The sequence below is a fragment of the Oncorhynchus kisutch genome, linkage group LG6, assembly GCF_002021735.2.
Source record: "Oncorhynchus kisutch isolate 150728-3 linkage group LG6, Okis_V2, whole genome shotgun sequence".
NCBI classification, from domain to species: domain Eukaryota; kingdom Metazoa; phylum Chordata; class Actinopteri; order Salmoniformes; family Salmonidae; genus Oncorhynchus; species Oncorhynchus kisutch.
The window spans coordinates 71,470,473-71,614,651 of NC_034179.2; the positions used below are offsets into that span (position 1 = coordinate 71,470,473).

Below are 144,179 nucleotides of genomic sequence, written 5' to 3' on the forward strand. Positions count from 1 at the left end.
CATCACAGTGACATGTTGCATTATCCTTTGGATCTCCCATTGTGAAGACCCAGCAAGGTAGCTAGTGGCCGGCTGGGGACAAAACGACACTGTACAGGTTGAAGAAAAGCCATTTATTTCAATAGAGACCACTTGTCTTCAGGCCCTGGCTGCCACAGCCAGCACCCACACAGTTCAAATGAATCCTTTCCAACGTTCTCATCACTTATAGTTCCATGAGAATAAAATATAAATGACATTTCTCAACGGGTATTAGAAGTTCTGACGATTACAGAACAATTAAAACTACGGATGCTGTAATAAATCTCCTTATTCTCACTTTTCTCCCTCTTTCTAACTATTTCCAAATATCACAATAATTGTAGCAGTAATGCAGCAGTAACTTCGGGATGAGAGGCTGTTTGGGGTGTAATTGAGTCATCAAAATGTTTTCACTCTGCCCAACATGGGTACCATAGCAATATGTTAGTGTTGCAAGCCGAATGGAAGAGTTTAACCCAGGCCTTTATGGCAGAACAGGATGGAGTCAGTGGAACATGCCTGGACATGTCAGAGTGTAACCTGACCTGGAGCTGTATTCGATTGGTCATCTAATCCACTGTCATAGTACTGTAATCAATTAGATTAGCTGGAAATAAAGCACAAGCCGCCCACAACAACTGCAACTGGCAACCACACATGGCACCCACTGCCAACGCATGCAGAAAATGACTTCCAAAAATCTAGAAATATTCTGGCATGTCCAAAGAATTTAATGTATAAGTCAAACTTGTTTTAAAACAAAAATAATTCACATCTGCCTAATAGCCTGCATGCAAGTTTAAGTGTTAAACATTGAGAAAGTGGTAGATACACAGTATATACAAAAGTTCAAATGAGTGGATTTGGCTATTTCAGCCACACCCGTTGCTGACAGGTGTATCAAATCGAGCAGACAGCCATGCAATCTCCATAGACAGACATTGGCAGTAGAATAGCCTTACTGAAGAGCTCAGAGACTTTCAACGTGGCACCGTCATAGGATGCCACCTTTCAAACAAGTCAGTTTGTCAAATTTCTGCCCTGCTAGAGCTGCCCCGGTCAAATGTAAGTGCTGTTATTGTGAAGTGGAAACATTTAGTCTGTCCTCAGTTGCAACACTCACTATCGAGTTCTAAACTGCCTCTGGAAGCAACATCAGCACAAGAACTGTTCATCAGGAGCTACATGAAATGGGTTTCCATGGCCGAGCAGCCTAAGATACCAATGAGCAATACCAAGCGTTGGCTGGGGTGGTGTAAACCTCGCCACCATTGGATTCTGGATCAGTGAAAACGCATTCTCTGGAGTGATGAATTATGCTTCACCATCTGGGTTTGGCAGATCCTAGGAGAACGCTACCTGCCCGAATGCATAGGGCCAAGTCTAGGACAAAAAGGCTTCTCAACAGTTTTTACCCCCAGGCCATAAGACTTCTGAACACGTAACCAATGGTTACATTCTGTGCCCCCCCCAACCCCTCTTTTACGCTGCTGCTACTCTCTGTTTATCTTATATGCATAGTCCCTTTAACTATACATCCATGTACATACTACCTCAATTGCCCCACCAACCAGTGCTCCCGCACATTGGCTGCATTATCTGCATTGTGTCCCACCCACCACCCACCAACACCTCCTTTTACGCTAATGCTACTCTCTGTTCATCATATATGCACAGTCACTTTAACAATACACACACACGCACGCACGCATGCACGCACACACACACATACCTTTTTTTCACACTATTGGTTAGAGCCTGTATGTAAGCAGTTCTCTGTAAGGTCTACACCTGTTGTATTCGGCGCACGTGACAAATAAACTTTGATTTGATTTGAACGGTCTGGGGCTGTTTTTCATGGTTCGAGCTAGGCCCCTTAGTTCCAGTGAAGGGAAATCTTAACTCTACAGCATACAATGACATTCTAGATGATTCTGTGCTTCCAACTTTGTGGCAACAGTTTGGGGAAGGCCCTTTCATGTTTCAGCATGACAATGCCCCTGTGCACAAATCGAGGTCCATATCGAAATGGTTTGTCGAGATCGGTGTAGAAGAACTTGACTGGCCTGCACAGAGTCCTGATCTCAACCCCATCGAACACCTTTGGGAGGAATTGGAACGCCGACTGCAAGCCAGGCCTAATCACTCAACATCAGTGCCACTAATGCTCTTGTAGCTGAATGGAAGCAAGTCCTCGCAGCAATGTTCCAACATCTAGTGGAAAGTCTTCCCAGAAAAGTGGAGGCTGTTATAGCAGCAAAGGGGGGACCAACTCCATATTAATGTCCATGATTTTGGAATGAGATGATCAACGAGCAATTGTCCGCATACTTTTGGTCATATAGTGTATCTTAGACTTATAACTGCAAAAAAGTAAATATGCTATATTTGTATTTTTTTCTATTGTGTTATTGACTGTATGCTTGTTTATTCCATGTGTTGTTTATTCCATTGAGTTAACATGTCCCAGCATCCCTGTGGAATGCTTTTGACACCTTGTAGAGTCCATGCCCCAACAAATTGAAGCTGTTCTGAGGGCAAAATGGGGAGCAATGCAATATTAGGAAGGTGTTCCTAATGTTTAGTACACTCAGTGTAGTATGCCTATAAAATATGTGACAGTGAATGTTTGTTTCTCTCTCTCAGAGAAGGCATGTGGGCCTGGGCCAGAGAACCAGTAAATGAGAAACGGGCAGCAGGAGAAGCCCCTGCCTCTGCTTATTCTCCCAGCATGGACACACTAGCACTGATAGGATTACAGGTCACACCAGAAGTGAGAGCCAGGGGACTGGTCGGCCCCTCAGAAGTGGGTTTCAATTTCCTTGCCCCCATGCAACATTAGAGGATGCTCTCCGCAGGATCATAAGAGGCAGAATGGCTCACTGCTTGACAGACAAATAAATAGAGCCTGTTTTTCTATATCGGTCCACAATACACAGATAGAGTTTCCATCAAGTTGAATAGAACCGCTCCAAAGAGACATACATGGGTAGATTTCTCTGTAAAGTAGGCCATAAGTCAGGTCTGGGTCTGGCACACTCCCTCTGTGGGATAGTAGTGTTTTCCTGATCACCCAGCAGAGAACAGAAAGACACTCTATCAGCAGGGTGTATGAGCAGGTCTATGTCAAGAAACAATGAATCAAAGGCAGGAAAATATGGCTTTTATCACTGCGGCTACTTGCAAAATATGTCGACTAATCCATTTTTCAAAGAGACCGAAAGAGAGAAGAAGACAAGAAGACAGAGGAGTGGTTTGAGAAGGTCTTCCTTTCAGACTCAGAGCTGTGTACATTTCTGCTTATTGGTACCATATTCAGGAACAACAGCATGACCGTGACTCAAGGCTTACAGGAGGCTTAACATTTTCCAGACCTCACAGAGAATCCAGAGGTACAGAGAGCTCACAAAATACTTCAAATAAATACAGCACACAATTCATTCAATAAAAGGCAGGGATGCATTCAATTGTGGTCAACTAGAACACTGGTATAGTTATATTCACACAATTATACTTTCCAAGACATATTCAGTTTTCAGTTCTTTTCAAAATGTGCAATTCCTTTGACAATAAGTCGAAGTCTATGGCCAAGTCTAAGCATGTGATTGATTGATGATCTCCTCAGAGACCTTGAATTTTTCCACATATTGTTACGTTACAGCCTTATTCCAAAATGGATTAAATAAATAAAAATCCTCAGCAATCTACACACAATATCCCATAAAGACAAAGCAAAAACAGGTTGTTAGGATTTTTAGCAAATTTCAAAACAGAAATACCTTATTTACAGAAGTATTCTAACCCTTAGCTATGAGACTCGAAATTGAGCACAGGTGCATCCTGTTTCCATTGATCATCCTTGAGATGTTTCTACAACTTGATTGGATTCTATCTGTGGTAAATTCAATTGATTGGACATGATTTGGAAAGACACACCTGTCTATATAACATCCCACAGTTGACAGTGCATGTCAGAGTAAAAAACAAACAATAAGGTCGAAGGAATTGTCCATAGAGTTCTGAGAAAGGATTGTGTCGAGGCACAGATCTGGAGAAGGGTACCTAAAAATGTATGCAGCATTGAAGGTCCCCAAGAACATAGTGGCCTCCATCATTATTAAATGGAAGAAGTTTGGAACCACCAAGACTCTTCCTAAATCTGTCCGCCCAGTCAAACTGAGCAATCGGGGGAGAAGAGCCTTGGTCAGGGAGGAGACCAAGAACCCAATGGTCACTCTGACAGAGCTCTAGAGGTCCTCTGTGGAGATGAGAGAACCTTCCAGAAGGACAACCATCTCTGCAGCACTCCACCAATCAGGCCTTTATGGTAGAGTGGTCAGACGGAAGCCACTCCTCAGTAAAAGGCACATGACAGCCTGCTTGGAATTTGCCAAAAGGCACCTAAAGACTCTCAGACCATGAGAAACAAGATTTTCTGGTCTGATGAAACCAAGATTTAACTCTTTGGCCTGAATGCTAAGCGTCACGTCTGGAAGAAACCTGGCACCATCCCTACAGTGAAGCATGGTGGTTGTAGCATCATGCTGTGGGGATGTTTTTCAGCAGCAGGGACTGGGAGACTAGTCACGATCGAGGGAAATATGAACAGAGCAAAGTACAGAGAGATCCTTGATGAAAATCTGCTCCAGAGTGCTCAGACTGGGGTGAAGGTTTACCTTCCAACAGGACAACGACCCTAAGCACACAGCTGAGACAATGCAGGAGTGGCTTCGGGACAAGTCTCTGAATGTCCGTGAGTGGCCCAGCCAGAACCCAGACTTGAACCCAAATTAACATCTCTGGAGAGACCTGAAAATAGCTGTGCAGCAACGCTCCCCTTCCAACATGACAGAGCTTGAGAGGATCTGCAGAGAAGAATGGGAGAAACTCCCCAAATACAGGTGTGCCAAGCTTGTAGCGTCATACCCAAGAAGACTCGATGCTGTAATCGCTGCCAAAGTTGCTTCAACATAGTACTGAGTAAAGGGTCTGAATACTTACATAAATGTAATATTTCAGTTTTTTATTTTATAAATTTGCAGTTTTCGCTTTGTCATTATGGGGTATTGTGTCTAGTTTGATGAGGAATTTAAAATAAAAAAATATATTTTAGAATAAGGCTGTAATGTAACAAAGTGTGGGAAAAGTAAATACTTTTCGAAGGCACTGTACGTGTCTGTTTATAGTCAAGAGCATCACATTTTGTCAAATGCTGGAGGGGATGAGAAGTGAATATGTAAATGAAATAAATAGAAAATATATGTGTACAGGATTTTCCCAGAGCGATATGCAACCTCTTTACTATGTACCGATGCTTCCTATGGACGTACAGAGCAAGGTGAAACTGTATGTAGTCAGTCTCAACAGTGAGTGTGCAATCTTTCAGCACTGAGTCGATGTGTTTTGTAAGTTTCAGTGATGAGAACAAGGCCTTAACAATAAGTGGTCTGACAGAGACATTTTTGTGGCTAGACACAAACAATAAAAAACAACAGTAATATTTCTCAAACTGACCTCAGAACTGACAGGAATGCTTTACCTCCCCTTTGTGCATAGATCCTACAGTGAATGAGGAATATAAATAGCACCCTTCTAATCATAACCACCCCACTCAGGCCCCCCAGGCCCTCTCTATTCAGATCCCCAGAGATGTTCAGAGAGAGAGATCAAGCGCTATTGTGTTTATTGGTGGGTCTGTGGGCACTCTTTGGTGGAAGTGGGATACTCTTTACAAAGGGGATTTCAATTCATTGAAATTCAGCAGTAACATCGTTAGAAGGGCTCAGGGTGGGATGGAATGGGGTACTGTATGGTGTGGTGGAGCCGTTTAAGGGGAAAAGAAGGTTTTATGTTTTTCTTGTTGCTGTCAGTGGAGGGAAGACAGGAGCAAAAAAGGGGGGTGGCTGGCATGAAGCTGGTATAGAAGCAGGACGTTCACTGAGTACATTTCACCCGCCATTTTAACAACTGTCATTGTCCCAGGAGTCCAAGGAGCTGTCTGACCAAAGCCTTTTTAGAGGTGGGACGAATCTCTTGCAGAACCAGGAGAAAGAGCCTGTTGATCCAAGAAGAATGAGGGCCAGGGAGACAACCCCCTCTCCCTGGTTTCTTATACTTGTTTTTTTAGCTGCCTTTTTGTGAGCAGTTTTAAAAGATGCACAAAAGGACTTGTCGGCAGGAACAATTTGAAGTGAAAGGATTGATTAAAAGCCCACATTTCAGTTTGTTTTAAAGGGACATTTAAGGAGAAAGGCTTACTGGTTTTTCTCCTCCATCTCACAGTGTGTTCTCTTACTGGTTCTTCTCCTCCATCTCACAGTGTGTTCTCTTACTGGTTCTTCTCCTCCATCTCATAGTGTGTTCTCTTACTGGTTCTTCTCCTCCATCTCACAGTGTGTTCTCTTACTGGTTCTTCTCCTCCATCTCATAGTGTGTTCTCTTACTGGTTCTTCTCCTCCATCTCACAGTGTGTTCTCTTACTGGTTCTTCTCCTCCATCTCACAGTGTGTTCTCTTACTGGTTCTTCTCCGCCATCTCACAGTGTGTTCTCTTACTGGTTCTTCTCCTCCATCTCACAGTGTGTTCTCTTACTGGTTCTTCTCCTCCATCTCGAAGTGTGTTCTCTTACTGGTTCTTCTCTTCCATCTCACAGTATGTTCTCTTACTGGTTCTTCTCTTCCATCTCACAGTGTGTTCCCTTACTGGTTATTTTCCTCCATTTCACAGTGTGTTCTCTAACTGGTTCTTCTCCTCCATCTCACAGTGTGTTCTCTTACTGGTTCTTCTCCTCCATCTCACAATGTGTCCTCTTTTAGCTCAACCAGTCCTTGGGATGTTGGTTAAAAAAGAGGACTAAAAGTATAAAGGTTGTATCCATACCAATTTACTCTGGTTTACTTAGCTCAACAATAGAAGCGGTGGGGTAGGGCTTTAGCTAGATGACGGCAAATAAGGATAGTCAGTGTTAGAATATTCTTAATATGACTTCAAAGCTAACCCCTATAACCAAAAGATGATTTCACACGATTCACATGCTTTTTCACATCAAACAGTTTTTTAAATTTAGTAACATGAGATTATAATTTTCATCCAATAGTTTGCTTGGTCCATTGGCCATTATCTGGTCTGAGACTGAGACTGGTGGGAGTGAGTGTGGGTATTCAGACCTGTCACTGCCAGCTGCATGGCAGTCGGTCTGCTGGAACTCATGTCAAGTCTAGGGGTCAGCCACCCCACTGGTTGAGAGACAGAATTTAAATAACAAGGGCTGAGGAATTGCCAACTGTTTAAAGCCCTTACATGGTCAATGCAGAATAATTGCATTTGCTTGGCTGGAGAACAAGCTGTCCACACTTGGCAGAATTTGAATGAGTTCACAAAGAATTTCAATGAGGAGTCCAACTTTTTATATCTGAGAGACATTTGTAAGACGTTGAACGTAGCCAAATGTTACAGAATCCACCGATTCTAAATGGAAGTTTCCAATGGTAGGCCTAATCAATCATTGTAAACTCCTAATCCTGCTCTGTAACCAAACTAAAAAAATGTTTCATTCACAAGGATGTTTGTATAAGTGGCCTAAATATAGTCCAGATGTATTCAGTTAGGCACCATCTCTTGTAGATTGTGAGGCTCAGATGTTCTTCCCACAAATGGGCCAACTAAAGCCAGATAGGTTTGTTAATTATTCAAGCCTAGTTCAAAAATGCTTACTCTTCACCATCACCAGCTGCAGACAAGGTGCTAACTGAAAACATGAACAATGTCCACCTGCTGCTTTCTTAGAGCAAATATTTCCCTCTTATCTGTAACTGTCATGGACTTCCCTGATAAGGAAAACCTTAGGATCTGCTGCCATATTTCTTTTTTATTTGACCTGTATTTAACTAGGCAAGTCAGTTAAGAACCAATTCTTATTTTCAATGACGGCCTAGGAACAGTGGTTAACTGCCTGTTCAGGGTTCAGGGGCAGAACAACAGATTTATAACTTGTCAGCTCGGGGATTTGAACTTGCAACCTTTTTATCCTCCAGATAATAATACTTCTTTATTCAAATGTATATGTCACATGCTCACACAGCATCATATTTGATGTTCTATTTACCAAATTACTATAAAGGCCAACTTATAGTAGATTCAAGAACAAGCAAAGTGCCTATAGAAAATAGCTGTAGGCTAAGCAGAATGTGAAAACTTTGGCGGGCAAGGAATTCAAAAGTAACAAGGGGCTTAAAATAATTTATTTCTCACACACACACACACACACACACACACACACACACACACACACACACACACACACACACACACACACACACACACACACACACACACACACACACACACACACACACACACACACACGCCTCATATCGTGGGCGTGTCTACGATTTAGATCTGCCCGGGGGGAGAGTCTTTTCTCACAATATAGCGCAATGGCACATTACAGACCGCCCATGAGGCGTGGCTAGCTTGAAGGGTAGGTTATAAAGTTGGGCTAGGACAAAATTGCATTGTATTACAATAATGCAGACGCACGGGACGGCTGTTTGATTTCTTTGTTCTATCTGGAGAGAATTACTATATGGACTTTCAATTTAGGTTATTCTCAGTATACGACTACATATTGTAGTTTTGAAATATATCAACATGTCGAAAAGTTATGGTAAGAAAACGGTTGTTTCTATAACCAGTGGACTATTCACCTGTCTTATGTTGCTCTTGGTAGTCGCGCAGCATCAAAGAGTTCAGGTAGATGAGGTTCCAAACCAGAGAGAGATGGGGACGCGCTCACTCCAGAGCATGGACACCTTGGCTACGGACGAAGTGAAGGCTGTTCAGCAACAGGTCAACTCGGAGGTGCAGACGAAAAAAGGATTCTCTGCGTATTTTTCCAAGTTGACCCGGGGACGGAGAGAGGCGGACAAGCCTGCAGGATCCGCTCAGTCAGCGACAGATGCGTCCCCCGCAGAGGACATCAGTGCAGATGACATCTTCATCGCTGTCAAGACCACAAAGAAGTTCCATCAGTCTCGACTGAATCTCCTTCTGGATACCTGGATCTCTAGAAACATGCAGCAGGTAAGCCAACAATACTACATTATTATCAGAAGAATATGGTTAATTTGAAATCTTCCATGGACATAACCTAGAATAAAACAATCACATATTTCCACTAGGTTTCTTTTAGTAGGCTTAGGCTAGGCAATTTACCACAATGCTTTTACAAAAAACCTAATATTCTCCCATAAAATATGCTTTACAACAAGCCACCAATGAGAGTTAAGTGTTACGGCTGACCCACTCAAACATATTTTCCACTCATGTCAGGTGAAATGGTTGATAACTGTTTGATCCTGAACTGTCCATGTTACCCTCTTAGTTGTGCAGAGTTCCTTAGGCTCTGTCACTTTTTATTCTGCCTTGAGTGATGCCCCTGAGAACATAGGGAGCAGTTTCAAGCCTTTGCACCCCCCTCATTTCCCCTCTCTTTCACCCCCTCTTTTGGGAGTCCCTGTGAATGCCCTGGTGCAATGTATGTCTCACAGCAGCAGCTCCAGTGCTGTCCCCTTTCCAGGGCTAACAAAGCGTCTTTCTGAAGGGGGGAAGAAAGCTTTCCCAGCCCCCTTGTCTCAGCCGACCCCATGGAAACGTGGGAGCTGAGTCTGGGTCCAGCAGCCAAGGGATGGGAAAACTGGGGGGGCTTCGTTAAGGGGATGCTTGGGACAAAGGGGTGCATCTATAGGGAAGTTTGTGCTGGGAGTAGCACGCTGAGTATGAAAATGCAGCCCTGAGAACCAAGCTGTTTTCGACTGGTGCACAAAGGCACTCACAGCCATAGTCGAGAGGAAACAGAGGCTAGTCATAGTGATTTTATCCACTACCCAGAGTTGTCACGCAATCACACATTCTTTATCCACCTTCTTTTGAGAACTCTTCTCTCTACCCAAGCCAAACCCCACTCTGTTTTGGGTGTTTTGAAGGTTAGTCATGGCAACACTGTCTCTCTTTGTATGCAGAGGAAGTGGGGTGAGAAAATGGAACTTTGAACACATAAGATGCATCACATGATCAAATACAGTAGCCCATTCAAAAAACTCTCTCCAAAAACTTCCTCCATTCCATAATGGTCTGTGGTGAGTTTACTACATCCGATATAGGGGAACGATACATGGGAAGTCTATCTGACATCTGTCCTAGCCCCCCCCCCCCCTACTTCAGGAGAGGTTTATGCTCAGTAAGATGGGCTGTCAATAGAGGTTGGGGAGTAGCAGTTTACATGGACATTGAGTGTGTTGTGCTTACTGTAGTGGATGATGTAAGTCAACTCTCTCTCTCTCTCTCTCTCTGAGATGGGTTAACTGCAGGGTTTAATCAGGCAGCTGGTGGGATCCAGTGCAGGCATAAAGGACAGCCTGGGCCCACAATACAAATGGGAGTTCCTGGAGGAAGCCTGACAGGTGGCCAGAAATTAGCGAACAAAGGATGGTTCTAATGCCAGTCATAGGAATCAGGTCATTCCCAGCACATATGGACATCTGCACACAGGCTATATGATAATGCTCAATTGATGAACACCTGTGGAGCTCAGCTGACTGAATCCAGTTGATCATGTCTGTAGCTGGTGTCTGTAGCTGGTAGAGATATCATGGCATTCTGCCAGCAGGTGAGGCCTGACTAGAACTGTAAACTGGGCAGATCAGAGCCCTGATTTGTATTTCCAGCACAGGAGATACACTTTTTCTGTTTGCTTAATTCCTTAAGCCAACAGATGTGCTATCAGATAATGTTTACATGTAAATAGAGGGTAGATCCAATCTGTGATTACCATGATAGAATTGTGCCTGTGGCTTACTGTGTCTGGCAGAATAATATATCCAATTTAGTATTATGGTCAGAAGTTTGTTTTTTATTACATCAAATGAAATAAATGATTGGGGGGGGGGGGGGTGATTTGATTCAAAGAATAGTTGGTGTAGTGAAAGGCCCATTTTTTTGTGAGTCATAAGTTCGTGAGTAAGCAAAAGTACTGTGACATAATATGATAAATACCATTTTGTATTTTTTTTTATTAGTTTTTTACAACTTGTTATTATGCATGGGGTTGTTCAAATAGTAAGCCGTTGTTTCCGGTGTTTCAGCAGATTTCCCCCCTGGAACAATGCAGCTTCCCTCGTGAGTGAGCCTCACAACAATGAGAGAACAAACTGTGCAGCAACAGCGTTTTCTGGCTTGTAGTACTTTGGGCTCTGCAGTACATAACTAGCTACAAAACACAGGTCGAAATCTAGCTCTAAACTACACATCAATGGGCATTATAAGGGTTTTGACTTTGGTTGTGTCTGGACAGAACAGCTGGTAGCCTGGCACTGGCAGTGACATCATAGTGGTTTGATATGCATTCCATTTTTAATTGAAATTATACTAATTCGCCAGCACTCCCAAAACGAGCGTCTGTACGTCTGGCAGTTCTGAAGAAGACTTGGCTCCATTGTTGAGTTAATCAAATAGCCTTTCACAGTATGAAGGAATGAGTCTGAATATCCAGCTGGTCAGAGAGTGGGAAAGTGTCATTGTGTGTCTGTAGGTGGCCTGTTCTCTGTCCTGTACTGTAATCCACACTCCAGTGACTTTAGTGCTGTGCTAAAGGCTAAAGGGAAGGGAGAACGCGACATGGTTGAGTGAGGGGGGGTGGAGTACGTGGTTGTTGATGGAGGGAGATGTGTGGCGGGGAGTGCAGTCCGTGCCCTTCCTTCCCGGGGATCTTGAGACAGCCAGCCAGGCACCATGCTCTGCTCAGACTGGGCTGTGCCAGGCCTTTCTTTGGTGGGGAGGAATGCAGTCGTCGTCGTCGCCCCCCCATCATAAAAAAAAACTACGGGTTATTCTCCTCACAGGGCAGGACTTGTTATTTATGAAATTATGGGGGTGAATTAATTAGTATTCCAGTGACTTCTTTAATGTTTCAGTTAAGACAAAAGCCATTTAGCCCTTTGGAGACTTCTCTTTAGTTAACTGCTGCAGCTGTATGCAAATACCAGCAAACATAGTTAGAATTTACCCAGTGGAGGACTTTACCCAGCATGAAAACACCCGGCATTGTTCTATTGAAGAGGTACAGTGTATGGGGTGGTGAGAGAGGGGGTGAACGGGGGATGGGTAGAAGCTTGAAGTGGGGGTGAATGACCACACACAGATTTGGATTTACTAATCAGCAGTGAGACCCCCCCCCCCCCCCCCCCCCCCCCATCAGCCCCACTCGACCCCTGTCTGTCAGTACCCAGGTCGCGCTGGCAGCTGCCTCAGTGATTAGGCTGTCCATTCAGCGGGACTTAAAGCAAACAGCGCCAGCCTCTGATCCCTTTATCAGTGAAACCACCACCCTTCCTTAAACAAACACAGGCCCAGGGCCTTGCAGCATCCATCGCACAACATCTGCTCCCTGTTTGTTGTGCAAACCAATCAGATAAATCTTTGGCACCGATGGCAGATAGTACTGAACTGTAGAAATGGGAGGGGAGTTATTAGAAAAGTGAATGTCTTTGCCTTATCGCCCTCTGGCATGAACTTAGCCAGCCCCACTGTTAAGATACAGATCTCAGATGGCTGTTGCTGCTCAACAGTCAGTGGCAGAAAGCAATTAGTGGAAATGTGGGGTTGGTTCAGTTGTCATAAACTGTTGGGAGGTCGCGAGCAGCGAGAAAGGGAAGGAGGGAGTGGGGCTGAGTGGGCGCTGCTACCTGGCGTGTTGGGGCACGCTGCGGATATAAGGCAGGTGCTGTCTCACAAGAGGGGAAGAGTAAACGGGCAATGGCAGACACACACACACACAGGCAACGGCAGACACAAACAGGCCATGGGGGCCCTTTCATCAGCCCTGTCTGACTGACTGAGGGCTGCCTGGCACCTGCTAAACACTACCCACCATAAAACAACTCCTAATCCCTACCTGCTCTTTTAAGTGTGCCACTGAGGCTGCCTTTTGTTGTTAACTAAACACTAGCCTGCAGTATTCTAACCTTGACAGCATTATTCTTTGGCTGCTAAGACCTTACTGTGTGTCACACAGGTGGTGCAGAAATTATCATATCTGAATGATGGCCATCGATTTCTATTTCTAGTCAACATGTTGGAGATAGGGAGTGGGTACAGATCCAGAATGGAATTGGGTCTTAATGGTGTTGGGGGTCAGTGGTGTCGAGATGGTTGCCTCCCTCTTTGTTCTATGTCTGGGATACTTTTGGGGGGGCTGCACAGTTGCCATGGAGAGAGGGGAACCTTGCATAAGAGGCCTTTATTAGAGTGGGGCTTGTTTAACTCCATGTGTTCTCCACATGCATAAACGACTGCTGATGGATGGTCATCACACTGAATTCGATGTATGGTGAACAAGGACATCTGTAGTTTGGACTCCAGTTGATTCTTGTGCCACCACATGTTCTGTAAGGGGCTTTGATTTCATGGATTTCCACTCCCACAACGTGATCTGATGTATTTTGCCTCCTTTTCAGACATACATCTTCACAGACGGAGACGATGAGGAGCTGAAGAAGAAAGTTGGTGAGTTATGGATTTTTTAGAAGCATTTTAGTTCTCATTTTATATTTATCTTAACCTGAACAGTAGCTGGAATTAGTTTATCATTAAACGTCCAGATTTGATAGCGAGAAACCAAGCCCCTATTTTAATCCCCATGGAATGTGTTGCTTTGAGTGCATGTAGTCTTAGTGGCAGATGGCGTTAAGGCTCTAACAGTGCTATAGTTACAATTACTTGCATTAACTAGCTAGTAAGGTACTAGTTTGTAACTCACTATCTCCTCCCTCATTGTTCCTACAGGGAGTCACGCCATCAACACCAACTGTTCAGCAGCACACAGCCGCCAAGCTCTATCCTGCAAGATGGCTGTGGAGTACGACAAGTTCATTGAGTCTGGGAAAAAGTAAGTGATGAATTTACCCAGGCTGTAATCATTCTAGATTTGATAGTGATTATTGTTCTAATTGAAATATTGTAACGCTTTAACAATGTTTTCCCCTCTTAGGTGGTTTTGTCACGTGGATGATGATAACTACGTTAACATGAGGACTCTGGTGAAGCTGCTGTCCCACTACCCCCACACCCAGGACATGTACATTGGCAAGCCCAGCCTGGACCGGCCCATCGAGGCCACAGAGAGGCTAGGAGACAACAAGATGGTAGGTGCACTTAGCCCTCCTGGCCTATGATAACTTTTCAATTGGTTATTAAAAGTTTGAGATGCTTCAGAAAGGTTGCATAACAACAACTTAACATGCTCGTTGTCTTTTTTTTCTTCTTCTTCCAGAGACCAGTAAACTTCTGGTTTGCTACTGGGGGAGCCGGCTTCTGTGTGAGTCAAGGCCTGGCTTTGAAGATGAGCCCATGGGCCAGTGGCGGCCATTTTATGAACACGGCAGAGAAGATTCGTCTACCTGACGACTGCACCATCGGCTACATCATTGAGTCGGTGCTGGGGGTGCCTCTGACCCGCAGTAACTTTTTCCACTCCCATCTGGAGAACCTGCAACAGGTGTCCAGATCTGAACTTCACAAACAGGTGAGATGTGAACGTGTGTCCATCTGTCGTTTCACTGTGAGAATAGAGTTACATTATTTATCTGAACTTATTGGGCAGGGGTGCTAATTTCTTGTATTTGCTTATTCCAGATCACATTGAGTTATGGAATGTTTGAGAACAAGAGGAACATCATCAATATGAAAGGGGCTTTCCCTGTGGAGGAAGACCCATCAAGGTGAGACATTACACTCTGCATGACTACTAATACACAAATGGCGATCCTACTCTACTTGAACTATCTTGACTGTAAAGAGGGTATATCTTTTTTTTCTCTGTTAATCTAACCTCCATGTCTCTTTCTCTCTCTCCTTGTGTTCCAGGTTTAAGTCTGTGCACTGTTTGCTGTACCCAGACACCCCTTGGTGTCCGCTTCAGGTTGCCTACTAGGTGACCGGCTCCTTTGGTATCCTCGTCCCCGCCGTGCCTCGGTATCTGAAAGGCTGGTGGGGACCCGTGTTTGGTATCGGACTGTGATGTCACTGTATTTTTGTTTCAGTGGCACACGGACTCTGATAGTTTTACTGGGCTGCTGTGCGGCCCACCTTGGGACATTTCCTTCCTGTGTGGTGTCTTGGTTCCTCCCCTGGCATAGGGGCAGAGGAGCCAGGCAGGCACTTAGTGGGAAGGAGCTTAAAGCATTATGGCTTTGCAGGCAATCAGTGCGTTGTGTTTTAAATGTTGCTTGTAATTGTATTTGCAATTCTTATAGAATGTACTACTTATGTATCCAAGCCTTTTGCCAGCTTTACGTGATTAATTTGTTGAATTTCCGTTGAATTGTTTGCTTAATTGTTCAATTTCTTTTAGTTTCTTCTGGGTTTTGGAAGCCATTCAAGGTGATCCTTTTAGGTTCTATAGAAATAATCAGACGGTCAGAATGTCTGAGATTGTGGAGGAAATGGTTTTCATTTTGGCATTTTTGGTTGTGGTTTATTTTTTTTCATTTCAGAAGACTCCGGACAAAAACTATAATCTGAAGATATTTTGGTGCTTTTTGTTAATGATTTGTCAGTGTTATTACTAATATGATTTGAGCTGGCAGAAGGCAGTTTTCCAAATGTGCCGTCAGGTTATAAAATCTGAGGTATATCAGGAATAAGCACTTTTCCCCTTATTGATAGTTTTTAATGAATGAGTTGACAGAATTGACGTCCTTAGATATGTTTCACAGCTGTGTCAAAACCAACGGATGTAATGACATAACCCCAAAAGATCAATATCTCTAGATTTGATTGTATTTAATAACATTCCTTGCATTTGATAGAATCAGGGAAAATAATATATAGCAAAGATATTGATTTTTTTTTTTCTTCTGTTACAATCAACTGTTGATTTGTTTGGAAGATGGTCTTGTTTAAAAATTGCACAGCTGGGTTTGAAATTAACTTTTGCTTGCTCTTGTGAAGTAGCTAAATGACCTCCAACTCTTCCACTGAGAGTTTATATTGACCTTCTTTAGATGACCATCAACACATGTAATACTCTCTGATACGTTTTGCACAAAATGGATTGATGGAGAGTCGTGTACACTAGTGTAACTTATTCCTCAGTGAATATGCGGGTTGGTTTGGTATTGAGCTTTGCAAGAGCAACACCAGTGTTTACACACAGGTGTTCTTCCTCTGTAAATGACCCATATTGGGTAGGATTGTACATGTTCATGATAAAGCAGTATTTGTGTACTGTGCCTTTTTGGTTGAAATGCTAAATGTGTATATTGAGGATTAGAATGTAAATGATTTTGACGACCTGGACATGTTTTTTTACTGCTTGTTGTAACTGCGCTAAAGGGCTGTTATTTATCCTCCAGTGTCTGGATGGTTCTGTTTGCTTCTCAGGGATTTTGATCAAATCCTGATGTTATTACCATAGGAACCCGTGTGGTGCCTGAACATGACGCTTTGAAATAAAGTTGGATAACCGCTGAGAAACAATCTTTGTTTTGTGTTTTTTTTTTCTATTACATTCCATTCATAGCATGAGATTACAGATCTCCTTCTACATAAAGGCTAGAATGGAATAAACCATCCTTGTATTTTACAGATGGTGTTTGTGTGTGAACGAAATATCAGCTTATTCAATCACGTCATTATTTAGAAGGGATGACATGGGGTGTCATAACTTGCCATGATTTGATATGTAACCGTCAGAGGGCACACCCAGGCATGATGATTTAAAAACTATCAATGTGAACTCTGTCATCTCTCACAACCATGCCAAAGAAAAGGCCGAAATGGTAATGCCCAAATGCTTATGTACTCTGTCTAAAGCTCTGTGCTTGTCTCACTAAAGCATTTAGGCAAACAACCTCTCCCAGTGAGTCTGAATGTTGGCTGAGGCCCAGGGTGTAAATTATAATGCTAATTGGAAGCACTTAAAAGCCACAACTCCAACTTTATTTATTAGTCTACCACACTGGGTATGGGAAAGGACCTTGTTGCAATCGAAAGGATTGCGAGAAAATAAACAAACCGCAGTTCTCCATGTGTCACAATCCTAATTCCACTGAAGTTGTGATCAGATGTGACATTTCTGTGTGTCTGACAGACCGAGCCACTGCTTTTCTTCAGACATTAGAATTCTATGCCAAGATGGAGGAAATCATTCATCCTACAGTGACAGAGAGCCTTGGGAAAACAGTTTGGCAATGATGAATTGTGGGTAAAGCATTGTGTATCCCATATTGTAACCCTCTTACTGTAAATAAACAGTAGTCCTGCCTGATCTGAAGGATACTAGACCCAACAACGTCCATCACTCAACCAATGCAGTCTCACCTGTAGCAAAGTGCAGAAAAGCTGAGAAGTTTTCATCCCTCTAGGTTTAGAAACGACTGACCAAGGTAACGTTTCTGTAACCCTGTGTGTCAGACCAGACTTTAGAGCCAAAGCTGTAGGAGATGACATTACACTTCAATTCAGGATTTGTTATTCATATAAAAACCTTTGTTTTTCTAAGTGAAAGATCAAACGGCTCTCGGTGCCGAAGAAGACATGTTATTACGAAGACACATCTGCGACTTACCACTTAATTGTACAAGAGTTTATGTACTTTAGCCATTGTTATGCTGTTCACATGGGTCCAGTGCCAGTCAAGAACCCCTTCCTTCCTCTGGGTTAGTCAGGATACAGTTCTACCCAACCAATAGCCACTGGTTAAATGGATATGGTTACTTGAGTGATGGCTTTAACACGCCTGTGTCATATAATACATTTCACCCTCAGTTCAAACCTCCATAAATATTGGAGGGTCAGTTATCATTTCATGTGTCACTGGAGAGGAGAGAACAGAGAGAGAGAGCTTGATGACAGATGTCTGTTTGAAACTGAGCTTCAGACACATTAAGGGCCTGTAACTTTTCCCACTACATATCACCAAGCCAAGCTATGATTATGGCTTTGTGGTCTGGATGTTTTCTCTGGTAATTTGTCTCACATGCTCAGCTTCACTGACGGGTCCTTCATCCCTTCACATTAAATGTTTTCTAAATGAACAAATGACTGTAAATGCAAAGTGGGTGAGTGAAAAGATTGAAATGCTTTGAGAGATAAGCTACAGTCCCACTGAATGGAAGTCCTGAGTGTATGAGACAGACAACCTTAGACGTGTAGTTACAGACACAACAGTAGGTGACAGATGACAAACAGAAAGACATGTAACTGGTGAGAGGGTTATCAGAGAGCAACAACAGGATGCTACAGGCCTGTAACCTCATCTCTTCTGGTGACTAGACAATGTTGAAACAGAACCGTGGTGGGGGGTGGGGGTGGGGGGGATGATGTGCCTCATCCTGTTATCACTGATAAAGATTTTAGGAACCAAACCAGTCCACTATCCAAATTCCGTTTTTTAAATGATGAATTGTCTGCATAGTGGATGTTGTTTCTCCACACACTGATGCCAGTCGACACTCGATCTCCAGTCTTCCTTGTGTTAGCTTCTCCAGAATTGTGTCAGTCAAACTGTCTGCCCTCACCCTCGCCATACTTGTGGCTTTAACCCTGGGCGTCAGTCATCAGGAATAGCTGATGTATCTAGACTCTGTCTGTCTGCTCTGCCACCCTTTTAATGACAGTTCTGAGAACTCCCATGTGGCAGTTGACATGAATTCAGAAGTACTTTAAACACACACAGACTTAAAGGTTTTCTATTTGTTTTGACTGGTTCCCCTCCACTTCAGACGCTACAGACTGTCTGAGTTCCGCCTTTTCCCAGACGGTCCATTTAATGGGTGCTTCCTGTCTAAAAAAGCTCCCAATCTACTTGAGAACGTGTAGGCCAATAATAGAGCGAGTAGGATTCCAAACATTACAACTATAACTATATTTAAATCATGAAATCCCCCCCCAAAAAATTTGCAATGTAAACACCAGAACAACTGGTGCCTTGATAATGAAACATGAAAGCAAACCTGTTAAACACTCCTGAGGTAAGATAGTTGCATTGTGACTCACTCTGACTCATTTGGTGGACACATTCAACAGTTAATCCAACTATCATTTTATCTACAGAGAAGTGTCAGAGATGGCTATAGACGGTGATGATCTGGAACTGTCTGTATCCTGCTGATAAGACACTTTAACACCTCGGAGAATCTATAGCCTCATAGGTGTTACATCTCGCACCTCACTGCTTGCTGTTGGTTCAGATGTGTCAAAGTACACATGAAAAGTCTGTTTTATTAGGGAGGTCTGCCTTGTTTTCATTCAGACCCACTGGGCACACACTGGTTGAGTCAATGCTGTTTCCACATTTCAATTCAATTTAAAAAACATTTGTTTTATTAAACCTTTATTTAACTAGGCAAGTCTGTTAAGAACAAATTCTTATTTACAATGACTGCCTACACTGTCCAAACCCGGACGACGCTGGGACAATGGTGCGCCGCCCTATGGGACTCCCAATCACGGCTGGTTGTGTTACAGCCTCGAAATTACATTGAACCAATGTGGAATAGACGATGAATTGACGTCTGTACCCAGTGGGTATTATCTACATTTATGTGTGAATTAATAAACGACTGTCTGACAATGGAATGGCAGTGGGGCAGTGGTGGTGTGGATTAGGAAACTCCTGCAGTGATGTTCATGGTGAATCCTGGCATAAGGCTCAAATCTGGCGAGGTATGGAAGGCGTCGTTGGAACAACTGCCAGGAGACAAACATTCCACAGTGCGCCGGGGATTGCGGAGACGCTAGTGACTCGCACGCTGTCACCATGGCTTTCCCCTGCAGATCACCCACCCAGACAGTCTCCAATTAACAGCCCACGGTGTCTGTAGGATTAGGAGTGGCTGGAGTGGCAGGACGGTTCTGTATAGCCCCACTGGGAGGGAGCACTCACAGCAACTGGCTGGGGGCTTAATCCGCTTTCTCAAAATTTACTCAAAAACTGGGAAGGCTGTCTTTACCATAATCCAGGTGTCACATATCTCTAGAAGTGAAGGCTCGATTGAACTACAGAGTGGCTATTATTTGTGAAGACAGTGTCCTTGAACAGACTATAGTGAAGATCCAGCCTTAAGAGGAGTGCTGCAGACTCCACCCAGACCGATCCATCTATATACCGTAGCCTATTGAAAGGTAAGGGACCTTCTACAGTGTCCCACAGCAGGTAAAACAGTCCCTGTGTGTTCAGCCAATAGCTTGATCTCCCCCATCCATCCCACACCGACTCAGAAAGGCTGTGCCTGTAACTCATGATTATTGAATTATTTGATCTGAGTGCTGGGAAATTAATTCCTGCTGGCACAAGCTGTAATTGAATTATCCATCAACAAACACTTTCCATGACATTGAATCATTTGAATTATCTGAAAACATCCACTTATTTCAAGACATGAAAGGCTGTTCCGCCTATTCCTCACTCATATACCATTGCTGCCCTAGGCCCAAAGTACTTTCCTACACTTAAAGAAACATACACTGAGTATATAAAACATTAGGAACGTTTCCTCTTTCCATGACATAGACTGACCAGGTGAATCCAGATGAAAGCTACAATCCCTTGTTGATGTCATTTGTTAAATCCACTTCAATGAGTGTAGATGAAGGGGAGGAGACAGGTTAAAGAAGGATTGTGCCATTCAGAGAGTGAAATTTCAAGACAAAAGATTTAAGTGCCTTAGAATGGGGAATGGTAGTAGGTGCCAGGCGCATCAGCCTGTGTCAAGAACTGCAACGCTGCTGGGTTTTTACCACACTCAACATGTGTATTTCCCGTGTGTGTCATGAATGGTCCCCCAACCAAAGGACATCCAGCAAACTTGACACAACTGTGGGAAGCATTGGAGTCAACATGGGCCAGCATCCGAGGGAGAAACGAGGGAGAAACGCTAACTCCATTATACTTGGGGAACAAGGATTAGCTCATGAAGTCAGTACTTTATGCCCTGGGGTTTAACTCTTCCCACTCCAGTGTTCTACAGTGATAACATTGGCACCTGCAGGGCTGTTGAGTGACGCTTGGGCTCTCACCCTCTGCGTTAACATCATAACAGTAATAGCAGAGATCATCAGTATTTCAAACCATGCTACTCTCAGATATGCAAATATCACCGTCAGCTCTTACACCCCAGGTTGTGTCGCGTAAAAGACATGCTGGATGTTGGGGAGATGAAGACTGACCATCTTTACCAGCTGAACACTAGGTTGACACGCCTAGAATAATTTGACCCCCATTACAACACATTCTGAAATGTACACAAGGAAGGAGGCCTGTTCTTACTGTATAACACCAAAGAGATCATCAACAGAGATACGCAAGAAAGGTTGAGTTGATAGTGGAGGCAACAAAATAGAACATTTCCTTTACACGTGTAGGGAAACAGTCCTAACTTAGGGACTCGAGCACACATTGAACTGAAGAAGTCTGGTTTCTTGTGTAAGTGTCTTAGGGGTGTGCGAGACACAAGCTTTTGCATGGAATGCAAATCTGGATGCAAATGAATTCTCTGGACAGACAGCACCTTCCCCAGGCCTCTCCCCCGGCAGACACTCAAGAGAGATATATGACTCCAAGCTACGAGTGTTGACTGAAGCTTGATTACTGCCATGTATGCCTCATGAGATTTTCAGTTTAAATACAGTATATTACAGCTATTGCATAATGCTGTTTATTCATAACCTATACCAAATCCCACTAATACATCTGTGATCTAGGATTACTGTTATAGGTGTGCCACACTTCAAATGGGGTTCAGTTCAATCATTCCATATATTAGACCTAAGAGCCAACCAGCAACCAACCAACAACAAGAGAATCGTCACCACAGAAGAAGACCTGTTCTTTGTAGCGATATAGAAGTCTCCCTGCTTTCTAACACAATAGCTCGTTCTGTAAATGCCATTTCCAGCTATTAATGCTTCTACAGGTGGAATGTGGCCACATTCACGGCAAGTGTGGCAAACGAATGTGAAAATGTACCTTGTTAAACCAGAGGTGGTGGAAAAACATTGGTTCAAGGCATTAGTTTTGCCCAGGAGGCAAGACGCCCCTCAAAGCCTAGGAATGAAAAGGGATACGGTTTAGATCAATGTTTAAAGTAGGAGAGGGAGGGGATTTGCTCGAGAAGTTAACTACCCTGCACCAATACCAATGATTGCTTTTGAAATGACTGGGTTTCCACACAGCCATGGAATAAAAGGTTAGGGAGTGGGTAACAGAGTAGCTCCAGCGATCCCTCATTCCCCCCTCCTGGTGTGTGTGGGATGTGAGTAACACAGACACCCACCCCCCCCCCAGGATACAGCTGCCCCTCTCTTTTGAGTCCAGCCACAAAGGAGGGACAAGCAACACGCCCTGTCTCCTTGACTCCCAGGCCCTCCCATGACTCCAACTACAATGTGCCTGGTAGGACGTCCCTCCAGTCAAAGATGCCCAGAGACCTGCATTCACTGCTCTCTGCCTGGCTCAGTCCCACAGGACACTACTGTACATTGTGTTAAAAAAGGGTGGCTCAGAATACACTGAGACATCCTCTAGAATTAGACTTTTCTAATTCTAGCTAAAAGGGATGACAACTTAGAGAGGCATCTACACTAATAGTCTTCTTCCGTCTGGTCTGTCACGCAGCTGCTCGGAGTCCTAGAGAGATAGCTGGGGTTAGAATCCTCCAGAGAGAGAGCTGTGCTAGTGTAGGAGCATCTGGCTGTGCGCCCAGGCCCGACTCAGGAAGTGTCTGTTGGGGGTCAGAGGGCCCTGGCACCATCTCGCCCCGCTCCGCTATTCAGCCCTCCACCTCAATGCATTAGCAATGCATTCCTCCAATCCAACAATGGAGAGTAATTCAATTTCCTCAAGAGTAAGACTGTGTGAAATTTCATTAGCGCGCCCCTTCTCGCTGAATACATTTCCGGTGCATTTGTGAAAAACTTGGCTACCTCTTCAGGAGAAACATGACTATTTAAACACCGTTCTGCTTAGTTTCTTTACTACTCAGTCAAACTGAAACTTTGAGAAGCAGGGAAGGAAGGAGGTAGATGTGATTGCTATATATTCAGACAAGAATATTGAATTAGAAAAGTTTTTTAGTTTAATTCAGCGAATATCGTAAGCATCATAAACCATTTACATGTAAGATCAAATAATATCATCTGATAGGCTTTGTTGTCTCCATGCATACTTAATGTATATCCTAAAGGGTTACCAAAAAGTTCACATCTGGTGTGAGATACTAAATGGACCTTCCAAACTGATGACAGTGCAGTGAGTGGCCAGAAGGAACGGACAGCTGCTGAGTTTCTCTCCTTCTCCAGCTGTTCACTTATCATCATCCTACGATCCAGGAAGAAGTGTTGACCAGTTCTCTTTGTTCATACTATGTTGGAAGAACACATGACAAAACCGATTTGATTTAAAAGGATTTGTTGGACATTTGTCATGTTTGTGAAATTCATGTATCGTAAAGGCTGAGTTCCTAACATTACATTTGGTTGTAAAATGGGATGAACAAAATACTAGGATTAAAGTACTTTGGCTTATGATCTTTCAGGATCGAGGGACCATTCACTCATCCATCCACGTTCCCATCCCTCCAACCCCCCTTAGACTAGACGCCAGTCTTGGAGAGACAGCAGCTGCCTGACGTTCTGCCCTACAGGAAGGAGACAATGCTGGACGTCTGTCCTGTTTGTGACACTGGCCTCTCGCCTGCCGTCGGCCTAGTGAGGTTACACAGACAACACAGCCTTTCTCCTCCAGTCCTATAGCCTTTCAATCTGCACACTATAGAGAACAATAGCACATCCCAGAAATACATTTGAGCTATATTACTGCCTGAAACAAAGCCTGATGTGTTGAATATCAAAATACTTGTACAACCATCACCTCAGGGTACTATAGCACAGATATATTTACTGAGACACTGTAGTTCTGCTGCTACCTAGTGCTACTAGTCACAATGTCAGCCAATTGGAGCAAACAATCTGTTATCTTTGTTCACCATTGATAGCCTATATTATTTTACAGTGGACGCCTATGTGCAGCTAAGTTAAAATCAAACTCTCGTATAAATCATGCATTCCTGTCCATTTGAAAACAGTTATGATCAACATTGTCTATTCCTTACTACATGTAAAGACAAGTCAGGGTTCAACAGTTAAGGTTGGTTTAATTTCAAAACACTGAGTTCAAGCTCAATAAAACCACAGGTTTAACATGTACAATATTTTAGTAATTGCTTTAAAATAATATAAAAACAAATGAGTAAATCTACAGGGAAATGTTACCAAACAAAGCAATGAAAGACAAATTATATCGTATTCACATAAAAGAAACAAACATGTTCTGCTTGCTGCACATTGTAATATATGCAATGAACACTAAAAATAATCAATGGTAAATTACTTTGTTTTTGTATGAAGCTAAAAGAGATTTCATCACAATGACAAAGGAAATGTCAACTTCACCAGCTCATTTAGCAAACATGTTTTAAAGGGATATTGTCAATTAAGGCCCGTTATCTACTTCTCCAGAGTCAGGTGAACTCGTGGATACCATTTTTATGTCTCTGCGTGCAGTTTGAAGGAAGTTGCTAACTAGCGTCAGCGCATTTGCTAGTAGATACCACACACTTCCACTCATTCAGCTATCGCTAGTTAGCATTGGCTAGCAGATCTACCTCATACTGGATGCAGAGACGGTGGTCTATTAGACCATCAGACGCTGGGGAAGTAGATAAAGAGCTTAATAGCAAAAATCCTGAAGTATCCCTTTAAAGTCTGTACATTGGTCTAGCATTACAATATTAACAAAGAGAATATGACTACTCTAAAACGGTAAAAATGCATCATTACTATAATAAATGGTCTTTCACACAGAGAATAAAAGAACAAGACATTTTCAGTTCAAAATGTAGGGCTCATTTTCCTAATTCGGTTGCTCAGGCAACCACAGTGCTGTGAACTGTACAAACAGGCCTACGTGAGACATTTAAAAAGTTCCTAGTAAAAGGTAAGGTGTTGTGTTTGGTTATTGGCACAGACTGAAGAAAGAACCACACCTCTCATATTGATTACAATGCAGAACGAAGGGGCGCCAAGAGAAGCGTCGGTAGCAACAACGTACAACAATATTTCACTCTACGTTTGAAGGGGCACCATGCTTTAGGAGTCCACAGAGAAGTAGGATGCTCTTGCTGAAAAGGTAAATGGTACAAATGAACCCGTGTCACTACAGCATTTCTTCAATTTACCCATTTTGAAACAACTCCTGCAGTTTCATTTTTTCTCTCCAAAATAGTTCTTCACGCCAAAACACATCTTTGTGACAATGAAATGCTGGCGCATTAGGATGTCCAGTTCTCTTGGCTATTGTAACATGCATAATTGTACACTAGAATACATGTATTCTACCCCTCTTTAGAAGAAATACATACTAATACATGTACACAGCCTCCAGACACTGGATGTAACGTGATGTTACAGTCTGTGACTATATCCATAGGGTTCAGCAGAGGTTGAACTGTGCGAGGCGGTCAGAGATCTGTTGGGAGGACAGGAGACTGGCAAGCAAACACACCGACCACTGTACGCAGACGAACACCAACACCAGCACAAGATACCTGGCTAACAGAAGAGCACTGCAAATGATCTATTAAATGAGTCTTAAAATGGTGGAGGAAAACTCCTCTTTTGTTTGGTCTCTCAGCAACCTGGAACCAGTCCTCATATCTGTCTGCTGAAAAAAAAAGAGCTTGTGCTTCCGTTAGTTTCACAAGGTTTCCTTTCCTCGCCTGAATAGTCTTCCGTTTGAGAACAAAACCTTACCATAGAAGTGTGAACATTTTGTTAAGCATATCCTCAATTGACCAAACTCTTCAATGTAATGAGAATTACAGTTCTGACAACAGCGGTCTGTGGTATTGATGAGAAGACAGCGGGTCCCACCGTTCACAGCTCCTCGTCTTCAGTGAGCTTCATCCGTCTTTTCAGTTCACATCATCCAAGAGTAGACGCTGGAATCTAAAATAAAGTCGTTTTTCACAGCAAAACTCTCCAGTTCAAAATCCATGTAGCTTCAGTCATTTTCCAGGAATAGTCGCATACTGTATCACTCCCCCTGGGGGAGGGGGACAACAGCCACAAACATGCAGGTCAGGACTAATGTAAGAGTTAAGAGATCCCAGTCTTTTCCAGTCATAGACCTACTACTATAAGACATGGTGAAATAAGATAACTGGTCCCACTCACAGTCTGTTTGTACAGACAAATGCAATAACAAGCAGATGGCTACGTAGATGAGTAATCAGTAGTCTCTCAGCTTGTTACAGACAGTAGTAATGATATGTCAATGTGATCTCGTCAGACACATGGATTGAGAGGCCGGATAATACAACTGATGTTAATGCCCTTTCTACTGGTCGTGTTGCAAGTCCTCCAGATAACAGGATTACATGAGGAACTGAGATGTTTCACTATTATGAAGAACACTCACACGGAATGTTGGCGTTTGTCTTTCAGACATATCATGGCCATAGTATTGTTGAGGTACATCCAACCTTTGGAGGAACCGTGCATGGATCCCAACTTGCCATGACAGAGGCCTAGTTCTATAAAAGGGTGTGAGGGAACAGCAGTTTCTAGGCCTTTCCACAGCTCTCTGTGTAAGGCATTGCTCAACATCTCCTCCAGCAATGAGAGAGAGAGTACAGTACATAGCAACATATTGAACAAAATCACTATCAATAGTTATCAGTGCTAGATATTCCCATAACTGTCTCAGTCCTCACCAAAACAATGGCAGTTTAGTTTCATTATCTCGTCAGGTGTTCTCTCCTTCACAGCACCATAACCAGTGGTTTTTGCAGTGGTTAACACAGAGACCATTTGATGGTGGATGTCTCCTTCATACAATATCAAATACAGGGAGACCCCAAAAGTGGCAGACAAATAAGACCAAAAGATGTTGTTTGAGCAACATATCCTCACATAAGACATTATCACGCCGTTCAAGATGATATTTGGTGGACTGAGCAGAGGAGGAGGAAAAGGAGCAGAGATCGTTTATGAAGAGCTGGAGGCCAGTTGCCGCCTCAGTCTGTATTGTCCCTGGGCCATGAGGATGGCCCAGCACTGAGGCGAGGCGGTGGTAGCAGGGGAACAAGGGCCACCAACTCAGTCAGTCCACTAGCAGCCCATGAAGCAGATGACAGCGATCCCACGATGCTGGAAATAACCTCCCACTGGCCCTCACCCTGCACTGGCTATCTGCTCTGCTGTGGCCCAGCTCAGACTGGCCATCTGGAAACATCATGAAAGGGCCTACGGAAAACATTGTAATGACGACAGAACTATTTACATGATGCGTCTGCCTTGCGCGTTCCTTTCTTTGCTCTGCCATCAAGCACACTTCAAAAGACATATTTGGCTCAGATGTTTGAAGTTGTTGCTGGGGGAGAGGGCTAGTAAGAGTGAAGAGGAAAGGACATCGAGACTGGACCCTGGATGAGGATGGCGATGACGTCACAGAGATGTTGAGGGGCATTGGAGAAGAAGTTCCAGAGGCTAGGTGGTTCCACACTGGTGTGTCTGTTGGTGGGTCACGCCCCCGGTGTTGTCTAGAGCTGCGCCGCTGGGTGATGTGGTGGGCGGTGTGGAGTGTGCTGTCGTGAGTGGTGTGCAGAGTCGTGTTCTTGGTGCTGTGGAGGAACGGGGGTGGAGGTACTGGGACCCGGTCCGCTGTTGGCCAGGTACTTGGCCCTCATGCTGGAGGTGTACTGTTGAGAGAAAGAGAAAAGTAAGGCGTAACAAAACAGCATGGGATGACCCGTGTATTCACAGATAAAACATTTTCAACCAATAAAAGAACTGTAAAAAATGGAAAAGTCATGAAAGGGCCTCCGGAAAACATTGTAATGAAGACCGTAGTCTTTACATGTTGCCTCTTCCTCAGGGGTGTATATTTGATATTTTCTATGTTTGAAAGTGCAGGTCTTTGCCCTGACATCAAAAAAAGCATGACTAATGTAACATGCTGAGAACAACAGGTCACCTTAACAAATCAATAGAGAGGGTTTGGTTTTGAGGGCTGGAGAATGAACAAGCTCCACACATCACAACACCAACAGAGAAAACATTCAGGGTCCCCCATTCTGATGCATGTGGGATACAGCACTGGGGTTTTGCATTGGGGGAATGTCACCCTGGGAGTCATTTGGACAGCCTATTGTGAACACCTAGGATCAGCAGTATGTTCACAATATCTCAGATTCCCCTACCCTCAGATATGGCTCTGAACAGTCTGTGTGTGAGATCAGAAATGTAACTGCCTGGTGCATAAAATCAAGCTTCAGTCTGCATTTTGGTTGGAAATGGAAAGAATGAACTGCATGCTCAGTCTGTGATGTAAACCTGAAATATAGATCATTTTGTCCCTTAACTGCTTTACCTGTATACCATTTAGAATTCTACCACAGAGATAGAGACAGGCTTCACTACAGACTATCTGTAGTAGCTACCAATAGTATCTACCTACAGTATCTACACTATCTACCTACAGTATCTACCTATAGTATCTACCTATAGTATCTACAGATCTATTTGCAGTATCTATCTGCAGAATCTACAGTATCTACCTTATAGTATCTACTTATAGTATCTATTTATAGTATCTGCCTGCAGTATCTGCTTCCAGTATCTGCACGCAATATCGGCATCGGGTATCGGCTTCGGGGATCTACTTCTGCCCGCGGTATCAACTTCTGCCCGCGGTATCAACTTCTGCCCGCGGTATCAACTTCTGCCCGCGGTATCAACTTCTGCCCGCGGTATCAACTTGCAGTATCTTCCCGCGGTATCAACTTGCAGTATCTTCCCGCGGTATCAACTTGCAGTATCTTCCCGCGGTATCAACTTGCAGTATTCTGCCCGAGGTATCAACTTGCAGTATCTGCCCGCGGTATCTACTTGCAGTATCTGCCCTGCGGTATCTACTTGCAGTATCTGCCCTGCGGTATCTACTTGCAGTATCTGCCCTGCGGTATCTACTTGCAGTATCTGCCCTGCGGTATCTACTTGCAGTATCTGCCCTGCGGTATCTACTTGCAGTATCTGCCCTGCGGTATCTACTTGCAGTATCTGCCCTGCGGTATCTACTTGCAGTATCTGCCCTGCGGTATCTACTTGCAGTATCTGCCCTGCGGTATCTACTTGCAGTATCTGCCCTGCGGTATCTACTTGCAGTATCTGCCCTGCGGTATCTACTTGCAGTATCTGCCCGCGGTATCTACTTGCAGTATCTGCCCGCGGTATCTACTTGCAGTATCTGCCCGCGGTATCTACTTGCGGTACCTGCCCGCGGTATCTACTTACGGTACCTGCCCGCGGTATCTATCTATGGTACCTGCCCGCGGTATCTATCTATGGTACCTGCCTGCGGTATCTATCTATGGTACTTGCCTGCGGTATCTATCTATGGTACCTACAGTATCTATCTATCTATAGTACCTACAGTATCTATCTATCTATCTATCTATAGTACCTACAGTATCTATCTATCTATCTATCTATCTATCTATAGTACCTACAGTATCTATCTATCTATCTATCTATCTATAGTACCTACAGTATCTATCTATCTATCTATCTATCTATAGTACCTACAGTATCTATCTATCTATCTATCTATCTATAGTACCTACAGTATCTATCTATCTATCTATCTATCTATAGTACCTACAGTATCTATCTATCTATCTATCTATCTATAGTACCTACAGTATCTATCTATCTATCTATCTATCTATAGTACCTACAGTATCTATCTATCTATCTATCTATCTATAGTACCTACAGTATCTATCTATCTATCTATCTATAGTACCTACAGTATCTATCTATCTATCTATAGTACCTACAGTATCTATCTATCTATCTATAGTACCTACAGTATCTATCTATCTATCTATAGTACCTACAGTATCTATCTATCTATAGTACCTACAGTATCTATCTATAGTACCTACAGTATCTATCTATCTATAGTACCTACAGTATCTATCTATCTATAGTACCTACAGTATCTATCTATCTATAGTACCTACAGTATCTATCTATCTATAGTACCTACAGTATCTATCTATCTATAGTACCTACAGTATCTATCTATCTATAGTACCTACAGTATCTATCTATCTATAGTACCTACAGTATCTATCTATCTATAGTACCTACAGTATCTATCTATCTATAGTACCTACAGTATCTATCTATCTATAGTACCTACAGTATCTATCTATAGTACCTATCTATAGTTCTATCTGCAGTATCAACAGTATTTACCTATAGTATCTGAAGTTGAAAAACGAGTTTTAATGACTCCAACCTAAGTGTATGTAAAATTCCGACTTCAACTGTAGATACGATCGATAGATACAGTATATATTTATCTACCGTATCTATTGTATCCATCTACCATATCTACCAACTGTATCCATTGCATCTACCATATCAACAATATATATCCATCCATCCATTTATCCAGTGTATATATAGTATGTATCTACATGGGAAAGCAAGGGCTTATCATACTGTACTTAGAGATAATAAACCACACTAGAATTGGGTTGTCACATCGGTGTACATTACAATGTATTTATTGCAAAGGAAGGAGCAGACACAAAACCAGGTGCACTTGCAGTACATACTGTGAAAGGATGTGACAGGTTTACAGAACAAACACGACTTATTCCACTTGCCTATAGCTCCTATATAATATACATGCCATTTCGTTTTTATCCAAAGTGACTTTGCAGTCATGTGTGCACCTATGATCATCAGCGTTGCCAGCGCCATGCTCGGCCAACTGGATAGAACCAGACGTTATATCCTGCACACGGTTTTACTGAAAAGTGGCCTTGCCAGATCAACGTGACTTTCAATGGGAGTCTCTTAGACTTAGAGGTAAAGTGAAGTGGAGATCATCCCACTCCACACTCAGGAGCCATTTGACCCTTTATAGTGTACATCTATGAGCTCTGAAGGCCAGGAGAGAGACGGAGACATAGGTGGAACAACCTGACAGTAGCAGAAAGATTTTCTGGCTCAAAATGAACCAGTACGAGTCCTGGACCAGGGGAATCTCCTGGCAACAAACTGGATAAAGTTGTTCTCTTCTACAGTAATTGACTTGTTCATTTTTCAAAACCGTCAAACCTTAAAAAAGTCCACTCAGATGTCATTCACAGTGTCCACTCCTTTCCAGACCCTCCCTGGTTCCGGTGGAAAGGGGAATGCAACAGTCTGAAGGGCTCGGCAGACTGCAACGCAGTTACGTGAATGTCCTTTTCTGTTGGATGTCGGCTTAAATGTTCATGAAAGAAAGGCCACGATGAGCCTGAAGACAGGACAAGAACGTGGCGTGTACCACCTAAAACAGCTGCAGTGCTGGGGGATAGGAAGGCATGCTGCCCAAGGCCACAGTCAGGGGACACGCGTTAGGTGAGGGGTCACACTAGCAAGACACAGGAGGGCAGTGGGGTGGCAGGTAACTCTGGTTACGGCGTGGGTGGTTGGGGTGGGAGACTTGGTTTGGGGGGGAACACAGGCCAGTAAGTGAAGGTGGGGTGGGGTGGGGGGGCATTGTCTGTACCTGTTAGCATAGCGGAGGAGGTTACCAAAACGATCTCTCACTCGCCGAGGGCTTTAACTGCCAGCTGTTGCGGCTGTAACTGTCCATGTCGGCAGTCAAATACAACTGTGTGGGTTTGCAGGAAAGAAAACAACAGCAACAAGACAGTATAGAGAAGATACACAGCGCAGAGTCCAGGCCCAAGCAGACACACGGACACCAAGGAGGGGCTCAGCCTCCAGGACAGGAGGGCGACCGGCCAGGGAGGACCATGGACCACTGACGGAGGGATTCAGGTTGACTTACAACACACAACCTGTGAAGACTGGTAGCTAGGATCGTCATGTTGACTCTAGCCCTTACTGTGAGCCAAACTCACTTGAATATGTCAAAATAAGAGGCAAAAACAATGCACTTACTACACTGAGACATCATTTCCAAAGCCAGGCCCCGTTGGCAGACTGTTTACTTTAAAACAAGATCTCATCGGAAGATCTTTCATTATCATCATCATCATCATTATCGTGTCCTACACAACGGCTGCCAAATGACCCAGTCAGTGGAGGTGTTCTGCCAATCAGTGTATAACGTAGACATTGGGACACTTACCGAGGGAGGAGGGGACTCTCTCTCTATCAGTGGGGTGTTCTCACACCGCGGGTTCTGGAAGGCATTGGCATTCTGGGTCCTGTGTAACAGAACAAACACACACTCCAAGGTTAAACACAGGCGGAGATGGAACTACAGCTGCAGAACCTGCGCACGCACACACGCACAGAAACAGGTGCAAATAACGTACATGAATTACTGACCCTCAAAATATACTTTCCATGCCACAGAAGCACGTACACCCACATATACAAATAGTTCTTGATACCATTTAAACCCCTACAGGCACCACAGACACAGAACCCCACAGTACATCCCAGGCTGTACTGTGCTGTACAATCCACCAAAACCAGAAGTACCAACAAATCCCCTCCCCCAGGCCCCATCCTAAGAGGTCCATTCATAAGGCTGTTGGCCTTGGGTTTCAAAGGGCCACAGCTGGAGAGCAACAGCTGCATCGCTCGTGGCCGCCAGAATGTGACCCTCTATGGGAGAGCAGAGCACCGCTCCTCTCGTTCTCTGTGCTAGTACAGCCCTGGGTCACATGGTATCTCACATTCCTCAATCCTCACCACCACAGCCTGCTTTGAACCTTTCAACACTGAGAAAGTGGAGGGGAAGTGCACCCACTGTTCCCCAGTGATTCTCTTTGAGACGAGTGTTCCACGGGACTGGTGTTACTGTACTCACATGTACTCTGTGACGGGGGCGTTGCTGACGGTGTGGGCTGCAGCAGGGATGCTGGTCTCGCTGCCGTAGCTGCTGCCACAGCTGTACAGGCTGGGCATGTGGACGCGGTACAGGTTGTCATGGTTCTGCAGTCTGCCTCCGTGGGCCATGGACTCCTCCTCGCTGTCCGCCTCGTTCCTATAGAGACAGAGAAAGAGAGAGAGACACTGCTGAGTAACAGGTCCACCAGGACACATACGACCAGGGTTGGAGTCAATTCCGTTTCAATTCAGGAAGAAAACAGAAATTACAATTCAACTTCCACACTTTCTCATAGAAAAGTATTGAGGAAAAGGCAACAGAAAACATACCCTAAGAAGGATGCAGCGCCCCCTGCTTGGACCAAATTAGATATTACATGTGACTAACACATATCAGTTAATTACTATAGCTCCTGCCTTGGGCAAATCAGTGTCATTTTGTAAATGTCGGATCTCTATGGCAAGACGCACCATTCACCCAAGTTTAGTCAAAATCGGGCCAGCGTTGTCTGAGGTATTGCGTGTGACAAACGTACAAGGACACATCCACAGTCCCATTCTCAATTTCATCATGGGGGACAAAAATTGGAATGACAGTTATTTCCAAACTGAAATGGAATTGACTACAACCCTGCAGAGTGACAAACGGCCACAAGAGGGAGCCCCTCTCCCACTGATGGGGAGAGCAGCAGCGGCACAAAAACAGGCACATTCACAGTCACGTTTTGCATTCATCCACGGCCACGTTTCTATTCAATTTCTTCTTTGAAAAAGGGATAGCAGCAAATCCCCACTGAGCTTAAGGAATAAAACCACGCTCCACTAAGATAAACATGTATTCAGTTTCCACACTAATATTACAGATTGATCTGCTACAATACAGATTGGTTCACTTCGCCATTTCTGTTCAAACAGGAGCTGTGATCGTGACTACCGCAAGGGCACCACTGAAAGCCCACATTGTCACATTTTCAAAAAAACGAAAAACATTTCCCCCTGTAGCACAACGGTCAAGATATAAAACATGGACAACAAAAGAAGACAAAAACAGCCCTTGTGGCGCTGCAGTGAATAGTGCTGATGATGATGACATGGTCATGGTGACTTGTCTCCCTCTAGTGTTCAACACACCACCCACAGCGTTCTCCTCCACACAGCTAATTAATGACATCATCCCATTCAGGGCAGCACGCATTCACCCATACAGAACATTACGAAGACAGAGTATGTACTGGGGGGGGCGTAACTAATTTCCAACATTACCGTGTTCATATATAAAACATATCAATGGGATAGCTTATGGCATTAAAAGCAGTAAAGCTTAATGTTGGGTTATTAAGAACTACATGCATCATTACAACAATGAGCTATTACTCAAACAACTATGTCGTTTAGAAGATGCATTCCTATAAAAATTTAAAAAAAACTTTGCTGTGTAACAGGAACAGCGAGCTGAGATAAAACTGCAGAACATAACATATCCACCAGTATCCTCAGAACTCTGCTAATTACATAGTGGAATTCAACTGGAGGCGTGGCCTGGGACAGCTAACTCATCTCTCTTACTAAGCATTATGATTCATCCTATCCATCTGCTGCTGATAGGGGCACCCAGCGGAGGGAAATCAGATGGATTTCATAAAGTACAACGTCAACCTCCAAAATTATACCACTCCATGCAATGGTTGCAATAGATTTAGGCAAAGCTTTGCACGATTAGGGAGAGGGGGATAACAGGAAGTGATATTTGGGGAAGCAGCTGGGCCCTCCTGGCCAGGTCCCATGGAACACGCTGCCAGTGTTCTACACACTAGCAACGGAAGACTAAAATCAGCTAACACAGGGGTTTAGTCAGGGGTTTAGAAACTCTTCAGGAAAAAAAAAAAAAGATTAAATTCTATAATAGTATTGTCTCTGTCTGTCCTACAGGCAAATCATTATCATTTGAGTCATTTCCGTGTAATGTAAAATGGGCCTCCGAGGCTACAGTCCACGATTCAGGCAAAAGCTCTATTAACTAATGTATGAGTTCTATTGGAAGCAATTCTAAATGGTTTCTCAAACCCTGAAATACCTAAAACATTGTTAATTTTCTGAACCATTTTGCTCATAGACATGGAGCACTAACATAGAAACAGAAATAGCATTGAGGTCCAATTGGACGGACTGTATGTGGTACTGGAGGATAGTAGTGTGTACGAGAGAAGGGTTCTGACCTCTTGTTGTTCCAGGTGTGAGGTAGGCTGCAGACGATGGAGCTGAACATGAGAGCCGTGACGAAGGAGAAGAACACCAGGTAGATCAGGCCCTCCAGTCCATCATAACACAACCCTGTTATACCCTGGACATAGTCCTGGAACACAACACAGTTAATAACACAACCCTGTTATACCCTGGACATAGTCCTGGAACACAACACAGTTAATAACACAACCCTGTTATACCCTGGACATAGTCCTGGAACACAACACAGTTAATAACACAACCCTGTTATACCCTGGACATAGTCCTGGAACACAACACAGTTAATAACACAACCCTGTTATACCCTGGACATAGTCCTGGAACACAACACAGTTAATAACACAACCCTGTTATACCCTGGACATAGTCCTGGAACACAACACAGTTAATGACATTAGATCATTAGTAGATGTCATCCATCCATGTACAGTAGGCCTGTACGACAGGACATTGATGCAATTGTGCAAGAGCAAATGTGAAGTTTTGCAATGGCTGGACACAATACCACTAACATGGTCACAGATCTGCCTGCACATAGTATACTCCACTGTCTAGTAGGGCGATACTTAGGTGCCAATACGATATGTATTGGGAACCTCACAATTGTAATCTGTACTGCGATTCGATACTGTGACTTTATTGCGAGGCGATCATTCAAAAACATTACTGCTGCAGAGGGACAAGACAGAGCCATGAGAAAACAAGTTATCAGTCATGGAAATAGAAGTGCTGAAAACAAATGGGCTTCCTATTTAAAGCTATGAAGGACAAATAGTGGAGTTTTGGTGCAGGTACAGACAACTAGCGCACAGATAATACTGCGATACTGTCAAAACTATGCGCTATCTTTTCAAAAATAATACCCGATATGTAACTGCATGGATCTTTCCTCCCATCACTACTGTCTGGTTCGTTGCCATGTCATATACATGTATCTATGACAACTAGTGCACAGTATAGAGGTTCACATCACGTCATAGAAATACAACTAACCTACCAAACAGATGCTACATTTTGCCTGCCTGCTACACAGGGTTACTGCACACAGCGCCCTATCTGACACACATACTGGGGGGAGGGAGGTTAGACATGACTATTTAATGATACATGGCGTGGAGGAGTGAGAAAGCAGGCCAAGACGGTGCATTTCCAGCGCCTTGCTTCAGAGCCAAGCAAATTACAGTCATTATCGAGAGGAAGTAGCTCGACGACATGCGCAATACCCGGGAGTGCTATTCAACATGACCAAAGCAGAGTAAGTTGGGAATAATATTGTCCAGCTTTTAAAGAAAACATTTCATGACGACCGCTTCTGCTTCCTGCATTTGCACTGAGAGATGTCTTGGTTGTTCCCTCTAGGTACAGCATGTTTACATGTGATGTAGTGGCAGGCGCATTACCCCATCCTCCTGGGTCACACTCAGCACAATTTTTAGAAAAAAATATACGATGCAGAACAAACATCCCTCTCTGTAGAAGAACAAACCACGTCAGCTCTATTCACGTCATGACATTCTATCTGCTACTGAAAGTGTCCTTGGTTTCGTCTGAATGTGAGCTCCTGGGCTACTGCTTGATTGGCTCAGGTCCTCCTGCCCTCCGCTGTGAGTGGTGGGGATGAGAGTGGGAGTGACAGTAGGAACAGTGAGACCCAGGCAGGGTTCTGACAGTGTGACAGTGGGCACCGGCCACATAGGGGTTAACAGAGGAGGACGTGAAGAGCAGTCAGGTAGGGCTGCTACTACAGATCAGAGAGATATGCAGCCCAGCCCAGGGCGGCGGATACACTGCAGGCAGAGAGGAGCAGGTCTGAATACAGGGTTGAACCAAGAGCAGTGGAGCAGAGTTAAGCTCAGCTAAGCGGAGCACAGACGCACGTGCACAGGAGTGTGAACTGTGAACGTGGTCCTCTCCATCACACAGGCAGAGGGAAAGCCAACTGCGGGTCACACAACGACTCACTGGACCGTTTAGACACAGCTTGCAAACACATCTGCCAACATCATCGGACTGGACATGCACCGAATGGACCGTACATACTAACAACCACATCCCAGAGAGGGATACGTACACATGTAGACCGTGACCACGCAACACAGAGACCATACGACATCCCCTGTGGAGTAAGGATGTTAGCCATGGTCCCCCTGGTGTCCCAGGCAGGAAGGCAGCTCACCATGTGCAGGCTTCGGCAGTCCACCAGGGCAGTGAGCTGATGCAGGCCGATCTCTGTGGTGTTCAGCACCCCCTGGATCTGTTCTAGATTCCCCTGCAAGACACAAACACACAAACACTTTAAAAACAGGGCCAGGTCTACATTTAACACAGCAAATTAGGCCAGACCACTGTCTCAGTGAGCGTGTGTGTGTGTGTGTGTGTGAGTGTATGAGAGAGATACTGGCAGTACTTAATTTTTCGTGTCCTACTTAAACTAGTAAAGAAGGTTGGTATGACGTCAACAAAAGTAGAGAGTCGGCGAAACTTTGAGAAATCTCCCAAACCAGAAGAGAGTCAGCAACCCTGACGCCTCGCGCAGACAGACTCCAGGATTTTAATGGTGTGCACCACATCCCATTGAAATGAAGGTACTTCCTCCCAAACCTCAAATTTAGGCTATACTGCAGTCTGTCTGCACGAGGTGTAATAACAAACCACGTCCGGATTCTCCTATGGGCTGTAACGGCCGGCAGAGAACAGCGTCTGTCCAGAGGTCCATTTGAAATGACTAATTGGGACATGAGGGCTGATGAGTGTTGATGGAGTTCTACGTCTCTGGTAGCCCAACAGAACGTGAAATGTTCCTGTGAAATTGTGTCCAATTGTTTAGTAGCTACTATCTTGTCTCATCGCTACAACTCCCGTACGGGCTCGGGAGAGACGAAGGTTGAAAGCCATGCGTCCTCCGATATACAACCCAACCTAGCCGCACTGCTTCTTAACACAGCGCCATCCAACCCGGAAGCCAGCCGCACCAATGTGTCGGAGGAAACACCGTGCACCTGGCAACCTTGGCTAGCGCGCACTGCGCCCGGCCCACCACAGGAGTCGCTGGTGCGCGATGAGGCAAGGACATCCCTACCGACCAAGCCCTCCCTAACCCGGACGACGCTAGGCCAATTGTGCGTCGCCCCATGGACCTCCCGGTCGCGGCCGGTTACGACAGAGCCTGGGCGTGAACCCAGAGTCTCTGATGGCACAGCTGGCGCTGCAGTACAGCGCCCTTAACCACCCGGGAGGCCCCAGCATTTTCTCTCTTCACTGTCCCACTGAAGTATGCTCTGTGCACACAGTGGAAAGAGTAGCGCTGGACAATACAACACAGGGCTGTACAGAGGAAGCCAGTGAAAGTAACAGGAGCATAACGCAAAGGTGACGTGGCAGCAGACTTTTGTGGCCAGGTGCACTCGTCTCCTCTCTCTCTGCCTCTTGGTCGTTTGGTTCCATTCAGTGGACCGTGCAACCCGTAGAATTGCTACAATAGTACAGCCGGTGTCCAGACCATGGGGAAGGTGTGTTTAGTATCAGTACTCTGGCAGGTGGCGTTCACAGCAGGAAGTAAAGTGACAGATGTCAGGACCCTCACCTTAGTTTGGGGGTACTCTCTGGTGGCCGAGCGGAGCAGCTCAGACACGTCGTCCTGCATCTCCACTAAGGCTTTGTGGCTCCCAGACAACTTCTACAACACAAGAGGGGAAACACGACCGCCTGTATCAGACATGGCACTGAGTACTGCGCTACTTGTTCAATGTCTTCGTGACAAACCTCCTGACCCTAACACAGAATATATATATATATATTTTAAACCATGCTAGCGAACTCTAGTCCTTTCTGATGGTCAAATATGTCCCTTTACACTCAACCCAATGTCAGCACATTGACACCTGGTACCTGTGAGATATATTACATATATATCAACCCTTTTTCTTAACAGATGTTGCTGTGATAGCTAGCCTGGGCTTGTGCTGCACTGAGAAGAGGGGGGAAAAATACTACAGTCCATTAAAAGCAAGTCACGGATAGGGTGTTATGGTAGGGTCTTCAAATCACATTAATACACTGGCAATGGCCTTAGTGGCCGTTTCACAGTTCTACATTTACACCTAGGGGGAAAAACTGACATTTGGCCTAAAAGATGAAAGGCACAGAGAGTGTGCACTCTGTTCTGTCTTACCCAGCAAGACCACTCCTCTCTAGGTGGACTGGTAGAGTGTACGTCACAATGTGCTTTTTGTGACCCAAAAACAGTCTTGCAGCCTTGACCCGTATTCTTTGAACAAAAAGCTTTTCTGGGAGATATGTTTTGTCAGTAAACATCTACTGTACATCAATGTTTTGCGACACCTTAATTAGTCAATTAAAAGCTACAAAGTCTAAGTGAAAAGACGATATTGTCCCTCTGAAGTAGCTGTGGTTGACTAGTCTTACTCCTCTTAATAAGACTCAGGTTCTTGCCAGCAGGCAGAACCCGCTGGGTTAAAGCTGCTGCTTTTAAGGCCGAGGCGTTGGTGTGAAATGTTCATCTGAGACGGCAGTCCACAGATGAATCTATAAAGGCCGCATATGATCATCATCGCCCTTCCTTTCGTCCAATGGGATCATCTCATTCACACGCAGAGGTCATTCGGCGGTCATAGATGAGAGAAGATATGTGCATACTTTATACAGTATGCAAGGTAGCGAGACGCTTTAGCTAGATGAGAGGAATCTCACTGTTCAGCCTCAACAGATCAGATAAATTATAACCCGCATCAAAGTTACACAAAGTTACACGTACACTGATTCACGCATATACTGTACACTGAAAAATATATGAATACAAACATGTTAGAACACATCCCTGCTGCCTGTGAGGCCTATATCAAAGCGCTTTGCTAAAATATGATGGCCAGTAAAAGTCTGTTTGAAGTAGCCTACCTGTTGGAATGGGTTGGTTTGGCCCACACTGCATGTCATGTAGTACTGCAAAATGTCTGTGGAAACACACACACAACAGGCCTGGATCAGATGATGTGAGCAGTACCGCAGACAACCTCAGTCTAGTTAGTTCTAGCAGTGTCACTGTACTACTAGAAGGTGAATTGCATTACCACATTCTCACAGAGGACATCATGTTTTCTCCAACCATTTCCACTGTGAAAGCAGGTCCTCTCATTCACCACCATGGTGACTTACTGGATGGTATTTCTATTCCGACCTTGATATCCCATAGCCTTTATATGCCACTGCCTGAAGCAGTGCCCAGCCTACTAAATGTCAGCTGGGAACTCCATAACCTACAGTGATGTGGTATCATCTCAGGTCAGCTTCCCCAGAGACAGAGAGAGACAGACTAAGGATATTTTTGGGGTTGCTTTTCTGAAGAGGGTGAATAATGATCTTTGGGAGGGCCTGCAGAGTAATCAATGGCTGCCGATTAGCTGGGGGCTTGTGAGGAGTGGAGACTGGGGGCTTGTGAGGAGGAGAGACTGGGGTTGCGTCTCTAATTGGCACCCTACCTTACACCCTGGTCAATAGTAGTGCGTTATATAGGGAATAGGGTGCCATTTGGGACAGAACCTGGGTCGATGGGGACAGTTCAGAGCTCCGTAAATAATGCTAATGGGTTAGCTAGCAGCACGGTCAGGCACACTGTACCAGTAGGATTAACAGTATCCTGCTTTAGGGAACTCAATCTGGGACGGTGTGAGAAGGAGACATGTATTCTCACCCACACTGTGTGGGCCACACACTCATGCAATTTAATAAATAATGATATTTGGGAGTTCGTGACTCAAACATAGCGCAGGTTTGAATCAGAGTGGCTCTACTTCTGGTCCCCAGTATTAATCATAGAGAATATCACCAGCACCACCAACATAACACATGGCATCCTATTTCTGATGTGACACTGGTGTGTGACGTTCACTGATTACCACACAGTCAAATGGGTTCCGGATATACCGCACCGCACCCACGCACAGACACACACAGAGTGGTAGAAAGAAGAGCAAGTCTGCTCTGGTTATGGATGGGCCAGTTCACATCTGCTGTAGCTCCTCTAAACTGAGCTCCCTCCCTGTGAGTCTCATAAACAGTGGAATTATGGCACTGACAAGGGAAATTAACTGCTCATTCAATGATATCCTTGGATGGCCATATACAACAGGCTGAATAGAAGACCTCTCATTTACTGCTTGTAATCGTGTTTAAAGCAGCCAGTCAGAGACGACAGACTCATAACTTATCTTTGTGGAAGATTCAATAATTCGGTTCAGGATTTTACTACCACAATGGCAGAGTGATGTAAAAGAGAAACAATGGCCGAAACATTAAGCAGAAAGCGGGAGAATAGAACGTTTTTTCTGTTGGGGCTAGGACAGGGCTGTAAAGATAGACATATTACAGCCAGCGAGGAACAACAGATAAGATGAAGAATGGAACCAGAGCTGTTGAAATGATTCCCAGAGACCTCAGTGCTGCAGAGTGAGGTACAGTGGGGAGAAAAAGTATTTGATACAATGCCGATTTTGCAGTTTTTCCTACTTACAAAGCATGTACAGGTCTGTAATTTTTATCATAGTTACACTTCAACTGTGAGAGACGGAATCTAAAACAAAAATCCAGAAAATCACATTGTACGATTTTTAAGTAATTAATTTTCATTTTATTGCATGACATAAGTATTTGATCACCTACCAACCAGTAAGAATTCCGGCTCTCACAGACCTGTGAGTTTTTCTTTAAGAAGCCCTCCTGTTCTCCACTCATTACCTGTATTAACTGCACCTGTTTGAACTCGTTACCTGTATAAAAGCCACCTGTCCACACACTCAAACAGACTCCAACCTCTCCACAATGGCCAAGACCAGAGAGCTGTGTAAGGACATTAGGGATAAAATTGTAGACCTGCACAAGGCTGGGATGGGCTACAGGACAATAGGCAAGAAGCTTGGTGAGAAGGCAACAACTGTTGGCGCAATTATTAGAAAATGGAACAAGTTAAAAATGACGGTCAATCACCCTCGGTCTGGGGCTCCATGCAAGATCTCACCTTGTGGGGCATCAATGATCATAAGGAAGGTGAGGGATCAGCCCAGAACTACACGGCAGGACCTGGTCAATAACCTGAAGAGAGCTTGGGACCACAGTCTCAAAGAAAACCATTAGTAACACACTATGCCGTCATGGATTAAAATCCTGCAGCTCACGCAATGTCCCCCTGCTCAAGCCAGCGCATGTCCAGGCCCATCTGAAGTTTGCCAATGACCATCTGGATGATCCAGAGGAGGAACGGGAGAAGGTCATGTGGTCTGATGAGACAAAAATATAGCTTTTTGGTCTAAACTCCACTCACCGTGTTTGGAGGAAGAAGAAGGATGAGTACAACCCCAAGAACACTGTATTGAGGGGAGGATGGATGGGGCCATGTATCGCGAGTTCTTGGCCAACAACCTCCTTCCCTCAGTAAGAGCATTGAAGATGGGTTGTGGCTGGGTCTTCCAGCATGACAACGACCCGAAACACACAGCCAGAGCAACTAAGGAGTGGCTCCATAAGAAGCATCTCAAGGTCCTGGAGTGGCCTAGCCAGTCTCTAGACCTGAACCCAATAGAAAATCTTTGGAGGGAGCTGAAAGTCCGTATTGCCCAGCGACAGCCCTTGAAACCTGAAGGATCTGGAGAAGGTCTGTATGGGGGAGTGGGCCAAAATCCCTGCTGCAGTGTGTGCAAACCTGGTCAAGAACTACAGGAAACGTATGATCTCTGTAATTGCAAACAAAGGTTTCTGTACCAAATATTAAGTTCTGCTTTTCTGATGTATCAAATACTTATGTCATGCAATAAAATGCTAATTAAAAATCATACAATGTGATTTTATGGATTTTTGTTTTAGATTCCGTCTCTCACAGTTGAAGTGTACATATGATAAAAAATTACAGACCTCTACATGCTTTGTAAGTAGGAAAACCTGCAAAATCGGCAGTGTATCAAATACTTGTTCTCCCCACTGTACAGCCTGTAGTGTTCGTTTACCAGGGCAAAATAAACACGAAATCGTGTGCAGCAGTAAAACCAATGGCTTGTCCAGGGCGGCCACTTCTCCTGATGCCGAGTGACAGGTATGAAATAAGGATAGAACGGAACAAAGGTAATGAAAAGGGTGACCTTTTCAAAGGCTGCCTTTTGCAGATTGAGAACAACAACCTTAGGGGTGGAAGGCAAGGTCATTCTTAGGGGTCACAAACATGTACTGGACACCATGTTGAAGAAAAAGAGACTCTCGCAGAGTCATATCACCAATAGCGTACCAATTTAAAATCAAGTCTTGCAATGCCACAATTGTTCAGCTCGCTTTGAAGTCTAAAACCACCTTACATTCGTTTGCAATAATTTCCAGTTCTGCTTTTAAGCACACAGGCATGTTAACACGCAGGAAAAACAGAACACAGTAACACCCCTGAATGCCCGAGTCCAGCCTCAAGGCAGTGGGTGAAGATACTGTACTGAACAGAGATGAGGTGATGCACATACAGTTGAAGTCAGAAGTTTACATACACCTTAGCCAAATACATTTAAACTCAGTTTGACAATTCCTGACATTTAATCCTCGTAAAAATTCCCTGTCTTAGGTCAGTTAGGATCACCACTTTATTTTAAGAATGTGAAATATCAGAATAATAGTAGAGAGAATGATTTATTTCAGCTTTTATTTCTTTCATCACATTCCCAGTGGGTCAGAAGTTTACATACACTCAATTAGTGTTTGGTAGCATTGCCTTTAAATTGTTTAACTTGGGACAAACTTTTCAGGTAGCCTTCCACAAGCTTCCCACAATAAGTTGGGTGAATTTTGGCCCATTCCTCCTGACGGAGCTGGTGTAACTGAGTCAGGTTTTGTCGGGCTTTGTGACGGCCACTCTAATAGCTTGACTTTGTTGTCCTTAAGCCATTTTGAAAGTATGCTTGGGGTCATTGTCCATTTGGAAGACCCATTTGCAACCAAGCTTTAACATCCTGACTGATGTCTTGAGATATGCTTCAATATATCCACATAATTCTCCTCCCTCATGATGCCATCTATTTTGTGAAGTGCACCAGACTCTCCTGTAGGAAAGCACCCCCACAACATGATGCTGCCACCCCCTGTGCTTCACAGTTGGGATGGTGTTCTTCGGCTTGCAAGCCTCCCCATTATGGCCAAACAGTTCTATTTTTGTTTCATCAGACCAGAGGACATTTCTCCAAAAAGTACGATCTCTGTCCCCATGTGCAGTTGCAAACCGTAGTCTGGCTTTTTCATGGCGGTTTTGGAGCAGTGGCTTCTTCCTTGCTGAGCGGCCTTTTAAGGTTATGTCGATATAGGACTCGTTTTTACTGTGGATATATATATACTTTTTTACCTGTTTCCTCCAGCATCTTCACAAGGTCCTTTGCTGTTGTTCTGGGATTGATTTGCACTTTTCGCTCCAAAGTAGATTCATGTCTAGGAGACAGAACGCGTCTCCTTCCTGAGCAGTATGACGGCTGTGTGGTCCCATGGTGTTTAGACTTGCATAATATTGTTTGTACAGATGAACGTGGTACCTTCAGGCGTTTGGAAATTACTCACAAGGAAGAACCAGACTTGTGGAGGTCTACAATTTTTTTTCTGAGGTCTTGGCTGATTTCTCTGGATTTCCCATGATGTCAAGCAAAGAGGCACTGAGTTTGAAGGTAGGCCTTGAAATACATCCACAGGTACACCTCCAATTGACTCAAATGATGTCAATTAGCCTATCAGAAGCTTCTAAAGCCATGACAACCTTTTCTGCAATTTTCCAAGCTGTTTAAAGGCACAGTCAACTTACTATATGCAAACATCTGACCCACTGGAATTGCGATACAGTGAATTATAAGTGAAATAATCTGTCTGTAAACAATTGTTGGAAAAATGACTTGTGTCATGCACAAAGTAGATGTCCTAACCGACTTGCCAAAACTATATTCTGTTAACAAGAAATTTGTGGAGTGGTTGAAAATCGAGTTTTAATGACTCCCGACCTAAGTGTATGTAAACTCCTCGACTTCAATTGTAGGTCTTAACAACAGTTCCACTAGCCAGGATCTACAGTTAATGTAGGCTTTCCTTACTGGAGCACCTCCTCTAGTATTCCTAAGGAGAGTAGACAGAGAGGCATTCACAATGACAGGGTAGAGAGCTCTATTCTCTCCAGCAATGACTTGACAATGGAGAGGGAAAGCTGGAGTGGTGATTTAGAAAAAGGATGACACTAACTGGGCACTATTGATGGGGGAAAAATATTGTTAAATCGATAGTTACATATTGTGTTATTTTTGACGATATATCGTATCGTTTTGACAATATTGCAATAATAGTATTTTTTACTTTATAGCTTATTTTGTGAAATATGGAGCCAATTTGTTTTCAGCACTTTTATTTCCATGACTGATCAAAACTTGTTTTCTCGTGGCTCCTTTGTGAGAATCGGAAGGCACCTAAGTATCGTGATTATATCGTCCCTGGCAATTCCCAGACCTACTGGTGACTGTGTCAAATGATGCAGTACTTTCAACTGTAGTAGGAACACCCACCCACCCACCCACTTGGCCTGCTTCACCATAACATCTCTCCTCACCCCCCTCCTCCACTGGTCTTATCTCAGTCACACACCCACCCATCCACTCTGCCTGCTTCACCATAACATCTCTCCTCACCCCCCTCCTCCACTGGTCTTATCTCAGTCACACACACCCACCCACCCACCCACCCACTCTGCCTGCTTCACCATAACATCTCTCCTCACCCCCCTCCTCCACTGGTCTTATCTCAGTCACACACCCACCCACCCACTCTGCCTGCTTCACCATAACATCTCTCCTCACCCCCCTCCTCCACTGGTCTTATCTCAGTCACACACACTACTTCACACACCCCTGGCTCCATCTCTCTCCTCATCATGGGACCAGTTTGGCCAATTACGCCACAGGTCGCATTAGACACTTAAAATTCAGCGCAGCCCGTCACCCCTGGCTTGTCTGCCCGGCCACAGATGCTCTGGGGGTAATTTATTGAATCCTATTACAGGTTTGAGGAGGTAGCTCATGCACCCCAGCCCAGGTCCATAAATCTGAAAGCAATACATTTCACCACTGGCCAGAGAAAAGAAAAAGGTTTATCTCTCTCCCCAGGGTGGGATGGGGAATTGATTGAGCATCAAAGTGATTGGGCTTGTCTGGCAAATATTAAAGCGCTTTTGGCATTTGTGTCATTGCTCTGTCATTATTTCTGCATCATATCCCAGCATGCATGCTACTGAAGAGAATTAATCCAATCATTTGTCAGAGCTATCAAAGCCACACTTTATTGGTGTTATGCATTTCCCCCTACAACGATTTTCAACAACTGTTGTAGTGTTCTGTCAAGTTGAAGAGAGAACGCAATTCATAGTCAGCAGACGGTTCTCCTCCAAAACAAACAGGATATGAAAGCTTACGTGACTGAGAAATCAAACAAAAACCTGCCTTTCGGCGTTCTTGCACAAAACAACTTAAAAGTAGAGTTAGATGTGAATCTCACAGAGAGCAGTGTCTGGATTTCACTTTATGATCGATCTCTCAATAAACGTGACAAATCGAAGACCCTGACGATTCCTCTTAATGAATCTTCACCTTTATTGAGCACTCCATACTGTTCGGTCATTTGGGTGACGAACATGTCTGGAGCAACGCAGAAGTCACTGGAGGTCTGCAGAGAGGGAGTAAAACACAGTCACACGCTGGGAAAAAACAAACAGTCAGAAAGCATAACAGGACATTTCCCAACAACACAGTAGTTAGAATAATGAGAATGTTTAGTCTGCAGGATAATCAGTCTCACTAGAGCATTCCATCAGGAGATAATAAAGATCACATGCATCATCGTGTCACGGAAGGAAGACGAGGCGGGGGGGGGGGGGTCATCTCTGAATCATACGCAGGGGAGGGAATTATCCATTTGAAATGGTGTGGGAGGGGGATTTGCATAAAGGCAGATCCCACTGGGTCCTAAATATTTGATAAAGGCATGCTGCGCACAATGAACGGCACACTGTACCAGCTATAAATTGTAGTAGCTAGTCTGCCTTGCAATTGTCCCTAGATAAACTTGGCAAGTGTTAACAACCCTAACTTCATGAATCATACTGATAATAGTACCTCATGCCAAACATTCTATTTTGTTCAGTGTCAGCTGGCCCACTGCAGTGATTCAGGTACAAGGTTGTACAGGTTCTAACTCCCACACTACTGGGACTGAGCTCTGGGTTCCAAGCCTCAACATAGAGATATAGAGCCATGTTCCCATGGAGACACTCACGGCAGAAACAGCCAACTCCAGACCCAGGGAGGCCCAGCTAATAACCAGAGCCAGGATGCCTAGAAGACACACTCTGCGGAAGGAGAGAGAGAGAGCGAGGACAGAGGTTAGAACAGGACTGCCACCCAGAAGAAATATCAGCCCGCACAGAGACGCACGAGATTGAACTTCACTCAAGTTTACTATAGATTCACCCTGTTAGTTTACACTAGCAACGTTTCCCTCTACTGTGGGAATTGTGATCGAATCAACAAAATTTGTCCCTTTCAAAGCAACATACCGGGGGAAAAAAACATGAGATATTGTTATAGGCAGAGCGCATCGGAGGAGGATTCTATTGCATTGACAGGCACGAGTGACCGCGAGTAGATGCACTTGTTTTGAGATCAAAGTGAAGAACCGCATGTATCTGCGTGCACATTTTAGGGCTGACCCCATTTGGTAGACTGGTTGATTGTCCATCACTAAGAAGTGCTACTGAAATTGTATATGGTTATATTACATAACAACAAAGGTGCAACACTAATAAAAATAATATTAGTTTATAACAAATGTTCTTTCTCCTGAGTTGGATAGAGGTCGCTGTCCGTGGTTCTGAAATATCAGTACGCTATTGAATTGGTGCTTTTCCTAAACCATGTTGCTATGTGCATAATAGCAAAGTAAAGCAACATATGTGGGAGGCAGCAGCAGAGTTTGGAGACGAGAAAACAGCCCTTGCCTTAATTGTCTAAGAAAAGTGAGGAGAGAGGAAACGCCATCTTAATTAGGTCTGTAATCAATAGCCCTAAATGTTATACGTGATTGGCTTTATAAATCATCCATATATATCTACAGAAATAAGACAGATACTGCTTCTGTTGCCTGTTTGAGTGTTTGCATAATAGCCTACTGATTCCGTGAGCACCAAGCCTCACGCAACCACAACAAGTCGGATAAACAATTTCACAAATTGGGCTGTTTTTAATCTACGCTATGCTGTAATAAAGTCTTTACATATTTTTTTTGTTAGAACAGCCTCTGGTATTATTATTATCATCATTTATTTAGTGTTTACACGGTTCCAAATTGTCCGAAAAATTATATTTACAATAATAATAATGAAAAAATAATAACCCTCCTTTTTCTTGATCTCATTGTTATTATTACTAGTATGATCATCATTATAATAATAGGTAATGTCATTATCATTAGTAGGCTTAGTATGGCGCTATTGTATAACCACCATCGAGCTGTTGGCCTAAGAGCGCCTCCTGTTTGGTCTTAATACCGTAACTCATTGAGGACTAGATTTCAATAGTTATATAGGCTACAGCAGTGTATCAATCATTCAGCTGTTCATGTCATCATATAGCATACGAGTCATTAATGATTTGAAATGCAAATCAAGCATTTTAGTTCAATAAAATAAGGCACTCGGTGCTTGCTCCTTACCTTCTTTTTCTTGATCTCCAGTATTTTCCACAACTACTGAAATTTATTCCACACGATTGACTTCCCCTTTACCTCCTGAGCAACCAGTCAACATTCCGGTTTCAAGTTTACTTGTCACGTCCTCTGCATCCCTTTTGCTGCCATGTGTTACGGTGTTCAGAGTTTGTTATAACTAATTGATTGAAGTAATTATGATATGCTATAGGTCAGGCCTTATTGGTCATGTGCATGTGATGCATACATGCGTCACATTAAGAGCAAGGGTCAAGAGAATAGGGAATGTTTTTCCTAAACAAATGAGGGATTTAGGTAAGAGAACTTTTTATTTTGTAAAGTGGCTTCAACACAATACAACAACAATGCCAGTCACCTCCTTGTCTGAAGGACAAGTGGCTAAACAGGTTAATGTCAAGCCCTGCATGTTTTCAAAAGTCTCATGGGATGTAGGCCTGTATCATAGAACATATGATATATTATTTCCATGCTAAAATGTTATGGGATGCATTTTCTCCATTGTTTTTTTTACAGTAGGCCACTCAGGTAGAACGACATTATGATCAAATGGCCACAGCAGCCCACTTGGCCACTGTTAAAACGAACAAAAAAAACTGGGTACAGCCTCAGATCACACACTGGAATTTTCATAACGTTCAAGTTTGCTCTCAGCAGACAAACATGTTCTCAATGCCGCAAAAAAATGGAGGGAACATGGCCTTGGACTGGGAGTTGCTTAGCCTTAACACCAAACGATGGCTATTACACATTATGACTGATCTAAATAACATGCTGGAGGGTTTAATGTTGAGCTATGAAAAGGGAGACCTTGATTTCAACCCTAAACACCCACAGGGATAATGTTTCCCTCATCTCACAAGGAGAGTTAGGGTTAATTATGTTAGAGGAAGTACCCCTTCATTGGTCTCTGGGCAGGGCTTGAGGATGACCTGGGTCTGATTCACTGAGGATGCGTGAGATGAAAGGACATAGGAGGCATAGGAGAGCGGGACCTGGGGGAACCATAAAGCCCAACACTCTGGAACTGACCAACATGATAATGAGCCTCCCAAACTGACCCCGCTGTATCCACAGTCACAGATCATTAAATTAAATAGAAGGGGAGGGACTGAAGAGGACAGGCAGTGATGAGCCTGTGTCCTTGAAGCCTTAAAAAAAAGGATCTAACATACTTTCCTGCAGAGTGATCAAGAGTTGAGACAGAGGAATTTTCTGAGAGATTAGTTTTAATGCACGTGCCAAATGGACTGTGACTGGCTGACACTTTAGGAAGCGTGAATTCGTCTCACATAATCACAATGACAAGGCTGTTCAGCGTACAGTCAAAAGTAATTTGCAACGGGCGAACAAAGTGATACTTGAGATAAAACTTCTGACACGTTGGAGGCTTTCATTTTGTTTAAATAATCCAATAGCATGACAATTGCTATAAATATATGGCCCAGCAGAATATGGTCCCCCTCCCCACAGTTCTTTTTGGTTCACTCCCTCACATGGTAGGACTTACCCAATAAGTGTTCCCTTGGAGTTGCGAATGAGGCCAAACAGCACCAGCAGGCAGATGAGGATGTTGAAAAGCAGCAGGCCTAAGTAGCCCAGCCACCTGAAGTGGAAAACAACAATAACAACAGTCACGAACAACCACAAACACAACAGAACTATAGACGAACTGACTGAAGAAACCCCAACACCTGCTGACAAACGCAGCACAGTACAGCAAGAAGAAGTTATCTATGACCACTGTACAAATCACATTGGTACTGCTAAAGAAATCAAAAGGATACAAACATGGGGATGGCTTCAAACATACATCAAACAAGAAGGAGACGTGATCTGAAGACCACTCCCCCTGCGAGATGCTGAGGGAGGAAGTGTTTGAGATGTCGAGAGGAAGTAGCAGGGAGGGTCGGCTGCTGAATCAGACTGATTAAACTGTAAAGGCCTTTCCACTGTTGACTGCAGTCATCTCTGTTAACGACTTTCACATTCATACAGAGCCAACTTAATATCACTGACTGGCTGGCTGGACGGTCTCACCAGGAGACCAACTATCCAACTGTGAAATGTACTGAGGATATATAAACTATCTTACACTGCAGGGTTGTTAACACGAGTTACAGGAGGGAGGACTGTGTTGTGTGTTTCATCCAGTGTCTCCTCCCACTAAAATGGTTCATTTGAAGGGTTTCCCCAGAAAAATCTGAGGTCTCTTGTGGTTCATATTAGCCTTTTCTGAGTATCAACTGAGATGACTCTCTCTCTAAAGGGCCTAGCAGTGGAATTCTGCAGCACGACACCAGCATAAACATCAATCTACGAGGAATGACGTACTGTTCATGTAAACTGCTAATCCTCTAGTGCAGGATTCCTCTCAGAGTGGAAGCTGTGTAGTTCTGTTCACACTCCATTAAACCCATGTTGCTGTGAGCTCCTGTATGTAAATGAGGCAGCAGCAAAAGTAGCTAATAATAAAAACTCCCTAATACCCAACTTGAAATACAAGCAATGTATCATACAACATGACAGGAAAACAAACTCCAACTACATTCATCTACAATAGCCAAACGATGTACTAAAACAAACAGGCCTCGGTTCTGGTAATGGTTTTGGTGAACAATAGAAATTGTATGTCATGAGATGTCATATATTTAGTCTCCCAGTCTGCCCATCTCTCACCTGTACCAGTCGTAGAGCTCGATGTTGACGGCCAGCTCCTCCAGGGAGATGTCTCTGTTGCCCCAGAAGGGGATCTCCACCATCTGCCTCACCAGCTCGTCCAGCTGGCCCTGCAGCTTCTGGATGATAGACAGATAGTCTGTGTGCTTGGCGTACTGGCCCTCCAGCTGCCCCAGACTGCCATCCACCGTCTGCTTCAGGGAGCCCGTGCCGTCTGATACCTAGGTAGTAGGCACAGGGAGGGACACCCAAAGTCACAAACAACCCACTCCTTATGGGGATAGACAAAATCAATAGTGTTAATTATAATCGTATCTATTTGGGGTTAGCAGGGGAATCACTGCTCCTTATAGTGATCAACAGTATGATGACTTTGAATGGTGGGCCCAGCCCATGTTATGGCTGTGACAGTAGAGATTTTGCTGGGGTGTCATTGTTTCAATGGGAGTTCTGAGTATTACCAGTTTCTGCACTCCTGCCACCGTGCGGTTGGCGTGGCGCAGGGAGTACGTCAGCCTGTTCACGCCGTCACAGGTCTCGCCGTTCCCATAGAAACCAACAGCAATGCCGGCGCTGAAGGGAGACAAAGGGGAGGAGAGGAAGCGGTTAGGAGGAGGAAGAGGGGTCGGCACAGCACAGCAGACAGACAGACGGGGTAGGCGTGTGAACCCTGCATCAACCCTGCCAGGGATAGATGCTACTAAACAGGCAGCATTGAGCTACAGCAGAAAGCCTCCCTATACAGAGTCCATAGCAACCAAGAGGAATGGGTCAGCAATGCCCAGAACCCCACGCCAGAGCTAACAAAGGCTGCACTGACACAGGAGATCAACCCTTGCCCATTCATGGAGGCCGGAGATTATAGGGGGAGCCGCCCTGGCAATCACAAAGACATACTGCCTCCCAGCTAGTGCTAGACCAGTGGTTCCCAACCAGGAGTACCAGTAGCCCTCAGGGTACTTGGTCTATCCACAGGGGGTACTTGAGAAGACTCATGAGACCATAGGCCTACTGGTAAAATGCACATGAGGGGGTACTTCAGGGGTACTCCAGACAGAGAAAAATGCAGATGGTGGTACATTAACCAAAAAAGGTTGGGAACCACTGCGCTAGAGTGGTTCCCAAGTGGAATCAAATGCATTCGAGATGGCAACATACAACACTGAATGCGATTGAATTTTGCTCAACAGTGAAACCCAAGAAACTCAGTAGGAACTGAAGATCTGGTGAGAGAGGGACTGTTGCTCAATACATGTGGGGGGTAATCAATTGAATCAACAATGAGAATGATATCAGGGGGTAGCCTTGTCTAAGGAGGAGTTGTCACTACTTTGAACCTCTTTCCCCTTTGGGAAACAAATACCTCACCACCAGGGGTCACTACAGCATCTCTCTCTCTCTGTATTCAATTTGCTTATCGGCATGACGTAAAAATGTACATATTGCCAAAGCTTACTTTGGAGATTTACAATATTAACATAATTAAAATAATAAATATTCTCTCTCTAACTCCCTCCCATTGTGAGCAGTTCAATAGGCGTCACAATCACTGCCTCCCTGCTGACTGAGAGACTGCCGAGCCAGACAGCCAGCCCAAACAATAGCCTGATGACCATATGGTCACTCTCAGCTGAAGACATGCAAACTGGAGGAGCGTTCCATGTGTACAGCAGCTTGTTGAAGGACAGTCCATTAACAGTTCACACACACATCAGATGGAGGACAGGCTCCATGCAGAGTAACTAAAGTAAATAGGCCGATTACATGATGACATCATAAGGCAGTTGGAGGAACTGTACAAGCAAGATGGAAGGAGGCCCGAGGGCAGCGTATCAAAGGAGACGTTCTGGTCAAACAGACTGGCTTTTAACATTGTATTGCAGGATTTCAAAGCTTCACTGCCATTATCCTACAGTATGTATTTAAAGCAGGTACGTTCAGTTTTGGTTCTCAGACAGACGCCATCTAAGGCTATGGTTACATGGTTTCCTGCAGCCGTAGCAGAGTTCCCATCATTCCTGCAAGTCAATACATCTGCCAGGATGATCTGTATAGGGTGTGGGTCTGGGGTAAGGCCAAACAAAGGGTTCCTCTGGCATTGATAAACATCTAGCTTGTTCAACACTAATGGAGCCAAGACCAGGCCATTCCAGTAGTAACCAAAACTTTGAACATTTCAAAAGAGAAGTTTGAGTGTCATGCATGTAAGGCTGCAGCAATAACTAGGCTACATCAACAGAAACTAGGCTTACTCAACATAATGTCTCAGTTGAATTAGAGAATCTTCAAGGACAGATGAGGAGAATATCTCTGAACAAAGAGTCAAACTGAATTCTACGATGCAGCCACAGCAAGTGATATCACATTTTGATGCACCATCAATGACTTATGAAATTGCCATGGCAACCACTTTTGAGCAAAGTTAAAGCAGTACAATATGACAATTACCTCAGGGAGGGGAGGAAGAAGCAAAGTCAATCATTATAGACATAAGACAAGTTAAACTACTTCACAACAAACCTGGAGAAAAACATTCAATCATCCCCTGCGTAAAATCTATAGACAAAGTGTCGAAAGTGTTCCACAGGGATGCTGGCCCATGTTGATTCCAATGCTTCCCACAGTTGTGTCAAGTTGTGTCAAGAACAAACCGTTCTTGACACAAACCGGTGCACCTGGCACCAAGTACCATACCTGCTCAAAAGGCACTTAAATCTTTTGTCTTGCCAATTCACCTTCAATGGCACACATACACAATCCACGTCTCAATTGTCTTTAGGTTTAAAAATCGTCCTTTAACCTGTTGCCTCCCCTTCGTCTACACTGATTGAAGTGGATTTTATAAGTGACATCAATAAGGGATCATAGGCTGACCAGGTGAAAGCTATGTCATGGAAAGTGCAGGTGTTCTTAATGTTTTGTACCCTCAGTGTATATTGTGAAGACTAAGCTGATCTAGCCCTCCTACGCGGTCTAGACATCTTGTGAAAAAAAAAACGACTTCAACGAACCACCCTACCAGTAAGATACATAATAAATGTTCACCCCCCCCCCCCCCATAAAACCAAGCAGTGAATTTGAAGCTCAGGTCTTTACTGTTTATTTAATTTTTTAAAGCAGGTCTTAACTCTTCATGCCTGTGACATAACATCCCCAGTCCTTTACACAAGAGCATCTGATGTCAGAGGGGATTAAATCAAATGTCATGTTGACAAGGGAAACACCTCCTGTTAAAATGGGAGCCAGTCCACTCCTCTTCACCCTGCAGCCAATGAGTGGATGGGATTGGCCATTTCCTGAACTGCTGCTAGCTAGGGCAATCTCTTCCTCTCATACTCTGAGGGATGGAAAGGTGAGCTGGAACAAAGCACATCTCCCTCTGGGGACTGGTAAACTGGTGGAAACTTAGAACAGGAAACACAGCCAGAGATTAAATACACAACAACCCCACTAGTTTGTTGGTTTAGTGTTCTCTTCGACCACCCTGATAGTTTAGGAGTTTGTAATGTTTTCTAGACACATCCAGTTTGTGTCGTTCATATTAAACCCCTGTGCCGTTTCACAGAAATGTACAGAGCGTTGTTGTTCCTCTCACTGTAAGGTCAGTGATTCAGGACTGACAAAGCAGCAAGACAACGTCTTAAGTGCTTTATGTTTAGGTGTTCACAAAGAAAACGCCAGAAATGACATATCCGAGTTCCATCTCCCTGTCATCGACCAGCACAGTGAGTTTACAGCAGGCTGAAGACAAACCAGAAAGATGTTATCGCACACTTAATGTCAAGCCTAAAAACGGATTTACATGAAAGGCAGTTCTGCTTCCTAGGCTCTTGCCTGGGATTTCCATCATCTTTAATTATGCAAGCAGCAACAACTCCTTTAATCTCGACAACCTCAAGTTTCACAGCCAAAACGTAACAAAGTGACAGAAGATGGGCATGTGACTGCGAGGACTCCCTCAAATCATGAGCTTTGTGCAAGACTTCAGTAAAACAAAATTGCAGAGATTCTCTCAAGTTTCATGACAGTCGGACCATAAACTTACACTGCCTGTCTTTCACGTGGCATTAAACTGAATTTGATATTCCACATGCGGCATTTTTACTCATTGCTCTAATCCCCCACGCTCTCACCACACACACGACGATGACACACAGGGAGAGAGTAATTGTCATGCAGCCCACATGCTCATCAAGTCTCCATGCTTTTGTGAGCCGCTCTGCAGTGATTTCAGCTGAATCCAACAAGATGGCTCTGAGCTGATCCAACTCATGGGGAGTGAAAACAGGATTCAGCGAAGCCCAGAGTTAAAATGGATGTGACAAAAACAGGAAGATTCCACAATTGAGTCAGCAAAAAGCTCATGCTTGGATTTCACAAGTTCTCCCATATAAATGAACTCTTTATTGGGGATATGGAAGCGTTTCTCTCTTGGGCGTCATCCATTCGTAAGACATTACTCCGTTTTCAGTACGTGTGGGAGTTCTTTGCTCTGCTCTCAGGTTGTTCTTCCCTTTCTCATGACTCCTCTGAGACTGTATGCTAATACAAGTATCTGGCCTAACAGTCAAATCCCAGAGGATTACTTACATAGTATTATTATACATTTTTTATTTATTTATTTAACCTTTATTTAACTAGGCAACAAATTCTTATTTACTATGATGGCCTCTCATCTATACATGAGAGAATAGGCTTTGTTTTCAGACAGATACGGAGCGGAATTTTTTTTTAGGCTGTGTTCTCACACCTCCACAATGCTGAACATAAACTGCACAAAGCAGATGGTTGGATTCTTAAAAAAGGTGTCCATTTATTTGGGTGGATCCATGAAGAGCCGAGGCCTCTTTTTCCATGTGGTCTACAGGTGAACAGGAAAACATTGAAAAAGATAATGAGCAGAAGATATCGGCCCTTTTTAATGTCTATCTGTCTGTCCTTCCTTCTCCTGTCACTTGCCATGAGGCCATTTTGCTCTGCGTTTGTGGCTGCTTTCCCATTTCCGCTTTGATCATCTATGTACGAGCTACAGACAGTGACTGTCCACAGTTTGCGGTCTGTGTGTCCATCTGTCCGTCCCTAGATGAGCAGATCGACTTCCATTTCAGCACCTTGAGACTCCTGGCTGGGCCTCTGTGTAGACAATGATGCCATGACCTGAGAAGTACTAAACAAAGAGAGGAAACAGACTAAACTGTTTACTTGTTTGGGTGGCCTGGGGGCTGAACCCACAACACAAAGGTCATGTTTTCTAAATTACAGCTGAAGGAGCCGTTTCCTCATCCTCCCAAATCTTTATTGGCAGATTATTAAACACACAACAAAGTGCATGACAGTTAAGATTCTCTGTTACAAAACCATCCACTACTTGGTTACTGTTTATGATTAATGGCAGACCGGATTTGTTTTCTCCCCCTCCAAAAAGGCTTCCATGCACAGACTAGGGATGGGCATTTGAAATATTTTCACTATTCGAAAAAATGTGTTAAATATCGGATATCCGGATAGTCGAAATACATGTGTTTTTTGTAAAACTGTTTGCTGCTGCAGCAAACAGGGGGGGGGGGGGGGGGGGGGGGGTGGTCAGTGTGTGAGAGACCACGTTCCCCTTCCTTGTCTACAAGTACAACAACTCCTAGCCCAGAGTGGAACTCAGGACTAAGCTTATAATGTATGACATAACCTTGAGAGTTATGTCCCACCCCGCTGTGGGGTGGTGGAAGGGGTGGTGGTGGCATCAAACTATTTGATTGAACACTATCTTGGGCAAGGCTGGGCCATGCACAAGGCAACCTTTCCATCAGAACCATCTACCGATTACAGATACAGTCCAACGCGGGACAGGTGCTGCTATAACAGGCACAGTCATTGGCAGAGTACTAATCTCTCACGCTTCTCCTATGTAATGCCCTACAATGGAACATTAACGGCGAGCTTCAGATTAAAAAAGTCTAACTTCCGTCGTTTTCTATTCCTTTATGCATTGATTAGAAATGTCCCCACTCACCTACTAGGCTACATATCTAGCCTCTGACTGTAGTGCAGCTTTGATTGGCTCACAATAAACCAAATCCAACTTTATTTGTCACACGCGCTGAATACAACAAGTGTAGACTTTACCGTGAAATGCTTACTTACAAGCCCTTAACCAACAGTGCAGTTCAAGACGAAGAAAATATTTACCAAGTAGACTAAAATAAAAAGTAACAATAAGAATAACAAGGCTGTATACACCGGTACCAAGTCAGTGTGCAGGGGTACAGGCTAGGTTGAGGTAATCTGTACATGTAGGTGGGGGCGAAGTGACTATGCATAGATAACAAACAAACAGCGAGTAGCAGTGTACAAAAAGGGGGGGGGGGGGGGGTCAATGTAAATAGTCCGGTGGCAATTTTATGAATTGATCAGCAGTCTTATGGCTTGGGGGTAGAAGCTGTTAAGAAGCCTTTTGGTCCTAGACTTGGCGCTCTGGTACCGCTTGCCGTGCGGTAGCACAGAAAACAGTCTATGACTTGTGTGACTGGGGTCTTTGACAATTTTATGGGCTTTCCTCTGACACCGCCTATTATATAGGTCCTGGATGGCAGGAAGCTTGGCCCCAGTGATGTACTGGGCCATTCGCACTACCCTCTGTAGTGCCATACGGCCAGATGCCGAGCAGTTGCCATACCAGGCGGTGATGCAACCGCTCAGGATGCTCTCAATGGTGCAGCTGTAGAACCATTTGAGGATCTGCGGACCCATGCCAAATCTTTTCCGTCTCCTGAGGGGGAAAAGGTGTTGTCGTGCCCTCTTCACAACTGTCTTGGTATGTTTGGACCATGATAGTTCGTTGGTGATGTGGACACCAAGCAAACTTAATGATGGTGTTGGAGTTGTGTTTGTACACGCAGTCGTGGGTGAACAGGGAATACAGGAGGGGACTAAGTACACACTCCTGAGGGGCCCCAGTGTTAAGAATCAGCGTGGCAGACGTGTTGTGGCCTACTCTTACCACCTGGGTGCAGCCCGTTGCAGTTGCAGAGGGAGGTGTTTAGTCCCAGAGTCCTTAGCTTAGTGATGAGCTTCGTGGGCACTATGGTGTTGAATGCTGAGCTGTAGTCAATGAACAGAATTTTCACATAGGTGTTCCTTTTGTCCAGGTGAGAAAGGGCAGTGTGGAGTGCGATTGAGATTTTGTCATCTGTGGATCTGTTGGGGTGGTAGGCAAATTGGAGTGGGTCTAGGGTGTCCGGGAGGATGTTGTTGATGTGAGCCATGACCAGACTTTCAAAGCACTTCATGGCTACAGACGTGAGTGCCATGGGGCGGTAGTCATTTAGGCAGGTTACCTTCGTTTCCTTGCGCACAGGGACAATGGTTGTTTGCTTGAAACATGTAGGTATTACAGACTCAAGTCAGGGAGAGGTTGAAAATGTCAGTGACACTTGACAGTTAACCTGCCCATGCTTTGAGTACATGTCCTGGTAATCCATCTGGCCCAGCGGCTTTGTGAATGTTGACCTGTTTAAAGGTTTTGTTCACATCGCCTACCGATTTACACGTGTGAAATGTGTGAAGGCTACCAGTGTGTCTTTTTTAATATTAATGTGTCAAACAAAGTTTGTTGTTTTATTAAATGAAGAATGTCAAATGTCACGGTATTTACTTGTATGTAGTAATGTCACTTCATGGATCATTTTAGTTAATTCAGACAAAGCCTTTTCAATGTTAAAATAGGCCTACACATGTACACTCGCAATAATCATGTACACTCGCGATAATCAAATACTAATACTAACGTCCGTTCGATTAACCGGGCCCATCCCTAGCACAGACCACATGAATTACACAATAGCATTAAGCACAGAGAGTAGTCTTGTTCAATTCATGATAGTGTCGCTGCTTATTATGGGTTGTGCTCCTTCCCAATGGAGAGAGACCCTGTCATAGCCTGTGAAAGGAGGGTAGGGCGAAGAGAGTTTGATGAATCTCTTCTCTCTACAAGCATAGATGGGAGTCGATAAGACTCCCACAGCCGGGAAGAAATATTTTCAGCTGCCTGGGCCTGCAGAGACTTGCATCATGTGGATGGATTTGTTCTCACAGGAGGGGCAGGGCAGGAGAGGCGGGCAGAGAGACTCCAGAAGCTCACTGTTAAGACAGCGACAGGTGCAGATGGTCAATACTCACTGGGGTTCAGGGAGGACAGATATCCATCATTCAGATTCAGCCAGAGATGCAATTACAGTTCAGGGAGAGGTACCATCCTCCATCTGGGTCCCAGCGCCTTGAAAACAGAAGGCTGGGAAGTGCCTATCCCACAGACGGATGGAGGGAGACTGAGGTGAGAAGATGAAAAACCTTTCATCAGTCATAAATACTGGGCTGTGCCCCAGACACTACAGAGTGGCCATTCTGGCCAATAGCTTTGTCTTAAGAGATCACTCACAAAGGGGCTGCATAATTCTAGGTAGATTATTTTGACAGACAGCACTGTACATTCACTTATCTGTCACTGCCACTCAGAACATGACCCTTTGTGAGACCCAGGGATTCCAAAGCTTGTCTGTGTGACTGTGGTGGACTAGCCTGTTGATATTCCAGACAGCCGTGTAAATTATTGGTTGGGAGGGACTCCAGAAGGAAGGACTCAAAAACAGACAAGAGTTTGGTCTGGTTTCCCACTGTACTAGACACAGAGCTACTCTTTGATAGTGAAAGGGTATATCGTCCTTAGCATTTACCCCAATGTGATACTTTGCCATCCCATTGAAGTATACTGTACAAAAATATAAAAAGCAACATTTCAAAGATTTTACTGAGTTACAGTTCATAGAAGGAAAATGGTCAATTGAAATAAATAATCTATAGATTTCACATGACTGGGCAGGGGCGCAGTCATGGGAGCCATGCTCAGCCAATCAGAATGAGTTTTTCCCCACAAAAGGGCTTTATTACAGGCATAAATACAGCATGGTACTGACAAATTCTATAAAACGTTGTTGGAGGCGGCTTATGGTAGAGAAATTAACATTACATTCTCTGGCAACAGCTCTGTTGGACATTCCTGCAGTCAGCATGCCAATTGCACACTCCCTCAAAGCTTGAGACATCTGTGGCATTGTGTTGTGTGACGAAACTGCACATTTTAGAGTGGCCTTATATTGTCTCCAGCACAAGGTGCACCTGTGTAATGACCATGCTGTTTAAATCAGCTTCTTGATATGTTATGGCAAAGGTGAAATGCTCACTCACAGGGATGTACACAAATTTGTGCACAATATTTGAGAGAAATAATCTTTGTGTGTATGGAAAATATCTGGGATCTTGTATTTCTGTACACTTTACACGTTGCGTTTACATTTTGTCCAGTATAGTATGCCATCTAGTGTGATTAGTTCCGCAAGATTGACACTTTGCAGAATTCTTGGGGTAGCCTAATTCCTGAAAATACACCACAATATTATTGTCATTCAAAGGGTTCTAACGGAAAACCACCAGAGTCCTTGAGTATCCCTCTGCCTGCTCTGAGCCAGAGCCCTGCCTGCGCTGAGCCAGCCCCTCTGGGTCTTCTTCTGTGTCCTAAGTTGGCTTCTGAGATGATGTTGCCATGGAAACTACAGTGGGAGCTCATTTGTCACATGATTTCAGTTTGAATGTGAGAAATCCTTTGTTTTCCTAACTTTTTCGTTACTTTCCAATACATTGCTGGAGGACTTCCTGCAGAGACGAGGCCTCACGGTTATCACGTCTATCCCAGAGAATAGGGGCGTTGGCATGGTGTTTGGTAAGGAACCAACATTTCAGACAGAGACGCTGAAAACTGGCATGATTCTACAGCAATGCTGACTGCAGTGCAGCGCAGGAACTTGCATATACCAATGATAAAATTAAAGCCTAAATATGGCTGGCCATTAAACCAGTTGTGGTTCAGCCTAGAGCTGTTCAACAGCTGACTTACCTTGTTAACTTCTTCGATATAGGGGGCACTCTTAATTTTTGGATAAAAAAATGTTCCCGTTTAAAAACAAGATATTTTGTCACGAAAAGATGCTCGACTGTGCATATAATTGACAGCTTTGGAGAGAAAACACTGACGTTTCCAAAACGGCAAAGATATTATCTGTGAGTGCCACAGAACTGATGCTACAGGCAAAACCAAGATGAAATTTCAAACAGGAAGTGCCCCAGATTTTGAAGGCGCTGTGTTCCAATGTCTCCTTATATGGCTGTGAATGCGCCAGGAATGAGCTTACACTGTCGTTTCCCCAAGGTGTCTGCAGCATTGTGACGTATTTGTAGGCATATCATTGGAAGATTGACCATTTTACACTACATCTACCAGGTGCTCGCTTGGTATCCTCCGTCGCAATTATTGCGTAATCTCCAACTGCATGTATTTTTCCATTTGCTTCCGAGGAGAAACCCAACTGCCACGAATGATTTATCATCGAATAGATATGTGAAAAACACCTTGAGGATTGATTCTAAACAACGTTTGCCATGTTTCTAGTGAAGTGCATTTTCAGCAATTTTATATATTTCAATTATGGTGAATAAATCAGGAAAAGCTAAAACAAAGTCTAGATATACAGATGTAACCCAAATTATAGAAGAAATTGATAGAGAAAGCGAGACAGAGTTGCTTCAGGAAGCTGAATCTTTCAGCGAGGCAAGTTTTGACTCCCAGGCGGAAGACATGTTTCTGTACGGAGAGGATGCCATGCTGGACTGGTAAAACCTTATCATGCTAATGTCGTTGTTTGAAATTAATATAAAATATAATTTATGAGATTTTTTGTTGTTGAGATTATTTTATTTGCAATATATACAAATATCATCAGTAATGAAATGTGTAAGGTACACATTGGCTATACATTGTGTGTGTGTGTGTGATATTCTTTACATTTATTTTATAGAAACATGGAATGGAACAGCACTTCACCATAGTGATTATGTTCCCTGTACTCTATATAGTACATCTGTTTATTTTACGTGTTGATACAGGGCTCATACGTTAAAGTATTCTTACTGAAACAATTATTTTTCCCACTGTGGCAGCGATTCTGATTATGCGCCACCAATGTCTAGGTGTCCATCCCCCTCTGAAGCTTGTTCATCCAGCAGGACCCCTGCTGTCACTGGCTCCACACCTACCCTGCCATCTAGAGGTTTGAAGTCAGTGACAAAGAAGCGGAGGTGGGGAAGACAGAAACCCGCAGACAGAGGGCCGTTGACACTGTGTTGGAAGATGTGGAACCAATTCCAACAGATTTTAGACCAAAAAAGCAGCCAGGACCTCAACTAGACATGACTGCAAAGTACAGCCCCCTTCAACTTTTTCAACTGTTTTTCACCTCGTCAGTTGTTGATTCCCTGGTGGCGAACACCAATAAGTACGGGGCTAAGAAGCAGGCAGGAAAGAAAGAGGTATGGAAGACCATTTCCATGTCAGACCTTTTCTGCTTTCTTTCACTGGTCATTTACATGGGGCTGGTGAAGTTGAAAACTCTGAGGGACTACTGGAAAACATCAGCTCTCTATCAACTGCCTTTCCCCACCACTGTCATGTCTTCTAAAAGGTTTCTGACTATCTCACGGGCGCTTCACATCAGTGACCCAGAAGTTGATGGGGAGAATGACAAGAAGAGAGGCACCGCAAGGTTTGATAGGTTTGATTTTGCAGAGCCTCTCTACCCCAGCATCGTTGAGGCCTGCAAAACCTACTTTCAGCCTGCCCAGAACCTGTTCATCGATGAGAGGATGGTAGCCTCAAAGGCCAGAATCAGCATCAGACAGTACATGCGTAACAAACCAACCAAATGGGGTTACAAACTGTTTGTTTTGGAAGATTCTGGGTGTGCCAACACTTGTAATTTTTGTGTTTATGAGGGGATAAACAGTTTTGCTACCGGTAATGGACTGAGTTATGATTCCGTTATGGAGTTATTGGATTTTCAACTGCTGGGGAAGGGCTACAAACTGTTTGTGGACAACTTCTACACAAGCCCTACCTTGTTCACAGAGCTGAGGAAGCGGGAAGTGTGGGCTTGTGGCACCATTCAGACCAACAGAGAGGGCTTTCCAAAAACAAAGGTGAACAACATGCCTAAGCGGGCTGAGCGGGGTACCATGAGATGGATTCGTGAAGATGGGCTGCTCTTTGTAAAGTGGATGGATCCCAGAGAGGTGGTCATGTGCACAACTATCCACAAGTCCTCCAGTTGCGATCACGTCATCAGGCGTGTGAAGGATGGTAGCGGGGCATGGACCACAAAAAATGTCCCCGTTCCAGCTGCTGTGAAGGACTACAACAAGGGCATGGGAGGTAGGATATGATACTACAATGTTCTCCACAAGACCATGAAATGGTACAAGACATTTTTCTATAATTTCATTGACATTGCTGTGGTGAATTCCTTCATCCTGCAGAAGGAAATGGTCAAGAGCTGTGGACAGCCCCCCATCTCACAGCTAGCCATCAGGGAGCTGCTCATCCAGGAGCTTGCTTGCTACAGCAAGTCCACTGTAGCACCTTCTGTCCCCTCTACCTCTGTCCCTTCTGCTCCAACCAGTGGTGTTCACCTGACCAGATTCATCTCTGCAGGCATGAATGTGCCTCAGGGCAAAAAGGGCACAGTAGGGAGATGCCGTTGTTCCTTTGAAACAGGAAATGCCCCATCACCTGCACCACCTGTTCAGTAAGCCTCTGCTTTACACCAAAAATAGACTGCTATGGGCCATGGCAGGGCCATAGTTACTCTTGTTATTTTTATTTATAAATATATATATATATATTTTTTAATATATATTTTTGGGGTGTGTGTGTTAGAATAGCATTTATGTATTTTGTATATAGTTCTTTCTTCAAATTGAATCACTGTACCAATTTGGCCACTTGGGTACATTTGTGTGGGACACCTGGGTGACTTCATGCTCAATGTCATGTAGCTCACTCATTTTTGACGTTTTTTTTCTTCTACCAGATCTATTGGTGTTAAATTCCCCTACATTCAATTAACATTTCCACAAACTTCAGATGTTTCCATTCAAATGATACCAAGAATATGCATATCCTTGCCTCTGGGGCTGAGCTACAGGCAGTTAGATTAGGGTATGTCTTCAGGAGGAAATTGAGAACAAGGAATGCAGCCGTAACAGGTTAACTTGGGTCAAACGTTTCAGGTAGCCTTCCACAAGCTTCTCACTATAAGTTGGGTGAATTTTGGCCCATTTCTCCTGACAGAGTTGGTGTAACTGAGTCAGGTTTGTAGGGCTCCTTGCACCACAAGATTTTTCAGTTGTGCCCAAAAATGTTCTATTGGATTGGGGTCAGGGCTGTGTGATGGCCACTCCAATACCTTGACTTTGTTGTCCTTAAGCCATTTTGCCACAACTTTGGAAGTATGCTTGGGGTCATTGTCCATTTGGAAGACCCATTTGCGACCAAGCTTTAACTTCCTGACTGATGTCTTGAGATGTTGCTTCAATATATCCACATCATTTTCCTGAAGTGCACCAGTCCCTCCTGCAGAAAAGCACCCCCAAAACATGATGCTGCCACCCTGCCCTGCTTCATGGTCGGGATGGTGTTCTTCGGCTTGCAAGCATCCCCCTTTTTCCTCCAAACATAACGATGGTCATTATGGCCAAACAGTTGTATTTTTGTTTCATCAGACCAAAAGACATTTCTCCAAAAAGTACGATCTTTGCCTCCATGTGCAGTTGCAAACCGTAGTCTGGCTCTTTTAAAATTTTAATTTTATTTTTTAAATGGGGGCTTTGGGGCAGTTGCATCTTCCTTGCTAAGTGGCCTTTCAGGTTATGTCGATATAGGACTCGTTTTACTGTGGATATATACTTTTGTACCTGTTTCCTCCAGCATCTTCACAAGGTCCTTTGCTACTGGGATTGATTTGCACTTTTTGCACCAAAGGACGTTCATCTCTAGGAGACAGAACGCGTCTCCTTCCTTAGCGGTGTGACGGCTGCGTGGTCCCATGGTGTTTATACTGGCATACTATTGTTTGTACAGATTAATGTGGTACCTTCAGGTGTTTGGAAATTGCTCCCAAGGATGAACCAGACTCGTCTACAATTTGAAGTCTTGGCTGATTTCTTTGGATTTTTCCATGATGTCAAGCAAAGAGGCACTGAGTTTGAAGGTAGGCCTTGAAATACATCCACAGGTACACCTCCAATTGACTCAAATGATGTCAATTAGCCTATCAGAAGCTTCTAAAGCCATGAAACCTTTTCTGGAATTTTTTAAGCTATTTAAAAAAGGCACAGTCAACTTCGTGTATGTAAACTTCTGACCCACTGGAATTGTGATACAGTGAATTATAAGTGAAATAATCTGTCTGTAAACAGTTGTTGGAAAAATTACTTGTGTCATGCACAAAGTAGCTGTCATAACAGACTTGCGAAATCTATAGTTTGTTAACAAGAAATTTGTGTAGTGGTTGAAAAATAAGTTAATGACCTAAGTGTGTGTCAACTTCCAACTTCAACTGTAAGTAGTTAGATAACCTAGACTAAGAAAGGAAAGCTAACAGCCTAGATACAAAAAAGTAGCTGTGATTGAGGATTATTTAATTTGAGGCAGACTGCAGAAAGTATCTAGTAGAGGGATTTTTAACTTTTAACCCTGTGCACCTCTCATTCTCTGCTTGAGTAGATGCTAGATTGTTTTAAAAATGTGAACACCAGATGGGAAGGGGTTAACACTAAGCAGCACGCGCCCAAGTAGCCTACCCTCCAATTGAGAGCTTCAATGAAGTAAGCAGAAGATTAGTTCTAAAAATACCACCATCTCACCACAGTAGTTAGACACTAAACCAGCAGCAGCAGCTTTCAGATGCTACAAGATACCAAACTACATCCCTTCCACTGCAGAGAAATTGTTTGCCTACACAAAAACAGAATCATTTCTCAAAGGGATTAAATTTAAGGGTCAGTGTTTAGAAGAATTGTGGGGGTCCTGTCTGTCATCCCCAGACTACAGCATTCAACCCATGGGTTTGTGAAGTCCAATGTCAAATGAAGATCTGCTCTTGCATCCTCAGTTCAGAAGGGGAGAGATATAAACAACAATAAAAGTGGCATCTGACAGTGTGTGTGTGTCAAATACCTCCTGTGTCGATTATGAGTTTGGAGACAGGTCACAGTTCTGCTCTCCTTAGAGCACAGCCTCCAGCAGAGTAAACTATCCATCAATTCTAGGGGTGTAACAGTTCACCAAACCCACGGTTCGGTACGTGTTGCGGTTTTGGAGTCACGTTTCAGTATGGTTTCGGTACAGTGGGAAAATTAAATGCTGTTCACAATGTTCAGCATTCACAATGTTCCTGGCATTGTCTGTTGTGACAGAACTGTTATGTTGGGCCTCTCAAGCTTCCACTCTGATGTTGCGTTTCGAACTATGTGAGAGGTGGGAATGTACCTGTTGGAGGGCCATTCAAGTGGATTTTTCCCAGTCCTATATACACTGCTCAAAAAAATTAAGGGAACACTTAAACAACACAATGTAACTCCAAGTCAATCACACTTCTGTGAAATCAAACTGTCCACTTAGGAGGCAACACTGATTGACAATACATTTCACATGCTGTTGTGCAAATGGAATAGACAACAGGTGAAAATTATAGGCAATTAGCAAGACACCCCCAATAAAGGAGTGGTTCTGCATGTGGTGACCACAGACCACTTCTCAGTTCCTATGCTTCCTGGCTGATGTTTTGGTCACTTTTGAATGCTGGCGGTGCTTTCACTCTAGTGGTAGCATGAGACGGAGTCTACAACCCACACAAGTGGCTCAGGTAGTGCAGCTCATCCAGGATGGAACATCAATGCGAGCTGTGGCAGGAGACGTGGAGGAGGCCATAGGAGGGCAACAACCCAGCAGCAGGACTGCTACCTCCGCCTTTGTGCAAGGAGGAGCAGGAGGAGCACTGCCAGAGCCCTGCAAAATGACCTCCAGCAGGCCACAAATGTGCATGTGTCTGCTCAAACGGTCAGAAACAGACTCCATGAGGGTGGTATGAGGGCCCGACGTCCACAGGTGGGGGTTGTGCTTACAGCCCAATACCGTGCAGGACGTTTGGCATTTGCCAGAGAACACCAAGATTGGCAAATTTGCCACTGGCGCCCTGTGCTCTTCACAGATGAAAGCAGGTTCACACTGAGCACGTGACAGTCTGGAGACGCCGTGGAGAACGTTCTGCTGCCTGCAACATCCTCCAGTATGACCGGTTTGGTGGTGGGTCAGTCATGGTGTGGGGTGGCATTTCTTTTGGGAGCCGCACAGCCCTCCGTGTGCTCGCCAGAGGTAGCCTGACTGCCATTAGGTACCGAGATAGGATCCTCAGACCCCTTGTGAGACCATTTGCTGGTGCGGTTGGCCCTGGGTTCCTCCTAATGCAAGACAATGCTAGACCTCATGTGGCTGGAGTGTGTCAGCAGTTCCTGCAAGAGGAAGGCATTGATGCTATGGACTGACCCGCCCGTTCCCCAGACATGAATCCAATTGAGCACATCTGGGACATCATGTCTCGCTCCATCCACCAATGCCACGTTACACCACAGACTGTCCAGGATTTGGCGGATGCTTTAGTCCAGGTCTGGGAGGAGATCCCTCAGGAGACCATCCGCCACCTCATCAGGGCATGCCTAGGCATTGTAGGGAGGTCATACAGGCATGTGGAGGCCACACACACTACTGAGCCTCATTTTGACTTGTTTTAAGGACATTACATCAAAGTTGGATCAGCCTGTAGTGTGGTTTTCCACTTTAATTTGGAGTGCAACTCCAAATCCAGACCTCCATGGGTTGATAAATTTGATTTCCGTTGATCATTTTTGTGTGATTTTGTTGTCAGCACATTCAACTATGTAAAGAAAAAAGTATTTAATAAGAATATTTCATTCATTCAGATCTAGGATGTGTTATTTTAGTGTTCCCTTTATTTTTTTGAGCAGTGTATATAAAATGTACCCTTCCCTCTTGGTTATGAACGCACCATGATAGTTGCTCGAGCACTTTTATGAGTGGCTGAAACCTCCCATTCTCAACCACCATCAATGGTCGCATGTCCGCAGCTATAAACCGAAGACTGGTAGACTGTTTATTTTTTACAATCGCTCTTGTAATTTCTTTGGCCAGGTCAGAATCAGCTGCCAAAGAATGCTTGAATGCAGAGGGGAGACGATGTTGTTGTTATTATTATTTCTTAGCGTTTCTGTCTTGTTCCGGTATACTGGGGTGTCAACATGAGGTGTTGGCAGCTGCATAGGCTAATCTCCTTGAGCGGAACGACATACTGTTAAGCATTTATCCACAACTCTCTGTCCATCGGCGCTGTAATCTACTGGGAAGCCAAAATGTTCCCAGACTGGAGATTTAAACGACGAATGAAGACCCTCCAATTCTGGTTAATCAATCCCACCACTCACCATCATACAAAAATAATTTACTTCTGCACCTCACAAAAGTACAGTTTGATATGCGGCAATTAAAATTTAAATGTTGCTATACAAGAATGATGCAAAGGAACTAGCTGTTTTAACAGAATAGCCTGAAATGTACTCAAGAGACATAGGTCGTGTTTTTATTTTGGACTGTAAATATCTTTTATGTATTCATTCGGGTCCACATTATGGACCGAACCTGTACTGAATGGTTCGGTACGAATACATGTACCGTTAAACCCCTAATAAATTCCCTCCGGCAGACTTGGCATGAGGTCTTAAAGCCAGTCACGTATGACACCGTGGGTGGTGTTCACTCATCTCAGAGGAAGACTGCTGGCAATGTGTTAGATAACAAAGGTATCAAGGAGGAGATTAAAAAGGCACAAACTGCTCCATCATGCATGGAACGCGCTTAAGTCTGTGCACTACAGGGCCAATCGAGGATGTTAAGGGATGATGGCGAACATTGCTAATCCTTGCATTGTCATCTGCAGTCTCAGGCTTTACATGTTGAAATTAGAGATGGCCCACCTCATTACAGCTAGGCCTGTATTTTGGGTAGTGAACCAAGGGTCTGTTGAGTGATCACAGGCGTACCTCTTTCCATGTGGGACTCACCTGCAGACAAGCGTGGCGATGATGACACACCAGGCGGTGCAGCAGCAGTCGGCGTTGGGCTGCTCCTCGCTCTTCTTCCGCCGGCAGCACAGCCAGAAGGAGTAGAACAGCAGGAAGAGGAGGTCCAGGGCCAGGCAGGCTAGAGCCACGCCTCCCAGCAGCAGGATGGACTGAGGGGGAACAAGAGGACGATGAGACGTCATCTCACACACATAATGAATAATAGCAACGGAAAGTTTTGCAGTTATTACACACACACACACACACACACACACACCTGCTAAGGAAAGCTTTCAGAGAGACTTTGTAGGATGTAGAGATACAGGAGCCAAGCATCCAGTATCCATTTTGTGGTCCTAGAACAATAGTCTAATTTAGACCTTTAAAAAAAAATGTTTTACTGCATAGCTGTTGCCCGTTGGAATGATATTGGGGGAAAGGGGATACCTAGTCAGTTGCACAACAATGCATTCAACCTAAATGTGTCTTCCGCATTTATGGCAACCCCTCTGAATCAGAGAGGTGTGGCGGGGGCTGCCTTGCTCAAGGGCAGAACGGCAGATTTTCCCACAATGCCGGCTTGGGGCTTCAAACCAGTAACCTTTTGGTTACTGGCCCAACGCTCTAACTGCTAGGCTATCTTGCACATCCAGTCTGCAAGGAATGAGAAGCTATTAAAGCAGATATACACTCTTGACCACCCAGAGGAGTCACATGGCAATGAGATGGTCTCTCTGATTATTAGCTATGCCCTTTGGCTCGTCATAGCTCATTTACACCAGATCACAGTTAATTAAGGGTTATCGTCATAACTTTGAGAATAACGTAGAAGGCAGAGGAGAAAAACCTCAAGCCTCATTAAAACCCCCCATCATGAACAAGCACAAACACACCATAAGACGCATACTCTGAGAAAGCCTACTGAAACACATAGAAACCATATAATCTTAGTCTCTAACGTCCTCACACATGAATAATCTGTGTTTCCCTGGCCTCATTTTTGAAGTTTCACTTAAAGCCCGTTCTCATAATACAGGGGAAGGCCACAATTATTTCAAATCAAGCCCAAATTTCAAACAGGATATATCCATTACGATGAATCATAAAAACAGAAGATACTGTAAAGCATATTATGCTCTGTTCATGCGTGCGGACTAGAGGTCGGCCGATTAAGATTTTTCAACGCCGATACCGATTATTGGATGACCAAAAAGGTCGATACCGATTAATCAGCCAATTTTTATTTTATTTGTAATAATGACAATTACAACAATACTGAATGAACACTTATTTTAACTTAATATAATACATCAATAAAATCTATTTAGCCTCAAGTAAATAATGAAACATGTTCAATTTGGTTTAAATAATGCAAAAACAAAGTGTTGGAGAAGAAAGTAAAAGTGCAATGTGTGCTATGTAAGAAAGCTAAAGTTTCAGTTTGTTGCTCAGAACATGAGAACATATGAAAGCTGGTGGTTCCTTTTAACACGAGTCTTCAATATTCCCAGGTAAGAAGTTTTAGGTTGTAGTTATTGTAGGAATTATAGGACTATTTCCCTCTATACCATTTGTATTTCATTAACCTTTGACTATTGGATGTTCTTATAGGCACTTTAGTATTGCCAGTGTAACAGTATAGCTTCCGTCCCTCTCCTCGCTCCTCCCTGGGCTCGAACCAGCAACACAACAGCCACCATCGAAGCAGGGTTACCCATGCAGAGCAAGGGGAACAACTACTAGAAGGCTCAGAGCGAGTGACGTTTGAAACGCTACTAGTGCGCGCTAACTAGCTAGCCATTTCACTTCGGTTACACCAGCCTCATCTCGGGAGTTGATAGGCTTGAAGTCATAAACAGAGCAATGCTTGACGCTCAACGAAGAGCTGCTGGCAAAACGCACGAAAGTGCTGTTTGAATGAATGTTTACGCGCCTGCTTCTGCCTACCACCACTCAGTCAGATACTTAGATATTTGTATGCTCAGTCAGATTATATGCAATGCAGGACACGCTAGATAATATCTAGAATATCATCAACTAGTGATTATGATTGATTGTTTTTTTATAAGATAAATTGCTAGCTAGCATTAAACTTATCTTGGCTTACTGCATTCGCGTAACAGTCTCCTTGTGTAGTGCAACGAGAGAAAGGCAGGTCGTTATTGCGTTGGACTAGTTAACTGTAAGGTTGCAAAATTGGATCCCCTGAGCTGACAAGGTGAAAATCTGTCGTTCTGTCCCTGAACAAGGCAGTTAACCCACCGTTCCTAGGCCGTCATTGAAAATAAGAATGTGTTCTTAACTGACTTGCCTAGTTAAATATATATATATATATATTAAAAAAATTGGCGCTCAAAAATACCGATTTCCGATTGTTATGAAAACTTTATCGGTCGACCTCGAGTGCGGACAGTGAAAAGCGAAAAAAATAACAAAGCATTCTCCCTAAAATGGAACAGTAGATAAAAGGAAATGAAGGCTCTCGAAGTAAATCCATTAAGACTTCTTGACTTTAATGATATTCAGATGCATTTACTTATCGAGCCCATCTCAGACAAAAGGTCATTAATTCTTGCACAGGAAAAACAAAATAGACTTCATACTGCCAACTGTATGCCAAGTAAAGATTGTTTGGAAAACAAATCATTCACATTCCTTAAATGAAAGAGGATATATGCAGAAGTTGGTAACTATCTGTTTTTATAAACTGGGTGGTTTGAGCCCTGAATGCTTCGTCGTGCTTAAAGAACAGCCATTAGCCGTGGTATATTGGTCATATACCACACCCCCCTGTGCCTTGTTGCTTAAATGAACAAATTATTTTGGTTGGTGTTAAATGAGTGTCTGGTAACTGTTAATTATCTATCCAGCTGCCTTGTCACTTTACCCATACGTAGATGTACATATCTACCTCAATTACATCGTACCCCTACACATTCATCCCGTGTATACGGCCAAGTTTTTCTGTTTATTTTTTCTTTCTCTGCATTGTTGACAAGGACCTGTATGTAAGCATTTCACCTTTGTTAACGAAGCATGTGACAAATAAAGTTAGATTTGATCATTGTAACCAACTGGGTAGAGCCCATTATGAGCTTTATAAAGCATGATTCAATCATTAAGACATTATTTGGAGTGTGCTATAGTGGCAAATGAATCTCTCTCACATAGCCTCATTTCAGAACAGGGAAAAGAGAACAAGGATCTATGTGGAAACTGCCATCTGGCTTAAAAGTAAGGCAAAAGTGAACAGGAAATAGAATGCTGCAACTGAGCAGGAATGCAGCTAAAACAAGCCAATCTGGGAGCACGGCCCGTATCAATGAGGATATGCCTGCTCCCCTGATTTAGCCTAATGTCCAAAGAATAGCAAGAGCTTGTCTTCTCTATTGGCAGTGTAGCCTTCTCAACTTGGGAGTGTAAAATCATATCAGCAAGGCAATTTATGTAGTAGTAGGACACTTTATTCACCTACAGGTAAAGTGGATCAAAATGATAAGAAAGTGGGTTCAATACTGACATAAAGTCCTGGCTAGGCTGCAAGGTAGATGTCATATGGTCTGGGATCAGATCTTACGATATAGAGCTTTGATGTGAAAGGGCACCCATCTGCTGAACCTTGGAAGTCTTAGGGTGAATGTGAGTGAGTACTTTTACCATTTGTACATCGTTACAACACATAGTATGACATTTGTAATGTCTTTATTCTTTTGGAACTTCGGTGAGTGTAATGCGAGTTACACTGCTCCAAAAAATTAAGGGAACACTAAAATAACACATCCTAGATCTGATTGAATGAAATATTCTTATTAAATACTTTTTTCTTTACATAGTTGAATGTGCTGACAACAAAATCACACAAAAATTATCAATGGAAATCAAATTTATCAACACATGGAGGTCTGGATTTAGAGTCATATTCAAAATTAAAGTGGAAAACCACACTACAGGCTGATCCAACTTTGATGTAATGTCCTTAAAACAAGTCAAAATGAGGCTCAGTAGTGTGTGTGGTCTCCACGTGCCTGTATGACCTCCCTACAATGCCTGGGCATGCTCCTGATGAGGTGGCGGATGATCTCCTGAGGGATCTCCTCCCAGACCTGGACTAAAGCATCTGCCAACTCATGGACAGTCTGTGGTACAATGGAGTGAGACATGATGTCCCAGATGTGCTCAATTGGATTCAGGTCTGGGGAACGGGCGGGCCAGTCCATAGCATCAATGCCTTCCTCTTGCAGGAACTGCTGACACACTCCAGCCACATGAGGTCTAGCATTGTCTTGCATTAGGAGTAACCCAGGGCCAACCGCACCAGCATATGGTCTCACAAGGGGTCTGAGGATCTCATCTCGGTACCTAATGGCAGTCAGGCTACCTCTGGCGAGCACATGGAGGGCTGTGCGGCCCCCCAAAGAAATGCCACCCCACACCATGACTGACCCACCACCAAACCGGTCATACTGGAGGATGTTGCAGGCAGCAGAACGTTCTCCACGGCATCTCCAGACTCTGTCACGTCTGTCACATGTGCTCATTGTGAACCTGCTTTCATCTGTGAAGAGCACAAGGTGCCAGTGGCAAATTTGCCAATCTTGGTGTTCTCTGGCAAATGCCAAACATCCTGCACGGTGTTGGGCTGTAAGCACAACCCCCACCTGTGGACGCCGGGCCCTCATACCACGCTGGAGTCTGTTTCTGACCGTTTGAGCAGACACATGCACATTTGTGGCCTGCTGGAGGTCATTTTTCAGGGCTCTGGCAGTGCTCCTCCTGCTCCTCCTTGCACAAAGGCGGAGGTAGCGATCTTGCTGCTGGGTTGTTGCCGTCCTACAGCCTCCTCCATGTCTCCTGGTGTACTGGCCTGTCTCCTGGTAGCGCCTCCATGCTCTGGACACTACGCTGACAGACACAGCAAACCTTCTTGCCACAGCTCGCATTGATGTCCCATCCTGGATGAGATGCACTACCTGAGCCACTTGTGTGGGTTGTAGACTCCGTCTCATGCTACCGCTAGAGTGAAAGCACTGCCAGCATTCAAAAGTGACCAAAACATCAGCCAGGAAGCATAGGAACTGAGAAGTGGTCTGTGGTCACCACCTGCAGAACCACTCCTTTATTGGGGGTGTCTTGCTAATTGCCTATAATTTTCACCTGTTGTCTATTCCATTTGCACAACAGCATGTGAAATTTATTGTCAATCAGTGTTGCTTCCTAAGTGGACAGTTTGATTTCACAGAAGTGTGATTGACTTGGAGTTACAGTGTGTTGTTAAAGTGTTCCCTTTATTTCTTTGAGCAGTGTATAATCAAACAGAAACAGCATAACACCTATTATCAAATGCATCTCACGGCCTGATGACATGTTAAGTATTGTGCTAGAGAAACGGGTCGATTGCTGAGTACTGTAGGTCCAGCACCAGTCCCATACTTCAGCCTGCAGCACATAGGGAGAGGGCAGGCACTTCATATGTAGTTCACACAGGCCTCTCGCTCATGTTTGTATTCCTGTGGGGGAATACAGGTTGGGAGTTCATTGTAATTACACAGATTTCGATCCAGACAGTTTCTCCTCCCCTAGTAGTCGGATATATTAAACAGGAAAATACCGGCACCCTGGTTCTCTAAACAGATGCATTTTTCAGTAAGATCAGCCTGCCCCTGGGCTCTTGGTGAATAGAGGCCTCTCCATTGAAGCGCTTTATTGAGACGGTTTCGCCACCCTGGAGAAACAAAATCTGAACTCAAATGACAGTATCTCACTGAGCTCCATCTCCTGGGCAGCCATTTGTGTTACCTAGTGATATTATACCACTACTTCATGGATACACAGCGCAAACATTTTCAAATACTACATATGCTGAAATGCAAGTTGAGAAAATTCATACCTTGAGTGGTTAAATAAATGGAAAATAGTCATTGTCACTGTCTGACTAAGTGAAGTTCAAAGGGGCTGGAGAGGAGCCGTACCATCCTGTGAACAGGATGCTGGCATTGTTTCAACCCCTTCTCATCTTCCCAGCTTCTGATCCAAGATGGGAATTCAATGCTGACTAATAATGACATTCAATTTAAAAGTCATTCTCTACCTTTTAGTCATGATTTCTTTCATTTTCACTCCCCATTGTCAAGAAAAGGAAATGGTCCTTGTTTTATGTTGCGATTCAAGTTTCAGGGATGGGAGTTCTGTTTTTCACATACCAAAAAAGCAAATCGTGGTCCATATGTGTTCAATTAAAGGGCACTTAAGTATGGCTTTGAATTAGACACATTGCCATGAAAGAATAGCAGACCCAAATCACAAGACAAGGGAAGAGAGAAAATAACACGTGCTGACTCAACTGTCCACTTTGTCCATTACAATCAGGTTTCACTTCCAGGTCAAATTCCCCACATCTAAAATGAACTGCTTGATGAACATATGCAGATGGATGCAGTGACAAACAGCCTGTTTCCTGTAACAGCTGGGAGTCTTGTGTCACACCAGGTGAACAAGCTGACATAACAGATTATCACCCTGTTGCCCTTCTCCACTTCCTGTGCATGAAGGCACATCATTAGATGACACTACGTAAAGACAAAGTAAATAGATAAATACAATTTCATTTTTGGATAACACTCCACCACACCAGGTACATAAAAATGGGTTGTCTCATACATCGATCTCACTGTGCTATTGGCAGTGTGGATGTCAACATACTTGCCCTAACCAAAGTAACCTACTTTTAAAAAAGGCATTTCTGGCCAAGTATGGCCTAAATCTAAAGAATATATATTTTCCCATTCCTCAGGCTAGCCTGGGCTCTCTCCTGGTTCTCGAACCCAGGTAGGAGGCTGAAACCATGCTGGCCCTGTCTACTTTCCTCACCGCAGTCTGCCCACACCCAAACAAACCGAGCTCCAGTCCCACTCCCGTCCATCACAATGGCAATAGACTGATAGACTGCCTCTTCTTCCACCTCGGAAAACCTTGGCTCTGGTCCACAATTTACAAAAGATGCCTCTTGACAACCCCCCTCCATGTTGGCCTTCTGACGCAAAGGATTTTGACAGCCATCTTCACTTGTTTCTCACTATTGCCAAAACGTTTCTAACTATAAACCACCAATGAAGAAAGTGGATGACTGTCTGTCATCATTAAGACATCATTAGATATCAGAATGAAAGGTGTGATGACTGTATGTATGCCTCAGGACAAATGTTGCATATATGCCTGGTTAGGCCTATCGATCTCCTTTGTGGGCCAAATCAGAGGTTAAGGGGAGAATTGGCGTACTTGGCAACATAGGCCTACTCAAAATTTGTAGACACTTGAAGGGGGGGTAAAACAAATCCTGGCTTTTGTCGTACCCTGTCGACAGACTGGCAATTCTCTCATTTTGAAATCCACTTCAACACTAAATTCTTAGTACTTGCCGTTAAAAAGAGAAAAATGGGAAAAAGGTCACTGATCAGCGCATCAAGGACAGAGTGGATTTTACTTCAGTGAGGGTTGAGTGAAACCCTCAAGTAAATGAGCTGAGAATATCCATTAATTCTGACCCTGTGAACAATTGCCATGCTGCAGAGTGCAGGAGGATGGTTCTCCCCTCCCCAATCTTCAGCTGTGCAGCTCGCTTGCACTGGGCTGCTGCACTCACTCATCTTCTACTACACACTCATTGGCGTAACCTCTAAATCTATGGTAGTGGAACTTGATGTTGGGCAATAGCGAGGGCAGTTCATTCATGCAAATGACCTTAGGGTAAATCCATATAAATTAAATCACTTTTTGACAGCATCTCTTTTGATTCAAAACTAAACTTTCCATACATGTTTGCCCATGGAAAGAAGTGGTCAGAAAGTGACTTTTTGGACCCGAAGGTCAACACATCCAGGAGATTGAGGTACTCAAAGTTTTGCATACCCCACCATATCATGAGATCATGTCTTCGTCACTGGAAAATATAAATACTTCAGTTCGATATTGTTTAAAAGCTTACAAAACAGGTTTGTCAAACTTTTCTAAATTCTAGATTTGTTGTTGAATATTATTTTTTTTTTACCACCAATGGACCTATCCCTTCACACCACTGCAACACCTTTGACATTTTAAGTGAATTGTAATTTTAACTTCAAATTAGTGCCACAAAGATTGCCATCGGTCCACCCAATGTGCAATGTCAACTTAAATGATCATGCCTATTGTAGTATCTATATACGATTTCCTACGGAGGATATGTACATACATTAATATATAAATACATAAGTTTACATACACTTAGGTCAGAGTCATTAAAACTTGTTTTTCAACCACTTCACAAATTTCTTGTTAACAAACTATAGTTTTGGCAAGTCGGTTAGGACATCTACTTTGTGCATGACACAAGTCATTTTTCCAACAATTGTTTACAGACAGATTATTTCACTGTATCAGATTTTTGGATATAAATATGAACTTTACCGAACAAAACATACATGTATTGTATAACATCAAGTCCTATGAGTGTCATCTGATGAAGATCAAAGGTTAGTGATTCATTTTTATCTATATTTCTGCTTTTTGTGAATCCTCTCTTTGGCTGGTTTTAATCTGTGAATAGGCACTCACCTAACATAATCGTTTGGTTTGCTTTCGTCGTAAAGCCTTTTTGAAATCGGACACCGTGGCTGGATGTGTATCTTTAAAATGGTGTAAAATACATGTATGTTTGAGGAATTTAAATTATGGGATATCTGTCGTTTTGAATTTGGCGCCCTGCAGTTTCACTGGCTGTTGAAGAGGTGGGACGCTACCGTCTCACCTACCCTAAAGAGGTTAAACACTGTTTTCCATGCTTGTTCAATGAACCATAAACAATTAATCAACATGCACCTGTGGAATGGTTGTTAAGACACTAACAGCTTACAGACGGTAGGCAATTAAGGTCACAGTTATGAAAACTTAGGAAACTAAAAAGAGGCCTTTCTATTGACTCTGAAAAACAACAAAAGAAAGATGCCCAGGGTTCCTGCTCATCAGTGTGAGCGTGCCTTAGGCAGGTAGGAGGAGGTATGAGGACTGCAGAAGTGGCCAGGGCAATAAATTGCAATGCCTGTACTGTGAGACGCCGCTACAGGGAGACAGGACGGACAGCTGATCATCCTCGCAGTGGCAGACCACGTAACAACACCTGCACAGGATCGGTACATCCGAACATCACACCTGCTGAACAGGTACAGGATGGCAACAACAGCCAGAGTTACACAGGGAACGCACAATCCCTCCATCAGTGCTCAGACTGTCCGCAATAGGCTGAGAGAGGCTGGACTGAAGGCTTGTGAGGACCTGCCTTACAACAGGCCTACCAGATATCACCGGCAACAACGTCGCCTATGGGCACAAACAACCGTCGCTGGACCAGACAGGACTGGCAAAAAGTGCTCTTCACTAACGAGTAGCGGTTTTGTCTCACCAGGGTTGATGGTTGGATTCGCGTTTATCGTCAAAGGAATGAGCGTTACACCGAGACCTATACTCTGGAGCGATATCGAGTTGGAGGTGGAGGGTCCGTCATGGTCTGGGGCGGTGTTGTCACAGCATCATCGGACTGAGCTTGTTGTCATTGCAGGCATTCTCAACTCTGTCCATTACAGGGAAGCCATCCACCTCCCTCATGTGGTACCCTTCCTGCAGGCTCATCCTGACATGACCCTCCAGCATGACAATGCCACCAGCCATACTGCTCTTTCTCTTTCTTCATGGCCAGCGAAGAGCCTGGATCTCAATCCCATTGAGCACGCCTGTGACCTGTTGGATCGGAGAGTGAGGGCTAGGGACATTCCCCCCCAGAAATGTCCGGGAACTTGCAGGTGCCTTGGTGGAAGAGTGGGGTAACATAATCACAGCAAGAACTGGCAAATCTGCAGTACTTAATGCAGCTGGTGGCCACATCAGATACGGCCTGTTACTTTTGATTTTGACCCCCCCTTTGTTCAGGGACGCATTAATCCATTTCTGTTAGTCACATGTCTGTGGAACCTGTTCAGTTTATGTCTCAGTTGTTGAATCTCGTTATGTTCATACAAATATTTACATATGTTAAAACCTCTTAGAACTACTCATCCCGGATCCGGTATATTTGTCATCAGCAACCGCTTAATAGCATAGCAACAGTCAAAAAATATTACTAGAAAATATTCATATTCATGAAATCACAAGTGAAATATAGCGAAACACAGCTTAGCCTTTTGTTAATCACCCTGTCGTCTCAGATTTTGAAATTATGCATTACAGCGAAAGCAATACAAGTATTTGTATAAGTTTATCGATAGCCTAGCATAGCATTATGTACACTTAGCATCAGGAAGCTTGGTCACGAAAATCAGAAAAGCAATCAAATTAACCATTTACCTTTGATGATCTTCGGATGTTTTCACTCACGAGACTCCCAGTTAGACAGCAAATGTTCCTTTTGTTCCATAAAGATATTTTTTATATCCAAATACCTCCGTTCGTTTGGTGCGTTATGCGCAGACAAAAATTCCAAATTATATCCATAATGTCGACAGAAACATGGCAAACTTTTTTTATAATCAATCCTCAAGGTGTTTTTCAAATATCTATCTGATAATATATCAACCGGGACAGTTGGCTTTTCACTAGGACCGGGAGGAACAATGGCCGCCTCTCTCTTTTGCGCAAAAATCACTCTGAGAGCCCCCACCTGACCACTTACGTAATGTGGTCGTTCACGCTCATTCTTCAAAATAAAGGCCTGAAACTATGTCTAAAGGCTGTAGATACCTTAGGGAAGCCATAGAAAAAGGAATCTGGTTGATATCCCTTTCAATGGTCAATAGGGATGTATAGGAACACAGAGGTTTCAAAATAAGAGTCACTTCCTGATTGGATTTTTCTCAGGCTTTTGCCTGCAATATCAGTTCTGTTATACTCACAGACAATATTTTTACAGTTTTGGAAACTTTAGTGTTTTCTATCCTAAGCTGTCAATTATATGCATATTCTAGCATCTGGTCCAGAGAAATAGGCTGTTTACTTTGGGAACGTTATTTTTCCAAACATAAAAATAGTGCCCCCTAGCTTCATTAAGTTTTCTGAAAATAAACACAGTTGACAGTGAGAAGATGTCTTTTTTTGCTGAGTTTATGTATAAAAAGACTGATTTGGCATTGTTGTCTTGTTGCTTATGGGGGTTTTTATGTCACAGGAAACCTAAAATTAATTGACCACTGCTCCATGTCAATCAGAACCAATCCATTACGTCGACCCGAGACGCAATCGCCCCATCTAGCCATCAGCCAATGCAAATGCGCTACGCCAAATGCTAATAGCACTCGTTAAAACTCAAACGTTCATTAAAACACACATGCAGGGTAGTGAATTAAAGCTACACTCGTTGTGAATCTAGCCAACAAGTCAGATTATTAAAATACTTTTAAGCGAAAGCATGAGAAGCTATTATCTGATAGCATGCAACACCCCGAAATACCTGAATGCGACGTAAACAAAAGATTTCGCGTAGCCGGCGCTACATAAATAGCAGAAATAAAATATAAAACTTTCATTACCTTTGACGAGCTTCTTTGTTGGCACTCCTATATGTCCCATAAACATCACTATTGGGTATTTTTTTCGATTAAATCGGTCCATATATACCCAAAATAGCCATCTATGGAAACTGTGTGATTCAGAAAAAAACACTGTTTGAAAACGCTACGTAATTTTTTTAAATTAAAAAAGTCGACGATAAACTTTCACAAAACACTTCGAAATACTTTTGTAATCCAACTTTAGGTATCAGTAAACGTTAATAATCTATCAAATTGATCACGGGGCGATGTGTATTCAATAGCTCCACGATTTCAAATCATCTTCCAAAATCTCTCTTCCAAAACTTCCTGTCGGAGACCGGATGGAAAGTGATCTACCTCCCTCGTTTGACCAAGAAACAACGAAAAGGCAATTGACAAGACTGGCGACATCGTGTGGAAGCTGTAGGACTTGCAATCTTGGCCCCATTTAATTTCGTGCCCCTTAAACAATACATGCAAGTGGCGCATGGATATTTTTTCCAGTTTTCAGTGATCAGTTTTTCTTGCGCTTTTCGATGAAACAGACGCTCTGTTATAGTCACAGCCGTGATTTAACCAGTTTTAGAAACGTGAGAGTTTTCTATCCACACATACTAAACATATGCATATACTATATTCCTGGCATGAGTAGCAGGACGCCGAAATGTTGTGCGATTTTTAACAGAATGTTCGAAAAAGTAGGGGGTAGGATCAACAGGTTGTTAAGCTGCACCACAATTGAGTGCATTACAATGTACTCTCACAAGCTTTTCGGATTTTAACATGTGTTCGAATTTGCACCGTACACCTTAGATCAGTGTTTCCCCAACTCTGGTTCACGAGTAACCCCCACATCACACATTTTTGTTGTAGCCCCTGACAACAACACCTGACAGGCAACCACTGATGCAGGTAAAATGTGATGGTTTTGCAATGGACAGGTCATGGATTATATAACGGAGAGGTCATGGATTCTATGGAGACATTGTCTAGGGTTAGGGAGAAGCTAATCACATTGTCATTGTTTTCATGTCTTTGTAGACTTGATGAAAGTAACACCATGTCACTCTTTCCTGTAATACTTGTTACTGTCATTGTGCATACTTTGTAATCTTATTTTCAGGGAAGGTAGACAACAGGTAGACTTAGTGTGTAAATCTTATGCGGAAGTGAGAAAATTGCTGATTGGGGTTTCATTTCTTCTCAGGCACACCCAGGTACATTATGGTTCTCCCCCCCAAAAAACAAAGCCTGGGTTGCTCTAAACATTCACGACCCAACAAAACAGACTTTCCGGATGGAGACAAGGCCCAGATTGTATCTGATTCTGACTCCTGCTCTTACTTATAAATATTACTCAACAAATTAAGAAATACCAGGTTGGAGAGGACCTGTCACATTTTTGTATTGACACAACAATAACAAGTCAAAATAATGATATATGCCTACCTCGTCCGTGTCTGTTGGCTTTTCTGCATATAACATTTTCTAATACAGATCCTATTTCGACACACAAATCCATTCAAGCGAAGTCTGATGTGTTCTCAAACCTTTCCCGAAATAGTCACATAATGCCACAAACCCTGCTGCTGCGGTCATTCAATGGCAGTGGCATATGTTCTTCAAAGAGAGAACGCTGTAATGAGAGAAATAATGTAGCCTAAGCTACCGAAAACCGTTTACAAGATTAAATCAAGACAGGAGCGTTTGACTCTTATTAAGGAGATGGAGTCCAAACAGGCTTCTTTAGGAAACTTTCTGAATGGACATATAGACCTATAGAGAGAATCAGCGTACTCACAACCCCGTAAAAGCACCCGTCAATCAAAGCCACTAGCGTATGTCAGATACAAGAGCAAGTATTTCTCCTTTCCTTAAAACGTATTAAAAAACCTAGGCCTACCTTTACTTTCTGGAAAGCAGAGTATAAGATAATGAATTGACAATTAGCGTATGAACAGGGACATCTATGCTATAGTATGAAGATTAAAATTGACCATCATTAAAATAGAAACGAATACATGCAACATGTCCATAGCCTATTTATCAGCGATGCTGATTATCGAGGGGGAGAGTGTTGGAAAGAGTTTTTAAATATTGTGAGGAACTACTATACATTTGAATGGATGTAAAAAAAATATTTAAAAAAAAATGGGCTTCGTTGACATACTGTGTGAGGTGAAGAAAAACTGAGAAGCCCAGCTGGCCACTTTCCTACATTTTACATTTGCGAGAAGCAAGCCAGGTACTTCTATTCGTGCTCATCAACATTAACAGGACAGAGAAACCAGACACATGCTCATATGGAGCATGTAAAATATGTTAGGAAATAAACCAAAAGTTGTTTCTGACAAGCGAAGGAGGTTTTGAAATCTGCAAACAACTTTTCCACTCTGAGAATGAGAGCAGTAAATTAATGATTAAATGAATTAACATAAATGAATGGTAAATTGCCTGTTTTACAAACGGTGGGTTACACAGACATTCATAAAATAGTGAATTGCAGGCCGACACCGTATAGCCTAGGCTACTATTCTACTTTGTGAGTATAGGAGAGCGGCATTTTTGTTTTATGTTCCGCCTAGGGCGGCATATCGGCCAGGACCGGTGCTGACCACCGTTGATTAGTCTATAAATTAAGAAAATATTCCATATCAAACTATACAATGCTAAATTGGAGAGGATTGGTGCATTCATTGTCCATTTGACACAACATTAGGCACATGTCGTGGGGGACCAGATGTTGGAGCAGCCTTAAGGGCAGTCAGTAGCAGGCAGCAAGATCAAGTGCTAAATAGTGTCCAGCTTAGTAACAGTGAAAGGTAATTCCCAGTGAATGACAAAATCCAATGAAAATGTACATAACCTAGTAAAAGATATTTACAAAAATGAACATACTTAAAATACAGGTTTGAATATGAATCAAAAACCTAAGCCTCAAATCAGGCCTACCCTGCCAAACCAACTATAGCAGGTTGGGGTATACCAGACTATGGACAGCCGCCCCATACAGAGCACATAGCAGAGCTACAACATAACTGAAGCTCACAGGTGAAACAGGTACCTTTATACCTATGGCCCCCTCCCTATGAACCCAAATATGGCATATTAAATCATGTAACAGACATCCTCATTATACCTACATTAACATATTCTGTCTAAATAATATGTGGGAATACTTTCCATTAATGAATACACAATTCATAACAATAGTTCTGTAGGCCAACAGGAGGCAAAACATATTACTTATGGAGCAGCGCTCCCATTACGCACAGAGAAAACCGACAAGACATGGAGTTCCGAGACACGTATAACCTCAAAACACAGGACGCATTACAATATGGAAATAAGCAAACATTGCATCCACTGGGAGGATTGCAAAATGGTAAATTACTGCAGTTAAATATGAAACTGAAATGAGACAATGCAACTCGACCAAACATTTCCGCGACACATAATTAGCCTTGCGCACAGTAAATACCATGACACTGGCAAAAGAGGAAGCAACAGTATATACATTTAGAAGAAATTAATTACTAGATATACGTGGAAACATGAACGCCCTAAACAATTTAGAAGGGGAAATAAATTATGCTCGTTCGTGATGAGATCAACTAAATCAGCTTCCTCAGAGCCAGAACAACCTTGTTGACTGCTGTCAAATAAAGAGTGAATAGTCAGACACATCCAAAAGTTTTTTTTAAAGATTGATCTATATAATTACTAGCAAGCAATGAAAACATGTTTTGTTTAAAAGAAAGTCCACACATCAAACATGATTTTTACTAGTGCCATTGCCTATAGCGCTCTACACCCCCACGCATCTAACAATCTGCTGCAGCACATAAGAACATTTAGGCAGAGGAGATGTATACTGAACAAATATAAATGCAATATGTAACAATTTCAAAGATTTTACTGAATTACAGTACATATAAAGAAATCAGTCATTTAAAATAAATAAATTAGGCCCTAATCTATGGATTTCACATGACTGGGAATACAGATCTCTGTTGGTCAGATACCAAAAAAAAAAAAGGTGGGGGCCTGGATCAGAAAACCAGTCAGTACCTGGTGTGACCACCATTTGCCTCATGCAGCACGACACATCTCCTTTCGCATAGAGTTGACCAGGCTGTTGATTGTGACCTGTGGAATGCTGTCCCAATCCTCTTCAACAGCTGTTGCCATTGAAGTTGCTGGATATTGGCGGGAACTGGAACACAATTTCATACACGTCGATCCAGAGTAGAGGTCGACCGATTAATCGGAATGGCCGATTAATTAGGGCAGATTTCACGTTTTCATAACAAGCGCCGATTTGCCGATTTTAATTTTTTTAAATACCTTTATTAAACTAGGCAAGTCAGTTAAGAACACATTCTTATTTTCAATGACGGCCTAGGAACGGTGGGTTAACTGCCTTGTTCAGGGGCAGAACGAAAGATTTTCACCTTGTCAGCTCGGGGGATCCAATCTTGCAACCTTACAGTTAACTAGTCCAACGCAATAACGACCTGCCTCTCTCTCGTTGCACTCCACAAGGAGACTGCCTGTTACGTGAATGCAGTAAACCAAGGTAAGTTGCTAGCTACCATTAAACTTATCTTATAAAAAACAAACAATCATAATCACTAGTTGATGATATTACTAGATATTATCTAGTGTGTCCTGCGTTGCATATAATCTGACTGTGCATACAAATATCTAAGTATCTGACTGAGCGGTGGTAGGCAGAAGCAGGCGCGTAAACATTCAGTCAAACAGCACTTTCGTGCGTTTTGCCAGCAGCTCTTCGTGGTGCGTCAAGCATTGCGCTGTTTATTACTTCAAGCCTATCAACTCCCGAGATGAGGCTGGTGTAACCGAAGTGAAATGGCTAGCTAGTTAGCTCATGCTAACTAGAGGGACGGAAGCTATACTGTTACACTGGCAATACTAAAGTGCCTATAAGAACATCCAATAGTCAAAGGTTAATGAAATACAAACGGTATATAGGGAAATAGTCCTATAATTCCTATAATAACTACAACCTAAAACTTCTTACCTGGGAATATTGAAGACTCATGTTAAAAGGAACCACCAGCTTTCATATGTTCTCATGTTCTGAGCAAGGAACTGAAACGTTAGCTTTCTTACATAGCACATATTGCACTTTTACATTCTTCTCCAACACTTTGTTTTTGCATTATTTACTTGAGGCTAAATTTATTTTATTGATGCATTAAGTTAAAATAAGTGTTCATTCAGTATTGTTGTAATTGTCATTAAGCTACCTCCAACATTGTTTTAGAGAATTTGGCCATATGCCCAACCGGCTTCACAACCACACATCCAACCGGCCTCACAACCGCAGACAACGTGTAACCACGACAGCCCAGGACCTCCACATCCAGCTTTTTCACCTGCGGGATCATCTGAGACCAGCCACCCAAACAGCTGATGAAACTGAGGAGTGTTTCTGTCTTTAATAAAGTCCCTTTGTGGGGAAAAACTCATTCTGATTGATTGGCCTTCCATGGCTACGCTGCTGCCTAGTCATGTGAAATCCATAGATTAGGGCCAAATTTATTTATTTCAATTGACTGATTTTCTTATATGAACTGTAACTCAGTAAAAATGTTGACATTTACGTTTATATTGTTGTTCAGTATAGATTTTCCAAAGCTGGTATAAGCAGGTCCAACTCCGTGCAGCAAAGACACTTGCCTTCAGCGGTATACCACCAGTTCCCAGAGGTCCTCAGTTCCATCTCAGCTGCTGGTTGAATATCTGCCTGAGCCCCTGCCTGCTCCGTCTCACCCTCCCCTTTCTCTCTCATCCTCAATCTGTTGAAGATCTTTGTCTGTGTATGCAACTTCAAATAAATAAGGCTCGCCTGCAAATTCAAACATTTCCTCATATTTTCTAGTCAGACATGTTGGTAGCATAGTAAAAAACAACAAATAATTAGCTTGCTCGGTAGATTAGCGACCAGCAGCTAGCTAGCAGCTCTATGTTTACAGTGGACACGTTGTTGTGGACTGGCTAGTGTGTTTATGAAACACGCCCCTTAACTTATAGGTGTGCAGTAGTCACTGAGGTATAGGCAGAAGCGAGAGGAACAAGGAAGTAAACGCATGCACGCCAATATGTGCACGCTAGAAATGATCACTCGTGTTAAAAAAATATATTATAAAGTTGTGGATAAAGTTCAGTACGACAAAATGTCATGGGTACAACATCTAAAGACCTGAATCAGGACACAGAGCTTTGGCATTTGTAAAATGACGTATTTGGAGCATCAGTTCATGTTTTCTGGATGCCTTGTAACTCCAGAATAAGGCTCAGAAAGTTGCTGGTGGGATAAGTTTCTCAAAATCAAGTGAAATTGCAAATAGAACCGTCTGGAACCTTCATTAACATGCCATTTACATAACAAAATACAGATTATGGTTCTAAATAGTGAAATTATTCTTTAAGATGAACTTTAAGTCACTCTGGATAAGAGCGTTTGCTAAGTGACTAAAACGTAAAAATCGGGCAGCCAGATGACCTTGGGGATCACAACCTCAGGTCAAAGGTCATACATCAAGCTCTTAATGACCAATTGATGCCGGGCTCTGTCTCCTGAGGAACAGAGTTACAGTGTGACAAGAATGCAGAAAATAATGCAAATAATGCCTAACAGACTAAACATCAGCGAACACATGGCACATTACAGACATGACTGAGTCTCATTCACACTGACATGGCCCACAGCTTGCTTTGGTTAGGACAGAGTCATCTCAAGAAATTTGAGAAATAACTTCTGTAGGTCAGGGATAGTAAATTCAATTCCATCTTGAGACGTGTAGGCTGGATGAAGTGTTTGGTCAGCAGGCCCACGGCCCAGTATTAAGTCTGATAACTGATAGGTTATCTTGGTCCTAGAAGATGTGAATGAGCAGCTCTGGCAATCTCCCTTTCCCTTCTCCCTGAGCACTCAACAGACAGTCACACACAGTGCCAGGAGACACAGCCCTTTTTTTGAGCCTGTTGTGACAACTGTCGTTATGATACCCACAGCAGCTGACAGGGAAGGGGAAGCCATCTGTTAATCTCATCCTCCTCCATACACTTTGGAAACAGACAAGCTCATTTTGGAAATCCCCATTTTAGCTAACTTAAAATGTCCATAGTTTGTTTGCTGTTGCACAAGCCAAAGCCATAACGGCCACACAGTAAATAGGCATTATGCTCCCCCTCACGCACACTTAATTAGGAGAACCAGACCTAGATGAATAGCTATGATTATGCTGCAATTTATGAAATATAGGATCCCTGTTATAACTTGGTTTAAAGACCACTGTCTTTAATCCATCTCCACCCATCCCTCGAATCCATACATGTCAGGTCTTGTCAGAAGGGAACAGTGGCTGTTTCTGCAATGGGAAATCAACCTGACAACAGTTTGAGAAATATAGCCTGCAAAAGTAGTTGTCAGTCACCCCTCCAGTCTCAGTAGGGACTAGGTCTATGTACTGTACCACGCCTAGGGAACAACAGTTAATAAGGAGTCTTGAGTACTCTTGCAAAGGCTCTGCACAAAACAAGTTTAATAGGCATTGTCAATGCACCGGGGTATAACATTGCATTGGTCTGTGCTGATGCCTGCCCCATTTGTTCAACTCCCCAAAATCCTCAATCAATTGCATCATCCCAGAATGGTATCATACATCAAACAACAGCAACCCACTGGCAACTCCTTTGTTTACAAACGTATGTTTGACAGACATGTCTTATTGCTTCTGATTCACAAGACACACATACACAGTTCAAGTAAGTGTATGTCATAAAGTTACCTGCTGATATGACGAGTCCTCCGGGCGAAAATCGCTGCTCGTCTGTTCGAATTGAAGGTTGAAATGAGGGAGTCGGTGTAGCAGGTTGACCCACCACGGCGGTGAGTAGTTGACAACCGCTGCCATGGTATGAGGGCTGTGGACGCTTTAGGGAAACTGATCTGTGTGGTCAGTCAAAAATGAAATAATGGACTGAGCCCGCGTCATAAAGTTATTGTTAGCAAGCGGTCCAGCAAAACCAAAGAGATTCCTATGTCCGAAAGCAGAACGTCAGACCTAATGCATTGTGGTCCAACGTTAAACTGTACCTGAGATATCGGTTGTCACTTCCTTACGGTACTAACAAACGGGTAGCTAACTATATCCATTGTCATATAACACTACCATGTTCACTTCTGTCATGTGTAATACTAAACTGTGTCAAAAAATCTGAAGGAGGAATAGGCTACCCAGTCAACTAACGTTAACTTCACGAACACCCCCACGCAGATGACAGTCCATCCACCTTATTGTAGTTGCCTGTCCGTCTGGTTAACTACTGTACAGATGACGTAACGTTATTTTGCTAACGGGATAGCTTCCCAACTCAAAATGCAAGTAACCTTAGCTAGCTAGCCGGCTAACTATTGTTGTTGAGCAATTCTACAGAACGCATCCATTCCATGCAAATACTTTCGTAAGAAAAAATGCGTAGCTAAAACATTTGATTTGATTCTCAATAATTCATTCTAGAGTATAATTTGACTGTCCTTTCCTCGTTATCAGTCATAGCCAGTTGATTGTTACTCGTGTTCCAATGTATCAAGTTAGCAGCAGGCTAGTTGGCTTGCTAACTAGCTTAGCGAATATATCCGTGCTCCGTCCGTGGTTGCTCCAGTTCCATTTGCGCCCTTTGTCTTTTCTTCAATTTTCCTAAATGGGTTGATTGCGACCAAGTCTTTTACTGTATTGCAAAGTAGTTTAAAGTGGACAATTCCCGTTCCTTCACTAAAGATAAACAACAATTCGGTGAACTGTTCAGGGAACTACGACGCTGCAACCTCGACACCATCCGATGCAGATTGCAGTCCCGCTCGCACCCACAACAACCCCACTCCTCACGCAGCGCCGCTGTCTCGTTGCAAATGATTTGTGTGTAGTGGCCTCTGGTGGCGAGATGGTGAAGCTACACACACCCAGGCATATTTGGAGTAAGAGCGAGTTATCAATTCGACCTGCTGAGTAAAGGGATACATTAACAAACTATTGGGCTCTATCCAGGAAATCATTATAACACATACTGTACAATAACAACATTTTTGTAATTATCAATTTAGGGTCCTGCTAATTACTTGACTGTTTTTTTCACTCCTTCGGGATCTATTGGAGGAGACAAATCACCCATCAAACTTTTAGACCATCTGAACCCAAAATAGACTTGTAGACCATCTGAACCCAATGTAATCATATACAAATTTGTATATCAATATCCAATAAATAGATTTGGTGCACTGGTCCTCAAAGAGATGTTCTTTGATTTATTTGGCTAGAGTGTTTTTCAAATCAAGTTATGGTTAGGCAGAGGTGGAAAAAGTACTTGATTGTCATACTTGAGTAAAGCTACCTTAATATAACATGACTCAAGTAAAACCGAAAGTAACCCATTAAAATACTACTTGAGTAAAAGTACAAAATAAAAGTAAATGCTATGGATCAAATTACTTATATTTAGCAAACCAGACGGCACAATTTCAATTTTATTTAGCAAACCAGACTTTCTCTTGATAAGTGTGTGAATTTGACCTTTCTCCTGTACTGCTAAGCATTCAAATTGTAACTAGTCCTTTTGGATGCCAGGGAAAATGTATGGAGTAAAAAGTACAACATTTTCTTTAGGAATGTAGTGAAGTAAAAATAGTCAACAATATAAATAGTACAGTAAAGTACATATATCCCAAAAAGCTACTTAAGTAGTACTCTAAAGTATTTTTACTTAAGTACTTTACACCACTGCGGTTAGGCTATGTCATAATTGCTCGGTTTCCAAAATTGGACTGAGAATGGGAATGCAATTATATTCTAGGGCAGAGGCATATTTGAGGTGTTTCAAGCCTTTGTGGGGGAGGGCCCATATACAATAACACTTGTTCACCTATGCTCCTATGTTCTGGATTCCTAATATCCAGTTTGCAGTAATCCAGGTCTTGTCTAGTGCCTACAATAATGTTTGGACATATATAGTACTGCTGCATAAGGTCTGAAATCTGGCAAAAGTCCAAAGTTCACTACAACTTTAAGAAATAGGAAATTATTCGAGGTTTTTTCTTCAGGAAATCACATGGAGGTGCTGTCGTGCTCACATGACAATCTGAACTATGGCAGGCGAGCTCAATGAAGGTAATTTGCTAAATACATGTTATGTTCCACATCTTTATGTTGGATTTAAGAATATGTTTTCGACTTTTTGTAAACGTTCTACGTGGCGACAGGCGAAATAACGTTCTTTTTTCGGGGGGGGGGGGGGTTATGTTTGTTCATTGTTCAGAGAACGCGGTGTGAAGTGTTCAGAGCTAAATATTGCAGCCTACGATTCGTGATGTAACTATAAAACCTGTCAATTTAAGATAAACAGTAATATAGTAGGTTTACTGCGAATTGTAAAATGCAGGCTACTCATCTGAGCATTAGATTACAAATTTAGCAAGGGTGTTTAGTTTATTAGGATCCCCATTAGCTACTGCACATGCAGCAACTACTCTTCCTGAGGTCCACGTAAAACTTACAAATACATAAGAGTACAGAACAGTAATAGACAAGAACATATAGGTGTAATTAAGGGTGATTTGACAGATAAACTCGTTTTTTTTATACAGTAGGGTAGGCTGCTGTACCGTTGCATTGGTCTGCTCATTGTCATGTTCTCACCTGGTTTGGATGTTACTGTACCATAGAATTACAATCTAGATTATATTTCTATGACCTGTCCAAGTCACGTATTCAACGTTCCATAGCATAGGACTAGCCTGGTCGTCTTCTATTTAGCTATTATATTCCACTACATGCCTCTCCTGTCATTTGCCTAAGAGACTTTAGGTACTCTTCATATGAACATTCTATCATTAAAATTTGATCCTGATTCGATAACCCTCACAGCTATCATCCAATCACAATATTTATGCAAATTAGACTAATAGAAAAACATTAATTTAATTCATACATTTAATTAGAAACATTCTAACATTAGGTATTCTGACTTAATACATATCATTGTAAACATAACATTGGGTGTGGGGAGAGCAGAGGATTCCCGTCTTGCTTCTTCTTCTATTTTTACCAGCCTCTTGGCAAACGACAGGAGTGGAAAGTTAGTTGGTACCCAGACTACCATAGGAAAGTTGTCGATAGTTATTTTTTTTCATTATGAAAATTACATATAATGGAAATGAGTGATACAAAGTATATTGAAAGCAGGTGGTTCCTGAGTTAATTAAGCAATTAACATCCTATCATGCTTAGGGTCATGTATAAAATTATTTTGGCTACCCATCCCACAGAGCATGATTGGCCACTGAATGGTTTGATGGGCATGAAAACGATGTAAACCATATGCCATGGTTGTCTCAGTCACCAGATCTCAACCCAATTGAACACTTATGGGAGATTCTGGAGTGGTGCCTTAGACATTGTTTTGTATTCAGGACATAAAGTTTGTTTCTTTGCCACATTCTTTGCAGTTATACTTTAGTGCCTTATTGCAAATAGGATGCATGTTTTTGAATATTTTTTTTCAGTACAGGCTTCCTTCTTTTAACTCTCATTTAGGTTAGTATTGTCGAGTAACTACATTGTTGTTGATCCATCCTCAGTTTTGTCCTATCACAGACATTAAACTCTGTAACTGTTTTATAATCACCATTGGCCTCATTGTGAAATCCCTGAGCAGTTTCCTTCCTCCCTGGCAACTGAGTTAGGAAGGACACCTGTATCTTTGTAGTGACTGGGTGTATTGACACACCATCGAAAGTGTAATTAATAACTTCACCATGCTCAAAGGGATATTACATGTCTGCTTTTTTTACCCATCTACCAATAGGTGCCCTTCTTTGAGAAACATTGGGATACCTCCCTGGTCTTTGTGGTGGAATCTGTGTTTGAAATTAAGTGCTCGACTGAGGGACCTTACAGAGTGTGTGGGGTACAGAGATGAGGTAGTCATTCAAAACTCATGTTAAACACTATCATTGCACACAGAGTAAATCCATGCAACTTATTATGTAACTTGTTAAGCAAATCTTTACTCCTGAACCTATTTAGGCTTGCAGTAACAGGGGTTGAATGCTTATTCACTCAATACATTTCAGCTTTTCATTTTTAACCAGTAAACATTTCAAAAAAAATAAATACAATTTGACGTTATGGGGTACTGTGTGTGTGTGGACCAGTGACACAAAATCTCATTTTATATTAAGGCTGTAACACAACAAAATGCACTGTAGATCCAAGTTGGCTAGACTTTAAATATAAATATTATCTGGCTACTCACTAGCAGGTGGGCTGGTGCTTGAGATTGTTTATGAGATCTGTGTTAAAGATGCACTATGCAGAAATCACTCAGCCATTTCCTGGTTACTAAAATTTGAATAGTTTGCCTAATTTCAGTTTGTGACAAAACAAGCAAATATAGTGGAGAGCATCATTGTACCATCTAACCACTGTGAAATATATTTTCCATAAGAAAAATATTGTATTTTCAGCTGTTTGAAGCTGATGTACAAAACGTAAAGTAAAAAAAACGCAAAAACGAAACTTAAGTACAGGAAGCATAGAAATAGCGCAAATAAAATAGATATACCGCTTCTTAGACTTGCTTTCCATGAATGACAGATCTATAACGCACATTTCTATGTGAACATGCTGGTTTGCCCAAAAAGTTACATTTTACACCTTTATTTTTCTATAATGCCAGTTACGAGAAGTTGGTCATTATTAGTGGATGTGCATGATTCTGGTAAAAAATTATAACAAAAATTGCATTTTCGTAGACTGATTTGAAAGCCAGATCAGTGATTATGCAAAAATGCAGGTTAATCTATTTTGATAAAATAATTATATTATTAGTGGCTCCTATGTTGAAGGCTTATTTTTTAGCCTAGGTATCATTTTATAAGCCCAGAATTCAGCCCTACCTGCACCTTAGAGACTGCTGCCCTGTGTACATAGTCATTGAACACTGGCCACTTTTATTATGTTTACATACTGTTTTACCCACTTCATATGTATATACTGTATTCTAGTCAAGGCTCATCTTATATAACTATTGCTGTACACACCTTTTCTATTCGTATACTGTCCATAGTTTCACACCATTATATAAATATACACTGAGTATACCAAACATTAGGAACACCTTCTGGCCCATGTTGATGCTGGCCCATGTTGACTCCAATGCTTCCCACAGTTGTGTCAAGTTGACTGGATGTCCTTTGGGTGGTGGACCATTCTTGATACACACGGAAACTGTTGAGCGTGAAAACCCCAGCAGCGTTGCAGTTCTTGACGCAAACTGGTGTGCCTGACACCTACTACCATACCCTGTTCAAAGGCACTTAAATATTTTGTCTTGCTCATTCACCCTCTGAATGGTAAACATACACTATCCATGTCTCAAGGCTTTAAAATCCTTCTTTAACCTGTCTCCTCTCCTTCATCTACACTGATTTTAAGTGGATTTAACAAGTGACATCAATAAGGGATCATAGCTTTCACCTGGATTCACCTGGTCAGTCTGTAATGGATAGAGCAGGTGTTCTTAATGTTTTGTACAATGTGTAAAATATCTATATATATATATATATATATTAGTCGGACTCTGACATTGCTCATTCTGATATTTCATTTGGAGTGTGTGTGTTTCTGTATTGTTAGGTTTTACTGCACTGTTGGAGCTATAAACAAGTATTTCGTTGCACCTGCGATAACATTTGCAAAATATGTGTATGCAGCCAATACATTTGATTTTGTGTAGGTTAAATGAAATCGATGTTGCCATGATGTTTAACCACAAGTCATGCAGTTAATAGAAATGTCTTCATCCACATAAATCCATGCCTAATGGTTTGTGCACCTCCTCTGTCAGGATCAGTGCCTCCATACTACAGGGAGGTGTATGAGGCCATCCGGAGTAAGATAGAGGAACGAGTGCAGGTGGAGGTCTTCCAGAGGTTGCTCAGCAGAACAGATCTCCCCAGTGCTGTGCAGGGCCAGGTGAACACAACGTTTTCTTTACTTGTTGTCACATCTATGATTTAGAATGGCCGCCAAATGTGGAAAGGGAGTTCTGGCTGTTTGTGGCTGGTTTTTTTTAGGCTCAAGTTTTTGTTGTTATGAAACAAGCACAGGCTGGTTTGTTATGTATTATTATTGTTATGTATTGTTATGTATTATGACCTATGGGTTTTTTATCCTCTTCCCTTCTTGGAACTCCAAGAAAAGTGAACAAGACATTCTGCAGAACAGGAAGTAGACCCTAAACAGAAAAGACTTGAAAAACATCAAGCGCTCTTTGATACAAACCATTCAACTCTATTCAAAGACCCTCTCAAGCCTATATTTGTTTTACCACTAAGTACTAAGGGGGTAATTACAATACTAGTTCCAACACCAGTTATTAGAAAGGGCGGTTTCTGCTAACTATCTCCTTGCTGCCATTTAATTAGTGGTATTTGCTTCAGTAAAGCTTACTGGAAAGTGATGGTATTTGAGGGGATGGCGGTTAAAAGTTGTGTTATTCAAGAGCACATGGGACATGAAAAATACAACGTGTTACACGTTAGCCATGGAAACGCTTCATTGATGTATTTCAGCTGAGACCACATGGTTCAGTTTGATGTTTCTTACTGTATTATATCATTACTAAAGTGTGTTCTGCATTTTCTCGTCAACCACTGCTGAATGTATACCTTGGATCGAGCAATGACCTGTTAAGAGAGTCCTGTAATGTCCTGTCTTTTTCAGATTGCTGAGCATGTTGACTACACTGATGGATTCTTAAGCAAGTTGTCCCTATATAAAGCACTGGCGTTGATCGCGCTTGCTCAGCAAGGAAAGCAACCAAGCCCGAAACTCTTAGAGAACTGCAAACAAGGTAAGCCTTTTAGCGAGTTGTTTTCAAGGGAGGACACAGCAGTAAATGTGTAGCTTAATGAGTAGCTTGGCTGTTTAGTATCTAAGGTCAAAAACCTTTGTGACCCCTATGAACAGCTTGTGTGAGAAAGTTCAGTTCACTATATATTTCTTGTGTGAAGTTGAATATGCATGTGACAAGCTGAAGTACACATTGAATTTGCACACAAAAGAAGCAAGTGTGCTGTCCTAGTTTTATCATAGTGTGTTGTATTTGTTGGCCGGTTTCCTCTAACCTCTGGGCATTGCGTCCGGGAATACACCAGCTCCCTTCCCATGTCTCTGTAAAAGACCTTTCCCTGCCATTTTTTATTCCTCTGGAACAGCTCTGTGAAAATCATAATGAAAGTTACAGGAAGAACTCTTCCCTCTCTCTTAAGTACACTTGTATTTCTTGATTGTATTCTGCGGCTAGGTTTTTGAGTGTTACAGTGTTCTTAAGTTGGAGAGGAGTCGTCGTCTTTTGTTTTTCAGAGGTAGCCATTACTCCGAACACAGCCCTGAGTTAGAGCTCTGTTCCAAAGCTCATATGATTATTTAGGGCCCTCTGTGTTATTTCAAGTGCTGCCAATATGGCAGCTGACCGCTTTCTGTGAAATTGATGTCACGTTTTCTCTGCTGAGCTATGGTAGAGCTGGTTTCCTGGTTGTTGTAGGAGGACTATTAACTCTGCTCATATCTCTGGAATGTCAAGGAGGGCTACATTCAGGATCACATGAATCACACCATCATAATTGTTTGAAAGACTTAAGAGACATTTGAGTTTAGGGAGAGTCATGTGTGCTTTCTAATGGTGTCAAGTCTAGTTTCCTCAACATTACGAAAGGTGTACCGCAGGCATTGGTATTGGGACCTGTGCTCTTTACTATGTATATATAGTGCCGTGAAAAAGTATTTTTACCCCTTTCTAATTTTCTTTACTTTTGCATATTTTTGATACTGAATGTTATCAGATCTTCAACCAAATCCTAATATTAGATAAAGGGAACCTGAGTGAACAAATAACACACAACTTTATTTATGAAATAAATGTAAAAAGTATGCCACACCCAATGCCCCTGTGTGGAAAAAGTAGTTGCCCCCTTACACTCAATAACTGGTTGTGCCACCTTTTAACTGCAATGACTCCAACCAAACACTTCGTGTAGTTGTTTACCAGTCTCATGTCACTGTGGAGGAATTTTGGACCACTCTTTCATGAAGAACTGTTGTAACTCAGAAACATTTGTGGGTTTTCAAGCATGAACTGCTTGTTTCAAGTCCTGCCACAACATCTCATTAGGATGAGGTCTGGACTTTGACTAGGCCATTCCAAAACTTAAAATGTATTGCTTTTTAGCCATGTAGACTTAATTGTGTGTTTTGGATCATTGTCTTGATGCATTACCCAGCTGTGCTTCAGCTTCAGCATGCAGACGGATGGCCTAACATTCTCCTGTAGAATAATCTGATACAGAGCAGAATTCATGGTTCCTTCTATTAAGGGATGTTGTACAGGTCCTGAGGCAGCAAAGCATCCTCAAACCATCACACCACCACCACCATGCTTGACCATTGGTATGAGGTTCCTACTGTGGAATGCAGTTTTTTGTTTTCGCCAGGCATACTCAGGCATGTTGTCCAAAAAGTTACACTTTTGAATCAATCATAGAACATTCTTCCAAGAGTCTTGATGATTATCCAGGTGTCTCCGGGGGCTTTTTGGCAAACTTGGATAACATATGCTGACGAAAACCAAACACTGCATTCCACAGTAAGAACCTCATGACAACGGTTAAGCATGGTGGTGGTAGTGTGATGGTTTGGGGATGCTTTTCTGCCTCAGGCGATGTGAGATACTGATCAACAACAACAGGAAGTATTTGGTTGCAGTCATTGCAGCTAAAGGTGGTACAACTAGTATTGAGTGTAAGGGGCAATTCATTTTTTCACGCAGGGGAATTGGGTGTTGCATAATTGTGTGAATTAAATGAATAAAATAAGTATAACTTTTTTTGTTATTGGTAAACTCAGGTTCCCTTTATCTAATAATAGGTTTTGGTTGAAGATCTTGTAACATTCAGTATCAAAAATATGCCACAAATTGAGAAAGTCTGAAAGGGGGCAAATACTTTTACCAGACTGCAGCAAGCCACTACTCTTAAACCGTTGGATGCTATCTACCGTAGCGTGCTTCACTGACAGGTTTAATACTCATCACTGCATCATGTATCAGAAGGTTGGCTGGACCTCACGAAAATCCTGTAGATTACTTTATTATTCCTTGTTTACAAAGCTCTGCTCCACAAGATTCCAACATACCTCACTTCCCTGTTGAAATATTTCAATATGAGATACCGATCCCGTTCAGAGGTTTTCTTAACTCTTGAGGTCCCGGTTGTCTCCACAAAGTTTGGTAAATTCGCCTTTAGTTTTAACGCACCACAGTTCTGGAATACCTTACAAACCATTTCCACCTGGATTCCCTGGTGCCGATAGGGCAGTTTAAAACTCTGTTGGTAAATGAGTTCACGCAAGTGTGTCCTCAGGCACCTTTGCAAATGAGACACTGTTCTCAATTGGGCTTCCTTGATTAAATAGAAGTAGCCAAAAAAATGTGAGTGGGAGATTTCAAGTGTCTGAGGGATCAGAGGGCAACTAAGGTGAAATGTCAAATGTACACTGGAACATGCTTGCTTTTCCCACACAACTTGGATGTGTGTAGGAGCATTTTTCTTATATTCAAACCTGCACTACAGGAAATCATAAATTATGTCTATTAGTTCAATAGAGCTGGATGTGTACACTTTGTCTGTGAGCATAGATGTGCTGATTGCCTTCTAGAGAAATGAGTAGATGAGAGCATTGGTTACTCATGTTACTCATGTTTGATTTGACAGAGTTCCCTAAGCCCCAACTTGGCGAGTTCAAGGTCCTCCAGACTCTGAGGATGCAGCCAACTCAGGAGAGCCCCCTCACGGTGCCCCAGACCCTGGGCAAGCTGCTTGCCAGGGAGACAGTCCAGGTGGAGCTAATTCCTGAAAAGAAGGGTCTGTTCCTCAAACACGTGGAGTACCAGATCACCAGCCAGGTGAAGGCTGCATTTAATTACATATGAGAGTAACATAAATGGCCTTTGTTAGAAGAACAGTCAAGGAAATTATTCATAGAAAAGGTCAAGCACATACTTTACCATGTATTTACCTTGTTACTTCAAATAGGTCACAATTGTGCATTACAAGCAACATATTTCTGTATAGGAATTTTGATCATAACTCCAAAAAGCCTGTAATTCCCTCTGGCTATGTTCCTGGCTCCTCAATTATTTCTGCATTTTTGGCTTGGTGAAACGAATGGCTTTAATGCTTGTTGGTAAGGGTCCATCTAAGAATGAATGTATGCATACAGTACATTGCATCGTTTACACTGGATGCCTAAGCTGAACAGAGCTGGTGTTGTTTCTGTGCAGTGAGCATTCCCAAACAGTGTGAACTAAAGCCAACCCATGACAAACACATCCATTGTCAATATATTTGTTGAATTCACAACCCAAAGCATTATGTTATTTTGCACATCTCTGTTATTCACAGATAATATTTGTTTGAACTTTTTCAGCATTTTAAGATCTCTGTTTACCGGCGGTACACTGATTTCGATGTCTTCCACGAGCTCTTGCTGCAGAGGTTTGCCTACAGAATGGTGCCTGCACTGCCGCCTAAGAGAATGCTGAAAGGAGGTAAATGGAGGATGTCAGTCAGAACGTTTGATTATTAGGAGGAGAGTGAGGCTTTGATCTGTAAATAATAGTGTTCCACTCTGCATCAGAGCTGGGGGGTCCTGCTGCTCCAAAGAAACTCCAATTCTATTAATCCAACTTCACCTGTGTTCCCACAGCAGACATGAACTCTGTCTTCATATTACCATTATTAGATACCATTGTTATTACTTTATTCAGGGTTGGGCGGATAACTTGAAAAATGTAATCCGTTACTGATTACAGTTACATGATAAATAATCATTTGAATTACTCCAAATAAGTAACCTAATCCAATTACATTTTTGATTACTTTTGCATTACTTTCACTTCTAGCATCCAGACATATTTGCAAACGCTTAAAACTGTTGATTTAATGTAGTATTCTTTAATTTAGTAACATGATTATTTCCAAATGGGGTGAGAGTATAGCTTAAAGATCCTATAATTCATGTTATATTCTATGTGTAAGAGCATAGTCACAGGGCTCCATACTAACATTTTCACTTGTTGGCACCAGCCCATGATTTGGTTGCACCACAATTGCTGTCGGGTCACGCAATAGAAAACAATGGTAGCCTCATCGTCTTATAAAGCAATTCCGCGTTTTTTATTCAGAGGTGTACTAGAATACTAACATGGTATGATTCAAGAAATACACGGTTTATTCTAACATCATGTTCAAGTACAACTGCATGATTCCAGCTATTTTAATTTGCAACCTAAACTGGTGATTGTCAAGGATTTGGGGTTTGGCATCTAGGCAATTATTATTATTTTACTATGAAAATAGGGTTACAGAATTGTTATATTTTTTTTGTTCAATAGATATTCATTTGTCTACATCTTTTTGGGCATTTAATTAACATTTTGAGGCTAGTTTATTTGGGACTAATTCACCAGCTGAGGAATTGGTTAGCTAGATCACTAACTCAAAATCTAGCATATTATTGATGTAAATGTATATCTAACAGTACATTTAATCTATATGCCTATACACCCACCTTGAATGCCCGACGTGAGTGCCCTTTGTTGAATATTAAATACAATTCAGACCAGAAAGCTTAGACCCTTTTTCTTTTAAACAGTATCAACATTGGTGGCATTCAATAGTGTTTTCCCCATGATTAGGGCTACATTTTGAAATATTGTGCAATCAGAAAGCATTCCATAAAGGAAAGAGAGTCTGAAACTGCACTACTTCAAAGCAGCAAGCAGGAACTCTGTTGTCCAGATGATTTGCATTGACCAGTGAGCCAGGTGTAAATGTTTTGGAAGCCTTACCAATTCATTCAACCACATAAGAAGCCATCCACCCTTGATGGGCGATCAGCAGAATAATAGAATCTCTGAGGGCATGTGAGAAGTGCTGAGGCTAAATGACAGCAATGATGACAAAGTTTTATCAAGATGAAGTATATCAAATCAAATCAATAGATAGATGAAGTAATCCCGTCAAGCAATTAGCTGTTTTTAAGAATGTAAGTAATCCGATTACACTTTTTAAAAAGTAATCCAGGTTGATTAGTTACTTCAAGAGCCACTGTATTACATAAAACGGTATGATATCTTCTGTTTTACGGAAGCAGAACAACTGAATATGCTGGCTCTTTAACTGACCTCTGTCTGTCTACAGTCCTGACCTCCATGTCTGAGAGGGACTTTATAGAGGGAAGGCGGCGTGCTCTGGGCCGGTTCATCAACCTAGTGGCACGACACCCCTTCTTCTCTGAGGACGAACTGGTCAAGACCTTTCTCACCTTCAACGGCTCGGTACGTCTCTGCTACTGAAAAGACCACCTTGGTTCATCTCTGCTAGTTGTCTATGCCAAGTTCACATTGGGCTTGCCATGGATAATGACCGTACTGCTCACACAACTTTACTCTCTCTCTCTTACTCTCAGGATGTTCAAGTGAAAATGCGTGATGCTTGCAAGAAAATGGGAGATGAATTCATGACTAATACAATGGCAACTCTGGCAAAGGTTTGTATTGTTTCTATTATGAAATAGTGCATCAAATGACTATTTGATATCCTACTGAGACACAGCAGTGTGAGTCTTGGTACATCTGTGCTGTAGGATTATCTCCCAGCTGATATCCAGGCCCAGTTTTCATCAAGCAGAGAACTGATCAGGAATATCCACAACAGCTTTCACAAGCTGCGGGACCGGGCAGAAAAGATGGCCGAGCGCTCCAAGGAAAACGCCACTGATTTGCTAATGTTTGGAAGGGAGCTCAGGTACAGAACTCAGCATTTAAGGGCATAAAGCTCTCTTTCTCTATCGCCCCTCTCTACGCAAGTGTTTTGGCCCAAGGAAATGTATTATGCTAGCTACTCCACCCATACAACAGTTTTGGGGAAGAAAATGTTGGCAATTGTGAAGGATTTGTTTTCTTTTCCTTTTTCGGGTTTCACTTCAAATCGTTTTTGTCAGCCAAGACACCGTACTGGTCCAGCTTCTCTAGTTATGCTTTCTGTTGCAGTACACTGGGCTCCGACAGTTCACCCATTCCCTCTCTGGCCTCATCCCAAAACACCTGGGGCATTCTCCGTCAGTCTCTGAAAGGCCTTTCCGTGGAGTTTGCTCTGCTAGCCGACAAAGGTGCTCAGCAGGTACAATCCAACTCACTGTATACGTACCGCCTGCTCTACAGTGCTATTGCCAAACTACCTGCGTGCAAAACAATTCATTCATTGATATCTTAAGGGGAGGAGAGAAGAGGACGATGTTGTGGAAAAGCTGAATCTATTCTTGGATTTGCTGCAATCATACAGAGTGAGTTTGAGAAATGTAAAAAATGCAGTTACTGAAGAACTATGTATCGTGTTAATGCAATGTTAGCAGTATTATTACAAATGTACCACACAGGTATAACAGCAACTTAATTTAGAGTGTTAGCAATACATCTTTGACCCATGTGGCTCAGTTGGTAGAGCATGGTGCTTGCAACGCCAGGGTCGTGGGTTTGATTCCCACGGGGGACCAGCACGAAAAAGTATGTACTCACTACTTACTGTAAGCCGCGCTGGACAAGAGTCTCTGTTAAATGACTATAATGTAAAATAAATAAATAAATAGGGTAGTTATTTAGTAATTTCTTACCCAGTGTGTGTGTGTGTTGTTGTATCCCATAGGATCTGTGTGAGCGGCATGAGAAGGGAGTATTGCACGAGCACCAGAGAGCGCTGCAGAAGTACGGTATGATGAAGAGGCAGATGATGAGTGCCACAGTGCAGCCCAAAGAGCAGGTGTCAGTGGAGCAACTGGAGTCTCGCATTGTGCAGGTTCTCTTTCTCATTCATTCTACCTCCTTCTCTATCTCTCACTCTCTCACACACTCACTCAGTGTGCTTGAAAACACTCTTCCTTCCTCATTTACTCAGGGTTGTCACATGTCAAATCAACACTGTTGACATTATTTCATCTTCATTATCCTGACATCACAGGCCAACCCACCCTCCCTCCTTCGGAGAGAAGGTCCTCTCTGACATTGAGAGGAAGGAGGGAACAGCATTTTCCAATATGCCATCATTGGGGAGTTGATTGATACCCTGGTATAAGGATTGATGTCCTTGTATATCCTACCACATTTCTCATACTAAACCATTTTAGGACGATATTGCATTTGACATTTGGGCATTTCAGCCCTTAGAATGGATCTCATATGTCATGTTTTTCAACACTGACTTCTACAGACAAGGCCATGACAGCATAGTCTTATGATCAATGAGGCTGTTCCTCTTGATAACCATCATATGGTTGTGGTTTGTGAAGTAATGGTTTGTATCCTCCCCCAACAGCAGGAGAACGCCATTCAGACCATGGAACTGCGGAACTACTTCTCCCTGTTCTGCCTTCACCAAGAGACTCAGCTCATCTTCACATACCTGCCCATCACCTCTCACATCCTGGGAGCCTTCGTCAACTCACAGGTCCAAGGTCACCAAGAGGTGAGACTCACCTGGAAATATAGTGTCAGGCATGGATTTCTAAGGATTTAGTTGAAGTAGTGGAGCACACAGTTCATAGGTTGGTGTGTGTGTTGATTCTAATCTTTAATAGATACACAATTATAAGATGATCGTCTTGTAATTTTGGCCAGAGGATGCTTTCACTGTAACAGACTACGTTGTTTGTTTGATAACTAGATGGGTGCAGTGTGGAATGATCTCCAGCAGAAGCTTGGGTGTCTCTTCGGTGTCGATGAAATGCAATCCCCTCCTCTTACACCCAAGTAGACACCCATGTCCCCTTCTCTCTCAACGAGCGACGAATATGCTGCTTTGCAAGCCAAGAGACAGTCAAAGTCTCAGAAGGGACTGATGGTGAACTGTTTTCATAAAACCTTGAAAGACACTACAAACTGTGCCTTAAGTATCAATCAGTGGTGAGTAAATGTAGTTTACTCACTTTTTTCTTTGTGGGACAGTTTATCCATCTTTTGCGGAAAAATGCATGGAAGTTTAGGGAGCGCTACTTTTTTCTCTGCTACCCGGCTATCAGTTTACCCACTTTTTTATTTTTACCACTATATCACTGATTTCAATGAATGGATGTGGTCTGCACCTCGAGATATATTATACTGTGCGTGCATCCTCAATAGGGATGTCAGAGGTTGATCAGTCAAAGGAGCTCATTGGGAAGTGGAAGAGTGCTTTGAAGAATGTGTACTGCTGCCTTGCTGTATGAGGAGAGGAAAATATTGATTTCATAATTGATATATAGGGAACATTTTGTTGAAAAGCTGGACCTTTCTGTGTTATTTTGTAGCTCACTGCCTTTACCATATGAGGGACTTCTTACCTACACTTCTTGGAGGATCATTCGCCTATGTTGACGTATAATGTAGTGTCTTATTGCAGGCAGACAAATTTAAGAATGTAAGAATCCACTAATTAAGCTGATTGAAGATGTTGCCACACAGAGACGATAGGTTTCCTTGCCGCAGCCAGGTGGTGGCAATATAACCTTTTGTGTTTAAAATGACTAACGTAAATGTTTAGAAAGATTCTAATCAGGGCAAAGCCTAATTTCTGATAAAGACAGGCAAACCAATATGTATTAAAGTAAGTGTAGTAGCAGCATGCTATTCAATGGTTTGTTGGGAAGTACAACATAAGTATTAATCATCCTACTGACCACACTTGTGCAACTGGGCTTGCTAGCTTGTTGTGTTGATATTCATGCAAAGGACTTCAGATTCCTCGCTTCAATCGAATCTTAGTTGCAGTACTGTGAAAAGCTACTTCAGTTTCTACGCAAGAGCCGAGCAAGCTATCAAGAGGAAGTTTGATCAAATGTAAATAATTTATGGCTGATAACACTCCACCTGACCAATGGTGAACATACCAAAGAAACATGCTACAATGCCACACAGTCATTAGTGCAATTATGAAGTAATTATCCTGTAATATTTTATTTCAGGTAGAAATTAAATGTGCTCTGTGTTAATGCTTCTGACATGTTTGCAATGTTTCAGTTTGAATTGAGCTGCAATGGTGGTTCAGTGTTGACTTAGTGTAGATTTGAAGAAAACTATATTTTTCTGTGTATGTAATATTCAAGAATATTCTGATTGATCTTTTTCAATAATATACCCAATGATTTGTCCTCTTATTCAACAGTATACATTGATTCCATGTCTAAAGCATAAGATTGTTGGTAAAGTTTCTCATTATTTGATCTGATGAAGAATTCAGTTTTCCACTCACAATTTTGAAGGTTTTACGTAACCTGTTCTTGCAAAATTCACCCTCTTGCAGGATGTGCAACTTGCATGTGTTTTACATGTAATTAAAGTACATGAAGGCTGTGTAACAATATGTTGTCTCCCAATTAGAACTGAGTTATATTAAAGAGCTCTGGGCCAATACGTTTTGTTATTCAATGCATTATTTTTTGTCCTCTGTGGAACTGTTAATTGGTTCCTCACAAGTTCTTATTATTGTGTCAACATAAGATATTGTCATAACCTTGTTTTTTTGGCAAGTCTTAAATAATAAGAGGAACTAATGCTTAATCTGATCTTTGAGAAAGAACATTGGAACTAGGTGAATGATGTGGATACAGGACCATTAACTATTGTAGTTATGTTGAATCTCACTTAAATAAAAAGTATCAGATACCCACCCGTCTCATTATTATTATTTGGCTCCCGAGTGGTGCAGCGGTCTAAGGCACTGCATCTCCGTGCAAGAGGAATCCAGGCTGTATCACATCCGGCCATGATTGGGAGTCCCATAGGGCGGTGCACAGTTGGCCCAGCATCGTAAATAAGAATTTATTCTTAACTGACTTGCCTAGTTAAATAAAGGTTCAATTTAAAACAATTCCCTGATACATTTAATTAAACAGGATGTCGAACAATCAAAATCATTGTCATTCCAGTTTACCATACCACCTGTTTGATAAAGTGATGCATTCTTTACTAAAGAGCACACTGCATTCACACATACTTTAATGTAATATAAACACAATAGTGGAATGGGATACATATGTCAGCAACATTTAAACATCCCGTATTTAGTTTTGGCTCAGTGGGAATTATTATTACTGATTCACAGGCATATGGTCACTGGCAACAAAGTGTTTGTTAATTTACAAAGACCTGGGGATTTCTTGGCACTGAACAAGGGTAGCTGGAATCAGTAGGAATTCTGCAGTATTTCTCCAGGGATGTTTTAGGTAGACAACATGCTCTTTGACAGTATGAATGAGTCAGAGGCCAGTAGTCTGTCTTAAAGCCTTTCTACCTCCTCCAACTTGTGTTCGATGATCAAGTCATGACCCTGAAATTTGAAGTAGCCCAAGAACTTCTTCTTTTGAAGCATCAGTGGAAACCACAGAATATCGTCAACCCACATCTGACTGAAGGGTATTTTGTCAGAGTCGAACCACTGCGGCCGCATCTCTATAAGAGAAAAGGTATAAGTTAGTGAACTTCGTCAGACAACAGTCTAAGAAATGTCTATAAAAAGGCACGTAGTATAGGGTCAGCAGTCTCTTCCAGGAAAACTATGGGGTCTATGATTATAGCCTGTTGGGCTATGAGTTTATCCTGGTCTCCAAACCTGGCCCTACATAGAATGCATGAGATTGAGAAGGAATACCATCCGACTCTGTTGGCTCCCCGTTGTAGTTGTCAGCTCGGAAAACATGCACATCAAGCAGCTCTGTTTCTCCGATGAATTCAAATTTGATATTTCCAATCTTATCAAGTGCATCCACTGTGAGGCCACATTCCTCCTGCAGTTCTCTGGGGAATAAAAACAAAACAAACATTTGCAAGTAGAGAGAAAGTAGCAGGAAAGTGTGTAGGCTTCAGATAACAGGCAATCAGACCATGCCTACTGTAACATCACAATATGACATTTATGGGGGTATGTAGTGTCAGATGCTGCCCAGTGCTGGAATATGTTAGCAAATTGTTCAACCAAATAGTAGGAAAACCTTTCAAGGCATCTACCGAGGACTGCAACCAATCTCACCGCCTGGCAGCCTCTTCAATAGTCTCCCCAGGTTGGACTTTGCCACCAAACCCATTCCACTTCCCTGCTCCGAACCCTCTCTTCTTCATGCCCAGCAGCACCCGTCCAGGCTGCACCACCAGCACCAGGGTCAGCAGCTTGTTGGTCAACATTGTACCTGTAATATACATAATCAGTGTGTAATAATCAGTAGACCACAATCCATGGTTGACCTCACTCTCTTGGTTGCATCGAAGCTACAGTATCTCTAGAAATGATACATTTCAGATTATTCAGCAGCATTCTGTAAAGTTATTTTCTGCCAAAACACTTTTGTAAGAGTTCTGGTACGCAAGAAGACGTTACAACAGTGCACAGCAGCAAACTAAAGTAGCCTTTTATTGCATTCTTCAAGTAGACTAGAAGTAAAAATCCATGCAAGTAACTTGCCTTTATAGCAACTTTTAGGTTGTCAATCTAGTCCTTTAAATGGTTTTCGTAGATTTGAGTTATCCAGATTAAATAACGAATTTCTCCAATCCCGCGTTGACTGTGGCAATGCCTGCCATGTGATCGTATTCAATGTGTCGGGGCACTGCCATGTGGTCGTATTCAATGTGTCGGGCACTGACCTGTAGCATTCGACATTGATAAAAACAATATAGGATAAAGTTGGTCGTTTTAGTTAAAGATCTGTGAAAATGTGTTACCCTCAAATATTGTCGACTGGAAACAAAAGTATAATGCCACATATCAAACAATTCCATAACTGGTGATATCAGTTGCTGTAGTATTACGGTAACATCTTTAATTACGCATCCTCATATAATTTAACACGTTTGAAAACAAAATAATTGCCACCCGTTATAACTTCTCCAAAATAAATCGATCTGCGCAGATTATGTGCATCATTGACGTTCTCGGACACATGAATTAGCTGCGTTCAATTTAGCTCGCGCGGCGCGCCGGGTTGGCGGATTACGCGTGATTCTAATGTCGCCCTGCAGGACTCCCGGGAGCGCTAAATCGCGGAGTCGGCTGTCTTTGACTAAATCGAGCGTGTCCAACAAACTCATGTGATCAGGAAGTGCAACTACAAAATCGAACGAAATGCTGTTTGCCAGCAGCATTAGCACATCGTTGCCATTACATTTAGCAAAATAATGTGGTACTCAGTGTTACAAAAATCATATATACATACCTCTGTATATCTCCTAAAAAAGGCTGCGCATAATCTAAAAGGAAAGAGTACTGCTGATCAGCGCTGGATAGTTCGGCAGTTTAATGACCCCTTTGTGAAGGCTGCCCATGTGCACAACTACCGGTGTAGAAGCGCCTTCAAACTGCTGGAGATTGATGACAGATACATACACACGTTTAAAACCCGGTTTCAACGCAATAGATTGTGGCGCTGCACCGGGTGCTTGGAGCTAGATCGCTGTTCACAAGGTCAACTCAACTGCGGCTAGTGAGTACGTACTGTATTTACCCAACTGGCAGATTAACACATGACATACTGTTATAATTAACCTACCAGCCAGGCCAAATATATATCTTCCTGCGTCTGACATTCTTTTGATTACCATGTTTATTTGTATTTATTTATCTAACCTTTATTTTATCAGGGAGTCATACTGAGACCAAGGTCTCTTTTACAGATGAGCCCTGAATTACATAAACTACAGAAAATACGCACAATAGAAATAAACACAAGCAGAAAGAACAACATGGTCCTAAAAAACAAACACATTCATCAGTAATACGGTCCTCAGTCAGCTTTCTGAATGGACCTAGAGGCACCAGAACATCACATTCATCAGTAATACGGTCCTCAATCAGCTTTCTGAATGGACCTAGAGGCACCAGAACATCACATTCATCAGTAATACGGTCCTCAGTCAGCTTTCTGAATGGACCTAGAGGCACCAGAACATCACATTCATCAGTAATACGGTCCTCAATCAGCTTTCTGAATGGACCTAGAGGCACCAGAACATCACATTCATCAGTAATACGGTCCTCAGTCAGCTTTCTGAATGGACCTAGAGGCACCAGAACATCACATTCATCAGTAATACGGTCCTCAGTCAGCTTTCTGAATGGACCTAGAGGCACCAGAACATCACATTCATCAGTAATACGGTCCTCAGTCAGCTTTCTGAATGGACCTAGAGGCACCAGAACATCACATTCATCAGTAATACGGTCCTCAGTCAGCTTTCTGAATGGACCTAGAGGCACCAGAACATCACATTCATCAGTAATACGGTCCTCAGTCAGCTTTCTGAATGGACCTAGAGGCACCAGAACATCACATTCATCAGTAATACGGTCCTCAGTCAGCTTTCTGAATCGTCCCAGAGGCACCAGAACATCACATTTAAGAACATTTTGAAGATTGTTCCACAAATGAGGTGCAAGAAGGGTAAATCAGCTTTTAGTTAGCTTTTAGTTAATTTCCAGAGTTAACCATCCCTGAGACCGGGTGTGCTAACTCATATGTCTAAAGTTTAGTCAAGATGTTAGGTACAGTGGGACTTTTTGTAAACGGGCTTTATAAATGAAAACATAGCAATGGGACATCAAAGAGGGACAACCAACTTTCTGGTAGAGAATGCAGTGATGGCTACTAAAACTGTCGCCCGTAATAAAGCATAGCATAGTACGCTATGATAAGTTGTATCTAATGGCTTTAATGAAGTGGCAGCTGCGTTCATATAGATGATGTCGCCATAGTCTAGGAACAATAGGAACGTCAACTGAAGAATCTGCTTTCTACTATTTAGCGAGAGGCAGGACCTATTTCTATAGAAGAAGCTTCTTACTAACTCATCAATATGCTTTTTAAAGACAGTTTTCATCTATCCCTGTAAGCAGGGACACGATCAATATGAAAACCATCCAAAGGACGCATGCTTAAATCATCAGTTATTTTTATGCGCTCTAGAGAACAACATGTACTTAGTTTTACCTGCATTCAGTAGGCCACTAATTTCAGGGCAATAAAGTTTTTCTGCAATACAATAAAGGCAGACTGTTAGCTCAGATAGAGCCTCGTCACCCGTGGGGGCAATAGGATACACAACAGTATCATCGGTGTACAAGTGCAGGTAAAATATTTTTTTACAGTCAATATTGTTAATGTAAAAAGTACAGGACCCAGAATCGACCCCTGCGGAACACCTTTCTTAATATCCAGAAAACCTGATTTAACACCATCAGTAGATACACATTAAGTTCTATGTGTCAAGTCATTTTTAAACCAGTTACATTCAGCCTGGTCTAAGACCACTTGATGAAAGCCTCTGAATTAGCAGTGAATTATCAACAGTTTCAAAAGGTCAATGAAGAGGGCAGCTCAATGTTGCCTTTTATCCATACAGTTAACCACATCATTTATAACTAGGGATGCAGCAGAGATAGTGCTACGACCTGGTCTAAAACCTGACTGATGTACATTTAGAATACATGTCAAAGATAAGAAAGTTTTTAGCTGAGAATTAATCAAGGATTCAATAATTTTATCGAGGCAAGAAAGTTTAGAAATAGGCTGATAATTATTTAGGTCACAAGGGTCACCACCTTAGTGAAGAGGGAGTACATGGGCCTTCTTCCAAACCCTGGGGATAGTACCAGATATAATCATCAGGTTAAACATATGGGTTAATGATTCAGCTATCAGGGGGGCAGAGAGCTGCAGCAGAAAATGGATCAAGCATATCAGCCCAATCTTAAGGCATCTAGCACATCACAGATAGTACATTTTTTAAATGAAAACAAAGATTCACCAGGGGTGCGTTTGTAAATTCACTCTGGATTGCCAGAGAGAGCTCAGTGCGCTCTGGGCGTTCATACATTCAGAGCATTTTCAGATTGTCCATTTGTAAATTCAGAGCGTTTCGCTCTCGGAGCATTCAGAGTGCACACCGTACGCTCTGGCTGAGGAGTAGTGTTGATCCGAGCGTTCTGACCTCACAGTGGCAGTCAAGCGCCCAAGCTCACTGGCTAAAGTTAGCTAGCAGGCTAGCTACTTCCAGGCATATATGAGAGAACACCTCACTCTGACAATTTTCTCGCCCTAGCAGAGCTGGTTAGGCTGTTTTTAAGGTATTCAGAGAGTTGGAAACCGTAACTGTCCTGCTGGCATCAATTTTAAATACAACTTTTTGCTGAGGTTTACTGACACCGGCCATATTTAACGGGTGTTGAGCATTCCAAAATTCATCAGTTATTCTGCACTCTGGCACACTCAGAGTGCACACTCTGGCACACTCTGGCACGCTCTAAAATCAGAGTAGTTCCAACTCGGGGTCAGGAATACTGGAAATGGTGGCTAAATCAGAGTAGAACATGTCATTTAAAAACCCTTGAGGAGAAAATGTTTTCAAATGTCTCTTCTTAATTAAACAAGGATTAGTATTTTGCTGTTTTGTATCTCTAATACATACTTTGGGACAATGATCACCAAGATATACGCAAATACTAAAATATATATATTTCGGGGTTATTAGTAAGAATTAAATTAATCAATGAGGAGAAGAATTAAATTAATCAAACAAGAGTTTTTCACATTTATTTGTGTGGGTTTTGAGATCAGTTGAGTCAGATTCAAATCAATATATATGCTCTTAAATTGATTTGAGGCCGGGGATAGCCAATGCAGATTAAAATCCCCTAAAATGACCAACTCAGAGGACAAAAAAAGGTGTTAAACACTCAGATATAGCACCAATAGCATCTGCCATGGCAGCTTGGGGGTGTAAATCCCAGCAACAAGTGTGTATTCTGGTTTATGTGCACTTCTACAACCAGGAGCTAACATTTATGGGGAATATAAATATTTAAAGATTGGGACACCATGAAAATAGATTTGACATATATGGGCACTCCTCCCCCTTTCTGTAATCTGTCACATGTAAATACATTATAATCATTTACTTCAATGTCTTTATCAGATACAGAACCATTTAACCATGTTTCCTAGAGAACCAGAATGTCAGGACACGAGTCCTGCACCCAAATGTTAATTGTGTCCATTTTTTAAATCATACTTTGCACATTTAGGCGCATTAGCCCAAGACCCCTACGGGATTTAAAGTCAGAGGGCGTATTCAGCTCAGTCCCATAAGAGATAACAGGCATAGGGTCATCTGCAGCTATTTGTTGAGTGAGCTGAGACTTTGCCAAGGTCTCTGGCCCACCCACGTGAGAGCAGAGTAGACAGCATTTGACAGACCACTCTCAAGTCGCTGGATGCAGGGGCTGGGGGGGGTCTGGGAGAGCAGTGTTGGCAGAGCTCAGTCCACCCTGATGAAGCTCCCGCCAAAGGAGGCGGCTGCCAATGCTCTATTCTGGGTGTGCACAGGAGGCCTTGCTGTGGCTCCTGTTGCAGGGCTGGAGCTGCTATGGGGGGCAGGTGTGTCCCAGGCCTGTCCCGGGATGGTAGTAGGGAGTGTAACCAAAACTAGCCTGGGACGGAGGATGTGGGGGAATTGAGGAGGGTGGTATGGAGGACAGTGTGGCTGATTATGTGAATGATACATGGTGTGGACTGCATCATGTGGTGCACTACCCTCAACTGTGTTTTACTAGACCCTAAAGTAGTGGTCGGTGCAGTGTAGAGCTGGGCTGAGTTGAGGTGGGCCAGGTCTGGTAGAGCTGTGCTGTGATAGGCCAGGTCTGGTTGAGCTGTGCTGTGATAGGCCAGGTCTGGTTGAGCTGTGCTGTGATAGGCCAGGTCTGGTTGAGCTGTGCTGTGATAGGCCAGGTCTGGTAGAGCTGTGCTGTGATAGGCCAGGTCTGGTAGAGCTGTGCTGTGATAGGCCAGGTCTGGTAGAGCTGTGCTGTGATAGGCCAGGTCTGGTAGAGCTGTGCTGTGATAGGCCAGGTCTGGTAGAGCTGTGCTGTGATAGGCCAGGTCTGGTAGAGCTGTGCTGTGATAGGCCAGGTCTGGTAGAGCTGTGCTGTGATAGGCCAGGTCTGGTAGAGCTGTGCTGTGATAGGCCAGGAATGGTAGAGCTGTGCTGTGATAGGCCAGGTCTGGTTGAGCTGTGCTGTGCTGGGTCTGGTTGAGCTGTGCTGAGGCGGGCCTGGTCTGGTACCATGGGAGGGAGATTGTAAGGGTAATTGAAGAGAGTGGTGTGGAGGGCAGTGTGGCCGGCGATGCTCCAAACTCTGCATGGGGCCTCTTTGACTGCGTACGGCTTGGGCATAGCTCAGTGTATCTGTATGCAGTTCCTTGGTAGAGGGTGGTGTGGGGGGGCAGTGTTGCTGGCTGTTCTCCAATCTCTGTGAGGCGCCACCAGATGCAGGCCTAAAGGAGCATCTGATTTGTCTCAGGTAGTTGGTGCCTGTTCTGTTGCACATGTGCGGTGGAATGGCCACCCAGAGCAACATCATTTAACATCCTGGCAAAGGTGGGGACTCTCTCTTTGTGGATTGTCATAAAGACAGTCCAGGCTGAGGGTGGGATGGTGGGTCAGGTGTATGTTGGGCCTCGGCACACAGTCCCGAGAGAGACTGGCATTTACCCTCTGGATGGTGGCAGGGTGGAAATCTCTCTGGAGCAGGGTAGATATTACTATGTTCGCGACGGGGAAGATGGTGGAGGCCCTTTATATCACTTCCCTTAGTGATGTGGCCACTCGCTCCTATTGGACACAAGTCATTGGTCCCTGTGTGAATGATGATATGGCTGGTGGAGACAAGCTAGGCCACAGTCAACATCTCCAAAGCTCCCTCTGTTTTGGGGCACCATAACTTTGACAAATTTTTATTTGGGAAAAGTTTATTCTCTAATAAAAACGTTCCATTTGAGTCCATCATTAATATAATGTCTGGTTTTTCGTCCGGTCTATGAAGGATGGCAGGAGTGATTGGAGAATTACAGGCTGTGAGTTGGGGATGGAGTGGTCAGTTGGGTCAGTGCATTGGTTGGTTGGTTGGTGTGTTCTGATTCAGCTGTTGTCCTGGTTTTTGTGGGACTCTTTGTAGAGTGGATGGTTACGGCTGAGAAATTCCTGCCTTAGCTCATGTATCTCCTTCTGCAGGTCGTGTATGTGGCCAGTGTTGACTGTGCTGGACAGTTCCTCTCCAAGTCTACACACTTCTATCCTGAAAGCCTGGGTTTCCTCCTCAACATTATTCAATGCACACACCAAACCTCATCCCTATGCTGAAGCACCAGGCTGATCTCCTCCTCTAGAAGATGCTGTGGTACAGCTGTTGTCCCGTGTGAGAGAGGCATGCTCAGGGCTGTGTCTGCTGCAGGCGAGGGAGGAAGAGCGACACTGGGGACTACATTCTAGGGCACAGAGGGAGTGGAGGCTGCTGTAGGTAGTGACAGTGGAGAGGTTTTAAGTTCAGCAACAAGATGTTTTATTTGGTCGAAGTAGTGGACAAATTGATCCAAACTGGCCTCCGAACCTTGAACCTTCTCAGCGCTGTTCTAATAAATATGAATGTTACTTTTGGGGGTGGAATCAATGTACAGTTGCCTCATTGACATTTTAAGTTCATTGTTGGTCTTATGGAGAGCTCTGTGCCAAGCATTAGGATCATCTGTAGAACATCAGTGAAATGTATTGTCAAGGCTTGACAGTGTTATCCAATGTTGTTTTAGCACAAGAAGCTGTGAAAATTAGTTCTGACCGCAGTTCTACACTTCATGACCTCTTGCATGTTTTGTTACTTCCAGATGGAGAATTCCCCCGTTGCACTGTGGTTGGAATTGACCTTCTGCGTATAGCACCTCTAGATGGAGCTCACTTCCTGTCCAATCATGACATCACCGACCCAGTCACACATGCCAAGCTGCTTCAACTTCTTCCAGGTGCTCTGGCTCATGTCATCATGAGTGATATGGCACCCAATGCCAGTGGTTTCAAGGAGATGGACCATGAAAAACTCATCACAATGTCATTGTCATTTGATTGACTTGGCTGAGAAGGTGTTGCAGACTGGTGGCTCTCTGATTTGTAAGTATTGGGACGGGGCATTGGCGCACCAGCTTCAGCAGAAGCTTTCAGCTGTGTTCCGTGACGTCAGGACAGTCAAACCAAAAGCCAGCCGAAAGGAGTCGTCGGAGTTGTTTTTCCTTGCCCGGTCGTACAGAGAAAATAAAATAGTGTGACTGTATATTTTCATGCGTGTCGTAAGCTTTGTTCACCTGCAATGAAAGGCTTTAGGTGCTCAAGCACTTGAGTAGCCCCTCTATTTCTCCTTCCTGAATGTACTTTTTGTAAAAATCTATAGTGTTCTATGATATCTTTACCCAACTCATTAAAATCAATGGATATTCTACAATGATTTACATTATTCAACATCTACAATTCTTGAAACCTTCCCTGAAATATTTTAAACATACTTTGTAAGTACAAGTCACATCCATACCACATCTGTAAAATCCAACAAGAAATTTGGATCAAGCATGCATTATTCATTTCTCTATTGAGCTGAAATATTTAGCCTACCAGAAGATGGCGGCCTTGAGGTATCAATAAGCTGTGCATTTGCAGGCCAATCATTTCTCCGTATGGGCTGTTTTCATCTTTACCGACAGACAAGGTGATATCAACAGCTATGGGCCAGAATGTATTGTATGTATCAAGCCCTTATCATCAGAGCCACCGTGTTCCTCAAGTAAATTTCTGTGCACGTCAGAACTATTTATTTTTTCCTTTGTCAGGCATGTTTGAAGTATTACAAAGTACATTTGGTATTTGTTTGATAATAAATATTCCAGTTTGCCATTTGTAATGCTTATAATCTGTTTTGCCAGCCATGTAGTAACATGTAATCATTCTCTCATTTAGGGCTTGTATAGGGAAAACAGGCTGGATGAAAGAGCCATGGGCAGCATGACTAATGAAATGGCTGATGCCACTGAAGCCGTGCATTATAAATAGTGTTGGTCTTCACTCTCAGAGAGCGGGGATGTGCTCTTCAGTACATCATCAGGCTGGCATTTGAATGCTCTGCTTGAAATGATGTGATTTAGAATTATTTTTGCCAAGTGGACTGCCACTGGTTGAGATTTCCTTCAGGGGGCGGAAGGTAGCCTAGTGGTTAGAGTGTTGGGATAGTAACCGAAAGGTTGCGAGGTTGAATCCCAGAGCTGGCAGAATGACAACCCACTGTTCCTAGGCCTTTGTTGAAAATAAGAATTAGTTCTTAACTGGCTTGCCTAGTTAAATAAAAAATATACAGAGCTAAATACCACGGGATGAAGGCCCACCGTAGTGTTGATTTGGCACCTTTTACTTTGCCTGTTTTCTTCCTGTAATTATATGCCTCTCAGGGTTTGAAAGTACTCTGCTGATTTTATTAGGAACAAAGAAACAAATGTATCAAAACTGTGCAATGGACTGAGAACACAATTAATTGTGATGGGGCCAGGAGAAACCGATACAAATGTCCCTTAAAATGGAGAATATGATGAAAAGAACCTCACCATAAAAATCCACATGGAAGATTTCATATATTTGATACCATACATTGGTGGAGGGGCCCTGTCTCCATGATGCTATTATAAACCTTCATACAATTAGCCAGTGAGCTGTGACTTTCAAGCCATAGATACCTCCCTGTTATCTCCTCAGATGTATGTGATCCGCAGCTAGATTGTAAAGGGTTCATTGTTGGCGTATTGGGTTCCACATGACTTGTGTTACACAGCACAAAGAATGAATAGTAATGTGGACATCAGCCCGCATAAAAATATTAGGTATGTGCGCGACAAATCAACCTAGTTTTAAACATCGTCTTCATGGTATCGACCACTGAACTCGACCTTGTACTATGTTTTTCAAAAGCCTTGACTTTTCACAAATCATTGATGACCAAATACACAAATAATGTCCAGTTAAATGTCTTGGAACAGACTGAATGAGCAAGGCATTTCTATTCAATACTCCTTCAACCTCACTGCCATAAATGAGACTAGAACCGGCTATACAAGTTCCACCATAGAGTGGTTTGAAGCCAGTCACCTCTACCATCAAGCATTGTGTGTAGGTAGGAGGGGGACATAATAGATTACGTTGTACACTGTGTGAGCTAATATGCTGTTCAGATTTCTTTCCACCTCCGTGGTAACCTTCAAGTTCGATTTGTTATTGCTGCTGACGCAGAGGTCATTGTGGTACGATTAACCACAGCACGTGTGAAGGTTTCACCTGCTCCAGCAGGAAAGTGTGCAAGGAACTTCTGAAGTAAACTAGGCATGTTTAGAGGCGAAAGGTTGAAAGGCCTAACACAATCATAAATAAATACATTGTTTTGGCATTCCATGTTCCAGTATTGGTGCATTGCCTTGGTAAAAAGATCCAGAGCTTCCTCATAGTCTCCGTGTAGTTTAGGCTAGCTACCTTGTATCTAGTCAGTTGCTTTTCCATTCTTGTCTTTGAAAAGTCCTCAATTTCCAGCTTCAGGGACATGTTGCGTATCACCAGTTTCTATAATGTAGTGTAAATCCACAATACAGGTGGTTGTGAAGTGCCTGGAGTTTTACCAGAGCCCTGATAGACCGCTTTACCTGTGGCTCATAGCGATGTTTTTTTTTATACCAACTACAAGACATTAATGGGGAATGATTTCAAATTCATAAATAAGGCACGAGGGGGTCTGGTATATGGCCAATATACCATGGCTATTGGCTGTTCTTGATAAAAGATAGAACTGTCTCAATCTCTTCATTTAAAGACTCAATCATGGACACTCTTCCGGACAGTTGTGGCTGCTTTGTGTGATGTATTGTTGTCTCTACCTTCTTGCCCTTTGTGCTGTTGTCTGTGCCCAATAAATGTTTGTACCATGTTTTGTGCTGCTACCATGTTGTGTTGCTACTATGCTGTGTTGTCATGTGTTGCTGCCTTGCTATGTTGTTGTCTTAGGTCTCTATTTATGTAGTGTTGTCTCTTGTCGTGATGTGTGTTTTGTCCAATTTAAAAAAAAAAGTTTAATCCCAGCCCCCATCCCCGCAGGAGGCCTTTTGGTAGGCCTTCATTGTAAATAAGAATTTGTTCTTAACTGAATTGCCTAGTTAAATAAAAACATTTATAAAATGATGCACAATGCATCGCGGTGTGTCTGGACACAACCCTTAGCCGTGGTATATTGGCCATATATCACAAACCCCCGAGGTGCCTTATTGCTATTATAAACTGGTTACCAATGTAATTAGAGCAGTAAAAATACATGTTTTGTCATATATGGTCTGATATACTGTTGAAGTCGGAAGTTTACACACTTATGTCAGAGTCATTAACACTCGTTTTTCAACCACTTTACAAATATCTACTTTGTGTATGACACAAGTCCTTTTTCCAACAATTGTTTACAGACAGATTATTTCACATATAAATTCACTGTATCACAATTCCAGTGGGTCAGAAGTTTACATACACAAAGTTGACAGTGCCTTTAAATAGCTTGGAAAATTCCATAAAATTATGTCATGGCTTTAGAAGCTTCTGATAGGCTAATTGACATCATTTTAGCCAAGTGGAGGTGTACCTGTGGATGTATTTCAAGGCCTACCTTCAAACTCAGTGCCTCTTTGCTTGACATCATGGGGAAAAAAAAAGAAATCAGCCAATTCCTCAGAAAACCAATTGTAGACCTCCACAAGTCTGGTTCATCCTTGGGAGCAATTTCCAAATGCCTGAAGGTACCACGTTCATCTGTACAAACAATAGTACGCAAGTATAAACACCATGGGACCATGCAGCCGTCACACCGCTCAAGAAGGAGACACGTTCTGTCTCCTAGAGATGAACGTACTTCGGTGCGAAAAGTGCAAATCAATCCCAGAACAATCGCAAAGGACCTTGTGAAGATGCTGGAGGAAACAGGTACAAAAGTATCTGGAGAGATGTCCTCTGGTCTGATGAAACAAATATAGAACTGTTTGGCCCAAATTACCATTGTTATGTTTGGAGGAAAAGGGGGGAGGGCTTTCAAGTTGAAGAACACCTGGTGCACTTCACAAAATAGATGGCATCATGAGGGAGGAAAATTATGTGGATATATTGAAGCAACATCTCAAGACATCAGTCAGGAAGTTAAAGCTTGCTCGCTAATGGGTCTTCCAAATGGACATTGACCCCAAGCATACTTCCAAAGTTGAGGCAAAATGGCTTTAGTACAACAAAGTCAAGGTATTGGAGTGGCCATCACACAGCCCTGACCTCAATTCTATAGAATATTTGTGGGCAGAACTGAAAAAGCATGTGCGAGCAAGGAGGCTACAAACCTGACTCCGTTACACCAGCTCTGTCAGGAGGAATGGGCCAAAATTCACCCAACTTATTGTGGGAAGGCTACCCGGAATGTTTGACACAAGTTAAACAATTTAAAGGCAATGGTACCAAATACTAATTAAGTGTATGTAAACTTCTGACCCACTGGGAATGTGATGAAAGAAATAAAAGCTGAAATAAATCCTTCTCTCTGCTATTATTCTGACATTTCACATCCTTAAAATAAAGTGGTGATCCTAACTGACCTGAAACAGGGATTTCTTCTCGGCTTAAATGTCAGGAATTGTGAAAAACTGAGTTGAAATGTATTTGGCTAAGGTGTATGTAAACATCTGACTTCATCTGTACCACAGCTGTCAGCCAATCAGCATTCAGAGCTCAAATCTCCCAGTTTATAAATGGGCATTTTGCTATCTTTACAAACCCTGATGTAAAGATAGTCCAACTATTCAATAGACACACAACACGACTTCTGATGCCAGCATTTGGGTTCAGCCATCCCCAAGTATAATGTCTACCAGCTGCTTTTCAGAATTGTACAGCCTTTATAAGTTACAAAAGCATGGGACATGTAAGTATTGTATGGGTCACAACAACCTCTTAAATCAATTTGAAAAGAATATGCATTTTTCAAGTAGACCTTTGACCGTATCTTTCAATTGGGGTTTTTCATGCTAAATTGTTGAAACAAAACATCATTCTTTTAGCATAGTCCCTAACAGTGTTTTAACATTTCTACTGAATAAAAGCTCTCAACGGTTTCATTTGATTTAATTAATCAACTGCTCTCAGGCTTAGGCTGAATATACTCTACATGAATAAATGCCCTTCAAATTACCACTGAGTTAATATCCTTGTTGAAATCTGATTAAAATCTAAAATTGAGTTTTTAGAAGTCCGATTATCCCATGAAATCGAATTTTTAAACCTAATTATGACTTGATTTGCATGTATTTATGGCACCAATGAAATAGATAGATCATGATAATGTATGAATTAAATCTGCTTATTTGGTTTCCTTTAGGCAACCTGTCACTTTCTTTAGGAGTGATGACTGAGTATACGTTGTTGAACACATTTCTGGCCATGCTAAAATGACGTTAATAAAGAAGAAACCTTCTTGAATCCCAATTGTTTGTCTGTTGATGGAGAAAAATGTGAAAAGCTGGCCCCTTTTGATTTCTGCTCATTACTTGTTGATCGTCCACTTCGTTTGGTATTCAGATCACATTTTAATATTATTCCCTAAACACTGTGTGCTGCTGACACATATTTAGATGCAATCCTACAATTCCTTTGCACTTGTTACTGCTGTTGCTGAAAGGGCTAGGCATAACGCCTTGCGGGTTAATTTACCTTTGTGGAGACAGCTGGTGGCTTGTATGTAAATAGTAGCCAATTAAGCTTAAAAAATAAAAAATAATCATTTTGGAGGGACTATGAATTCCTTCAAATTCAATTATGGAAATGAGATCACCTCTTTAATCATCTGGCTTGTGAACAAACTTCCACGGCTTCAGAGGAACTGTTTGAAGTTAACTTTCTAATGTGTTTCCTTTCTTTCAGGCAGCACTAGGGATTTCCAATAAACTTTCTCATGGATTGTGGTGGAAATGTATTCCCACAGGGATTGTTAATAGATGTAGCTACCTGGCTCCGTCAGCAATGAGTTAATTTGCTTTTATGCTAAAAGCCTGCATCCGGGAGATTAGGAGCCTTAGTGGTTCAATTCAGGAAGTGACTTGGGCCTGAATGTAAAGTGATGTTGTCTGCAGTCATTTGAGTTCAGAGTTGAATGACACATGATAAATTGGTGCTTGTTAAGTTAGGATTCGGTCATTAGAGAAGGACTAAGACATTTGCCAACCAAGCATTGCATGCAGATCCTGACACTTGGCTATTATTTGTTAATGGATTACCTTTGCTTAACAAAGTGTGAAACTTGTGATGTGAACACAGTAAAAACAAAAGTACATTTCCAGGAAAAAGTATGTATTTTCTAGTCACCTCATCTTACTCTGACACAGCAGAAAAACACAAACTTTGGAGCATTGATTCACAGTGCTCACATCTGTATGGCATCAAAGAATGCGTAAGATCAAATGTGACTGCATTAGAACAACACAGTTGACTCAATAATCAGTTCACTGCATCAGGATGCTGCATTCACTTCTTGGAAGAAGAAATGGATGAAGTTAAACGACATTACCAACACACACCCCCTAGCTTGTTGAATAGACTTTTAGGCCATTATCCACTTATCCAATTTTATAAGCAAGCGCAAATTATGGTGGACTGGCCAAGCATTCATAACTGCGCTGACAGTTAAATTAACTTGAAATGGACATTTTACACATTTAGCAGATGCTCTTATCAGATGCTCTTATCCAGAAATCTCTTGATGTATATTTGTCTTTCTTTGTGTTATCATTGACACTTACAGTTCATAGTTTTGATGGTTCAGCTACACCAATTGGCACAGAGACACTGAGAGACTTGTCTGCAAACATCTAGGTGCAAGGCCTCCTGAAGAATGCGGGAGGGTACAATGAGGCATGCAATTGAATATGCATACCCGTTCAGGCATTAGGTTGCCAACATACAACAGTAGGTGCTTAAGTAGCTCTCTACACCATGAAGTCTTGAAATCAGGCAAAAGGCTTCAGACAGGTGTCCAGACTTCACTCTTCAATTAGACATTTCTCTTTCCAGCGTAAATGTTCAAAATTACACCCGTCCGGGAGTACTCAAGGGTTAGCTCTCCTCATCAGCTGTCTCCCAGGCTAGTCTAAGGCAGATCAATTGAATTCCATCTTGGAGAGAGGGAGGAGATAAAGAGATGGAGGGCAGCTTCTCCTTTAATTCAAGTCGTATCTGAAACCCCAGATATGTTCTTACTGTATAAAGTACCTATACGCCACATGGACTTCCATACAGTCCCCATTAGAAGTTTCTCTTTTAATTGCATGACAGTTTGACAGAGCTATTAGGATCCTTTGCCATGGACCAATTATTCCTTTCATTTAATTAACTTGTCAAGGGACAGGTATGTAACTGGTTTCTAGGGTTGCAGGGCTGGATCGCAGGCTTGTGGACAATGTAAATGAGAAGTTACTGCCGGAATAGAGCGTGTGGTGAGACAGATGGTGCAAGGGCTAGTTCTGGGGCATCTTGCTTCGTTACCTGTCAGACGGGAAATGATTTGGATCCCACTACAAGGAAAACATGGGAGATGATGATTTATTCATAAAAACGGACCAAGTACATTTATTATCTGCACTTTCTAACTATCTCCTACAAATTAGCCCATGACATGTCATTTGAACATGATATAGAACGGACCTCTCAGGGCAAGCACTAAAATATTTGAACAGATTATTTATTCTAACCCTGACTGATTTGTAAGTAAGTGTACAGTTGAAAATATTCCTGTTTTAAAACTCACTGATGATGGCTAAGGGAACTAGTTTTTTTCCCCAAAGAATATTATTGACAAATCACTGAAGCGTACAAATGTTCATCCCCTTCATACCTTCATGCCAAGTCTTAATTGCTATAAATGATCCCTGCATATCAAATCCAAACCCTTTTGAAGAGAAATTCCCTCACTTTGCTTCTCTGGTTGTAGCTGGATGCCCTCCTGGATTACTCAGGAGCTCACAGTGTAAACTATGGAGTCTTTTGGACTACATGTAGCCATTCATCTCTCTAAGGATGCTGAAGGCAGAGTTTGACACACAGCACTACAGTAAGTTCCACTATATGGCCCGAGTCAGTATAGAGAAGTGTATGTTGTAACAGCCTCCCCTGTGTTTATGGAGGGGTGTTGGTTGCTAAACTGTTCTGACTGGCTGTCTGGAGAACCAGAGAGCTCCCACGGTGCTCTGCTGGTCATTCCTGTTGACTCACCTTCGGTGATAGTTCTCAGGCTAGCAGGAGGAGACGAGGCTTTTTGGTAAGACATCTAACATTTCTCTCAGAAGGGAAAGCAGCGGGAGATCTACAAATGAAGGGGGAAAACGACTCTTCTTGCTGTTACACAACAGCTTTGAATTATACATGTGACCTGTTTTAAATGACACTTTGGTCTTGTTTAGCTGTGATTTTCTTTTTTTAAAGATTTGCATTTCTGAGGTACAGCACTTCACTTGAATCAGATTTGAATATTCATGTGGAATGACCGATTTTTCTTCAGAATCAGAATGTGTCATAATGTGCCAACACCATAGGATATGCAGTACCAGTTTGTCATCACAAACTGCATATGGCTCAATATGAAGAAGTAAAAAATAAAAAAAAGTTGCACATCGCTACTTTATTCACCTGATGTTTAACCAAATGGAGCATTTAATTAAGCTTAATCTGTCTTTTGCATTGCCTCTGTCAAGGATATTTTGATACATTTGCAAAGAGGAAAAGGGGGAAAGTGCAAATTACTACTTAATCTTGATGTATATTTGCCGTAAAATAAATAAAACATGCAGAGAAATCAAACCCGTTTTATCTTCGGGAAATAATAATAAGATATTCTGAACGTGTTTATATGCAGAGTGGCATAAACATGATTTGCTCAGGGATGTTTCTTGTTTTGTCTAATTGCCACAGGAACTTACAAAAAAAAGGCATTCGGTTTGGCTTTGAAGTTCGCTTGCTAACAATCTAAGGCATGGGCTTAATGTTTATGAAATCTTTGAAAACTTTTTCATCCCATAAAAAACATATCTGCGCCACAGCATCCAGCACCATACTGCAGCATCCAGCACCATACTGCAGCATCCAGCTCCATACTGCACCATACTGCAGCATCCAGCTACATACTGCAGCATCCAGCACCATACTGCAGCATCCAGCACCATACTGCAGCATCCAGCTCCATACTGCAGCATCCAGCACCATACTGCAGCATACAGCACCATACTGCAGCATACAGCACCATACTGCAGCATACAGCACCATACTGCAGCATACAGCACCATACTGCAGCATCCAGCACCATACTGCAGCATCCAGCTCCATACTGCACCATACTGCAGCATCCAGCACCATACTACAGCATCCAGCACCATATATTTTCGAATGAATTTGTTTATTGCTGCCAATCATATAGTGAGAAGAAGGGGTTTAAAATTACAGGATAAATAGACACTGACTGTCTTTTCATCTTTTCAATGGAAATTGGCTTATTAGCCTTTCCATTCCAGCCATGCAGAGTTCATAGCTTTGAAGATAGTTGACATCGAATTGCTATCTCGTGGCACTGGGAGTATAGAAATCAAGAGGCCACTGTAGGTGTAACATGTAATTGATGCCCTCAAAGCAACTCTTTCATTTACACAGCTCTGATGAGTGTTCAATCCAACATCTATTTGACAAGGGACTATCTGGATTGGGGGATTTGGGGGAATCGAACATAGGAAAAGTGTTTGACTTTTAACAAAACAAGTTGAGTAGACAAATGACTGTTTCCTTTTATCCTACATTAGAGAGAATGATGCATACATTCACTCAGGAAAGGTTGTCTGAGATGGCACATTCTTCCATTAGGGTTAAGATGAACTATTATTCTCAGCTTAAACGTTAAGAATAATTACTAATTACATTGAACTTTAAAGTAATCGATTGTCAAGAGAAATGAAGGGGCTGCCAAACACTCAGAAATGCCAGGAATGAGCTGGATGAGAATCAAACCAGAGTCTCTCACTCAAGGGAATCACCCTGAAGCCCTTACCGAGGAATCCAGATATCCCGCCTAAAGGCACAATCTGTTATTTCGCATGGATATGAACCTATGGATGATATAGAGTGATGTAAATCTGAGGTATAACGAACAAGAGGATAATATAGGAATATGGTGGAATCATATTACACGGGCTCCAATGCCCGCCGCATGTGGCAGGGGCTACAGCTAATACGGGTTACAAACGAAGACCCAACTGTGATCTGCCCAACGATGCCTCTCTACCAGACGAACACTGTGCATGTTATGCATGCTTTGACAACGACAACATCGTGCTGGGTTTGAGGGCCGTCACCGACCCAGAGGGTTGGGTGATCTCGCTCTCCAAGGCCGATGTGTGAAAGGTCTTTAACCAGGTCAACAGCCGCAAGGCCGAGGGGTCCGACGGTACTCCAGGGTGCGATCTCAGCCAGAACAGCTGGCAGGCATATTCACGGTCATTTTCAACCTCTCCTTGTCCCAGACTGTAATGTTTAAAGATGACCGCCATCATTCCCGTGCCCATGAACTCTAAGGCTTCACGCTACAATGACTACTGCCCTGTAGCACTCACTTCTGTAATCAGGAAGTGCTTTGAGAGGCTGGTTATGGCACACATTAACTCCACCATCACAAACATCATAGACCCACTCCAATTTGCATCCTGTCCCAACAGATCCATAGATGACGCAATCTCAATTGCTCTCCACACTGCCCTCACCCACATAGATAAGAGGAATAACTATGTGAGAATGCTGGTCATTGACTACAGCTCTGCGTTCAACACCATTGTCCACTCCAAGCTCATTACCAAGCTTAGGACCTAGGGTCTGAACACCTCCCTCTGCAACTGGATCCTAGACTTCCTGACGGGCCGCCCCCAGGTGGTGAGGGTAAGCAACATCACCTCCACCACACTGACTCGCAACTCAGGGGCCCTACAGGGCTGTGTGCTTAGTCCCCTCCTGTACTGCCTGTTCACTCAGGACTGATTGGCCACGCAAGACTCCAACACCATCTTCAAGTTTGCTGATGACACGACGGTGGTAGGCCTGATCACTGGAGATGATGAGTCAGCCTATAGGGAGGAGGTCAGTGACCTGGCAGTGTGGTGCCAGAACAACAACCTCTCCCTCAATGTCAGTAAGACCAATTATCTGACCGTGGACTACATCGATGGGGCCACAGTGGAGCAGGTTGAGAGCTTCAAGTTCCTCGGTATCCAAATCACTAGACTTAAAATGGTCCAAACGGGTGTGCAGTCATGAAGAAGGTGCAACAGCGCCTGTTTCTCCTCGGGAGGTTGGAAAAGTTTGGCTTGGTCTCTCAAATTCTCAAGAAGTTCTACAGCTGTACCTTTGATAGTATTTGGCTGCAACACTGCCTAATATGGCAATAGCACCGCCCTCGATTGCACGGCACTGCAGAGGGTGGTGCAGACAGCCCAGTACATCACGGGGGCCGTGCTCCCTGCCATCCAGGACATCTATATCAGGCAGTGTGGCAGGAAGGCCCAGGAAATCATTAAAGACTCTAACCACCAAGCCATAGACTCTTCTCTATGCTTCCGCACGGCAAGCGGTACCGGTGCATCAAGTCTGACACCAACAGGCTCCTGAACAGCTTCTATCCCCAAGCAGTAAGACTGATAAATAGCTAACAAAATAGCTACACAGACTATCTGAGTTAACCTTGTATCCTTTTTGACCTTTTACATTTGCACTGTCTCTATGCACACTCACAGGGCCCTACCCACTCACAGGGCCCTACCCACTCACAGGGCCCTATACACACACACACTCACTCCATCATCTGCACACTAACACATACATTAAACTGACTCTACACACACACACACACACACACACACACACACACACACACACACACACACACACACACACACACACACACACACACACACACACACACACTGCTGTTACTCTGTTTATCTTATATCCTGTTGGCTAGTCACCGTTCCCCTATACATATCTACCTCCATCACTCCAGTATCCCTGCACATTATAAATATGGTAGTAGAACTGACCCTGTATGCTTATCTACTTACTTATTGTGTTCTTTATATTTCTTCTTATTTCTCATGTTTTTTTTTCTAGTATTACATTGTAATTTATTATTGTGTTTTGGGGTTCGCAAGAAAGGCATTTCACTGTACTTGTCCATGTGACATTAAAACTTGAAACTAATGTTGTTAGTTATGTCACTATTAGTCTGAGTCAAGGGGGAACAATCAGTATGTATGTTCTGATGCCAGAAAGCCATCGCTTGGTTTTCCTCCATTGTGAGAGGTGTCGTTAGGTCGACTTTTTGATTAGACAAAGGTTTTGGCTCCAGCGACTGACATTGAGATCGCTCCGTACTTCTCTCTATCTGGAAGGATGATCAAAGACAATCTGTTGTTCGGACTTCAATTAGACCCCACAGACTTGTTACACACTGTGCAATGCACACTGCTAACTGGTGGTGAGACTAAAAAGCTCAACTGTAATTCTACTGCTGTGAAACAACAAGTGAAAGCCTCTACAGGCAATGAGTACCGCTGGGAATGGTGTTTGATATTCCCCTTCATTAAAGAGAAGTTTGCTGAGTCCTCGAGGGGGGGAAAAGCTGCCAATACTTTCCACACAATAAATGGTTTCGACAAGCTGCCTCAAACTCTGGTGAAAAGCTCCCTAACTCTTTGGATCCAGCACCATGTCTCTCAAAGACACATGTGATGAAGAAAGTGGGCTTGGAGAATCTCTCGTTTCAGCAGTATTGTCAAAGACTTTTGGGTTCTGAGATAGCTCTGTTTTTTTTTGTAATTTTCTTTAATGCTGTCCTCATGTCCCAAAAGCCTTTGTTATTCTAAATCTTTACAGCTGTAATTGAATGGTATTCCCTTAATTAATTTTAGCTAAAGGAAAAACATTTATCAAAAATACTTGACAGAAATAAATAATTGTTAATGCATTATTTTTAATTAAATAAACCAGTTATTATTTTGGTCTATTCTTTTTAAGTTCCATTTACTTTAATGTGCAAGGTATCTCTACGATAGCCTGTTTCAATTCATATCCTGCCCTTCTCGGAACTTAATTATCTACTATATACTCTCTTTATCTTGACACAATTATCCAAATGATGTGGCAAAGTTAGATACAATAACCGTGTAATGTACATAATTTGAACAGTTCTGGCTCAAAGATATGGCATGTCAATGTATTTAAAATGATCCTGAATTCACTTAACTGGACTTTGCATATTGTACTCTTGAGAGTCTTCACAAAATGGTCTCCAAATTATGCAAAGAACACAACCATTCTTCTCTATTCTTATTCTATTCTTGCATTTGCTGTCTGCAGCAGTTTGTGGTTCCTCCTTTACCAGCCAGGGGTGCCATGGTAACAACAGCTGAGCTGACAGTCAGATGACTTGGGAAAGCTTACACCTTCTAATGTAAAAGACCCAGGCTCTACTGGCCAAGTCATCATAATACATTCAATTCCACAGAATATATGCCTGTTAATTATACAAGACCATCTTCATTGAATAAAAAACGATTTGCATGGTTACGATGGCAAACACACAACGTTAGGAGCAAAGCAACATTAAACACATAAGAACATTATGTTAGCATGAATGTCTAGAGACCTCAACACATTTACGATGAAACAACAGCAAGAGAGAGAGGGCCGGAAAACAGTTTTTGATACAAGCAAAATATGTCAAATTTACAAGTTAAGTGGTATGTTTTTAAGATGAATCCTGAATAGATATAGACATATAGTGTCGTTATGTAGATGGGTTTACAGTGGCTTTTTCTCACCCAGCCACACACTATACCCCATAATGAAAAAGTAAAAAAATATATAATAATTGTAACATTTTTGTCAAATTTCTAAAACATGTTTGTCAAATCTACAGTTCAAAAGTTTGGGGTCACTTGTTGTCCTTGTCCTTGTTTTTGAAAGAAAATCACATTTTTTGTCCATTAAAATAACATCAAATTGATCAGAAATACAGTGTATACAGACATTGTTAATGTTGTAAAAGACTATTGTAGCTGGAAACGACAGATTATCTCCATAGGCGTACAGAGGCCCATTATCAGCAACCATCACTCTTGTATTCCAATGGCACGTTGTGTTAGCTAATCCAATTTGTAATTTTAAAAGGCTAACTGATCATTAGAAAACCCTTTTGCAATTATGTTAGCTGAAAACTGTAGTTCTGATTATAGAAGCAATAAAACTGGCCTTCTAGAGCATCAGCATTTGTGGATTCGATTAGAAACAAAATGGCTAGAAACAAAGACCTTTCTTCTGAAACTCGTCAGTTTATTCTTGTTCTGAGAAATTAAGGCTATTCCATGTGAGAAATTGCCAAGAAACTGAAGATCTCGTACAACACTGTGTACCGCTCCCTTCACAGAACAGCGCAAACTGGCTCTAACCAGAATAGAAAGAGGAGTGGGAGGTCCCGGTGCACAACTGAGCAAGAGGACAAATACATTAGAGTGTCTAGTTTGAGAAACAGACACCTCACAGGTCCTCAACTGGCAGCTTAATTAAATAGTACCTGCAAAACACAAGTCTCAACGTCAACAGTGAAGAGGCGACTGCCTTCTATGCAGAGTTGCAAAGAAAAAGCCATATCTCAGACTGGCCAATAAAAACAAAAGATTAAGATGGGAAAAAGAACACAGACACTGGACAGAGGAACTTAGGTTAACAGCATCCTGGAGTCGCCTCTTCACTGTTGACGTTGAGACTGGTGTTTGTGGGTACAATTTAATGAAGCTGCCAGTTGAGGACTTGTTTCTCAAACTAGACACTCTAGTGTACTTGTCCTTATTGCAAACAGGATGAATATTTTGAAATATTTTTTATCTGCACTGGGTCCAAAGGGCTCTACCCCCAAGCCATAAGACTGTGAACAATTCATCAAATGGCCACCCGGAATATTTACATTGACCCCCCCCCCCCCCAGTGACTATCTATGCATAGTCACTTTAACCCCAACCTACATGTACAAACTACAGCGACTAACCTGTACCCCCGCACATTGACTCGGTACCGGTACCCCTGTACATACAGTTGAAGTCGGAAGTTGATATACACCTTAGCCAAATACATTTAAACTCAGTTTTTCACAATTCTTGACATTTAATCCTAGTATAAATTCCCTGTTTTATGTCAGTTAGGATCTGCACTTTATTTTAAGAATGTGAAATATCAGAATAATAGTAGAGAGAATAATTTATTTCATATTTTATTTCTTTCATCACATTCCCTGGGGTCAGAAATGTACATACACTCAATTAGTATTTGGTAGCATTGCCTTTAAATTGTTTAACTTGGGTCAAACATTTCAGGTAGCCTTCCACAAGCTTCCAACAATAAGTTGGGGGAATTTTGGCCCATTCCTCCTGACAGAGCTGGTGTAACTGAGTCAGGTTTGTAGGCCTCCTTGCTCGCATGCTTTTTCAGTTCTGCCCACAAATGTTCTATAGGATTGAGGTCATGGCTGTGTGATGGCCACTCCAATACCTTGACTTTGTTGTCCTTAAGCCATTTTGCCACAACTTTGGAAGTATGCTTGGGGTCATTGTCCATTTGGAAGACCCATTTGCGACCAAGCTTTAACTTCTTGACTGATGTCTTGAGATGTTGCTTCAATATGATGCCATCTATTTTGTGAAGTGCACCAGTCCCTCCTGCAGCAAAGCACACCCACAACATGATGCTGCCACCACCTTGCTTCACAGTTGGGATGGTATTCTTCAGCTTGAAAGCCTCCCCCATTTTCCTCCAAACATAACGATGGTCATTCTGGCTGTTATGTTCTGTTAATTACTGATGTCCCCTTTAAGAATGGAGCTCCCTTGGTCATGCACAGTGTTGTTCTATGTTATTCTGGTACTAACTTGTTTTAGTAAATGTGAAGCTCCAGTTCAATCTCTTGTATTCAGACTTTCTTATTATATAATAAGTAATAAGAGCTAAGACACTACAATGGCGCTCGTAGGAAGAGAGGAAGATTTTGACCCTGTAAGAGAGGAAGATTTTGACCCTGTAGCACAACAGCTAGCAAGCAGTGACAACTAGGGGAGAGCTGACGAGAAAGAATCGGCAGATCAAAGACCCGTGGAGCCGGAGGTAAAGAGAATGGCTAAATAATGTGATGTGTTTGATGACATGCAAGACAACTGGGAAACTTACATTGAACGACTGGAACAGTACTTCATTGCAAACGACATTGCTGATAACAAGAGAGTACCAGCGATGTTGAGTTTAATTGGCCCAAAAACGTACAGTTTGCTAAGAGATCTGACTGCCCCTCTGAAGCCCTCAAATAAAACATTCACAGAGATTGTGGAGATATTGCAAAATCACCTATCACCTAAACCACTCCTCATCGCGGAACGTTTTCGTTTCCACAAGAGAGATCAGAATGAGGGGGAGGGTGTTAGTACATATGTAGCAGAGTTGAAGAAACTGTCGGAACATTGCCAGTTTGGAGAGAACCTAAATTACACATTAAGGGATAGATTTGTTTGTGGACTGAAACATGAACATATTAAAAAATGTTTGCACACAGAATCAGATCTCACGTTTGCAAAGGCTGTTGAAATTGCTGTGGCTATGGAAATCGCGACTAAAGATGCATTTGAGTTGCAAAGTAAAAGAAATACTGACCTATCACAAACTCCCCTGCACAAGTTTTCACGCAGCCGACAGCGCCCCCGTATGCCAAAAAATTTAACAGGTGTGACAGAGATGGTCACAGAGCAGAGGACTGCCGTTTCAAAGATGAAATTTGTCACACATGCAGTAGAAGGGGGCACATTCAAAATTCAGTCACAACAGGAAAACTGAGAAAATTAAAGGGTCTGTGAAGGCACTAGCAGAGAACAGTGGCAGTGATTCAGATGAACGATTAATTGGTACAATGGAGTTAAACACAGTGACTTCTCCCAGCAGTAGCATAATATGGATGACACCAGATATCGAAGGCAAACCCCTCAAAATGGAGCTGGACACAGGATCTTCAGTGTCTATAATTTCCACTACTGTCTACAATGAGCACTTCAAGGCTATCAAGCTGAAGAACACAAATGTGTTACTGAAGACCTATTCAGGAGAGAGATTGAGCCCAATGGGGGTGTTGCAGGTCAAAGTGCGTTATGGGGTGCAAACACAGCAGTTACAGCTGTATGTGGTGCCTGGAACTGGCCCCCCATTATTTGGCAGGGAATGGCTTTCAAAAATATAGCTGAACTGGTATGACCTGAAAATGCTCCACACGTTCCAGTCCAAAGAGAAAGGCACAGACCAAACACTGGAACACTTGCGGAAGAAATACAACACAGTTTTCAGTGATCAGATGGGAACAGTAAAAGGCTTCACATCAAAACGTGTACTAAGAGATGACGCAACCCCTAAATTCTGCAAAGCCAGATCTGTTCCATACTCCCTGAGACCAAAGTTGGAAGCGGAAATCGATCGCTTGCCGGATACAGGGATCCTGACGAAAGTGGACAGAAGTGAATGGGCCACACCCATAGTTCCTATTGTGAAGAAAGACGGGTCTGTTAGAATGTGCAGGGACTTCAAGGTAACTGTGAATTCAATGTTGCATGTGGACCAATACCCCCTGCCACGTCGGGATGACATCTTTGCTGCACTAGCTGGTGGGAAACACTTCAGTAAAATCGAACTGAAACAAGCTTACCTGCAGCTACCGGTTGAAGAGAGCTCCAAACAGTACCTGACAATAAACACACATACAGGTATAACCGCCTGGTGTTTGGCATTGCATCAGCCCCAGCCATTTGGCAACGAATTATTGACCAGATTTTTTAAGGAATCCCAGGAACCCAGTATATCCTGGATGACATGAACATAACAGGACACACCGACAAAGAGCACCTGGCTAACCTGGAAGAGGTCCTGAAAAGTCTGAAAGAGTATGGTCTACAGGCAAACTTACAGAAGTGTAAGTTTTTCAAACTAAATCAGCTCCTGGAGAAGAATAGGACATGGCGGTGGACAGAACAGTGTGAAAATGCATTTCTTGAGGCAATACAGCTCATCACATCTGAACTGGTCCTGATGCATTACGACCCTGACCTGCCAGTGAAGTTGGCTTGTGATGCGTCCCCTTATGGCTTAGGGGCCGTCCTTTCACACACACTGAAAGGCACACAGAGAGGCCACAGAGAGGCCAGTTGCATTTGCGTCACGAACATTGAATGATGCAGAGAAAAACTACTCACAAATCGACAAAGAAGCACTGGCACTAGTGTGGGGCGTCAAGAAATTCCACGCATACCTATATGGCAAGCGTTTCACACTGGTTACAGATCACCAGCCGTTGCTTTCCATTTTCAGTCCAAAGAAAGGCATTCCGGCAATGACAGCAGCCAGGTTACAGCGGTATGCCCTGTTCCTTGCCAGTCATATGTATGACATTGAGTTTAAGCCGTCGTCCCTCCACACAAATGCAGATGGATTATCCAGACTGCTGTGTCTGGATAATCCATCTAGCAGAAGCTATAATGGAACAAGCACACACTGAGGATGTTCAGGAGCCTCCAGAGAATCCTGGCCAAACAGTTATATTTTTGTTTCAGCAGACCAGAGGACATTTCTCCAACAAGTACGATCTTTGTCCCCATGTGCAGCTGAAAACCATATTCTAGCTTTTTATGGTAGTTTTGGAGCAGTGGCTTCTTCCTTGCTGAGCGGCCTTTCAGGTTAAGTCGATATAGGACTCATTTTACTGTAGATATCGATACTTTTGTACCTGTTTCCTCCAACATCTTCACAAGGTCCTTTGCTGTTCTTCTGGGATTGGTTTGCAGTTTTCGCACCAAAGTACGTTCATCTCTAGGAGACAGAATGTGTCTCCATCCTGAGCGGTATGATGGCTGCCTGGTCCCATTATACTTGTGTACTATTGTTTGTACATTTGAACATGGTACCTTCAAGTATTTGGAAATTACTCCCAAGGATTAACCAGAGTTGTAATGGTCTACAATTCTTTTTGTGAGGTCTTGGCTGATTTCTTTTGATTTTCCCATGATGTCAAGCAAAGAGACACTGAGTTTGAATTGACTAAAATTAGGTAAATTAACCTATCAGAAACTTCTGAAGCCATGACATCATTTTCTGGAATTTTCCAAGCTGTTTAAAGGCACAGTCAACTTACTGTATGTAAACTTCTGACCCACTGGAATTGTGATACAGTGAATTATAAGTGAAATAATCTGTCTGTAAACAATTGTTGGAAAAATGACGTGTCATGCACAAAGTAGATGTCCTAACCGACTTGCCAAAACTATAGTTTGTAAACAAGAAATGTGTGGAGTGGTTGAAAAACGAGTCTTAATGACTCCAACCTAAGTGCATGTAAACTTCCGACTTCAACTGTAGCCTCGTTGTTATTTTACTGTGTTACTTTTTATTTAATGTTTTACTTTAGTTTAATTAGCAAATATTTTCTTAACTCTATTTCTTGAACTGCATTGTTGGTTAAGGGCTTATAATAAGTAAGCACTTCACGGTAAGGTCTACAGCTGTTTTATTTGGCACATGTGACAAATTTGATTTGATTTATTGTGGAGTAACTACATTGTTGTTGATTCCTCTTCAGGCTTCTCCTACCACAGCCATTAAAGTTTGTAACTGTTTTAAAGTCACCATTGGCCTCTTGTTGAAATCCCTGAGTTGTTTCCTTCCTCTGCGGCAACTGTGTTAGGAACGACACCTGTATCTTTGTAGTGACTGGGTGGATTAATACACACCCTCCAAAGTGTAACTAATAACTTCACCTGGCTCAAAGGCATATTCAATGTCTGCTTTTTAAAACCCATCTACCAATCGGTGCCCTTTGTGAGGCATTGGAAAACCTCCCTGGTCTTTGTGGTTGAAATTCACTGCTTGACTGAGGGACCTTACAGATAATTGTATGTGTGGGGTACGGAGATGATGTAGTCATTAAACAATCATGTTAAACACTGTTATTGCACAAAGAGTGAGTCCATGCAATTTATTATGTGACTTGTTTAGGCTTTCCATAACAAAGGGGTTGAATATTTATTGACTCAAGACATTTCATCTTTTCATTTTAAATTAATTTGTAAAAATGTGTACAAACATAATTCCACTTTGAGATTATGGGGTATTGTGTGTAGACCAGTGACATAACATCTCAATTGAATCCATTTTAAATTCAGGCAGTAACACAAAATGTGGAAAAAGTTCATGGGTCTGAATACTTTCTGAAGGCACTGTAGTTATCAGAGGACTAGTCATGGCTGTTGATGTAGTTTCTGACACGGCACAGGGAGTTTTGTAGAGATGAATAATGCATGCTGTTGTCTCTTGATAGGCCGAGCTTGACAAGAGTTGAGAAAGTAATTCAAAGGCTCTCTCTCCGTCGATGCATGAAAGTAGAAGATAATTAGTCTGGCAAAAACGTGATAAAGTTAAACAAGGAGATAGGAATTCTCATTGAAAAATCCCCAAAATATTCCATAAGAGACAATATTGACACATCTTGCTTTTTCACCAGGCCTAGACTTTGAAGTGGTTCAGTCTGCAAGTCCAGGGGATCAATAAAGTAGGTACCCATGTCAAAGGTAGCTATTTTAATGATGAGAACGTCTCTTAGTAATTATTCTATTTTGCTCCAGAGGATCCTCCCTTGTATCGACAAGGAGTCATTAGGGTTGCCGCTGTAAAGAGAAGATTGAAGGTCTATTAGGTTCTCTACTTTGGAATCTGCTGCATTTTTCTGTTACACGTTCTGAGTAAGGAGACATTTTGCTTCATACATTTCATTGGCTCTATTATTGTAGTTACCCTTGAAACTGCTATTGTAATGTAGTTGCCCCTGTGAATCGTCTGGCCCAACATCAGGCATTGTGAGTTGAAGAAGAAGAAGAAATGCTTAAAACGTTTTGTATTTAATTGTTTCAAATTTTTATGAGATTTGTTTCTCATAAATGCCTACAATAAATTGCTGATGGGCATTATGTAGCTATAACTGATGCCAATGCAAAAGTGATACTGTAAAAAGGAAGCTTTTGAGTACACAACTGGCAAAGCCACAAAGAGCCAGCCTGCAGTGCAGTCTGAAGCTGGGGTCGGAGGGCAAGCCCCAGAGAGATGATCCAAATGAAGTGAGTTAATCAAAGTGCCAAGTTGCAGACAGAACGTCCATATTATCGATGTTCCATAAGAGGCATATATTTTACATTTTGACAGGGTTTTCACAGGGTAGTTTCCACTATTAGGCTATGGTGTTATTGTTTAAGAAGTAGTTCACTTTTTAACAACATGATGTTAGATGGTTCCTCACCCTGAAAGTAGTCTATGTATAACGTATACGCCGGGAAGCAAGTGAGTTAATAATGAAAGGATAAACAAGAACAAACATAAGAAGTGTACTGAACGTGAGAGAGAACAATACCACCTAATGGCAACTGAGGGCTAAATAAAGGGGGAGTAATCAAGGAAAAAATTATGAGAAGGTGTGCGTAGTGATGGGAGCAGGTGTGCACAATGATTGTTGCCAGGTGTGCGCAATGTGGGTTGCCAGGACTGGTGGTTAGTAGACCGGTGGCATCGAGCGCCTAAGGGAGGGAGCAGGAGTAATTGTAATCCATGGTTCAGTTTTCTTTATACGGCCATTACAAACTTGAGCTAACTTTAGCCAGCATTAACTAACAATCAATGGAAGTGATGGGAGGCTTGTGAGCATGTTGTTGTTTGTTTATGGCCAAATCAACTTTAATTAAGTAACATCAAACCAAATATGGAGTTCATTTCAGGTGATTTGAGCATTGTTTTTCTAAACATACTCATATATCCCCATCACTTCCATCACAGATTTTTAGCGGTGGCTAAAGTGAACTGAACTTCGTAATGGCTGTTTAAAGATAACTGAACCATGGGTGACAGTTTCTCCTGGTCCATAGACTACTTTCAGGGTAAGGAACCGTCTAACATAAAATTGTAAAATAGTGAACTAGTCCTTTCACAGGCTCTGGTAATTTGGTTGTTCATTTTTTCTCTCTTAGTAGAAAATTATTGGAGCTAAAGCTCAAGATTGAATGGGCAACGAGACTAAGACAAATGAAGAACTGTATATGTCCTTCAGTAACCTCTTGATTAGCTATATTGGCTCTACACTGTACAGAACTGGACACTGTTTGTTTGAGCTGAATTATGTAGCTGGACTCAAGGGTCTGTTTTATGTGATAACATGGAGGCAATTATATTCCTTTTGCTTTAAGTTATTGATTTGACTTTAAACCGCCTATTATTGATATCTAAGGGATCAGGAGAGAGCCAAAGCACTTTATCGTGATCTATTAATACATCGTGGAGGGGAGAAAAGTAGGTACAAAAATATAGTGGTTTTCCTCAAACGATAACCGCTGGACCTTTGTTCATATTAGGCTTCAGTTATACATTTTATACAATCAAAAATAAAAAGCCTCCAGTTTTGGTTGCCAATATTGTGAGTTATTGATTAATATTTCATTTTCTTATCAGGCACAACACCTGCTCTGTTAGGTAGATATACATGGAGAATAATTGATGGTGGTGCTTATTTACCATGACATACATCTGTGTCAGTTGGTATGTGCTTCCATATACAGTAGAGTCTGTGCGTGTCATACTGTACATTAGTAATTATGTCAATAGGCTGAGTTTCTGTCACACCTACTCCCGTTCCATCTTTCTGGCGTGTGCCATCGCCGGTCTACTAACCACTGGTCCTGGCAACCCACATTATGCACACCTGGCAACCATCATTATGCACACCTGTTACCCATCGTTATGCACACCTGGACTTCATCATTACCTTGATTACTTGTTCCCCTTTATTTAGCCATCAGTTTTCCATCAGTATTGCTTTTGTTCACGTTCAGTACGTGTCTCCTGGTTTGTTTATCTGCTTATACTCACTATTAAACTCACCTGCGTCCTGACTCCTGGTGTATATGTTACAGTCTCCTTATTATCTTGTTTTAGCAACAAGCCATTGAGCATCTCTCTGTGTGTGTCTTCTAAGACAGTGTACTGCTCTTCCTTCTTGTCAGGGTGTCGGAATTATTCCAAGTCATTCAAGATTTATTCCAAGCAAAGATGTTAGTTCAGACTTATTGATTTATGCTTACATAGAGGTCTTGGCTTTCTCAGACAAGAAGCACAGCAAATCTGTCTGCACGGCATGGCTGCATCAGTGTTTATTGAAACCATGATTCTACATATTCATCCAAACATGGCCCATCCTGCTGAGGGTGGTTTCTCATTCTGGTCTCTAGAACCGGATAGTTAGCATTGCAAAATCTATTCCAAATTCCTGCTTGCTGAATCAAAAATGCACCAATGGTACTCGGTTGTTAGTGACACACACACACATGCACAAAGACCCAAGATATGGATTTTTATGACACAATGATCCTGTCTGTGCTCTTTATTGTACTGTGCACATTTGTTTAGTTACACAGAAACATTGCAATTGCAAGTCATCTACAGAACTGAAATGAAATGTCAGTGTTAATCAGTATAATCTTGGGTAATGATAGAGATACATTTGTAGAATAGCTGGTGCTGAATGTGAATTTAACGTCCAATAACTGATGCTGAGATTGAGTCAAATGCACTTCCAAAGCATTGAGAGTTATCCTGTGTTTTCTGCATTTGTTTTTAAATGCCTTGTCAGGGATGATATTATGAGGGTAGTTTGATGGATGTTTTGTTGTGATTCAGTGGCAGAAAATGAAGTGGCATTATCCATGACAAAAATTGAAATGAGCTCAGTCTATATTGTCGCACAGGATGTGCAATCACAGTGGAAATGGATGAATAACGAATCATCAGGATGCTGGTTGAAAATAGACAGCCAAACACAAACAAATCCCTTCTGGTTGGATGACTTGCATATTGCTGGATATAGCTACTTTTCTATACTCTGTGAAATGGCTGAAAACCGTATTGATTTGCATGTAAACATGTATAAAGGATATTTCACTTTGTGAATTGTAAGCTGTACTTCCCCATTGTTGTAAAATAGCCATGTTTCTGAGAACGGGAAACAAGAAGAGTAAGCAGTAAATGTGAAAAGTGTTTGTTAGCCTTCACATTGAATTTGGTCAGATGCAGCATGTGGCATGGGGGTTCATTTTCACTTCCTTCACTCAATCTGGACACATTTCCCTTCTGTCAATATGTATCCATCTGATTTTCCTGAGGATGAAGTGATGTTTGACTGTGTGAATTGCATGCACTTCGAAGCACACTCGCTTTGTTTTTCTGTAACTCTAGGCCTGTGCGTCAATACCTAAGGGTGTGTGAAAAAAGAAATATCAATATTCTTGAAACAATTGTCAATATCTGATTTTGAACATAACGCGTGAATGAATGTGATGTCAGATTTGAGAGGAAACGATGAGTGAAACATTTTCTGTTGCTGAATATAAATACAGCAGGTTGTTTATAATGAATGCCTGCCTCACCCTGCGTATGTATCATCCAGGAACTACATCTCAGGCTCCACAGCCATGCACTTTGTTTGGGCTCAGAGAACTAAGTGGGCCAACAAGCACTGCACTCTTCACCCTCTGAAAGTAGAGGTTGTGGTCACCTTTGTCCTAAAATAAGGTACACAGACACTGCCACAGTAGTTGACCTAAAAGCACATACTTATTATAGCGATGGCACACAAGAGAGTGGTTGAAATAAACAATGATGGTGATGATGATGATGATGATGATGCTTAGTCTGTAGAATGCAAAAAGGAAACAGGGATGGAATATTTTATTTCAAAAAATGGTTTTATTTTATTTGAATGTGTTGGGTGTTATGAACGTGCCACCAACCATGCTTCCTCAAACCAAATGAAAGTTGGGCAGATTTACAGGCCCTCTTTATTGCCGACTCTAAATTCTAATTATGTCTAACAGTCAACGACACTAGTGTCATCTAGGTGCTACGGGGCTTTCACAGTCAGTAATTAAGAGAGAAGCATTTCTACACACCTTCACCTCTAACAGAACCCTATGATTAAATATAAATATGGCTTTGAGAAGGTCTATGTCCTGGGTTCTTTAAAATGCAACAAACAACAGTCTTTCGAGTGCCAGTGTTAAAAAATATGATGAAGAAAAAACAGCAGCCAGTGTCTCTGTCAACAACAGCTAATTACAAACATGCGTTTCAGAAGTGTTATGTACTAACAATCATCAGTGGAACCCAATGTTGCCAAGGTAGTATATACTGTATATATATATGGTGCAATCTTGAACATCCTGCTATTGTTCTCGTTAAGCCTAGGAGCTGGTTATTGCAGACTCCACACCACTGATACGAAGGGTGAACAAGTTGCCCATGTTTACAATTTGTACTCGGCTTTCTGTGTTGTATGGATCATGCTCAAATCATTGTTGAAATGTGCAGGTTGCTGTGACTAGCTTGTATGCCAGATGTACCAACCAGACTTGGGGAACAGATTGGCGAGCAGGTCTAAAGCGGATTAGAGTTAATTACAGGGACGTTCCTGCTTGTCATATCCTTGAATCCTCTCACTATTTCCATACTAATGCTGAGGCATTGACTGAGAGGGGGCTGAGGGTGATACAGTACCTCCAATGGATCGCAGTTATAGTCGAATGTGAAACATGGAACTCTCAAATACATTTGTAATATTCTCATTTACTCCATTTACTATGTGAAATTGCATGCTTATTGTAAAACTGTTCTCATTTAGTATTGTAGCATAACTTGATGAGTTGGGTTGCAGCTGTAGTTGTTTCTTATTTTGTTCGAGAATTGGATTGAGAACCACAGGCTTAAAGTTTCATACACATTTTGAGTTTTGACACACCTTCACTTTTCACTTAAGGAGTAAATACAGAGTTAATACCGAGGCGGTTGTAACTAAATGTGGGATCAACCTAGAAAAGTCCCATTGAGGGAGTCTGAAACAAAAATGGAGATAGACACTTCTGAAGATCGCTGCAGAAAGAACTGACATGCTACTATTATCATATTCCAACACCACAGAGTAGTCAATTAGTGGTGTTTTGTATAGAATGAACACGTTGATTTTAAGTTGCCTCCCCATAATGTGGAATATAATTCCACATAACAAACTGCCCTTTCCTAATAACCTGAGTGTATAAGGCCTGAGTGGGACTTGGCTCACTGTTTACTTTAATTGTCAACCAATTTCACAGATTTCATTTCATTTTTCAGACTCCACTCCTCTGGTGCTTTCGGGTTTAATTTCCCTGCAATGGAACCCTGTTATTGAAGTCCAATTGGCTCCGAATGAAAGCCAAAAATGAAAAACAATGTGATCCATTGGACACTCAATACTCTCCTGCCAATGCCATCTCGTTCCCTGTGCTTGCTGTCTTGGTGTTAATTGGATACTGTTGTTCAGGTTGGCATGGATATAGGAATTCATTGCCAAAGGGAGCTAGTATTAGTAATCATATAGTCTGATACACCTCACCTTTTCTTGTTTCGTTTATTCTCTGTGGAGGAACTCTGCACACATTAGCTGGCTTAATCCACAAAAGCGCCTCCAATTTACTTGCATGAATTGAAATGATGACTGACTTATTACACAGTCTTCAAGCTAAAGCCATTTTTTGTTTGACACACAACACTGTGACTAATAGATCCGAGAGCGCAGTATGACGCATACATACTGTACATTTACTGAAGAAAAAAAAACTTCCTGGGGGATTTGTTCCCTTAATTGTCAGCCAATTAATGAGCTGACTGAAACAATGTGTCCTACAGCAGTTTGCGCTGCTTTTGTTCCTAAATTAGGACCACATTCATTTATGTCTCAACTCAAATGTAACATGTCCTTTGGAAGATAAACATTTTCCCTAAAGTTTATAGCTGATGGTACGTTGTTGCCTGTTTTCTTATGGTGTGATGCAGCCCGTAATAAATTACATATTGTTTATGAGATATTGCGTCAGACAGGGACAGATTCTTCTTTTCAGATAAAGAAGAATGCAGACATAAGATTACAAAAGTGAAAGAATGGTGTTCCTAGAACATTATGATAAATGTTTGTTATATTGTCAACTTTATGAAAGAACACTAAATACTGTATGTTCCAGATGCTCTGCCATTGTTTTAAGAGGATGTGATTACGTGGTTTTAAAATGAAAAACACCAATCTTAATGAAAATGTCTCACCTCTACAGTATATTTTGGTCATAAACTGTAGTTTTCATCTTCATCAGTTCCCCCATTACTTTGGCTGTGCAAGCTACTCCTTCTCTGAGATAAGAATATATCCAAGTTCCTCTTTGAGAGTAGTTGGAGACACTTTGACCTCAATTTTAAAGTCTATATTCCTTTATGCTTTAGGATATCACACAGAATAAACTAGACCACTGGTGGCCTGACATTTAGGTTACTGGGGAACTTTCTCATCTAACATTTGACTGTCTATTCTAGGATGAATTAATGTCTTGAGGGGTGGGGGGTTGGGGTGGTGGGTGAGTACACAGAGAGAAACAAAACATATTTAATATATAACTGTCTGAATAATTGTGAGGATAAAATCGGTGAGGTTTTGTCAGGGTAGTATCCTAGCCCCTTTACTAAAGCCTAGTTCTCCCTGTGGCTGGTAAGAGCAAAAGGGCTGCATACCCTTCTGGGAACAATCCGTCTCTCGGTCTAGGTGAGGAAACAGTACTTTCCCATCCAAGACAATCACAGTTTTTGCAGTGAGGTGCAAGGCAATTGAAAGTGACATGGCAAACTTGAAAACGATTATGATTCAGTTGTCGGGATTGACATCATCTAATACAGTGTCTATTATGCCAGCCCCTTATGTAATTTAGACTAACATGAACCAAATCCAAAATGTTAATTGTGAAGTCTTTAGTTGAGACTGAGCATCGATGAAGATGACCAACCAATAAAATAGTAAAGAGCCTTGTATGCACCTGTGCTACCTTCTAACAAGACAAAATGAAAAGTGTCAAAAAGGTGGAATGAGGAGTTTGCACTGAACTACAATGTACCAAAGCTATTATTCATTTCAACTGGGTCTCTACCCTTTGAATATGGTGACCTATTCTTTAACGACATGAAAAACAAGTTCAAAAAAGGTCACATTCACAAATAGGGGGTGGAAAATAGTCAGGAATATATACATCTCTTCTATATTCATCATGCTTACTGCACCCTTTGATTTTCTATTCAATAAATGCATGCGCACAGGCATATATTCAGCCGGATATTTCCCACTTCAAATTGAAGTTAAGCATTTCTGCATCAAATTATATCAATGTTACTAATTTTCAAATGTTATTTCTCAGAATTTTGCAGCTATAGTTTTCAATGCACTATGCATGACTTTTAATAGGCACAGCTCATGCAGAACATTCATATATGAAGTTGCTTTGATTGACCCTTCCCCAGAGAATCTAAGAAAATCGGAAAAACTCTACTAACATCTACTAAAACATTTACAAATACTCATGTGCGTCTTCGCCAAAACACTTCATTTTACAACGTGTATTATGGTGCACTGCCATCTGCCATGTCTCCTTTCAAGTCACAAGATATTTTGACATGGTTGGATTCATTTCAATAACTTTATTTTCACTAATGTAAGTATCTATA

General features: G+C 42.5%; 4 protein-coding genes and 1 pseudogene across 5 annotated transcripts; 3 read left to right on the forward strand and 2 right to left on the reverse strand.

Annotated features, from left to right (window-relative positions):
* Positions 1–8,525: 8,525 nt before the first annotated feature.
* On the forward strand, positions 8,526–16,554 carry LOC109888170 (beta-1,3-N-acetylglucosaminyltransferase lunatic fringe). Its single transcript, XM_031827358.1, has 7 exons — positions 8,526–9,102; positions 13,533–13,581; positions 13,861–13,963; positions 14,066–14,219; positions 14,348–14,599; positions 14,710–14,795; positions 14,941–16,554. Exons 1-7 carry the CDS (start codon positions 8,671–8,673, stop codon positions 15,005–15,007), a joined length of 1,143 nt encoding a protein of 380 aa, XP_031683218.1. The 5' UTR covers positions 8,526–8,670; the 3' UTR covers positions 15,008–16,554.
* Positions 16,555–24,210: 7,656 nt separating this feature from the next.
* Positions 24,211–90,249, reverse strand: LOC109893343 (protein tweety homolog 3). The gene is made up of 14 exons (XM_031827359.1): positions 89,156–90,249; positions 69,781–69,950; positions 52,170–52,281; positions 51,709–51,929; positions 50,540–50,635; positions 47,584–47,656; positions 46,899–46,974; positions 40,165–40,220; positions 38,834–38,926; positions 37,427–37,519; positions 35,223–35,359; positions 32,987–33,163; positions 32,297–32,375; positions 24,211–27,836 (listed from the first exon to the last, which is right to left on the reverse strand). The coding sequence occupies exons 1-14, from the start codon at positions 89,279–89,281 to the stop codon at positions 27,678–27,680; spliced, it is 1,668 nt and encodes a 555-aa protein (XP_031683219.1). The 5' UTR covers positions 89,282–90,249; the 3' UTR covers positions 24,211–27,677.
* Positions 90,250–91,365: 1,116 nt separating this feature from the next.
* Positions 91,366–105,926, forward strand: LOC109893344 (sorting nexin-8). Its single transcript, XM_020486533.2, has 13 exons — positions 91,366–91,531; positions 95,271–95,398; positions 96,149–96,278; positions 99,196–99,386; positions 99,911–100,031; positions 101,686–101,822; positions 101,954–102,034; positions 102,131–102,291; positions 102,537–102,666; positions 102,761–102,829; positions 103,189–103,338; positions 103,855–104,004; positions 104,203–105,926. The coding sequence occupies exons 1-13, from the start codon at positions 91,510–91,512 to the stop codon at positions 104,290–104,292; spliced, it is 1,560 nt and encodes a 519-aa protein (XP_020342122.1). The 5' UTR covers positions 91,366–91,509; the 3' UTR covers positions 104,293–105,926.
* A 563-nt stretch (positions 105,927–106,489) lies between these two features.
* Positions 106,490–108,832, reverse strand: nudt1 (nudix (nucleoside diphosphate linked moiety X)-type motif 1). 2 transcript variants are annotated; one of them, XM_020486535.2, is made up of 4 exons: positions 108,722–108,832; positions 107,542–107,698; positions 107,164–107,309; positions 106,490–106,964 (listed from the first exon to the last, which is right to left on the reverse strand). In XM_020486535.2, the coding sequence occupies exons 2-4, from the start codon at positions 107,691–107,693 to the stop codon at positions 106,792–106,794; spliced, it is 471 nt and encodes a 156-aa protein (XP_020342124.1). In that variant the 5' UTR covers positions 107,694–107,698; positions 108,722–108,832; the 3' UTR covers positions 106,490–106,791. The 2 variants fall into 2 exon arrangements, with proteins under 2 accessions (XP_020342124.1, XP_031683220.1); XM_031827360.1 differs by lacking the exon at positions 108,722–108,832 and adding an exon at positions 107,971–108,152.
* LOC109893345 (rRNA methyltransferase 2, mitochondrial-like) lies at positions 108,558–115,662 on the forward strand (annotated as a pseudogene).
* Positions 115,663–144,179: the final 28,517 nt, after the last annotated feature.

Coding starts and splice junctions, on each gene's coding strand:
- LOC109888170 (XM_031827358.1), top strand. CDS start 8,671: ATGTCGAAAAGTTATGGTAAGAAAACGGTTGTTTCTATAACCAGTGGA. Junction 13,964..14,065: donor TTCATTGAGTCTGGGAAAAA/GTAAGTGATGAA, acceptor TTCCCCTCTTAG/GTGGTTTTGTCACGTGGATG. Junction 14,600..14,709: donor GATCTGAACTTCACAAACAG/GTGAGATGTGAA, acceptor TGCTTATTCCAG/ATCACATTGAGTTATGGAAT.
- LOC109893343 (XM_031827359.1), bottom strand. CDS start 89,281: ATGGCAGCGGTTGTCAACTACTCACCGCCGTGGTGGGTCAACCTGCTA. Junction 46,975..47,583: donor TGGAGTTGGCTGTTTCTGCC/GTGAGTGTCTCC, acceptor CCCTCTCTGCAG/ACCTCCAGTGACTTCTGCGT. Junction 35,360..37,426: donor ACTGCCGAAGCCTGCACATG/GTGAGCTGCCTT, acceptor GTTGTGTTCCAG/GACTATGTCCAGGGTATAAC.
- LOC109893344 (XM_020486533.2), top strand. CDS start 91,510: ATGGCAGGCGAGCTCAATGAAG. Junction 102,830..103,188: donor ATTTGCTGCAATCATACAGA/GTGAGTTTGAGA, acceptor TGTATCCCATAG/GATCTGTGTGAGCGGCATGA. Junction 103,339..103,854: donor TGGAGTCTCGCATTGTGCAG/GTTCTCTTTCTC, acceptor CTCCCCCAACAG/CAGGAGAACGCCATTCAGAC.
- nudt1 (XM_020486535.2), bottom strand. CDS start 107,693: ATGTTGACCAACAAGCTGCTGACCCTGGTGCTGGTGGTGCAGCCTGGA. Junction 107,310..107,541: donor ATTGAAGAGGCTGCCAGGCG/GTGAGATTGGTT, acceptor TTTATTCCCCAG/AGAACTGCAGGAGGAATGTG. Junction 106,965..107,163: donor GGAGCCAACAGAGTCGGATG/GTATTCCTTCTC, acceptor TTTCTCTTATAG/AGATGCGGCCGCAGTGGTTC.